Genomic DNA, 144,179 nt, shown 5'->3' on the forward strand with positions numbered 1-144,179 from the left:
TTAGATTTGGGTCTGGGGGAGAACCTGAGGAAGGATGGGGCAACGATGCTCCTTAATATAACTGAGTTTGACCCCAGAGTGGCTGAGCAATTACTGTAGTGAACTAGAATTCCCCAGAGTGAGGAAATTAAGTTTTCTGCCGTTGCAGGCTCTGCACCTGAAAGTCAAAATGAGCTACAAAATAAATAGGACTTTTTGGTACGTTTTTCTGTACATCTGTATAATTCATACCTGCTAGTTACACTGTAACTAACATGTATCCTAACTGGACACAAGTACATGTGAGGTGTGGTTATAAAAAAGCTTTTTAATTTTTTTTTTTAACTAAACGACAAACATTTAAAAACATACTCAAAAGGAGATCATAGAGTTATGAACTTACGTGTCAGTTAGGGTTTGTGCTCGAAGAATGTCACCTGCCATATCAGTAAACAAAGGGTTTTGCTGCCATCAGTCACTGCAGCCACCCTGGACCATGCACCTGAGGGGATTCAGGACGGAGAAAACCAGAACACTGGCCCTAAATACTAAGGTGCATATCAAATGAAAAATTTCAAGAAGCCCAGATTCTTGCATCTTTCCATACACGGAAAAGCACTGAATTCATTAACTTGCGATGTCTGGTTTTCTTTAGTTCTTTAATTAACAGTAATCTTTTGATGTTCCAGCTCCCTTGGGGTTTTTTTGTTTGCTTTTTGTTTTTACAAAAACTATTTATCCGGCTCCTCCCTTGCCTCTTTGGAGCCGAGCCTCAGAGTGATCTGAGAGGCTGTGAAGTCCTCAGTTAAGTCTGCTGAATAGTACATAATTCTCAGCTTTTAGGCTGTGCAATTTTTTTTCAGTTGCAGTCTCAAAAGCCAGATGTACCCATGTTAGGATAATATGAGGGAAGTTTAAAGTTATGGCTGGGGTGTGAGGAACCTCAGAGGGAACGGAGCAGTCCTAGGGGAAAGTGCCAGGAGGCTGTTACCTCCCTGAGGTCCAGAGACCAGGGAAGAGAGTGGTTCCTGGGACCCTAGCAGACAGCGTGGGAAGGGGGACACCTGGAGAGGGGCAGTGACCTTCGGTGGTCAAGGGGTAGAGATAACCTTCAGCAAGTTGGCAGGGAGAGGGAAATAAACATTTAGATTCACTCTCCTCTTTCCTTCCCTCTCCGCTAGGAAACCAGGGGGCAAGGGAGACATAGATATCATCCTTAGATGGACTGGCCTCTTGGGGTCCAGCTAACCAGTAATCTTAATTCCATCTGCAAAGCACCTAGATTAGAATCTTGGAATCTTTAGAATTCAGCCAACCACAACAATGATCAGCATTTTGCCAATCTTAGGTAACTCGCCTTTCTTTAAATTACAGTGTATTTTTAGAAAGCAGGTTTATTGAGATTATAATTCATATGCCATACAATTCACCCATGTAAAGTGTACATTCAATGTTTTTGGTATATTACATTAGTAATTTAAAAAATCGTGGTAGAATATATATTACATAAAATTTGCCATTTTTAAGTGTACATGTGGCATTAAGTACATTCACAATGTTGTGTAACCATCACCACTATTTATATCCAAAACTTTTTCATTACCCTAAGCAAAAACTCTAAAACCATAAAGCAATAACCCCCATTCCTCCTGCCCCTAGTAAACGCTAATCTACTTTGAGTCTCTATGAATTTGTCTATTCTAGGTACCTCACATAAGTAGAATCATATTTGTTCCTTTGTGACTTGCTTATTTCATTTAGCACAGTGACTCCAAGGTTCATCCACGTTGTAGCATGTGTCAGAACTCCATTACTTTTTATGGCTGGATATTATTCCCTTGTATGTGTACACTAGATTTTGTTTATCCTTTCATCTAGTGATGGAATCTTGGGTTATTTTCATGTTTTGGCTATTGTGAATAATGCTGCTATGAACATTGGTGTACAAGTATCTGTTCGAGCTCCTGCTTTCAGTTTCTTTGGATGTATACCTAGGAGTGGAATTGCTGGATCATATGATAATTCTGTGTTCAACTTTTTTTTTTTTTTTTTTGCGGTACGCGGGCCTCTCACTGTTGTGGCCTCTCCCGTTGCAGAACACAGGCTCCGGACGCGCAGGCTCAGCGGCCATGGCTCACGGGCCCAGCCGCTCCGCGGCATGTGGGATCTTCGCGGATCGGGGCACGAACCCGTGTCCCCTGCATCGGCAGGCGGACTCTCAACCACTGCGCCACCGGGGAAGCCCCTGTGTTCAACTTTTTGAGGAACCGCAAAATGGACTTCCTTGGTGGCTGCACCATTTTACGTTCCCACTGGAAATGCACAAGGGTTCCAATTCTCCACATCCTCCTCAACACTGTTATTTTCTGGTTTTGTTTTTGATAGCCATCTGCCACCCTAATGTGTGCGAAGTGATATCGAATTGTGGTTTTGATTGGCTTTCCCCTAAAGGTTAATGATGTTGACCATCTTTTCATGTGCTTATTGGCCATTTGTATATCTTCTTTGAAAAAATGTTTATTCAAATCCTTTGCCCATTTTTGATTGGGTTGTTTTTGCTATTGTTATTGTTGAGTTATAGTTCTTTACATATTGTGGATATTAACCCTTATCAGATATCGGATTCACAAATACTTTCTACCCTTTCATGGGTTGGTTGTCATTTCACTTCTTTTTTGAAAAAATATTTATTTGTTTATATATTTATTTGGCTGTGTCAGTTCTTAGTTGCAGCACGCGGGATCTTCGTTGCCGCGTGCAGGATCTTTTTAGTTGCAGCATGCGAACTCTTAGTTGTGGCATGTGGGATCTAGTTCCCTGACCAGTGATGGAACCTGAGCCCCCTGCATTGGGAGCACAGAGTCCTAGCCAGTGGACCACCAGGGAAGTCCCTCATTTCACTCCTTTGATGCACAAAAGTTTTGAATTTTGATGACCAATTCATCTTTTTCTTTTGTTGCTTGTGCATTTGGTGTCATATACAAGAAATCATTGCCAAATCCAACATCAGGAAGACCTTTCCCTCTGTGCTGGCCTCCAAACAATTAAAAGCAGCGATCAGAACCCACAAATCTGATTTTTGGAGAGCAGTGTTGTTCTTATCGCTCACCCTGGCCCTAACTAGGAACACTAGGAACGTGGGCTGCTGTCCCCACAGCTGAGTGTCTTGGGGCCGAGGGGTGGGTGATGGTTGCCACTATTAAGAGGAAATTGACCAAAATGTATCAGCCTTTCATCAGGCTCTCTCCTGGGTGCTGCAAGCATTCTATTAGACACAGAGTTCCGAAGTACTTTATTCAGACAGCTCCTGCCAGTTCAACTGCTGTTTTGACAGATGGATGGATTCCTAAACCTTCCTACTCCACCATCTTCCCTGACATCACCTTTACGATTTTATGACCAGAATAAAACACTGGAAGTTTTAGCCCTAATGTAAGTTGTCCCTGTCAATAAATCCACATTGGCAGGCTGTAACTGATCCCACTACGGTGCCATTTTACAAGCAGGCCCTGACGTACCAGGTCCCTTCTCTACAACAACTTCAGCTCTGAGCACCTTGTTCCTACTATTTCTGAGCCCCCTTCACTCTGTCCAAGTCAACGGTCCATTCTCATCCCCCCAGGGGTCGGCACGGGTGGCACTTCCCATTGGTGGCAGCTTAGAACGGAACGGGGGTCTCACTCTGTGGCCAAGGTCAGGAAGGTATCTTTGCTCCTTCTGGACATGAGGAGGGGAGAAAAACACAGCTCATCTTCAGAACTGAATCAGGAAACCCTATTGCCTGTAGCTAAAATTTTTCTAAAAAATGAAAACAATGTTTGGGCTTCCCTCGTGGCGCAGTGGTTGGGAGCCCACCTGCCGATGCAGGGGACACGGGCTTGTGCCCCGGTCCGGGAGGATCCCACATGCCGCGGAGCGGCTGGGCCCGTGAGCCATGGCTGCTGAGCCTGCGCGTCCGGGGCCTGTGCTCCGCAACGGGAGAGGCCACAACAGTGAGAGGCCCGCGAACCGCAAAAAAAAAAAAAATGAAAACAATGTTTAAAAGGGTGACTTGATGTCCACAATAGAATTAATTTTTAAGTCAAATATCAGCCCCTAAGTTCAGGGACTCACTTGGGAAACAAACCATCCCTTAAAACACTGGGGACTAAATAGGTTTTGCAGATTATTAAATGGCTATCTTTCCATTGTGAATCCGCCTCCCGAGATTAAATATCTTCATTCATACACCATAGAGGGAGATTTTTTAACAAAAAAAAAAAAATTTATTTTCTGCACTAATATTTATACAGTTGTAAACTCAAATAATCATCCAATACTTGTACAAATCTGGGGAACAGTTAATAAGCACCTTCAATGGTTTCCACAGTTTAAGAATTTATCATTTACAAAATTTTAGAATGAGTTTAGTAAAATGAATAAGATAGTTATAAACATTATACAAAGTCATGACAAAACATTTGATATAGAGGGCTCAATATGGAATGATAAATATAAAATTAAACTAATTTATGGGGTTGGGCTATATAAAAGACCCATGTGTTCCCCAAACCTTGTGATTCTTGGGGATATGTGCCTCTCAAAACAAACTCCAATTATTCAAGGAAAGGCTCTCTTGATTCAGGTCTCATGTACTGCAGAAAAGGGGGTGGGAGGGGCTGAGTGTCCTGAGGTTTGCAGATAAGAAGAGGGGTCTCTTCCTTAAGGAGAAAAACAGGCATATTCTTCCATGTCAAGTGTATAAGTGTTCTCTGGCAAGGACATACCATTTTTTTCTTTGGCGTTATTTAAGAATTTTTCTCATTGCTATTGTTAAATCCCCTCCTCCACCCTTTCTCTTGGGCTTTCCATTCCTGCTCTTGGTCAGTCTCTTTGAGATACTTCTGAGTCTTCTCTACTCCCTTACCCCGATCTTTACTGACTCAAATTCCTTAATCTCAGCTTTCAGTCCAAAATTTCTATCATTTTAGGACTCTGGGAAGCAGTTGACAAAAAAAAAAACGAGCAAACAAACAAAAAAAACCACTAGCTATATATAGTCAGGAGAGGTTTTCTAAACAAACTGTAGAAACATACACATGAAATGTGGCAATGGTCCTTTTAATTACACCAATGAGCAATAAATGGTCTGGATCACTAGCATAAATATTCAGTTTGGCCCTCCTGGATTGTGATTTTGCATGAGAATACAGCCAGCAAGGGCCATGGATAGAGGGAGAAACAAAGGAGAAGAAAGCTTATGGTTGATTGTAGATTGGATCTCATGGGTGGAGGCCAGAGGTGAGGGACTATAGGGGGTGTCATCACTGGTACCAGCCCCAGCCTGTGTCTCAGATGGGTCTCCATTAGGAGGCTGGACACAGGTGCCAGCAGTGGGGCTGTGCCACCCCAGAGACCAGATGCTAGGATCCAAGTGCTCTGGTCATCTTTGGTATAATTTAAGGCACATCTATAGAATCCCCATCCTCAAACATCTGACTCTACACATTGAAATTCCTACTACAGGACACTCCTTTGATTTGAGCATTTGACTACCAAAGACTACTGCTGAAATGCCAATAATTTAGCTGGGAGAGGCTTCTCAGTAACATCCACCAAATACCCATGTATCCTTTGGACAGGGTGGGTTTTGACCAAAAAGCAGGGCTTGCTCTCTATAATGTGGGCCTTGGGCAGGATACAGGTGGTACAGAACTCAGGGGTTCAAAGCCAGGAGTATAAAGAGGGAAATCAGAGCACCAAGACGAAAGTGTGGGAGGGCTAACTCCCTCCTTTGCTCACAGCCTTGCCTAGACAATCCTGGCTGGTGTGTTCAGCAGCTGACGGGATGATGGGTATCTCAGAGTGAGGCTGAGCTCATAAGGCCACAGGGAAGGGGCAGTTCAGGCCTGGGGAGGTTCTGCTCACCACTGGGGTGTTAAGGTTGGGGAAAGTTTCCAGCACCAGGATGGGGCATATAATCTTCACTCAGGGCTGTATAAGCTTGTCTGCGGGTTGGGGTCAGGGAGGTTTCCTGTCTTTGCGTAGGAGTAGAGGCTTTCCCATTCCAGAAGTGCAGGGCATATGTTTTGGGGAACAGTGAGGGCAATGCTGTTGGGGCTCAGGCTGGGTTGGCCCTGGACCTGGTGGCCACTTAGCCACCAGGTCAGACAGTTTTCAGTCTGGACCCTTTCAAGTAGGGTGTTGCTGTGAAATACTTTAGAGAGGGAATGAGGCACTCTTGTCTTCATTTCCGCTCGATACAGTCAACGCCCAGGGTATTGTCAGGGCAACGGCAGGTCCTGCTTCCTGGGGTGGCCAAGCAGAGGTGGGTGCAGCCACCATTGTTCACTGAGCAGTAGTTGTGACCTGGAAAAGGCAGAAGTCAGCTCAACAGCTAAGAGAGTGGCCTCCATACTAGACCCCTTTTTGGTCTCTGGGAGGCCAAGCTTGTGGGGGCTCCTGGGGAACAGGGAAGGCTGCACAGGGCACTCAGCTCAGCTTATCTATCGGCTGTCTCCTCATCACTAAGGATTTGCCAGATGTGCAAAAACCTTGATTCCTGATCTGGGAGCTATGCAGATTTACCATTGAAGCTATTAAACAGATCTCAGGGAGGGTTTTCCAGCTCTGAACAGAACATGGGGTTGGAATTTTAAAGCACAATGTGTTCTTTATCTAGCTTGGCCACTTGAGTGGGGGACAGGAGGGAAACCAGGAAGGAGGTTGGGTTAGGGGAGAGAATTTGGAGAGGCAGCCTAGCATAGACTCAAGCCAGGCTGCATAGCTCATCCCTGGCTCTGCCATCGTGAGCACCATGAGTGACCGTGTGACTCTGGGCAAGTGGCTTCAGTTTCCTTATTTATAAGGTGAGCATAATAATAGTACCTACCTCATAGGGTTGCTACAAGGATTAAGTGAACGAGTGGATACAAAGCACTTAGTATGCTAAGTGACTTAATATATGTGACGTACCTAGCTCACAGTAAGTATCACATCCATGTTTGCCTGGTAATTATTATTATTATGAATTACTGTTGTTGCTGTCAGGCCAAATGGATGGATTTTAAAGCAGCAGAGATCCTAACACTGATGTTCCTCCTCCTTGGAACCTGAAGACCGCATATTTTTAGACTTTTCCTCACCCTTATCCTCTATCCACTTCATTCTTTAACATTTTCTATTGATTCATCTTGGCTCACCTACTCAATAATGAAGACCCATGACGGAAGGGACTGTGTCTCACCTGCCACGTGATAAGGGCTATGAGAGGCCACACAGGTAGCAGCCGGAGTGTGGGCTCTGAGCCCCAGAGTGCTTCCAGCCCCCTGACCAGTTACAGCACAGGTGAGTTACCTTCAGGACACTGAGACAGGGCGGTGGTGATGCCATACAGCCGGGTCTCTTTGTGGGGATGGAAGGAATCCGTCTCTCTGGAAATAGCAAGGTCCACAGCGACCACGGAATTCCTACAGAGCACCAAAAGATGGGAGGTTACAATACATCTAAGGTCTTGAACTCTTCTCTAGGGGGCAGCCTCTTTTGTTGTTTGGAGGCCATCAACAGATTCACTGGCCTTGCTTCCTAGCCATCCCTCCCTCTTCCTGGGATGAGACAGGCGTGCAGTTCTCTGGCTTCTTAAAAAAAAAAAAAATTGGAAAAGGTCAGCTAGCTCTTCCCTCCGGCTCTAAATTCCAAGCTGGGAACTCGACTTTCTATACAGATGCCCTTGCCACATCTGCTTGCTCGGTTTAACCCCACCTTCCTGCGGGAAGAGCTGGTCAAGAAGCGGCTTTGGGAATACTGCAGTTTAAGAATTAAAATAAAATGGGGGCATGGAGCCCACCAGCCAAGTGACCGAGATCGGCTCCTGGGGAGAGAATAGACATGCCCAGGAAGTCCAAGTCTGCACTTGAAGCTGCCCATCCAGGAGCATCCAGATGGTACGTGGCACCCCCTGCTTCCCTAGAAGCCCCGCCTCCCATTCCTTGCCCTCCTCTCTGACAACCAAAGGGCGAGGCAGAGGGGGCACCTCTGGAGGCGGGAAGGTCAAGCCAAGAGGCCACTTGGGAAGGGCGTGGCCTCCAGAGAGGGCGGCAGGGCAGGCCCCCCGGCCCCCACGCTCCAGCTGCTGACGTACGTCTTCCAGTCTGTGTAATAGAGATTCTTCCCGAAGCTTGTAACGGCGAAAGGATACTGGAGCCCTTCAAGAACCTTGCGTCTGTTGGGCTGATCGGGCTTCAGGCATTCGGCCCGATGGGTGCCTGTGTGGGGCAAACACAAATCGTCCATTGTTCATACAAGAAATGGGCCCTTTGTGTCCAAAAACGAGAGTAATGAGGGCAAGGGTGAGAGGGAGCGCTACAGGCTCATATCCTAGAGAACACAAGAGTTGCTCTTCTAAACTGGAAAGTTGTCTGTTCATCCTCCCTGGCCCCTCACTGATCAACACCCCCTCCATCCAGTACCCATACCTGGTTCTGACGGGGAGACAGAAGCTGGAGCAGAGGAAGAGCACCCCGTTTCACCAGTTCCCGGGGACTTAGGAACGATGCCATCTTCCAGCTCCTGCTCAAGCCCCTCCTCCTTGAAGCCTCTCTACACCTCCCCTCCCTGCATTCAGAGCCCTTAGAATTGCCGAGCTGCACAGCCTTGCACCAATACCCGCATCATGACCAACTTAAGGCCTGGGCTTTCACTTAACTGCGCACGCTTTACTCCCTGCATCCCCCGTGGCACCCGACAGTGTCTAGAACAAAGCAGGAAAACAAGAGAGACTTACGGATGGCTGACATTCCTCCCCGGCTGAGCATCTTGCCCACAGCCCTCGCCTGAGGGACACCCCAAATCTGCCCAGGCCGGAGCACACATCAGGGCTGCATTACTTTATCTTCCTTGGCCTCAAGTCCTGCCTAAGCCCCCGGGGACAAGCGGGAGCTGTGCTTAATAGGTATCAGGATGAGGACAGGCTCTGGGGGGGTCAGCAAACTTTTTCTTAAAGGACCAGTTAATAACTAGTTTAGGTTTTGTGAGCCAAGAGGCAAAAACCCAGGACATTATATAAGCATTTATATAACCTTTTATTTATTTATTTTACAGTATCAATCTATTTTATTAATGTAAACAAATAGTTTACTGAAAATGCCAAGGTTTAGTTTGTCCCCAGTCTGAAAGGTGGAGTATTTCTATCAAATTATTTGGTCTTTGGGAGAAGACTTGACCGTACTGAAAAGGAATATGACTAGGCTGAATGTGTGATTTGTACTACATTTCTGAGATGTTCAGATTCTTGCATGTGAAATATAAAATGAGCCTCAGCGGGAGTGTGAGACTAATAAATTTGAGCCAACTAGTTTGTCTGCAAAAACGTCTATGGATTGAAAAAACTTTTAGATAGCTCTAATGCCAACTGAATTAAGTTGTCATTGTCTTAAATCTGAAACTCTGAAGCATCCTATAATAAGAAATGTTGCATTACCACTTGAGCTTGCCTAAATAGTCCTATAAGAATGCAAATTAAAATACACAGTGTTTTGGAGGCCTCGGTGACATCGTATGATGGCGTAGTATTCAGTTAGAAATGACCATGTAGATTATACACTCAGTAAAAATGGGTAGAGTCCAGAGCACACGATGGCACTGGTAACTGCAGGCAGGCCCATCAAACTCTGCTTCCATCTTTTAAAGCTTTGTACACAAGTACTATTGGATGTGGAGGAATGAGACACCTTCTTTATATCTTTGGAAGTTCTTTTCCCTTTATGTGGCCCTTCTCTTCCTATGTGAGGTGGGAACTTGCCATGGAGGCCTCCCTGTTTTCCAAGAGGCAATGAGAATGCATGATCCTGGGCTGCTTCTTTAAGGCTCTTCACCGGGGCTTCTTAAAATGCTTGAGGGAAATGAGTAGGAGAGAGGGAGGGATCGATAGCGCACGGTTGATGCAAGATGCTGATAATTTTGTTGGTGGCAAATAGGAAGCTGAAACTCCAGCTACAGTTTTCTCTCTCCAAACTCCAGAACTCCACACTCCAGAGGCCCTCCTTTCCACGTGCTGTATATAACCTTTTAAAATGTAACATTTAAAAATGTGAAAACCGGGGCTTCCCCGGTGGTGCTGTGGTTAGGAATCTGGCTGCCAATGCAGGGGACACGGGTTCGAGCCCTGGTCTGGCAAGATCCCACATGCTGTGGAGCAACTAAGCCTGTGTACCAAAACTACTGATCCTGCGCTCTAGAGCCCATGAGCCACAATTACTGAAGCCACAACTACCGAAGCCCGCGCGCCTAGAGCCCATGCTCTGCAACAAGAGAAGCCACTGCAATGAGAAGCCCACGCACCGCAGCGAAGAGTTGCCACAACTAGAGAAAACCTGTGCGCAGCAAATGAAGACCCAACATGGCCAAAAATAAAAACAAATAAATTAATTAATTTTTTTTAAAATGTGAAAACCGTTTATAGCTCCTGGGTTATACCAAGGAGGTTGGATTTGTCCCAAGGCTGTAGTTTGCTGACCCCTGACCTGGAAGATTAAGAGCGCTCCCTAGACTGTGTCAAGCCTAGAGAAACAATAAATTTCAGAGCAAAGATATGCAGCTATTGTTTGTGCAGGAAAAAAGCAGTTATCTTAAGCTCTCTTCCCCATAACAGATAATCTTGATAGTACAGGGGGTAACAATAATTGTTTGGTAAAAAAACGAGGCACTGTTCCAACCCCAGGAGCCAGGCCTGGGGCTTTCCATCACCTGCATCCACCCAGCAGAGTTGAGATGAGTAGGCGTCAAAAGTCAGCCCGTTGGGCAAACCCAGGTCATCCTGCACAAGGATCCTCCGGTTTGTGCCATCCATGTAGGAAGTTTCGATTTTGGGGCTATCTCTGTTCCAGTCTGTCCAATAAAGATTCCTGGAGGAGGAAAAGGAGGAGAAAGAGGAAGAAAAACATGAAGATGCATGAGAAGAAGTTCACTTAGAAAACACTTAAGACTCACAGACTTGGAGAATGAACTTATGGTTACCAGAGGGGAAGGGTTGGGGGGAGGGATAGTTAGGGAGTTTGGGATTGACATGTACACGCTACTGGTGGCGCAGTGGTTAAGAATCCGCCTGCCATGGGAGGGAGGGAGACGCAAGAGGGAAGAGATATGGGAACATATGTATATGTATAACTGATTCACTTTGTTATAAAGCAGAAACTAACACACCATTGTAAAGCAATTATACCCCAATAAAGATGTTAAAAAAAAAAAAAAAAAGAATCCGCCTGCTAATGCAGGGGACATGGGTTCGAGCCCTGGTCCTGGAGGATCTCACACGCCACAGAGCACCTAAGCCTGTGTGCCACAACTACTGAGCCTGCACTCTAGAGCCCACGAGCCACACTACTGAGCCTGCGCTCTAGTGCCCGCAAGCCACAACTATGAGCCTGTGCTCTAGAGCCCATGCGCCACAACTACTGAGACTGCATGCCACAACTACTGAAGCCCAGATGCCTAGAGCCCATGCTCTGCAACAAGAGAAGCCACCTCAATGAGAAGCGCGCGCACCGCAACGAAGAATAGCCCCCGCTTGATGCAACTAGAGAAAGCCTGTGCGCAGCAGTGAAAACGCAATGCGGCCAAAAAAATAATTAATTAATTTTAAAACAATGGATAACCAGCAAGACCTACTATATGGCAAAGGGAACTCTGTTCAATATTACGTAACAACCTAAATGGGAAAAGAATTTGAAAAAGAATAGATACATGTATATGTATAACTGAATCACTTTGCTGTACACCTGAAACTGACACAACACTGTAAATCAACTTGACTCTAATACAAAATAAAAAGTTAAAAAAATAACAACAACAAAAAACTTTAAAAGAGGGGAATTCCTTGGTGGTCCAGGGGTTAGGACTCCGCGCTTTCACTGCTGAGGGCCTGGGTTCCATCCCTGGTTGGGGAACTAAGATCCTGCAATCTGCAAGGGGCAGCCAAAAAAAATTAAAATAAAATTTAAAAAATAAAGTTCATTATGGAAAAAAAGACACTTATAAAGAACCCATGGTGAAGACATTAGCAGACACTGAGACACAGAACGGCTAAAAAGGATCTGCAGGCGTCAAGACATTTTCCTTTGCAAAGACCCTTGGATTTGGCTCTTCACTTGAATCTTTCTGTTACTCTCGATTTCACTCCCCTTAAACGTAAGTTACATATTATATCTCAGTAAAACTGTTTAAAAAACCCCAGAACGGGCTTCCCTGGTGGCACAGTGGTTGAGAGTCCGCCTGCCGATGCAGGGGACACGGGTTCGTGCCCCGGTCCGGGAAGATCCCACATGCCGCGGAGCGGCTGGGCCCGTGAGCCATGGCCGCTGAGCCTGCGCATCCGGAGCCTGTGCACCGCAACGGGAGAGGCCACAACGGTGAGAGGCCCGCGTACCGCAAATACAAACAACAACAACAAAAAAAAAACCCAGAACACCATAACTGACATAAACACATGGGAATAATTCCCATATGCTGTCACCACACAGGAAGGCACAGCAGACCCAGGGGATGAAGCCCAGAAGCAAGGCTGGCAGAAGCAGTGGTCAAGGCACCTGCTGTCAGGCAGGTGGCTGAGTGGCCACAGAACAAGAGGTGTGGTCTCAAAGGGAAAGAGTCAAAGCGTCAAGGAGACACGGGCCCAGTGTGTAAGATGTAGAGCTTGCAGTAAGGGAAAGGGAGAAAAAGCACTGATACGCTGACAAAACCCATAGGGAGGTGTTCATGCTGGGTTGGCCCCCAGGAAGGAGCCCCAGGGGGACATTTATGCTACCTTGATACTCTTCTGGGATCGATACAAGTCAGGTGTTGATTCCCATTCAACCCAAGTGGAAATATCCAATTTCTGAGCTCTCAACTTACAAAGGCTCTTGGTAAAAGATTGGAAAGTGGAACACGGTATCAAGTCCATGATCACACGTGAACATACTGCCATTTCGCCATGGATATCTGTAAGCCACCGACTGTAGACTCACTCATCCTAAACTCATTCATTTCAGGAGAGCAATGCTGGAGTTATAGCCTAACATTTGAGAAAATCCAAAAGGGCAGATGCAAATAGAAGAGACGCACACACAGATTTACACAAAGATACCCTCTCACGGAATCCGTCACGATGCCTCTGGGATTCACCAAATCAGTCTCAAACAGCACCCGGCGCTGGGTCCCATCCAGCTTTGCAACTTCTATCCGATCCAGGTGAGAATCCGTCCAGAAGATGTTGCGGCCAAGATGGTCAAGAGCAATGCCTTCTGGGCTTCCAAGATCTAGAAGCAAACACCAAACACTCCTGATTTTTTTTAAAGCAAGTCAGATGAGGTTTTTTGATTACTCAGTGCTATTTCACCTGGCATCCAATCCTCGCACCTTGAAAAAAACAAATGGGAGTGTTCAATGCTTGCTGTTTAAGATAAGTAACACTTAGTGACAAATTGAAAAATGCTACTCATTCCCTCGATGGACATCCACCCTGTGCACTACATTGGGAGCCAGGCCCATAAAGATGCTGAAGCTGTGGCCCTACCTTCAAGAAGCCCACAAAAAAAAAAAAAAAAAAAGAAGAAGCCCACAGCCAATCACAGTTCAGACTGAGTTCCAGGTTCTGTGGGAACATGAAGGAGGGACACTGGACTCAGCGTGGGGACACCAGGGCAGGATTCCTGGGGGAGATAACACCTCCTAAAGCTGGTTCCTGCAGAAACAACAGGACTTTGTCAGGCAAAGATCCTGGATAAAGGTTTTCCAGGTAGTGGGACCAGCACACAGGTCTAAAGGAAGAATAGACACGGCCTGAAGTAAACCATATGTCATTTTGTGTGCCTGGAGACCCCGAGGGTGGAGGGTGGCCAGAGATGAAATTAGGATGCCCGTGTTAATGCGCTTAGAGCTTATCCCTTATGCAAAGGGGAGGCACCAGAAGATCTGAAGATGGGGACGGGACAGATTTACCTTATTCATCAATGGGGAAAAAAGGTTATTCCAGAGAAATAATATATGCAAGAAATCACAGCTGTTACTACTTTGATACAAGTATTAGGATTACAAAGAAGGGGTGTCAGGAATTGTGAATAGCACCCAGAAGTCCTACTAGGCTATAAGCAACTGATTTCCAAGCCAGGGGTTGCCACAGCCTCAGCTGACTGCAATGGGAACCTTCAGCCCCCACCTAACCCCACCAGGAGTTCAAGATTGCAATGGTTTCCTGACTAGAAATACAATCAAGTTAAAAGCTAAAACCCCACCAGGGTTTTACTGGTGTCATCTGGGATTCTATCCCCTCTGCTGATTATAGAATCGAAGGTCATCTAGTACAGCTGGAAGTGGAAACAGGAAGGGGGAGAGCCGAGGATGGAGCTAACCTGCCCCAGGGGCCTGGAACGAGGAAACCAACCCAGCACTGTTTTTTTTCTTCTTTCTTTCTTTATTTGGTTGCATCGGGTCCTATTTGTGGCAGGCGGGCTCCTTAGCTGTGGCTCGCTGGCTCCTTAGTTGTGGCAGGTGCAGCACTGTGTTCTTTCATCAATAGAGGAGCAATCCCGACCTTCAGCCCCCTCCACGTCGGCTTTCACTAGACCCCTAATACAATCATGACTGTGAATGCCGGCAATGTCTAAGCCCCCTCAAAGGACCCCCAACAGAGGAAGTTTATTAAGAATTAAAAACAGCAGTTTCTAATTTTAAACAAGTTCTTTATTGTTCTATCCAAAAGTAAAGATTTATAAAGTATTAAAATATTTTCCATGTCCCTAGAGGCAAAGAGATGGTGAGACTGAACTCCAAAGGCCCCTTTCAACTTTCAGACAATATCAGAAGAAATCATTCTGGGGTATATTTGGAATGAGTACATCCTGTCTGAGAGGCATGAGCTATTCAGACACGCATAGAACAGTGGGACCAGGGAAGGCTGTTCAATGAGCGTCTCTTTACAAGTTCCAGGAAGGAACTCCGTGTCACGTTGTCTCTTTATGAACAGCCCTGCTCTTGACGTCAAACCCAAGAGCAACCCTACCTCCTTCCCCAACCAGGAAAATACTTTATGGGATAAGGAGCCAAAGGAAAGGCCTGGAAAACCTCATCCTTTGCTGTGAGTCAGGGCAAGATGGGAAGACGTCAGGGCAATATATTCCACACTGATTATGTTGAAAGGAAACAGATGACGATACTTTTCAAAGATATTTGGCTAGGACTTTAACTCAAGGAAAGACAGAGAAACCCAGGATTCAGACGTTATGAAATTAAGAAGAAAAGAAAAAGAAAAGATACACACTGCCATTTTCACTCACTAGGAATGTACCAACACATACCATGATGAAGATGTAAGTGGAAGTTTCTTTCTCTCTTTTTGAAATTAAAAAAAAAATGTATCCCTAGGGATCTTTCTTCTACAAAGATCGCATTCTGATTTAATTCTGTGTTTTCACAGTGGGCTTTTGTCTGGAATGTTTCTTACTGAGCTTAAAGCTTTCTTGGATTATCAGTTCCAAAAGCAACAGGAAATAGCAAACGATGACCTACTCCCCTCTTCCACTGGGTTTTGAAGTTAAATCACAGATAATAGCAACAACATTTTTAACAGTGATAAGATGCAAAAAGGCATTTTCAAACTTCTGTTCATTAAAGCAAGCCATGAAAACTAGCAGACATTATTTAAATAGCATACTGGATTCCAGAAAAGGATTTGAGGTCTATGTCCAAAGTCAGACATATTTAACTCAACCTCAGTTTAATTCCTGCTACATCATCTCTTCTGAAGGAGCCAAGGAAGGAAAAACATGCCCCAGGGACCCTTCCAGAGTACCAATTTCTAGGGAAATGTTAAATTGGAAATTAGAAAATCTACACTTGGCCCCAAGTAAAAAGAAATACCATAGAGGCTCATATATTTTAAGGATGTATCTTTGATTTGAGTGTTTTGCAGAGGAAGCAAGATGATTTTACACAGCAAGTATCATTGGCATGACAATGTCTTTTGATTGAAAATATCTGCACGTCAGCTGATGAGTCACAGACTTAGTAATGTGTAATATTTGACCTTTTCAGTACAGGAGAATTTTTACAGGCCCTTGGGTTTTTGTCATAATGGACTTGAATCTTGATAAAACATATCTACGTAAAATAGCCTTGGCTTGTTGAAAGTAGGCATTAACATAATAGAGTCCTCAGCTTAAATCAGCATCCATAAGTTAAGGAATTGAGGTTAAATGTTGAGGGGTAAGCTGTGCCAATGTGCCATGTGCTTTATCATCAGTGAGGCAACAAAAACAGAAAAGTCTGTAAGAGTTCAGCCTGATTTTCTGTACTCTTCTGGCAATCTGAGCAAGGTCCAGTGGGGGTGAGGTAGAAGAGAGGAGACCCACCCCACCATGAGATTACAGGTTGAAGTGACAACCCTTCAACTGGAAAACTGTCTTGCGAATAGACTCACTTCTCAGGGACAATATTTGCCAATATGCTCGTGATCCTTCCATCTTTACGATCTATCTGCTTATTGCCTGATGGACCACCCACCCTGGGGCAGACAGTCTGAGAATCGGTTCTAGGCTCAGCAGCCAGAGGGTGAAATGTATATCCAACCTGGATGGTTGAGTTTGGCCTTTATTATTCCTTAAAACTGGCTACAGAAGCTTTCAGAGACAGGCATGGACATCTACCCCGTTTTAATTTTACTCTCCTTAGGCTAGCAACAAATCCCAGCTAAGATGTTCACGATTTAGTGATGAGTCCTCAGAGGACTCTTCAGAGAAGGCTGGAAAGGGCGATGTTTGAGGTTGAGAACACAGCCCCTCTCAGATTACCATATCCTGCAAACAACCATACACCGCACCCCTCCACTCTCTCCCAAGAGCCACGTGGGCTGCTAGAAGCAAAACCCCAAAAGGAAGACTGACATTTGCTTGCCCACCTTGTCGAATGATGGTGCTTGGCTCTCCACCATGCAGACTGGCTCTCCCAATGGAAGGCTGACTGATGTCGGTCCAGTAAACCATCTTGTCCACACAGTCGAAGGCCAGTCCAATGATGACTTTATCCTGGAAGTGCAGACCAGTGGTGAGAGTGGTCCACCTACTAGTGAATGATGATGGGGGGACTCTTTCCTGTGCTTAGAGGCATTTAGATACCTTTTGAAATGAATTGTCTTCAAGTCTTTGTCTTTTATTTTTTTTTTTTGGGCTGTGCCACGCAGCATACAAGATCTTAGTTCTCCAACTAGGGATCAAACCCATGCCCCCTGCAGAGGAAATGCGGAGTCCTAACCACTGGATGGCCAGGGAAGTCCCTCTTTTGTCCATTTTAAAAATTAAATTATTGAGTTGAAGGAGTTCTTTATATATTTCAGATAAAAATCTGTTGTCATACACATATATATACGTATGTATGTATATTTTTTCTCAGTAAATAGCACTTTTTCATTTTCTTAATGATGTTTTTGGAGAGCAAAAGTTTTAAATTTGTATTAAGTGCAATTTTATTTTTCTTTATGGCTAATGCTTTTTGTATATCATCTAAGAAATCTTTGCCCAACTGAAAATCATTAAAATTAAATAAAAGACATAAATATTGGAAAGGAAGAGGTAAAATCACTCTATTTTAAGACTATGATTATTTATGTAGAAATTCCTGGGAAACCTATAGTAATATTTTAACTAAAAATTGAATCTAGCAAGGTTGCAGGATCCAAGGTCAATGTAAAATTGTATTTCTATATACCAGCAAAAAGTAGAATTTTAAAATAATAATGTTTATAATAGCAGCAAAATATTTAAGAAAAAGTATTTTAAAATGTGCAAGATTCTATACTGAATACTATAAAACATTGTAGAGTGAAATTAAAGAAGACCCAAATAAATGAAGAGATGTTAGTTTAATGGATCATAAGATTTAATATTGCTAAGATATCCAAAATAGAGTTTAGGATATCCCTAAATAGAGTTAAAGATCCAGTGCTACCCGTATCAAAATCCCAGCAGGCTTTTCTTTTCTTTTCTTTTTTTTCCTTTCCTTTCCTTTTCTTTCCTTTTTGGTAGAAACTTATAAGCTTACTCTAAAATGTATATGGAAATGCAAAGCGAGGCCCTGGGGACCACAGAAGTGTAAGACCAGGATGCTCTTTTACTGGGAGAATCAGGGTTATTATCAGCAGACACTTGCCCTCCAAAACTCATGTCATAAAGGAACAGAGATCCTTACCATACACCATATACAAAAATTAGCTCCAAATGAAGCGAAAGTCTAAATGTAAGAGCTAAAAATACAAAACTCTTAGAAGAAAACATAGTTGAAAGCCTCATAACATTGGATTTGGCAATGATTTCTTGGATATGACATCAAAAGCAAAAATAGATAAATTGGATCTTATCAAAATTAAAAGCTTTTGTTCAGTAAAAGACACAATCAACAAAGTGAAAAGGCAACCAACCCATGGAAGGTGATAAAATATTTGCAAATCATGTAACTGGTAAGGGGTTGATAGAATATATAAAGAACTCCTACAACTCAGTAACAATAAGAACAAAACAACCCAATTACAAAATGGGCAAAGGATATGAATAGACATTTTTCCAAAGATATATAAATTGTCCATAAGTATATGACAAGATGCTAACATCACTAATCATTAGAGAAATGCAAATCAAAACCACAATGAGATACCACTTTACATATATTAGGATGGCTACAATTAAAAAACAGAAACTAATAAGTGTTGACAAGGTAGAAGGGAAATTGGAACCTTTGTGCTCTGGTGGTGGGAATGCAAAATGGTGCAGTGCTAAGGAAAACCGTATAGTGGTTCCTCAAAAAATTAAAAATGGAATTACCATGTAATTCCAGGTCTTGTCTATATACAAAAGAAGTGAAAGCAAGGACTTGAACAGAATGTTTGTAAATCCATGTACATAGCAACACTATTCACAATAGCCAAAAGGTGGAAGCAGCCCAAGTTCTCCACGGATGGATGAATGGATAAACAAAATGTGATACATCCATACAATGGAATATAATTCAGCCTTAAAAAGGAAGGAAATTCTGACACGTGCTACAACATGGATGAAATTTGAAGATATTATACTAAATAAAGTAAACCAGTTACGAAAGGGCAAATACTGTATGATTCCACTTATAGGAGGTCCCTAGAACAGGCAAATTCATAGAGATAGAAAGTAGAAGGGGATGCAAAGGGCTGGCAGGGGAGGAGGGAGTTTTTATTGAATGGATCCAGAGTTTCAGTTTGGGATGATGAAAAAGGTTCCGGAGATAGATGGTGATGATGGTTGTACTTAATGCCACAGTGGCATTAGCTACAGTTAAAATAGCTAGATGGTAAAGACAGTTAGATAGATAGATACATACATACATACATAGAAGGACAGACAGATAGATGATACATAGATAGGAAGGACACAGTGAATATTTATAAGGTTGTTTCAGCACTCTCCCTCCACTGATCCCATCTCAATTTCCTGCTTTTCATAGCCTCATTTGGCATTTAAGCCTCTCCCCTTGGTCTTGGGGGAAAACTTTCACACGGAATTTAACCCACTCCCACTACCTGGGAGTGTGTGCTAGTGGATAGGAGGAAGAATGATGATTACCCCTTGAGGGATTTGTGCTTCAGTGAGGCAACAGGAAATCACAAAGATCACTTACACATTTGTTCAGCAAATATTTTTCAAGTGCCAAGCACAGTGTGGGATCTGCAAATACCCCTGTGAAACAAACACCTCCATGAAATAGACGGACAATTTCTGATCTTGCTGTGCTTATATTCTTGGTGGGAAGAGATACATCAGACATAGAACATGTACCCTGATATACAATGTTTTAAGTAGTGCTGGGAGCCTGATGAAAGACAAAGCAGGGTAGGTGGAGGCTGCAGTCTGGACAGGGCAGCCAGGACAGGTTTCTCTAAGAGCTGATGTGCCAGTAGAAATTCAAGTGACATGCAGCAGTGAACCGTGCTAGTGTCTGGAATGAGAGAACTCCAGGCAGGGGGACAGCAAGTGCAAAGGCCCTGAGGTGGGAGTGTGAATGGTGAGTTGAGGACTCAACTCAATGGTGAGTGAGGGGGCAGTGGTAGGGAATGGGGTGGGAGAGGTAGCCGGAGGCCATGGAAAGAACTGGATTTTTTTCTGGGTGAAGGGAACCCATCAGAGGGTTTTGTGTTGGCGAAGAACATGAATCCAATCACGGCTGCTTTGCAGGAGGCTTTTTGAAAAGCATTTTTACCATGGATGGACCTCGAGATTATCATCTCTAGTAACTTAGTAAGTCAGGAAGAGAAAGACAAATACCATATGACATCATTTATATGTGGAATCTAAAATATGACACAAATGAGCTTATCTATGAAACAGAAACAGACTCACAGACAGAGAACAGACTTGTGATTGCCAAGGGGGAGGTGATGGGGGTGAAGGAATGAGAGTTTGGGATGAGCAGACATAAACAATTACATGGATAAACAAAAAGGATAAACAACAATGGATAAACAAGGTCCTACTGTAGAGCACAGGGAACTATATTCAATATCCTATGATAAAACATAATGGAAAAGAACATGAAAAAGAATGTGTATATATATATATATATATATATGTATAACTGAATCACTTTGCTGTAGAGCAGAAACTAACACAACATTGTAAATCAACTATACTTCAATAACATAAATTTTTTTAAAAAGAAGCATTTTTATTTTGCAGACTTTTTTTGATCATGTTTCCTCCCTGGTCAGAAAGAAGAGGGGGTATGGCGGTGTGTAGAGATCCAGGCAGAAAGAGAAAATAGGGCAGGTGGGAAAGACAGGGGAGTAGGGAAAGGAAGATGAGAAGAAAGTAACATTTCTACCCGGAACCTTTACGCAGGCTCTGCAACCAGCACGGAGGGGTAATGAGGATTCCTGCTGGACTTTCATCTCTAAGAGCTGGTAGCCCACTCGCTGCTACTTCTTCACTCCTTAGAGGACCCTGACGGCCCCCACTGCCCTGGCAACCCTGAGTCCACAGCCAGAAACCTCCACCAGGTCTCAGGTTTGTTTTCCAGGCAGGAGGTCAGGATCCCAGACAGAAAAGCTCCTCAGAAGTGTCTGACCTCTAAGTAACGGACAAAAATTCCCCGACTCACAAAATGCATCTTTGAAGCTTTGAAAAGCTCTGGTTACTTACTACTGCCTCTGGGCAGACAGGCGCATCTTGAGCTGAGCGGCTGCGGAAAGATGAGTCCCGTTGCTAATTTAGCAGGGACGGCAACATCAAACCTGGCAGATGCTCGCAGACAAGAGAGCAAACTCACATGATGCGCCCACCTGAGGGGTCAGATACCAAAGGGGCCTCTCTGGAAGGCCTCCTGTTTCTGCTCCCACCCTCGAGCCTCACGGGGGTGCTTAGGAATACAGTGGCCCCATTTAGCGGTGGACACCCAGGGTCACACAGAATGAAGAGGTCCTGGGTCCAGGGGTCCAGCCCTGGTCCCTGGGCTGACTGCACCCCGCCCGTTGCTCCAGGCCATTGAAGCAGAAATTGTCACCAAGTGCCATCGGCCAGCACTCACCGGGGCATGAAGCAGCGCCTTGGCTTCCGTCTTGGTCATGGTGTTTCCCTCCAGGGGGAGGTGCTCTATCTTCCCGGTCTGGGCGAAGAGTAGGTGGGTCCCCGGTGGCAGGGGGATCACGGCGGTAGGAACTGAGGGTCCGTGGTGAACCGGGGGAGCCACTGTACTCAGACCTGGGTGGTGGGAGATGGCAATGAGTAAGGCCCCCGTGCAGTAGGAATGCACAAACGCACACGTGCGGGCGCGTGCACGGACTCACACACACGCACCCACACCGGCTCACGTCGCCTTCATGGCACCACAAACTGCACCGTCACACGTGCACATTTAATATCCGAAAGCACAAGGAGCAGAAAGACCTCAGTCAATCAAAGGGCATTTGTGATGAAGATGATGCAGGGCCAGAGTTTAACATTAAAGGTCGATTGGAAAAAAACAATGGCTCAGTCTCCCCCTTAATGGAACTAACCTGGCTATCGGTGCCCTGCTCTGCACACGGGCTGCAGCAGTGAACAAAAACGATGCAACAGCGGCCACCCTGAAACCCTGGCCACAGGGAGCTCGCACCCCAGCAGGAAGCTGCTGAGGAGACCATCTGAGCGGACTAGCCCCACTCAACCCATCCCACGGGGGTGGGAGGGTCTCAGACGCCACAAACGGGAACATAGGCCTTCTGGGCTTTCCAGAACGAAGTGATGGGCAGGGCTAATCCTCCCTCAGACTCGGCCTTGCCTCCTACCTGCTGACCTGGTGACCCAGCACAGCTCCTGGCTCACCTGACAAGAGAATGTCCCAGGAGGGGACAGGCAGCCTGTACTGCAGGTAAGGAACATGCAGTGGCTGTCGGGAAACCTGGGCCCCAGACCTGGCCCTGACACTCGCTGTGCGGACACGTCGTGGACCTTCCTGGGCTCGTTTCCTGCTCTCTGAAGTGAGAGAACGGGACCAGGTCATCACCGAGCTCATTTTCCATGCTTTTCTCTTGTCCATCTTGCCTGTTATACCCAATCAATGATATAAACCAATCTGGTGGACCTTTTTAATATCTCTGGAATCTATCCCTCCAAACTCACTGCCAGCATCTCAGGTCAGACCCTCGCCATTTCTCACCTGGATTAATTAGAAATACTGCAATTAATTAATTGCACCCACCTCCCCACCACCAGGGCCTCACTCCTCCCTTTCAGCTCTTCTAAAACTGAAACCTGGTCACATCAGCGCCTGCTCGAAACCCTTCCTGGGCTCCCTCAGGACCAATCCAGACCCCTCAGCGGGGCACCTGATGTCCTTACCTCCATTCTGCTCCCCTCCCACAGGACACAGATCCCTGGGGGTTTCTTTCCTGCCTCTCCGCCTGTTCCTGCTGCCTGGACCACGGGTCTCCTCAACCCCTTCTCCCCAGCGCAGCTGACTCCTGACCCTGCTCAAAACCTTGGTTCTCACAGTACTGCTCTGCAAAGCCTTCCTGGGCTAGCCCGCAACCCCCCAAGCCACTGTGCTTCCTGGCCCACCTATGCTCTCTTAAGGTTCCTTTCCCTACCCTGCACCTGTTTACCTGTCCTCTGAGGTTCTGGGGCTGGCACTGGGGCTTCCCTCTGGGCTGCCAGCACGGACCACACCAATCTGACACTCAGTTAATGCTGGCTGGCTGGCGTAATGAAGATTGTGAGTGATCACTTGTCACTTCCTTTTTTTTGGCCGCCCTCGCAGCACGTGGGATCTTAGTTCCCCGACCAGGGATTGAACCCACGCCCCCCCGCATTGGAAGCGCGGAGTCTTAACCACTGGACTGCCAGGGAAGTCCCTGTAAGTTATCACTGCTTACTCAGCAGCCTCTTAGCAGCTTTGGGAAACTATCTGGTAGGGGATCAGTTTATGATTATTAGCTAAATGGAAAATGGAGAGGCAAGGATTGATTGTGTTAGATTTTGGTAATTTGTGACAATTACCAGTTTCTATGCCTGGGACAGAATTTCAGAGCTGAGAAGCATCCTAGAGATTATTTTGCTTGAATCCGATGTTGAGGCCGAGGACGCTAAGACTCAGGCAAGTATCTGTCCAGGGTCACACAGCCTGGCCCCCAGCTCGGCGCCTTCCCACAGTCATGGACCGTTGCAGAACTATCTTGCAGAACCCTTTGCGGCTGTTTGCTCCTGGCGTTCTAAATGGACCGAGTACCTAAAGGTCCAGGAGCAACTGTGAAAGAGGCAAGTGTCCCAGGAAGAGAGCCGCCTGAGTAAGCCCCTCCGTGCCTGGGGAGGGGCTCCGGTTGGTCTCTCCCATCCCTGCGCTGTGTGCCGGCGCAGAGCCGCTGGAATGCTGGGCCACCCACTGCAAGGTTTACCACGGGGACCCCGGAGCACACACCCTCTCTGCTACCAATTGCAGCCTCAATGTAGCGGGTCCTGCCCATCATTTGCACAGAACAGGTTTGCACAAAACAAGAGGAGGAAAGGCTAAGAGGGAGGAGAGGGAAAGTGGGGAGAGAGATGATGGGGGTGGGCAATGATGGGGAGATGGAAAAGGGGGCTGCAGAGGGGAGAAAGGGAGGCGGGGACGGGCTTCGAGCCAGTGGTGCAGGTCAGGATTTAGGGCAGGCAGAAAGTGCCAAGTGCACCTTTGGCAAGGGTCCCCGGCAAGCGTCCCCGGCGATGCTCGCAGGTGCTGAGACTTCCGGTCTCCAGCACTGTCCTCTGACTTACACGGTGGCCTCATCCCGGGCGTGGTCCTGGTGCCCTCCACCTCGCGGCCGTCGCGGTCCACACACCAGCAGTAGCCAGTGCTGCCGTGGCACTGGGTGGGCGCGTAGTATCCGTGCTCATCACACTCGGGAACAAACAGTCCCGGAGGCCGGGGGCGCTGGGGGTCCACCGCCCCGAGGATGTGTTCTCGTTCATGCTGGCATCGGGTTTTCTCCACTTCTGTTAGAGAGGCGAGCAAAAGGGGGGTCATCAGCTCAAGTCCCCATATCCAACTCAGAACCTCAGGAGCTGCCTGTTCACTACTGAGTTTTGTTTCATTAATTTAAAAAAATGTTTAATTTATTTTTATTGAAGTATAGTTGATTTACAATGTTATATTAGTTTCAGGTGTACAACATAGTGATTCAAAATTTTTATAGATTATACTCCATTTAAAGTTATTATAAAATATTGGCTATGCTCCCTATGCTGTACCATATATCCTTATAGCTTATTTTTTAAAAATTTTTAATTTAATTTTTATTTTATATTGGAGAATAGTTGATTTACAATGTTGTTAGTTTCAGGTGTACAGCTAAGTGTTTAAATTATACATATACATATGTCCATTCTTCTTCAGATTCTCTTCCCATACAGGTTATTACAGAGTATTGAGTAGAGTTCCCTGTGCTATACAGTAGGTCCTTGTTGATGGTCTATTTTATATATAGTAGTGTGTATATGTTAATCCCAAATGTTTTATTAATTAAAAAAAATTTAAACATCATTATTATTTAGTGAATTTAACGGTCAAGAAGAGTATATCTACATTTTCTTTTCCTTCCTAGGCCATTTTTTTTTTCAGTTTTGAAAAACTGAGGCAAACTGACATAACATAAAATCAACCTTTTTTTTTGTTTCTTTCTGGCAGCACCCCGCGGCTTGTGGGATCTTAGTTCCCCGACCAGGGATCGACCCCGGGCCCTCGGCAGTGAAAGCACCGAGTCCTAACCGCTGGACCGCCAGGGAATTCCCCAAATCAACCACTTTACAGTGAACAATGCAGTAGCATCAGTACAGTCACAACGCTGAGTGGCCGCCTCCTTCCTCTGGCACCAACGCATTTCCTCAACTCAAAAGGAAACCCCAGACCTATTAAATGGTGGTCTCCACTTCCTCCTTCATCCCAGCCCCTGGCAACCACCAGTCTGCATCTGTCTCTATGGACTTACCTATATTCTGATTATTTCACATAAATGGAATCGTACAATATGCGACCTTTCGGGTCCGGCTGCGTTCACTCAGCAGAACGTTTTCAAGGTTCATCCATGTTGTAGCCATGTAATAGTACTTCATTATTTTATTTTTTTAAGATTTTGTTTGTGTGTGTGTGCGGTACGCAGGCCTCTCACTGTTGTGGCCTCTCCCGTTGCGGAGCACAGGCTCCGGACGCGCAGGCTCAGCGGCCATGGCTCACGGGCCCAGCCGCTCCGCGGCATGTGGGAGCCTCCCGGACCAGGGCACGAACCCGTGTCCCCTGCATCGGCAGGCGGACTCTCAACCACTGCGCCACCAGGGAAGCCCTAAGATTTTTTATTTATTTATTTTTTTTGGCTGCACCACGCGGCATGTGGGATCTTAGTTCCCCGACCAGAGATCGAAGCCGCGTCCCCTGCAGTGGCAGCTCAGAGTCTTAACCACTGGGACCGCCAGGGAAGTCCCAGTACTTTGTTCTTTTTTGTGGCTGAATAATATACTATTGCATGGCTACACCACATTTTGTTTATCCATTCATCACTCGATGGACAGCGCTGATATTTGTTTTAAGAAATTTCAAGTGTTTCTTAAATTTGTCCTCTTTATCATCACCAGCTTCTTGATTATCCACACTGAGTCTGGGTCAAAGATTTGGGGGACCAAAGATCACAGGGCACATTTACCAACATTTGTATGTTTCCTTTTAATTACGTGCTAGTGTTTGGCATGAAACATGGCCTTTTGACTGTGTAACTCAAATCCCAAGGCTGGGAAATACTGCTCTATCTTTGGGAAATTGCTGATGAGAAGCTATGAACTGGAGTAAACTCCCATGTTTATAGAGTTGTAAGTGGCAGAGTTGCAGCTGCTTCCACGCTGGCTAGACTCCAGCCACCACAGCATCCAGCCAGGCCAGCGCTGCCATCATCTCTGCGGCAACCGCCACCCAAAGCGATGCCCAGACACTGCCGAGAGCCACACGTCAGCCAAACTGAACCACATCTGCTGCCCCTCTCCTGCGGGCCTTTCCATGTGCCGTTCATTGTGGGACTCCCCACCCACCCCCGCCTCCTGCCCGGTGAATCCTTCAAGAATCAGCTCAGGCATGTGCTTCTCGGGCCCTCCAAGAGCTCCCAGGATGATCTGGGCTCGCCCGCCCTGTGACTCTCATCACACTGATGCTGAGACTCTAAGGCTGTTCCTGGTCTGTCTCCCTGAGCAGATTCCAGCCTCTGAGAAGGTAATGAGGGACTGCATCCCCTTAACCTTGACTTAGGAAGCCCCTCCTGGGCTGGAGTGGGGATGGACATGGGAATAAACCCCAGGCCCTGCCCTCAAGGAGCTCCCAGTCTGGAGGGAAGGGAACAAGCAAACACACAGTAACAATCCAATGAGTCAGTGTCTTGACAGAAGAGCCCAGGACACAGCACATACACACAAGAGGTCCTCTCAGTAGGGCTTGGAAAGCAAAGGCGTGCTGGAGTGCGTTTTTTTGATCTATACTGGAAGACTGTGGTTATATAATCGAGGGCAGGGCTCCACTGACTTTTCCTGCTAAGGAGCAGAGAATAATTATTTTTGGTTATATGGGCCATATGGTCTCTGTCACAACTCAACTCTGTGGATGTGGCATGAAAGCATCCAAGTTTAATACATATTGTAAATGAATGAGTGTGCCAATAAAACTTTATTTACAAACAGTGGGCCAGATTTGGCCTGTGGGTCTGTAGCTGTCAGCCCCTGCTCTAGGGCATTGCTAGTTATGTTAGGGAGAAATCTTATATAAATACTCTAGTTAATATATTAATGTGTATTAATATATTACTGTGTTCATAATATATATATTGTAATAATAGAGTATATAATAATATATTACATATTTCACAGAATTTCGTGTCTGAAAAATGTTTTTGATCCTCAGTTCCACCACTTCTGGCCCTGTCAGCAATGCTGGTTGACCAGCGATGGCAGGAGTAACTAATCCCACGGTATTATTTGAGGCGTGAGCAGAATGTGATGAGACAATGTGAACGGCTGGAATTTTAAGTCTTGCACTCCAGCATTCATCTGTGACTGTATCTACGCCAGATGACAGAAGGAAAACAAGTCTGTGGGCCACAGATAATTTCGGGGAGTGAGTTAAGCTAACGTGTGTGTGTCACCGTTGCCATAACACGTTCAGTGAGCAGGGGGCGTCCTAGGCACTGGGCATGTGGGTGCAGAGGGCCCGGGGCTGGGCTAGGAGTCCAGAGACCCGGGTTCTAGCGTTCATCTGTGACTGTATCACACAAGAGATCCTCTCTGTAGGGCTTGGAGAGCAAAAGCGTGCTGGAGTGCTTTTCTGATCTTTACTGGAAGTTTGTGGTTATACAGTCGAGGGCACGGCTCCACTGACTTTTCCTGCTAAGGGGCAGAGAATATTTTTGCTTATGTGGGCCATATGGTCTCTGTCACAACTCAACTCTGTGGATGTGGCATGAAAGCATCCAAGTTTAATACATATAGTAAATGAATGAGAGGGTGTTCACCCGGGACTGTATCTACACCAGGCCTTCACAGTGCATTCGGTGATGTGTTGTCGATGAATGTTTAAAGTGCCTTTGTGCTGCCAGTTCTCATGTCAGCCTGCTGGACATGGCTGGCCCCTCGATTAGAAACAGCGAGCCTGCCAGAAAAGTGTGTGTTGAACCTGGGAGGGGAAACTGGGTCTGCTTTCTCTTTTGTCCCAGAGGCTAAAATAAAAAACAAAAACAAAAGGCCCTACTGTATAGCACAGGGAACTATATACAATATCCCGTGATAAACCATAATGGAAAAGAATATAAAAAAGAATGTATATATGTGTGTAACTGAGCCACTTTGCTGCACAGCAGAAATTAACACAACATTGTAAATCAACTACACTTCAATTAAAAAAATAAAATTAAAAACAACAACAACAACAAAACGTATTTGATGTAGGAAGAGCCAAACAAAGACACAAATAAGCCGTCTGGTTGATGATAAAAATGTTGGTTTTCTTCACTCTTGGATGTAGGGCTTGTTTACTTCCTCAGTATCTTACATTTGTACAGGGCTTTAGTTTCTGTACAAGCTGTCTCTGCTCACACATCGTTCACTTAATTCTCACCATAATCCTATGCAACAGGCAACTACGGTTTTTACGTCAAATGAGAGAACGGAAGCTCAGATTGGCTTCCCCAGGCCACAGCACTAGCGAGTGGCTCAGCTCAAGCTAGAACCCGGGTCTCTGGATTCCTAGCCCAGCCCCGGGCCCTCTGCACCCACATGCCCAGTGCCTAGGACACCCCCCACACACTGAATGTGTTATGGCAACGGTGACACACACAAGTTAGCTTAACACACACCCCAAAATTGTCTGTGGCCCACAGACTTGTTTCCCTTCCATCAACGTATGTATATGATGCCGCCTTTCCAGCTAGAAAACAGGCTTGGTATTCTGTGTACTGTCAACCAAATGAAACTTTTAAGGGAGGAAGGGGTGCCTCCCTTGCACGTGGCTGACAGTTTTGGGTTAGCCAATACACAAAATCTCAAGTGATCTAGGACTTCCAGTGGAGCTGTATCTCAACTGTATCTTAAGTGCTGTATCTTGAACTTATATTAAGGTGGGGGAGACCTCAGTTGTGACTCAGGAAACAGAATTTCAAGTGTGTGTTTTTTTTGTTTTTTGGCCGCGCTGCGTGGCTTGTGGGATCTCAGTTCCCCGACCAGGGATTGAACCTGCGCCCTCGGCAGTGAAAGCACCGAGTCCTAACCACTGGCCCGCCAGGGAAATTCCCCAAGTGTGTCTATGGAAAGCTGTGATATCACTGTGTTCCCTGAGATGGCTTCTCAGCCTGGCCCACAGCAGCCCCTGTGGGTGCCTCCTGCTCAAGGCTCCAGGCTCCCACAGGGAATGTCCCACTGTGGGTGGGGTGGGGAAGGGCTAATAAAGACACGTCGGCCTTGCTTCTGGTTGATAAAATAACTGAGGCAAGACTCTCTTTGTTCACCTAGTTTAATCTGCTCGGGGGGAGGAAGCATTCGAGACCTGATACTTATCCAGGGAACAGCAGGGAGTCTGGGGTGACTCTTCTCAAATTGGGGACAAAGAGAATGAGAGGAAAAGGAAATAGATGGAGAAGAAAAAAAGCACATGTTTTTGTCTCTTGATTTACATCCCATTCCCTTGCCTGATTAAACTTCTTCCTAGGTGTTAATTCAAATAAATAACTCTTGTAGCCTCTGATATACTCAGTGGGATGGAGGAACTCGCTGGGGGGGGGAGGGGGGTCCGTTTATTCAACCTCTTCCTGCACAGTCCAGCCCCCTCCGTAAGGGGCCATCTGCTCCCAGTGGCACTGCCACACACACGCATCTTGGGATGAGCTAACATGGGCGTGGTGAAACCATGCCTGGTCTCTGCTGGGTTTGAGATTTTGGGCTCCTAGCCTCATCTCGTTAGCTGCCAAATGGACCCTTGTTAGTCCAAGATTGCGAAGTTTCCAAGAACGGGAATCTACAAGTAAAAGAACAATACCCATCTGATGTGAGGTTTACTAAGGACACCGCCACAATCTCCACCACCGATGATGATGATGGTGGTGGTAAAAATCTCTCTACTTATGAACTCTCTGCAGGTCCCTTCCCAACATTTGCCCCCAATCCTTACAGCACTGGTGAGGAAGCAGAATGCCCAGAAAGGGGGAAATAAACTCGCAATTGGCAAAGGGCAAAGGGGGAGGGGAAGGCAGAAAGGTCATAAAGCATCAGGAAGAGAAAATGCACCTCTAGCCTGTGTGCCGTCTCATCGTGTGAAACTGCGTCTTTGGGTTTTACTCCCGTCTCCTCGGCCCACCCCCTGCATCCTTCCTCTCCTGACACCCCATAAGTGTGGGCCTTTTTTTGGGGGAGGCCCATTGTGTGGCTTGCAGGATCTTAGTTCCCCGACCGGGGATCGAACCCGTATCCCCTGCAGTGGAAGCGCAGAGTCCTAACAACTGGACTGCCAGGGAATTCCCTAGTGTGGGCTTTTTAAATTTGTGTATCTCTCAGATCAGGAACCCCATAGACCCTTGAATCATTTATGTATTTGCTATAAGCATTTACTGAAACCTCTGCGAGCCAGGTGCCCTGCAGGCTGCGGGCATTGTTGCTAGATACGAGGGCCCTGGGAGTTCACAGGACCCCACCAGGGTAACGCATTGTGAGAAGTGGCTGGTAGCGGTCGAACAGGCTGCTTGGGAGCTGAGAGGAGGACCACCTCGGTCAAGGGGTCACCTGACACCGAGGGCAATCAATCTGCAGTGTTCCTAATACACCCCTAATGCTCTGCGTGGTTGAACCCAGTGGCCTGGGTGTAGGACTCACCTCAAGCTGGGGGTTTTCAGGCCGTGCATGGAGGAGGATAAAGAAGCCAGGAAATTCAGGATATTGGTGAGGGCGGTGACATGATGCTTCTTGGGGTTACGGTGAGAGGACTTCGAGAAAAAGAAGGGATGGAGAAGCCGACTTGGAAATGAGGCTGTGTGAGGCTGCAAGGCAGGGAGGTAGTGGCCAGAGGGGGCCACAGGCCTCAAGACCATAGGAGTTCTCCAGCCTCTGGGGGCCTGGTTTTCGGGATCCTCTACATCCTGACCTCACCTGAGCTGCTTAACAGTATCTCGTCCCCACTATTCCTCCCCATCTCCTGTTCAAATCCTACCCATCTTCCAAGGCCAAATCCTACTTCTCACGCTTTCCCTCACTTCCCTAGCCCACCTGGATCTCCCCTCCCAGCCACGAGTTACCACTTCCAGACTCGCTATAGTTTCAAGTGCTCTCTTTTCCTGCACAGGGACAGTGTGAGCTCCTCCCGGGCGCAGACGTTACTGTTTATGTGCCGAGTACAGTGACAGGCACATCACAGACGCTTAAGAAATATTTAGCAGTTGATCTTGGCTAGTTAGCCAGGTGCCTTGGGCAAGTTAGTAGCCTGTCTAAACCCTCATCCATTCAATGAGGTTCATCGTACCCCCAGTGACACATACCAGACAATGACGGAGAAAACTAAGAGGTGTGGTACCCTGGACACCAAAAGAAGAAAGTGTTTTAGGCGGGAAGGTGAGGTCAACTGTACCAAGCGCTGCTAAGAAATGGGGGCAGGGCTAAGATCTAACAAAGTGAAGGTCATTGCTGGCTTTTACAGGAGCAGTTCCAGGGTGGGGAGGGGGGTTGGGGGACGGTAGGGCAAAGCTGGCTGCAGTGGTGAAACCGAGCAGGACCCTGTGTGGCTCCTGGGCACAAAAGCCTTCCTGTGTCCCCCCCCCACCCCATGTCTTAATTACAGGAAATAGGCTTCATTCAGCCTCCAAGACCTTCCCTGAGTTCCAAAGGGCAGGTTCAGACCGTTGCTAATCAGGGAAGGGAGGGGATGCAGAGACAAGAGAGGAACAGTCAAGAAACAATAGGCAGCCTTGGGGCAGGGTCCTGGTTCCCCCTCAAGGGATACACAGAACAGTATCTTTTAACTGTTTTGCAGACACTGAAACCCTCACCAGGTGGAGGAAGTTAACTGTTTGCTGCCCATAAGCACTAGACCCCAGACTGGTTGGAACCAGAAGGTTGATGATGCAGACTCCCGCTTACCTCACCACCAACCAATCAGAAGAAGGTCCACGAGCTGATCACACCCTCTTTGAACCATTGCTATAAAACTCCTCACTACTCCCTCCAGGTCAGGACACACAGTATTGAGGGCATTAGCCCACTGTGTCCCCCTTTGCCTGGCAAAGCAATAAAGCTCCTCTTTTCTACTTCACCCAAAACTCTGTCTCCGAGATATAATTGGGTATCGGGGTACAGAGGCTGGATTTGGCTTCAGTAGTTCAAGAGGGAATGGGAGGCTCTGGGAAGAGGGTAACAGCCTAGTTTTAGAATCTAATTAAAGACAGAATAGCTACAAAGCCATGGGCAACATTTACAATGAAACGAGGTGACCAGGTTGTCCTATAAACCCCCAGACACAAGCAGGGGTCACAAAGCCCCTCTGGTGTCAGCGTCTGTGTAGAGAAAGGAGAGGGAAGCGGCAGGGCATCTAACAGTTCTGGGAACAGGAGAACCCAAAGAGCTAACAGGTGCTCAGCTGGAAAGTGAGCCAATTTGAAAATGGCAGCTGAAACTTTGGAGGGATTTTTCTACTCCAAGGTGGAATGTAAAGCCAACAGCAGCTGGAAGATCTAGCCCCTACTGGGGAGAAAGTGCTGGGAATGGAATCAAAACTAAGGAGGATGAAGATGACACGTACAAGGAAAGAGAAGGTCCGGCGGGGGAGGGGAGCAGAGCCAGGAAATTGTAATGTAAGCTGAAATATTTTTAAACACTTCACCAAAAGAGCAGAAAAGGAAGCTCTGTGTCGCTAGAAAAAGCTATCTGCACCAAGCTTCTTTCAGAAAGTTCAGGAAAACTAAAACTCTCATAAAAATGAACAACAGAAAAGTATGGAAGGCAAATCCAACACAAAGTTACTATAAGGAAAAAGGATATAAAAGGATAGTCAGGAGTACAACAACCCTACAGAGAGTGAAAGCTTGCCAAAAAGATGTGCTAACGGATCAAAACTGTAATCGTCTATTGGGTTGGCCAAAAAGTTCGTTAGGGTTTTTCTGTAAGATATTATGAAAAAACCCAAACGAACCTTTGGTCTGCCCAATATTTCAAGTTAAGCGAAAAGACAGTAGACAATGATTAAAAAAACAGGAAAGAACAAAATGAATCAGCATTTGAAAAACTCAAAAATGAGGCAACAGAATTCAGGGAAGAAGTAGAAACTTAACAAAGAAGCATTTCAGAAATGAAGACTCAACTAGACGGAACACAAAGTGAATAAACAGAACAGAGTATGCCTTAGGAGAAACAGAAGGTGGAAGCGAGGAAAACGTTTAAAGAAAAAAAGAAAGGATATCAAACAAATTTAGGAGATTCGGGCGAATACTGGAGACAGGCAAAGAAGGTTCAATACGCAAAATGGAAGTCCCTAAAAAATAACCCAAAGCAAAAGGAAAGAGAACAGAAACTAAAATTCCAGAAAACTTTCCTGAAATTAAAAGATGTGAAATGACAAATTGAAAAAGCACACCGTGTAACTAAGACCCAGAAAAACCAACACCAAGTCATATTCTAGTAAACTTGTTGAACTTTTGAAGGGAACTATGGAAGAGAAAGAAAAAGAATCCTTTGGGCATCCAGGTAAGAAGGGGGAAATTATCTTCCGATGATCATTTGCCCTTTGGACAGCCATGCTTTACGTCAGAGGAATATTTGAGATAGTCAGAGAAAGAAAATGAACCAAGGAATACTGTTTTCATGAGCCCTTCCCGAGAAATTTACTAGAGAACAAGCTTCTGACAACCAAATAACTAGAGAGGCATTGACGTAAGGACTGGTAACAAGCAATAAAGAGTGACTTGCTGAACTAAGACCCAATGAGGGTTCGAAGTGAGCGAACATAGGGACTTCCCTGTCGGTCCAGTGGTTGAGACTCCATGCTTCCACTGCAGGGGGCGTGGGTTTGATCCCTGGTTGGTTAACCAAGATCCCACGTGCTGCAGAGCGCAGCCAAAAAACAAAAACAAAGTGAGAGAATATAGTAGGTGTTGGTTACACGTACATGCCCAGGCAATGTAGATATAACTACAAAAATAGGAGGGCACGTGCAAAAAATTTTAATTGTTCTAAGAAATTGTATTGGTGGTATGTAGTATTTGAATTCTCAGCCTGTTATGTGTGGAATGTGGAATAAAGTAAATACGGACTTATGGTCTATTCTAATTCTTACATCCACTGTGCCCTTGAGAACCAGAATTCTCAGTGTGGAAGAAAGGAGATATGGATATAATCTAGACGGGGTAAAGGAAAAACACTGTGGTCATGTATCTGAATTGGAACTATCAACACGGACTCATGAATTCCTAGCTCTGTTTGAACATTTCTACTACTTAGATTGTGGTCCTGCAATGCTATTTCCCACTAAAAGAAGAGCTTCATGGAAAAAAGGCTGGTTCTAGTTCAGAGAGCAAGGAAGATATTAAAGACCACAGTGGATCCTCTGTATCTGCAAGGTTCCACATCCTTGGATTCAACCAACTACAGATCGAATATGTTAGAAAAAAAAAATCCCAGAAAGTTCCAAAAAGCAAAATTTGAATTTGCCACACAATTTACATAGCATTTTCATTGTATTTACAACTATTTACATAGCATTTACATTATTTTTACAATTTTTTACATACCATTTACATTGTATTTATAATTATTTACATACCATTTACATTGTATTAGGTATTGTAAGTAATCTAGAGATGATTTAAAGTATCGGGAAGGATGTGGATAGGTTATATGAAAATACTACACCATTTTATACAAGAGATTTGAGCGTCTGTGGATTTTACTATCCTCAGGGGTTCTGGAACCAGACCCCCATGGATACGGAGGGTTGACTATACTAGGATCATGTCAAAAGGACCAGAGGCCAAACTGAAGAGGTTCCCATGGGCCAAAGATGGGACTCTGAATCACAGTGAGAATAATGATTACAACCAATCGATACCCATGAGTCTATAATGCTATTAAAAAACTAACAATTAATTAGCAAACTTCATTGGCTAATAAGGAATCAATCTGTTATCTTGTCAACCAGTAAGAAAAAAAAAAGGGAAAGATCCAAGCATTTATCCTGCCTTTTCTTTATGAGATGTACCCCTGGGCATCCAAAGGGTAGATGAGGGGAAGCATTTCTTTATAAGTAGTCCAACTAATAAATGAAAAAAAATACCCCACCATGATGATAGAATTAGACTACTGCCATTTTGTTACCCACTAAACATTAATGGACCTAAGCAATGAGCATCAATTCCAACTAATAAAGGAGAAAGAAATGATAGAATTAACATCTCACCATTTGCCACTCCTTGGAAATTAATGGATCTAGGACATAATCATTAATGGCTCCTAACATCACCTGGAGTGAGACAAGCAGACTTTACGCTCTTCTGATGTAAGGTAAGACCACCAATTGTCTTGCCAAAAGGACTGAACCCAAGTCTGATCAAGCCTCTGGACTCACCTGCCAGTTTGCAGACTATATGGAGAACAGAGAAGCGTGTTGAACTGCCCCAGACTGTAGGAAATTACAGCTCAAAAGTCTTGGGTTCTTCAACAGATAAACTTCAAGGACAAGAAAGGGATGGCAGAGGGAACTAGAGATAGAAAAACGAGCAACTCTAAATCTATAGTGTCTAGGAATGTACATGTATGATGAAACAAGAAATGCAAGGAAGTGATTTCTGTGAAGGTGATGTTGGTGGTTACTTTTGGAGAGAAGGAGAAGGCAATGACTGGAATAGAGCACCTGCACCAGCTTCTGGGGCTGCTGGTGAAGTTCTACTTCTTGACCTGAGTGGTAGTCACATGGGGGTTCACCTTAGCTATCCATCCTTGAGCTATCCATCTGTTCTATACGACTTTCTGCATCTATGTTTTATCTTACAATAACACGGTAAAAAAAAGGAGAGAAAATGGGAGAAGAGGAAGCGGAAGTAGAACTCCAGACAACCCTCATGAGGAATTAAACACTATAAAAGGGAGGAGGAATGGGACGGCAGTTGGGGAGGAGTGGAGGCTCAAGGGAAGTCCTCATTTGTGTCTTTTTTTTTTTTTTTATTGCGGTACGCGGGCCTCTCACTGTTGTGGCCCCTCCCGCTGTGGAGCACCGGCTCCGGACGCGCAGGCTCAGCGGCCACGGCGTACGGGCCCAGCCGCTCCGCGGCACGTGGGATCCTCCCGGACCGGGGCACGAACCCGCGTCCCCTGCATCGGCAGGAGGACTCTCAACCACTGCGCCACCAGGGAAGCCCCTCATTTGTGTCTTTTGGATGAGAAATGGCTTCTCTGCAGGCTGATTGGAATTATCCAGTAGAAATGGAAAGAATAACCATCCAGGATGGGGGACGCTACCGCAGGAATGGCAATTTCATCTCAGACAAACAATAGTCTGGCACATTAAATTAATGTTGATTGGAAATTTATGATTTGACATTTGGTTAGTATTTAATATGTAAATGAGTTTTGCTTTTATAGTTATAAAAGAAGTTGATACCTAGATTTCTCCATAATAATCTAAGCGCACCCTGGAGATCTTAAAAATGTTTTTCTTTCAAAAAGGGTCTTACGCAATTTTGAGAAAAGTTGCCTTAGGAAATTCTTTTCTATAAAGAGTTCAAGAAACCTTTTGTAAACTAAGAAATTATTCGGACCTCATGTTCCTTATTTACAAAATAAAGGAGATGAATTACAGAATTTCTGGAGCCCTTTCCAGCTCTCAGTGGGAAATTCAAGTTTTCTAACAGTGGGTTTGCTTGAAACAAAGTGCAAACTGTAACACAAACAACAGACACACAGCAAACAAAAAGTACATGTTAAATTCTTCCTCAGTTTTCCTCCCTTTACAATTGTATTATCCTAAATGTTTTCCTCTTTCCTGCAGCCCTACTTTCTGAACTCTTTTTTTTTTTTTTTTTTTTTTTGCGGTACGCGGGCCTCTCACTGTTGTGGCCTCTCCCATTGCGGAGCACAGGCTCTGGATGCGCAGGCTCAGCGGCCATGGCTCACAGGCCCAGCCGCTCCGCGCCATGTGGGATCTTCCCGGACCGGGGCACGAACCCGTGTCCCCTGCATCGGCAGGCGGACTCTCAACCACTGCGCCACCAGGGAAGCCCTGAACTCTTTACTTACCTTTCTGTCTATAAATGGCTATGGGTCTGGAAGCAGTAAGCTGGTAAGCGGGCCTGGAGCCAAGCGTAAAGAAGAGTGACCAAGCATCCCCAGGTTTGGTACTTGTCCTTAAAAATTCGGCCTTTACATCTCTAGCCCAGGATTCTTCATACTCCTCTTTCATCCTCTAATAAGCTCTCCTATATTCCAAACCTCTACCCAGTTCCATTCCCCCAGACCTGTCACCTCCTCATATTCCCACACTTAGGTAGTTCCCTTTCACACTGTAGGAGGGTTGGCCTGTGACTACCAGTATCAGCAGAAGTGACAGCATTGTCATTTCCAAGGTTAGGTTACAAAAGACTGTGGCTTCCATAAAAAAAGAATGAAATCATGCCATTTGTGGCAACATGGAGGGACCTAGAGATTATCATACTCAGTGAAATAAGTCAGAGAAAGACAAACATACATCACTTATATGTGGAATCTAAAAAAAAATGATACAAATGAACTTATTTACAAAACAGACTCACAGACATAGAAAACAAATTTATGGTTACCAAAGGGGAAAGGGGTGGGGGAGGGATAAATTGGGAGTTTGGGATGAACAGATACAGACCACTATATATAAAATAGGGAAACAATAAGGACCTACTGTGTAGCACAGGGAAATATATTCAGTAACCTGTAATAACCTATAATAGGAAAGAATCTGAAAAAGAATATATATATACATATATATCACTGAATCACTTTGCTCTACACTTGAAACTAATACAACATTGTAAATTAACTATACTTCAATGAAAAAATGCAAAAAAAAGAAAAAAATCTTAAAAAAATTTTTTTTGAAAAAGACTGTGGCTTCCATCTTGGGCACACTCCCCTTCCTTACTTGCTCTGGAGGGAGCCAGCTGCCAGGTCTTAAGCACACTTAGGCAGCTCCATGGGGAGACCCGTGCCATGAGGAACTGAGGTCCTCCGTCCAGCAGCCCATAAGGCCTGCCAACCACCATAGGGATCCTTCAGCCCCAGATGAATCTCAGAGAAGATGGCAGCCCGGCTAAGGTCTTGACAACAACCTCTTGAGATACCTTGAACCCAGATCACCCAGCTAAGCTCCTGAAATCCCTGCCCCACAGAAACTGTGAGATAATATACATTTACTGCTTTAAGCTGCTAACTTTGGGGGACAATTTGTTACACAGAAATAGATAACTAACATGGCAGCTTTCAAACTTCCTGACCACAACCCATAGAAATGCTTTCCGCTCTGCAGTTCAGGACACACACGCATGCTTACACATACACACACATGCACACACTCAGCCATGCACTAGACAAGCATCCACAACTATTATTTCATGAAACAATACTTATTCCTACTGCATATATTCGGCATACTCTATTTTCTCGATTATTGTTTTCTTTTTCTTTCCATTCCATTTTAAAGAAAATGGTAATAGTGCCCCGCTGAGCTGATTTCACAATCCACACATGCATTTTGGGCAAAGAGTGCAGAAGGACAGTGGGGAACAAATCATCATTTCTTTTGTTTTGTTTATCATTGGCTGATACTGCAGTAGCCATGACCTTAACTGACACACCCCTAAAGCCAGTTTAGTTTTTTATTTTTTTAAACTAGCCCCTCTGTATAGAGTAGGTACCCAAAACTGCTCAATGTCTAATCCCTACACTTCATTATGTTTGGTAATAGGAGTCCAGATAACACTATACTTAATTTTTCATTAATATTTCATTAACTATTTAGTCACACAAAATTTAGAAAAATATGATGAAAACCTCAGTGTTCATATTCCAGCTGGGGAAAAAAAAAAAACATTAGAAATACAAATGCAGACCTTGTGCAGCCCTTCCCAACCCCAATTCCCTCTCCTACCATAGAAGTAACCTTTATCCTGAAGTTTTTGTTTCTCATTTCCATGCATGCGTTTTATAGTTTTATTGTATATGTTTGTACATATGCAGGTTTCTTTTCATACAGGCTTATATTTCATATAAATGGGATCATACTGCATATATCCTTTTATGACTTTTTTTTTTAATATGTAAGAAGTAAATTTATTGAGAGAGACACACTCCGTAGACAGAGTGTGAGCCATCTCAGAAAGTGAGAGTCTTTTATGACTTTTTTATGCCCAACATGCTGTGGAGATTTATCCATTAACTCTAGTTCACTCAGATTTATTTATTTACTTATTTATTATTTAATGTGTTCATTCATTCATTTATTTATTTGCTGCACCTCGCGGCTCGCATAATCTTAGTTCCCCGACCAGGGATTCAACCAGGGCCCTTGGCAGTGAAAGCGCGGAGTCCTAACCATGGACCGCTAGGCGATTCCCTCTAGTTCACTCATTTTAACTCCTGTATATTATTTCATGGTATGAAATGTACCCAGACTCATTTGTCCATTCCTCCTGCTGGTAGTCACTTAGATTTTTTTTTCTGTTTTGAACAATACTCGATGGACACATACATTTCTAGTGTACATTCTCTCTCGAGCATATAAATAGATGTTGAATTTCTTAAGAAAACAGGATGAAATACCTAAATAATCCTAGCAAAGGACTCTGATCGGTTTTATCCTTGTCCCATTTTTGTATCCCAGACTATAGGTCTGGATTTGTTTCTGTTTAGTCAATAGAGCCTCGAAAATGGGGCGAGGTGTCGGGTTAAAAGAACAAAAATAAAAAATGAAACATCTGCTTCCTTTTGAACTGGAGATGTGAAGGAAGCCTAAGGAGATAATGCCTTAGTCATCTTTAATAGCTGCTGGAATGTCTTAACTCAAATTATCATGAACTTCTCTCTATGTAACCTGCCTATCAGAATCTGTGGGGAGAGCCGTGTCTTTTACCCATAATTTCAGGAACAAAAGGTTGATCCTGCCTGGATTCATCTAGGCTGGGGATCAGCAAACTTTTTCGTCAAGGGCCAGGTAGTAAATATTTCAGGCTTTACAGTCTCTACCACAACTACTGACCTCTGTCTTTGCAGAATGAAAGCAGCCATAGGCTATTCATAAACTAGAATATGAGTGTTCCAATAAAACTTTATTTACAAAAACAGGCAGTGGACCAGATTTGACCTGCAAGTCATAGTTCGTTGATTCCTGTCCTAAGCAGAAGAAAACAATTTAGACCAGCAATATGTAGTATTGTATATCGAAATTTAAACTTTAATTTGATATTCTTCTCCTTTTAGATGGTCAATTATCCTAAAAACTGGTCACACCCAGTCCTGTTGAGAGTGCGAATAAATAATTATCAATACTATTATACACTGCCGGTAGGAGAGGTGCATTCATTTATTTCCTCAACAACTATAAAGAGCTATGAGCCCCAACAGAGGCTACATACTCCACAGGATACTGGGGACATGAAAATAAAGTGCACAGGCACCCTATGTTCAAGGCACTCAAGGCTAGTGAAGGGAGGCAGACATTGAAATAGCTTGTAATTGCTCAAAAAAGTGATGAAATGGAAATTTCCATGTATCTCTTATTGAAACATTGACAGTGGCATAAATATATTTTGCCAACAACAGCAGCAGCAATTAAAATAAGTAACAACTCAACTGGCTAACTGCAGTCGGAGGCATCAGATACATCCTTAATCTCATGACAGGGTACCATGTGATTTCAGGAACTGAATCCAGGCTGGAGTCCATCGGGCAGACCTGGGTTTGAGACTTAGTTCTAGGACTTACTACCCCTGGGACCTTGATTGTGCTTTTATCTCTGCGTTTTAGCATCCTCTATGTAAATGGAAATAGTAATAGTACTTACTTTAAAGAGATGATTATGAACATTACATGAAATAGTGTAGGTAAAGCACCCAGCACACAGTAGGCTTCATGCAAATGGCAGCTAATTATACGTATTCATCCAACAGCATTTGTTGAGTGCCTCCTAAGTTCCAGGATCATTCCAGGTACTGAACTAGGGCTATCATTATCCTCATGATCTAATGAGATACCACAAAAGTCTCAACTTTAGGGCTTCCCTGGTGGCACAGTGGTTGAGAATCTGCCTGCTAATGCAGGGGACATGGGTTCGAGACCTGGTCTGGGAGGATCCCACATGCCGCGGAGCAACTGGGCCTGTGAGACACAACTACTGAGCCTGCAGGTCTGGAGCTTGTGCTCCGCAACAAGAGAGGCCACGATAGTGAGAGGCCCGCGCACCGCGATGAAGAATGGCCCCCGCTTGCCACAACTAGAGAAAGCCCTCGCGCAGAAACGCAGACCCAACACAGCAAAAATAAATTAATTAATTAATAAACTCCTACACCCAACATCTAAAAAAAAAAAAATCTCAACTTTAGAAGCTGCACAGTCCAGGTGTAATAGGTGGTACACCCAATTCTGCGGAGTCCTCAGCCTGCCTCTTCCCACGACTGGTGGCCCTTCACCTCCTCCACCCCACCCCAGCACCATTCCCCGTGACTCTTAGGAATCTGTGATGGTTAATTTTAGGTGTCAACTTGACTGGGCCACAGGGTGCCCAGATATTTGGTCAAATATTATTCTGGATGTTTCTCTGAGGGTGTTTCTAGCTGAGATTAACCTTTCACTCTGTAGACTGAGTAAAGCAGATGGCCTTCCCTTAGGTGGGTGGGCCTCAGCCAATCAGTGGAGGGCCAGAATTGAACACAAAGGTGGACCCTTCCCCGAGTAAGAAGGAATTCTCCCCTCCTGGTGACCTATGGATGGAACATGAGCTTCTTCCTGCCTTTGGATTCAGACACTGGCTGGGTCTCCAGCTTGCCAACTACAACCCCTGGGACTTGCCAACGTCTATAGTTGTGTGGGACAATTCCTTCTGATAAATCTCTTTATATATAAATAAATATATTTCTTTCTCTCTCTCGCTATATATATATATATATACACATACACACACACACACACACACACACACACACACACACACCCATTAGTTCTGTTTCTCTGCAGAACCCTAATACAGACCAGTTCTTACCCTGTATTGCTCAAGTCACAGGGATGACCAGCCTCCAGGCTGCCAGCACAGTTCTGGTCCAGGTGTGGGACCCCCAGAGTTGTGCAGTGTGCAACCCGCATGCTCAACACCGCAGCTGTGCTCTGATCACCCACCTCAACTCTCCACGGAGCCTCCCACGTCCCCACCTCACCTTCTCTCCCAGGGCCATGTACTCAGTACTCATGAACAAGGCAATGACCCGCCAACTCCAAACGTCCCCGACACCTTACCTCCAGGCACGCAGTGGAAGCCGTCTCCCTGATAACCAGGTTTGCACTGGCACGTGAAGGACCCTGGAGTGTTGTAGCAGACGGCATCAGGGTGACAGCGGCTTAGCTGGCATTCATCCACATCTGCAAGACAGCCACCAAGCCCGGGGATAGTGAGATTCCTCCTAGAATTCCTAGTTTCCAGAATAATATAAGCCACTTGCTCAACTTTTGGGGACTCAGTTTCTGATCTGGGAACAGTGATTTAGGAACTCATCAAACATTAATTATCAAAACACTAACTCCTCAATTTCTATCCAGTGTATTTACAAATGTGTTTCACTTTGATGTTTTCATGAAAAATCAAGCATGCAAAAGGAAAAACGAGAGGATTTTTTTTCATTATTTCCTTCTCATCATAAAGGAGAGCTTCAGAAATGTCTGAGTTTGGAGACAGATGATAACTGCTTGACAGAAAAATCTCAAAGACCAGAGAAAATTCACATGTTCAGTAACAAAGAGAAAGTATTTCAGAAATTATAATCTCTTAGAGAAGCTTGGACTTTCCAGAAATACTCCATGGTGTAACGTTAAGTAATTTTGCAAACCAGGGGACCGGGGAACGGTGTTCAGAGTTATTTCACTTAAAATTATCTCTAAGAGCACCCTGGCTGCCAACAATGGACTGATCTGAGGTCTGAATTTTGTGGAACCATTTATTCTCTGCATCTGAAGTCATTTATTCAAAAAGGGGACTTTACATTTTTGGAACACAAGGTTAGAGCAGGCCAGGTGAATGACTGTATGTATCTTATTAAATAAAAGGCTGGACTTTAAGCTCCATGTGTGTAAGGATTGTTTGTCTTTTCATGAAAGACAAACAATCTCCTCAGTCCCTAGCAGACAGCAGGTGTTTAATTATTGCCTGAACGAGCAAGTGACATGGAACAAAATGGTACAGGGAGGACAAGTGTCTTCCCCAATGAGAACAGCCCCCCAAAGAAAACACATAATTCAAATTACTAAAGATACAAAATACAGCCCAGTTACTCAACAGAGTTGAGAGAAGAATTCTCTTTTTTTTTTTTTAATTTTATTTTATTATTTATTTTTGGCTGTGTTGGGTCTTCGTTGCTATGCACGGGCTTTCTCTAGTTGGGGCGAGCGGGGGCTACTCTTCATTGCGGTGCACGGGCTTCTCATCACGGTGGCTTCTCTTGTTGCGGAGCATAGGCTCTAGGCGCAGGGGCTCACTAGTTGTGGCACATGGGCTCAGTAGTTGTGGCTCACGGGCTCTAGAGCACAGGCTCAGTAGTTGTGGCGCACGGGCTTAGTTGCTCTGCAGCATGTGGGATCTTCCCGGACCAGGGATCGAACCCATATCCCCTGCATTGGCAGGCAGATTCTTAACCACGGCGCCACCAGGGAAGCCCGAGAAGAATTCTCTTGAATTTGGAGTTGAGTCAGTAATTAGCATATGGTAAGTATCACCCAGGGAATTTTTTCAGGTTACACAGGGAGGAAAGTCAGAGTGACCACGTACCTTGGCAGGCTCTGCCATCCCCAGAGAAGCCTGGCAGACAGGAGCAGGTGTAGGAGGAGCCTCCCAAATAGATGCACTGGGCCCGCTGAGAGATGTCACAGTCATGAAGGCCAGTCTCACAGTAGTTGATGGGGCGCTGGTCCATGACAGCTTCAAACAAAAGGTTGACATGCAATGCTTGGAAGAGTCCCCTGAGCAGTCCCAGGGCCCTTCCAAGCAGTGTAGTCCACTAAGGTGGACCATGTCTGGACCCCAGACCTCCAGACATCTCTTCAGGTTCATCCCTGCTCCCCGCTGGATGGTACCCCTGGCTCTCCTCCTGTTTCCTCCCACCTGGATCCCACCTCTGATAAGTCTTCGCAGCCTGCCACTGCAGGGGGTCAACCGGCCTGGCTCTCGACCTCAGCTTCGCCCCAGGGCTCTGTCTCAGGCTACTCTCCACACCTGGTCCCCGAAACCCAACTTTCCCTTCATCTGGATGTGGAGGTGGAATCTGCAGGTAGACACGCTTCCCGTGGCACCTCTGTTGGTGAAGCGTTTGGAGCTGAGGATCTGAGACTTCCACGGTATCTTTGCCCTCGGCTCACTGGGCGGGTGGAATATTCACTACGAATGCCAAAGTCACCCACGTCCCACCAAGGAAGGTGAAATAAACTTTCCCAGGGAAGTGAGACGGGGATGGTAGGATGACTGTGGGCCTCTGGGGTGGGCAGCCCTGGGTTTCTACGAGGTGCATGAGGCCACCCTATGGCTTTGGGTAAATCATATAACTTTTCGGAGCCACCATTTCTTCCCCTGTAGAATAGGAATGACTTCCAGCTTGCCAAGCATGGGGAGGCCCAGTAGATGGGACTATTATTTTCTAAAGGGTCCTGATGACAAGACTCAGAGAATGAGGTTGTAGGAAGTAGGCATGTGACATAGAGGCTAGAAAATCATACCCCATCTTGTGCTGCTGCCTCAAGATGAAAGTCAAGGACTAAGGTCTAGGGGGTGATTTCCAACAGCTGGTTCAGATACTCTGGGGTTTGTAAGGCACTTTGACTTCTGGTCTTAAAGCTCTAAGGCCCAGGTCAGAGTCCTGGCCCTCACGATGCCAGAACAGAACACTTTCTTCCTGCAAGGAGGCCCTCAGGGTTTAGATTATCCTGGATACAGGAGGACTCCTCAACTGTAGCCTCAATGAGTCCTCCCAAGATTAACTCCAGTTCATCCTGCCTCAAGTGCTTCGGCAGAGAGCTCCAAGCACCGTCAGGGGACAGGTAAAGAAGAGGATCCTCTTCAAAGGTCTGCGCCCATGAGAGGTTAGCAAAGTACCGTATTGGTGGATGGAGGCCCAGCCTGTGGACTCAGCAGTTTAGACTCCTGAAGTTGGACTGTTAACCAACTCCCATGGGACAGGGACCATGGAACCAAGTCTGTGGGCCAAAGGGTTACTGGATTTTAAATTGCTACAAGTGGTCCAAACTTCTTTCCAGACAACAGTAGCCCAGATTACACTGAACCAAACCAAGGACACACTGTTTCCTTGGGCCACTCCTGTCTTCTCTCACTTTTCATTGTTTCTAACATTCTTCATCTCTCCAGGGCCCTCTTTCCCCGAACTCCTTCAGCTCGGAAAGTGTGAAAGGGACACTCTCGGAGAATTGGGACCAAAAAAAATGTAGGGGAAATATACCCAGACAGAACAACCAGGAAAGGAGTCTCACTTCTCTTCCATCAAATATTCATGTCATTAGAGTGCATAAGTGACCATTTTACACATTGTGTTCGCTCCAGCCTCATTGTGCCCCACCCTTGGTAACAGCGGAGGACCTTGCTGCAACATGGGTAGGTCCTATTGTCCCCTGCCCTGCCATCACCTTCACTTCTTTTTTTTTTTTTTTGGCCAAGCCGCTTGGCTTACAGGATCTCAGTTCCCCAACCAGGAACTGAGCCCCGGGCCCACGGCAGTGAAAGTGCAGAGTCCTAACCACTGGACCGCCAGGGAATTCCCACACCTATGCTTCTATAATCCTCAAACCCTTTCTAGTTTATAATTTAATTTTTTTTTAATTTATTAATTTATTTATTTTTGGCTGTGTTGGGTCTTCGTTGCTTTCCCTAGGCTTTCTCTAGTTGCGGTAAGCAGGGGTTACTCCTAGTTGCGGTGTGCGGGCTTCTCATTGTGGTGTCTTCTCTTGTTGTGGAGCACGGGCTCTAGGTGTGTGGGCTGCAATAGCTGTGGCTCGCGGGCTCTAAAGCGCAGGCTTAGTAGTTGGGGTGCACGGGCTTAGTTGCTCCGTGGCATGTGGGATCTTCCCGGACCAGGGCTCTAACCCATGTCCCCTGCATTGGCAGGCGGATTCTTAACCACTGCGCCAGCAGGGAAGCCCCTATAATTTAATTTTTTAAATCACGTTTTCCTTTATGTAAGACCATTTTTCACGCCAGAGCAATTTTCTTCTGAGGGAAGCTTTAGAACTTTACAACTCCAAGCAATTTAGTTCTACCTTTTTCATTTTCAAAGTATACAAAGCATTTTTTGTCTTTTTCTTTATTTTTTTTAACATCTTTATTGGAGTAGAATTGCTTTAAAATGGTGTGTTAGTTTCTGCTTTATAACAAAGTGAATCAGCTATACATATACATATATCCCCATATCCTCTCCCTCTTGCGTCTCCCTCCCTCCCTCCCTATCCCACCCCTCTAGGTGGACACAAAGCACCGAGCTGATCTCCCTGTGCTATGCGGCTGCTTCCCACTAGCTATCAATTTTACGTTTGGCAGTGTAAATTTTTAAGCAAAATATACAACACAAAGGAGACCTTTTCACTGATTTACACAAGAGGGGCCACCAGCACATCCAGCTCTGCTTCCCTCAAAGGCTCCTAACCCCGCAGGCTGGCAATTTCCTACAATTCTCACCCTGCCTGTCAACTAGCAGGGGGTACAGGGTGGGAGGGAGGGGAAAGTTTTGGAGAGGACAGAAAATCAGGCTCAAAATGGGATTTAAAACCAGTATGGAGGTTCCTTAAAAAACTAAAAATAGAATTCCCACATGACCCAGCAATCCCACTACTGGGCATATACCCAGAGAAAACCATAATTCAAAAGGAGACATGCACCCCAATGTTCATTGCAGCACTACTTACAATAGCCAGGTCATGGAAGCAACCTAAATGCCTATTGACAGACGAATGGATAAAGAAGATGTGGCACATATATACAAAGGAATATTACTCAGCCATAAAAAGGAACAAAATTGGGTCATTTGTAGAGACGTGGATGGATCTAGAGACTGTCATACAGAGTGAAGGAAGTCAGAAAGAGAAAAACAAATAACGTATATTAACGCATATATGTGGAACCTAGAAAAATGGTACAGATGAACCGGTTTGCAGGGCAGAAAGTGAGACACAGATGTAGAGCACAAACATATGGACACCAAGGGGGGAAAGTGGTGGGGGTGGTGGAGGTGGTGGTGGGATGAATTGGGAGATTGGGATTGACATATACACACTACTATGTATAAAATAGATAACTAGTGAAAACCTACTGTATAGCACAGGGAATTCTACTCAGTGCTCTGTGGTGACCTAAATGGGAAGGAAATCCAAAAAAGAGGGGATATATGTATACGTATAGCTGATTCACTTTGCTGTACAGCAAAAACTAACACGTTGTAAAGCAACTATACTCCAATAAAAATTAACTTTAAAAAATTAATTACAATTACATGTTCAGTTGGGGTTTTACTTTTCTAGCTCCTGCATTTCTGAAGAGAACCCTGGACTGTGACCTGGCATGGGCAGAGCCGAGGAACTGCCCTGAGATGCTGCCACCCCATGTGACATTGGTCCCCGAGAGACACCTGCAAGGCTGGCTGGGGCCAGGAAATGAGACAACGCAGAGAAGGGAGGTGATGCCAAGAAGGAAGGACAAAACGAGGGAAAGAAGCCACGTGTTACAAGGAGAGAAAAGGGCGGGGAATAAAGAACCTTTAGGGGAGTGGTTTCACAGCCTCTAGTTACTTTAAGTTCTGAGAAAAAGATCACAGAGATGAATGATTCACAGTAATTTTTCCTAACAACATGACAGGAGAGGGAGGGAGAACAGGAACGCTGGGTGAGCCAGGCTGAGCCTTTAGCTGAAGCCCAGCCCTGTTCCCCCGACCGACGGGCAGGTGCATGGTGCCGTGCACTGTACAACTCGGGGTCCCAACCTGCCCATGCTCCGTACGGGTCACGTATCACAGGCGGCAACTGTATCTACACATAGAGGTGATTTGCAGGTCAGCTGAGGCTCTTTTCCTTTGTGTCAGCATACTTTGCACATTCCAATTAACTAAAAGTTTGCACCCAGTGGAAAAGAGAAAGTCACAGGCTTGCAGAAAATGACAAAGATGGAAATCCACAAAGCAGCCCCTCCCCTAATGGATACCCATCCTCATGGAAAGACAGTCACCTCTGGCCATCCATACGCCCAGCCCCTCACAGTTGTCAGGACACAGACAAGCATCCAGATTCTTTCCTCACGCTTCCCTGCTCTGACCTGACAGACATCGGTCCCAGCCTGTGCTTCAACCCAGGACGTAGCTTTAACAAGGAATTCCAGGAGAGTGAAACTGACCAGTAAATTATCCAGTGAGGAGCCGGACTCTGTGTGTGAATGCATTCAGGCAGACTTGGTTTCACCCAGTGAGCCATCTCTCTATGAGGTGAGTCTCAAAGGAGCCAATTAAAAGAGGCCAAAAGCCAAGTGGGATGGAATTGCACAGGGGGCCACGGGCAGGGGGAGAATCAGGAAACCTCGATGCCAGGTCTTGGTGGAACTTAATGATCTTCAGGTGGTTTTCACACTTGCTTCTGGGAGGGGGGAATCCATTATTCAAACAAAATCTTACTCAGAAATTGATATACAGGAAAATGAAATAGTCCTTGTATCCCCACTGGCAGATCCTGGGGCATCTCCCAGGGCTCCACGGGACACAGGAAGCCCATGATGCAGTCTAATCACCTCATTTTACAGGTGAGGAACTGAGGCCCAGAGAGGTGGTCTTCCTCAAAATCAAATGCCTAGGAGTAGACGTTTGCCCACCACCTGTCTTGCACCCCGCCCTAGCCCTTCCGTGAGGGTGGATCCCAGGAATGGCTGGAGACAGAAACTGAGGACACAACATGCCTCACACACGTCTGCCCCAGGACTGTCCACATCACCACCCAAGGGGTAAGGGATCCACCACCAAAGCTTGAGCCGAAATATAATGCAAACGGTGCTGCCACAGAAAACAGATCTTTGAATCTGCTTCGTCTCAAAAAGCAGAGAAGGAAGTCAGGCCAAATTCACAGAAATTGTTCTTTATGGAAAAAAAAAAGAAGAAGTAACTTTAGCAGAGCTGAAATCTCAGCTCTGTGCAAAGGGGACTGGCTGTCTCTCAGTTCACAGATGTTTGGGTCATACTCAAAATATGAGAACGGCCTGTTCCCTCCGCCCTCAAGACACCATCTCACCCTGGGACCTTGGCGGCCTCATCTGAATTTCAAGACAGAGCAAACAGAAAGCATGCTAGGGTTTAGTAAACAGCAAGGAAAGGACAAGGAGATGGTTCACTGAGGCAGTAAAAGAGGAATCTGTTTTAAATTGGGAAGAAATGTTCAGTTCAGATGGCCCCTTTAGCATGCTGCCCTCCAGACCTGGAAATCTCCAAGAATCTTTGAACTTGAAATTCTTGGAAACAACAGGTCAAAGTGCAGCAGTCGGAAAAAGTGGGGAAATTTAAACAATCTGGCTCTTTGGAGTTGGCCCATCACCATCATCACCAAAATCATGAGCAACCTAAAGCATAATTAGGCTTAACTTCTAACTTTGATAGGCTATGAAGTTATGCTAGTACTTGGGACTTGTAAAATGGAAATCCGTAAATAGAAAGGCTCCGAATGGAGTTTTAGATGTAAATCAGGAAGAATTCAATCGAAGGCAGGTAATGACACAAATGCCTATAAGGTGTTCCCTCCACGTGAATCCCAAGGCCACTAATTATAAGGAGAAACATGTCTAATTGTTTGAATAGCTATTAAAAGAATAATGGAAAGAATTAAAAGGAATTTTATAAGAAGGGAAGGGTATTACCAGTGTAGACAGGCAACACTGCTTATTCCTTGTACCTGTGACTCTCCAGGCAGTCGGAGGGAAGGAATGAAGTCTGATTCACCTTTGTAAACTGTCCTCCCCAACAGTACAGGGAACCTTCCATCTCAGCCAGGACAACTACCTGGGGCAATACCATTCACACAGGTGCTAACATACGTCATGTGAATTACTCGTGTTGAAAAGTCACCCACAGAACTTACCCACACACGTTCCCTCCTCTGAAAACCGGTAACCCTCCACACACTCGCATCGGAAAGTTCCTGGGTAGTTATTGCAGATTGCGTGGCTCCCACACACCGAGGGCTGCTCTGAACATTCGTCAATATCTACGGCAAAAAAAATGTTTTTAAGACTTATTTATTGATTTATTTATTTTTGGCCTCGCCGTTCAGCTTGGGGGATCTTAGTTCCCCGACCAGGGATCGAACCCAGGCCCCCTGCAGTGTAAGCGCCAAGTCTTAACCACTGGACTGTCAGGGAATTCCTCCCAAATTTTTGTTTGAATGCAGACTCTTAAAAAAAAAAAACACCTCTTCAAACACCACTAAACATAATAAAATAGAAAGCATTTTGGCATGCAAACGGATCCACTTTAAAACACACCTTTTTATGTTCCAAAAATGATGTTAAAGAAATCTTTTTTTCTGTGCATAATTTGAGAGTGATCCGAAGGCCCTCCTGCTAAATAAATGTGTACTCCCCGCTCCCCGCCCAACCCGCCCTGCCTTTTGGAGTTAGTTGCTGAGCCTGGCGCCCACTAACATCAGATGGGCAAATACGTGTTAGAAAGACGTGCAGACAAGTCTCCAGACTCTGAATAAGGTTCCTAAACTACAAAACGTAATTAAATATGCTCTTGTTCAAAAATATTTCCTTTCTCCAACGATACCGACAAAGCAAAGTGGGGCCGCTTAAAGCCTAATTGTGAATCTTGGAACGTTATCCTGCGCTTAATGCACTAACAGGAAAACCATTAACTCATAAGATTGTGAGTGATGCTCTCCCACAGGACAATACTGTGGCCATCGCGTGGGGTGACTGGAACAAAGGAACGTATGCTCCGGAGCTGGACACAGCTAGGTTCAAATCCTGCCTCCTTTCCTTACCAGCTTGTGTGGTCCCGGGCAAGTTGCCTCACTACTCTGCCTCAGTTTCCCCATTGGTGAGTACTCACACTACTATTCATCTTGAGGGGTGAAGAAGATTACTGAAGATTACAGAAAATGGATGTAAGCCTAGCCTGCTCGAGAAATGTACCTATTGGGACTTCCCGGGCCAGCCGGCGGTTAAGACTCCACACTCCCAATTCAGGGGGCACGGGTTTGATCCCTGGTTGGGAAACTAAGCTCCTGCATGCCGCGGGGTGTGGCCAAAAAATAAGAAGAAATTAAAAACAAAAAAGAAATGTACCTATTATTATTATCCTACACTACCAGCCACAGGGGTGTTCCGATTCTAGGAACATAGCCCTCAGGTGGCCCCTGGCACTGGGGGCCAGTCTGTGGCTACCACTACAGGAAGGCTGGTTGGCCCAGATAAGAAATCAAGCTACTCTGTCATCACCTGGGTCACCTGTCCACTGATGGATTGAAATAAATACAGTCACACAAGATCCTTCTGTGCCAACCTCACTCTCAGAGTGCACAGGTACTTCTGGCATTTTTAGAACTCTTGCAGATGCGTGTGAGGAAGATTTTATAGTGGCTGAGACCACACAACCCCCTCCCCCTCTCAGCTGCCCCTCCTCAATTCCATCATGTGAATCTTCCTCATGCTCCACCTCCGATGGCCAGTCCAGCCGGTCTCTTCACTGGTGAGGCAAAAGCCCTGCTGGCTTTTTGGACTATATTGCACAAGACAGGCATTTTTGCCACTTCAGCCCCGTAGTTGGACCTATACTCAGAAAAAAACCCAAACCAAATGGCATTCAGCTTTTGAAACTACACTGCAACGTAAGTTTCTGTGACGTGTTTAAGATACAAGATCTTGGGGCTTCCTTGGTGGCGCACTGGTTAAGAATCCGCCTGCCAATGCAGGGTACACAGGTTCGAGCCCTGGTCCGGGAAGATCCCACATGCCGTGGAGCAACAAAGCCCGTGAGCCACAACTACTGAGCCCACACACCACAACTACTGAAGCTTGTGCACCTAGAGTCCGTGCTCTGCAACAAGAGAAACCACCGCAGTGAGAAGCCCACGCACCGCAACGAAGAGTAGCCCCTGCTCGCTGCAACAAGAGAAAAGCCCACACGCAGCAAGGAAGAACCAACACAGCCAATAAATAAATAAATAATAATAAAAAAGATACAAGATCTCATATCACTTATATGTGGAATCTAAAATTTGGCACAAATGAACCTATCTACAAAACAGAAACAAGACTCACAGACATAGAGAACAGACTTGTGGTTGCCAAGGGGGGGGGAGGGGGGGAGGGGGGAGGGAGAGGGATGGACCGGGAGTCTGGGGTTAGTAGATGCAAACTATTACGTTTAGAATGGATAAACAACAAGGTCCTACTGTATAGCACAGGGAACTATATTCAGTATCCTGCAATAAACCATAATGAAAAAGAATATTAAAAAAGAACATATATATGTGTATAACTGAGTCACTTTGCTGTACAGCAGAACTTAACACAACACTGTAAGTCAACTATACTGCAGTTAAAAAAAAAAAAAAGATCTCAGACCAGACTATGGCTCCAGGCACAGCTGGAAGGTTACAGAACAAAGCCCCTCCCAAGGCAGCCTCTTAACCAGCTGGAGCTGGGATGGGGGTGGAGGGATATTCAGCAAGTGTGGACTTTCCAGCTCCATCCACCAGCTGCTGCTTCAACAACACGGGAGAAAAAGATCATTCTGCTTCACTGTGTTCTGCACTACAGCTCTCAGAGGACACTACAGGCCAGATGTCTGGACACGCTGTGCAAACTGCAGGGATCCACGGCTGAGGCTCAACTGCCAAAGCACGAGAGCACACAGCAGCAGTTTTCAATCAAAGGGACAGAACACAATCACCAGGGGAAATTTTCCAAGCTTCATTCCACCCCCTAGAAGGTTTATGGAAAGGGAAACTGCGTGTTTCAAGAAAGCTTCTTAGGTGATTGGAAGGATGCTCATCCGGCACACCCTACCTGGAGAACCACGGCAAACGGGACCTGGGGGCCCGTGGGATGAGGGAGGGGACGGTCCCCTAGCACTACCCCCACCTCCATTTTGGAATGTCTACACATAAAATCTTGGAAGGTCTACACATAAAACCTTGGAAGGTCTACACATAAAACCTTGGAAGGTCTACACATAAAATCCAAGCTGGGCGACTCCTTCTCTTTCAGAGCAAAACCCTAGCCATCTCCCTGCTATTATTTCACGGTCCTTACAGTTTGGAAATACTTCCTAATGCCTAATTTAAACCCTCCCTTCTGTAATTGGAGGCTAGGACTCTAATCCATTCTTTAGTAGAAACCGTGAACTAGTGATAACTGTTCCTTATAAAAGATCACAATATCTGCTTGAAGATTATTGTTCTTATTAGTCATGATCTGGTCAACGTCTTCACTGGGAAGAGGTTTCCTTTCACATAAATCATTCCCTAACCCAACAGGAAAATCCTGGATTATTCTTGTAATCACTGCTTCCTTTTCGACTTTTTTTCAGAGTGGCTACTTTTCAACAACTCTAAGTTTCTCTAAAGTGTGTCCTTTTCATAAACATCAGGCTCTTATTGGAGAAGAGTCTCAGGATTTATTTGTTAAATGCCTTGTGCACACTCAATGAGAGACTGTGCAAAACCCTCTCTTACAGCCTCCCAACTGAGAAATATAGGGAAGCCATTCTGTCAGGCACCAGAGCTCTTGTGATTCAACTGGCAATCTCCAAATTAGCTCGCAGGGTCACTCTGCAGTGTCTAATCAAGCCCAGCCTTACTTTGAATGTCATCTATCATTATATCAACACTACACACACTGAATGACAAAGGCTCACCCTCATCCTCTCCAGAGGCACTTTCCAGGTTAAAATAATATGTGAAGTGATCTGCTTAATGCAATTTCCTATCAACAGCCCGGTGTCTCAATGCATTAACACTACGAGGCTTATTCTCGTGACCCAGAACAGAAAGTAGCCTGACTAGGAATATACCCACATTCCATGGTGCAAATCTGCCAGGGCAAAAGCAAGCGCACACAAACGCCTGTCTTCCTGGGCCAACACATCGGAGGGGTTTCCACGATAGCAACAGATTCCATCCATAAAGCATGGCTGGTTGTGCCCTGGGAAAGTGAATCAAGCAGTCCCACCACAAGCTCAGGCACCAAAACCAGAATTAGCCAGAGGTTATGGGGCAGCAGGTTGGGGTAGCTCCACGTTCTACTAATACAGTAATTCCCCTACATACGAATGAGTTCCATTCCGAGAGTGCATTTGTAAGTCCAATTTGTTCGTAAGTCCAGCAAACTTAGGCTAGGTACCCAACTACCACAAGCATCTATATACCGCTGATTTTACGCATGCTTCCGGACATCTGGGCTTGAAACAAAGATACTGTACTCCCGTACTCTATACAGTACTGTACAGTAAAGTACACAAAAGCACAACCACTTATAGAGGATGCACGCACGTGACAATGTACACCAGACACGTGAACTAACTTACATGACGGGACACGCAAATGCACATTTGCAGCTTTGAAGGTTCGCAACTTGAAGGCTTGTATGTAGGGGACTTACTGTATTCAGTTGGCTTATGAAGCTGAAGCACAGCTACATAAAGACTAAGGAGGTACAGGCTTCCGCTGGAGAAATGGGAGCACCTCATCCCTTCGTGGTGTCCATCACCATCACCATCACCATCACCATGGCCTGGGAGGTCTCTGCTCACACACACACAGTATCACAGTTTCAAAGTGGCCTGAGCCAATTTAGCCATTCAAGACTGTTGGGCTCTTTGGGGAAACACCGGGGGAACTCTGATGATCAGAGGTGAGTAGGAACTATGTCCCCTGCCCAGTGGTACGTTACAAGGGAAGCGAGTCTCAGATTGAATTCTACCACACGGACCAAGTCCTCAGCGAGCCGGCTAAACAGTGGTACAAGCTGTTCCCGTAAGTCCAGTCCCTGCTCTCCATCCTTTCAGACGTTCCAATGAGCACCTCACATAAATTTCACTCTGAAGTAACTGCAGCCATACCCCAGCAGCAGGATCTGCTAACCTTCACATGAAATCAGCACACTAAAGCTGCCATTCATTGGAGGCATCCAATGGATTCAATTCAACGGATTCCAGACCCAAGGCATCGTTCCCAAATTCCAAGGCTGCTGGGCTCCCCAGATTCTTATGCCCCAGTCATGCAAGGGGGCTGCTCATCATTCTGGCCAAAAAGACATGTGCACGCCCCCCATTTCACTAGGGAAGCTTACTTCTAGCACTCCTTGCATTTGCTGGTGAGCCCCTGTGGCAGGTTTAGGAAGCTCTGACATTCTTACCCTAGTTGCCTCTGCTATATGGACTCTTCACGGAGTCAGGAGTCAACTAACCGCCTTTTGGCAGTGGATTAAAATTTAGTAACAAACATAAATATCAATCTGTCTACGTGAAAGTATTTAAAGTGAAATCATAAGCAATAAAATAAGTACAGTGAAGACAGTATAATATACGCACTTGAGTCAGAGACTCAAGGTCCAACGTTCTAAGGTCCCCGGCTCATCTGTAAAAACAGGAATAGACCTCCCACCCATTAGGATGGCCGCTATCCAAAAAACAAAACAAGTGTTGGCAAGAATGCGGAGAAATTGCAGCCCTTGCGCACTGGCGATGGGATATAAAATGGTGCAGCTGCTGGGGAAGACACTATGACGGTTCTTCGAAAAAAATCACACACAGAATTGATGTGACCCAGCAATTCCACTTCTGGGTATATCCCCAAAAGAGTTGAAAGCAGGGTCTCAAACAGATATTTGTACCCCATGTTCATAGCAGCGTAATTCACGACAGAAAAAGAATTGAAGCAACCCAAGTGCTTATAGACAAATGAATGGATTAAAAAGAAAAGAGAGTACGTGTACGCAATGGAATAGTTCGCAGCCTTCAGAAGAAGGGAAATTCTGACCCAGGCTACAACATGGATGAACCTTGGGGCCACTATGCTAAGTGAAAGAAGCCAGATACAGCAAAGGACAAATACTGTATGATTCCACTTACATGAGTTACCTAGAATCATCAGATTTGTAGAAAGTGTTATGGAATGGTGGTTGCCAGGGGCTGGCGGGGGAGGGGAGGGATGGGAAGTTGTTATTTAATGGGAACAGAGTTTCCGTTTTGCAAATGAAAAGAGTTGTGGAGATGGATGGTGGGGATGGTCACACAACAATGTAAATGTACTTAATGCTGCTGAACCGTACACTTCAAAAGAGTTAGAATGATCAATTTTATATTATGTCCATTTTACCACAATTAAAAATAATTTTTGAAAGACAGAAATGAAAGAATCTATCTCATGAGCGTTGCTGAATTAAATCAGTTAGTGTTTGTGAAGCACCTAACACAACAATGCCTGGGTACGTCGCAGTTGTAGTCATATTATGTGTGTTATAAACAGCGCTGACTTTCCCCTCCTTTAAGCCCATGTATTCTCGACGTGAAGGGGAGTGTGGCCTTATAAATTCTACTCTGCTGCTTAGAGTCAGGGCATCTGACCAGATGAAGGAAGGGCCAGGACCCCTAACCTCACGGAGGGAACACTGAGCGTGACCATCAGTGTTTATCTCACCGGTGCTGCCTCTTCCTCGCCCCTCTGCTGTACAGGATCTGTTTCTGCAGCCCCCCACCCCACTGCCCACCACCACCAAGTCAGAGTGGACAACTGTACCGTAGCAGGTCTGTCCGTCTCCCCGGAAGCCGATGGAACACTCGCAGGTGAACTGGGTCCCGGGGCCGGGGCGACAGGCTGCATTGCTGTCACACCCATGAGTGCCGATGTAGCAAGGATTCTGAAGGGCATCAGGGGAGCCGTCTGTGAAGGCAGAGACATTGAAACCCAGTGAGGATTCAGAAACTCTTATTCCTCCAGAAACCCCAGAAAGTAAGGCAGGACTGATGACCAGAAAACCCGCCGACTCCTGAGTCACCTGGGGGTCACCTGAGGCGGGATCAGCAAACTACATCCCTTTGGACATTTGTCTGTTTTTGTAAATAAAGTTTTACTGGAAACCAGCCACACCCATTCACTTGCATACGGTCCTTTTGTGCTACAGTCACAGAACTGAGAGAGACTGCACGGCTGGCAAAGCCTGAAATATTTATTGATACTGTCTGGCCTTTTAAGAAAAACATACGCCAACCCCTGATGCCTGGAGCTACAGCTGTCAAAGGAAGGAGACAGACACCTGCCCTCCTTCTGCTTTATGGAGCTGAGGACAAACTCGACTAGCTGGAGAAGTGACCTGGGTACAGAGGGAGAATCAAAAATAACTGAAAAAGTGAAAGACCTTCACACCTAGACCCCAAATATACAGAACCCCTAGGGCTTAAAGATTTGGATGATGTGAGACCTGACACTGGGCTGTCCCACTAGCTGCAGCTCCTTCCACGCAGCCAGAAGCACCCCGAGACTAGCCCCCGCCTCTCGCAATGTGCCGTCCCCGGGCAGAAAGCTCGTTGTAGGCTCCGTGCCTGACTTTCAGCAGATTTGATTAGGATTTCCCCAGGCCCTGAGCACACAGTGAGTATCAGAGTGTTTTAAATGCCTGGCCATCCATAGGCACATGACAAGATGCTCAACATCGCTAATTATTAGAGAAATGCAAATCAAAACTACAATGAGGTATCACCTCACACCGGTCAGAATGGCCAGCATCAAAATATCTACGAACAATACATGCTGGAGAGGGTGTGGAGAAAAGGGAACCCTCTTACACTGTTGGTGGGAAGGTAAATTGATACAGCCACTGTGGAGAACAGTATGGAGGTCCCTCAAAAAACTAAAAATAGAACTACCGTATGGTCCAGCAATCCCACTCCTGAGCATATATCCAGACAATTCAAAAAGATACACGCACCCCTAGCAGCACTATTCACAATGGCCAAGACATGGAAACAATCTAGGACATGGAAACTACAACAAGTGAACTTATCTAGGATGCAGAAATAGACTCACAGACACAGAGAACAGACTTGTGGTTGCCAAGGGTGTGGGGGAAGGACAGGGATGGATTGGGAGTTTGGGGTTAGAAGATGCAAACTGTTATATAGAGAATGGATAAAGAACAAGGTCCTGTTGTATAGCACAGGGAACTACAGTCAATATCCTGCAATAAATCATAATGGAAAAGAATAAAAAATAAAATAAAAATAAATGCCCGGCCATAGGCAGCTGCAGCCCTTGGATGGTCTACTCTTTAAGGTAACTCAAGGATTATCATTCTGCTCTACCCCAAATGGAATAATGAGGAGGCCTTAGGTTAGCAGAACAGAGACAGGTAGGTTTTCTAAGAATCATAAATGACAAGACGTTTATTTCTGCCGGGAGCTATTTCAGCATAACTTTCTTCTTCTTACTGAGAGTAAGAGACGAAAAACAACATGTCAAAAGCACCGCGAGAGCCGTGCAGGCAGACACACACGACGCCCAGGCTGAGCTGCCACCTCTTACCCCTCACAGGACCAATAGAGTTGCTCAGAGCATAGCGCAAGATCCTCTCCTCCTGGTTGTACAGGACAAACACGCTGTCCACTGAGAGCTGCTGGGTGCTGGGCAGGGCCGGCCGGGAGTCGTCGTGGACGCACTCCTGGAAGGTGATGGTCTGGCGCCACTGGTAAGTGTGGACGTGAGAAGGGGCAGTGCCATCCCGCTCGGGTTCCATCACTGTGTACTCCCGGGTGGAGGATGATGTGATCACTGGATGCGGGAGGGAAGCAGGGAGACAAGGCAGGGACACAAAGGAGAGATCTTGAGGATACAAGAGGCTTAGTCAAGGGCTCTAAAACCATCAGCAGTATTCTCTGCCTATACTGCTACCAGATGAGAGATCGGACGGAACAGGATACATAAAACTATTTATTTCAGCACTGGGACTCATTCTGCCACCTAGATTTCCCATACTATTATTGATGTTGTTTGCATTAGAAACAGTTACTGCTTTTTCTCATCAAGTGCTTCTCTATAAGTTCCTAAGTCACCCAGAACCAACCCAGAGTTTAAGGTCTGATGGAAAGAGCACGGGCTTGGAGGGAGAGACACCTGAACTCACACCTTGCCCCTTCGCTCACAAGGCGTGTGATCATAGGCCAGTTACTAACTTCTTTACCCTCTGTTTCCTTTCCGACATGGGCTGCGGTGAGGATGAGATAATGTATGTAAAATTTCTGGGATCAAGCAGGCTAATACTCTCATTAAGACACACCACCGTTTACGGAGCATTTACCACGCGACTAGCAGAGTGCTAACTGCTTTTTACGGGTTATCTCACTTAGGATTCAATAAATAGAGGCTGCTATAAATAACCCTAGATTAAACGGTTCTCTGATATATAAAAATGAGACACTCATAGGTTTCAGTAGCCAATTTCTATAAATTACTGAAGAGCCGTGAGCAGATCTCAATAGAGAAAGGAAAGTCTTCCCCACTTAGAAGACAGCTCGCTTTTCCCCCATACAATGAAAATCTCAACTTCCTATTTTAAAAAAAGTATAGAAGACTCTTTATATCTGTGTGCTCTGTGGTAGTTCACAATCAAAGCCAGAGGATACATAAAAGATTAGTGTAAGTTGCCTCCTGTCCAGCTCCCACGTGCTGGGCTGCCAGAAACACCATCTGGTCGTAGCCTGACTTGCAGACCGGGGTGCTGCGGCTCCTTGCACCTCCTACTCACCCACTCGTTTTCCCCAGGAGAGCCGGAGCGAGCCACAGGGCCATGGTAATTGGTACAACCATTCTGGATGGCCATTTAATAAGGGCCTTTAAAGAGTCTCCCTGGTTTGACTCGGCACTTCTATTTCTAGGAATTCGGTCAGAAAAGAATCAGAAATGTGGTCCAGATTTATGATGAAGGTGATTATTTCAACTCATTATGAGAAGGAAAAATTGGAAATAACCTAAGCTTTAGAAAAGAGAATGGTTTACATTGAGAGCCATACAATAGAATGGTAGAGATTCATTAAAAAGTGTTTGCAAAGCCTAGAATGAAACTATCAAGTATTCACAATTTGATGCTAACTGGAAAAGTGAAGATACAATAATGTGGCATGACTGAAATTATGTAAATAGAAACTATATACTTGACTGTAGAGTATACAGTAGTAGTGCATCAATGTTAAATTTCCTGATTTTGATGAATGTACTGGGACCGTGTGAGAGGATGTTCTCGTCCTTAGGAAGAACACGTAAATTATTTAGGGAATGAAGGATCATGGTGCCTACAACTTACTCTCCAAAAAAACCATATATATATATATATATATTTATATATATATATTATGTATGCGAGAGAGAATGATAAATCAATGTAGCAAAATGTTAACAACTGGTGAGGCTGGGTAAATGATATGTGGAAACTGCTATTTTCAACTTTTCTGTAAATTTGAAACTTAAAAAGTACATACAGATGTATATTATAATAAAATTATACTGTTTTGAAATTATATAATATGGTGAGATTTTATGTTGGGATATTATTTGTGTTGGTATATATACATATGTTGGGGTATTTTTTATATGGAAGGAAAAGGCTGAAAGGAAATACACTTAATCTAATAATAATTGTGTCCTGGTTTTACATCTGTAAGTTATGTTTATTTTCTTTTCTGCCCTCAATTCTCTCCAATGAGTGTGCATGGTATCTATTAGAGAAAAGGTGATTTGTATAAGGTACCCCCTGCACTTCCCTCTCCGAAGGCCAGGAGATAGCATGAGTTCAGGGCTGGAGCCTGTGGGTGACGCTGGCCCAGGACGCGGCACTGGCCCGGGACGCGGCGCTGCGGCTCACCCTGGTGGGAGTAGTGGTAGAGCTCCGTGTAGGGCTCGATGTGCACCGAGGAGCCGAAGGTGATCTGCGGCACTCGGCCCTCCAGCTCCGTGTCGATGGTCAGGTGTCCGTGCTCGTCAATACCGCTGAACTGCTGCTTAATGAACAACTTGTCCGGGTGCCCCACAAAGGTCACCTCAGCCTGGCGGGTGAATTCGCCCCCTGCAAAGCAAGGTCAGTCTGTCACGTTGCTGTCAGGGAAACCACCCTCATGCCCACCCTGGGCTCACTGTGGGGACAGGCTCACACCTCCTCTGCAGATGCTTTAGTTTGGTTAGTAGAAATGGGGCTGTTGACACCAAGGACAGAGCTGGGACATCCATATGGCCCAACTGAGTCACGCGCAAGAAACAGAAGCTGCTTGCCAGCTGCAAACCAGCATCTGAGATGGGTGGGCTCATGGCTTGTGCTGGAAAAAGCAGGGGATGGGAGTTGGACTCCCAGCTGTGCTGGGTACTGGTTGGGTGAGCCTGAACAAGTTATTTAACCTCACGGGAGCCTGCATTTCCTGATGATGAAAAAGGGACACAGTCTGTCTTGGGGAAATTAGGTAAGTACGTTAAAACGTCCTCTGCCCAACATGAAGCGCTCCAGGATGTCGGCTGTGGGAATGACTACTGTAAGAGCTAAGCCCTGGTCAGGATGGGCCACTTGTTCAGAACAAACTATCACCAGACCCAGAAACCATCCTAGGAGCACACACTAAGGTGCTGGCTCAGGATCTCCCCTTGGTCTGGGCAGGGAGGCAGCCCCCGACAAGCAGGAAAAAATACCCCCCCTTCTTCCAGCTTCCTCCCTTTGCCACCTTTGCAGACGCCTGATAGCAGAGCTGACAGCCATTTCATGATATGTGAAAAGTACATGAAATTTACATTTCAGTGCCCATGAAGAATTTCATTCCAACACAGACATGATCATTCATTTGCATATTATCTTTGGTGCTTTCGCTCGAGGACGACAAAGTTGAAGACAGTTAGCCCCCTACGTACGGATGAGTTCTGTTCTGAGAGCGCATGCGTAAGTCCAATATGTTCGTAAGTCCAACAATGTTAGCCTAGGTACCCAACAAACACAATCCGCTATCTAGGACTGTACTGTAATAGGTTTACAATACTTTTCACACAAATAATACATAAAAGAATAAATGAAGAAAAAAATAAAGAAAACATTTTTAATCTTACAGTACAGTACCGTACCTTTCAAAGTACAGTAGTACCAGCTACATCACCGCTGCTTTTACGCTTGCTTGCAGACATCCTGGGCTTGAAATGAAGATACTGTACTACCGTACTCTATACAGTACTGTACAGTGAAGTACACAAAAGCACAACCACTTGTAGAGGATGCACTCACGTGACAACGTACGCCAGACACGTGAACTAACTTACGTGATTGGACATGCAAACGTAGGTTCGCATCTTTGAAAGTTCGCGACTTGAACATTCGTATGTAGGGGACTTACTGTAGCTGTTAACAGAGCCCGAATAGCCTAAAACATTTAGGCAAAGCTTAAAATATTTACTAAATGACCCTTTGCAGAAAAAGTTGGACAACTCCTGCTTTATAGCCCCCAGGTCCCAGGCAGATTTCCAGCTGATAACACAGGGGCAGTTAAGAAGGACCATTGTAGTAACAAAGATTTGCTGTTGTAGGGAATTTGTAAAGACTCCCTCAGCCTCCCTGAAGCTGATGTAAGTTACAAAGGACCATCCATTTAAGTCAACCCATATTCAAGGCAACACCAATATGAAATGCTGTGTAGCCAAGGACTAGGATCTGTGGATCTGGCCACAAAGCTCGACTACGTCTGCAAAGGGAAGAGCATGTGTTTGCAAGAGAGCCTGAACATCGTTATGATACTCGGGGTACACATGCCTGTGGGAGAGGGAGAAAAAACATTGGACCATACATAAGGTATCTTATACCCTTTTCAAATATATATCCTCTCCTTTCTTAAAACGTCCACATTTCAGGAAGTTAGGTATTTATGCTCTGTAACTTTGGGAGGGGTGTCTGTGCAAAGCCTACAGATCCTGCTCTCGGCAGTGTTTTCACGATAAAGCCGTGGCTGAAGCTACAGTGAGGCTAGGGGTGTTGGAGAAGGCAGGTCTAGGTAGTCAGAGGCGGCGGCTATGTACCTGTGCCCCAGAACAGCGGGCTCCAGGTCCTAGGAGCGGCCAGAGATGAAGGATGCAGACTCCTCCAGCCAAGCAGTTCCAGGAAAGGACCTCCAGCACAGGGGGACCAGCCTCAGCACAGCAATGGGAGAGGCCACCACTGCTCCAGGGAAGCATCTCCTCCGCTCCCACCCACCGACAATCTGCCCACATGTCCCCTAAAGACTGAACTTTCCCCGACGGGACACGGTCTCTAGGCAGCTCCAAGGACACTCAGCTTTCCTAAGACTCGTGAGGATTATGCTTATCAGGCTGACTTTACCAGCTAGAAATGACAGGTTCCTTTTCTCCAAGCAGATACTGAGGAAATATCAAATGTCAGTTTCAGATTAGTTGGGAATTTGGAGGCAGGCTGGATCAGTAGAAGAAGCCCCATACGTTGGGTTGTGAGGATATAGGAGCAAACATCCTTTGCTCCGCCTAAATCTATATCTCCGCCCTGAAATCGCTCCCTGATCAAAATGCAATTCTAGACAGTCTTAGTTAACGTATATTAATTGAAAAACTTCTTGATAATTTTACCTCAACACCTTATTTCCAGAGCCACAAAATGCTTATCGGTAAGTTACTTGCAGACATGGAGTTCCCTTTCCATTCACCCCAGCCCGTTAATTTTAAGGTCTGATGTCAGTTACCTGTGATGCTAAACCCATTCTTGAATCCATCTTGCTCCACGGCAAACATCCATCCAATGATGCCTCCAATAGGGGCCAGAGGAAGCAGAGAGTATCCGATGGTCTCAGGAATGGTGCTGATGGCTGTGTAGGAGCGCCCATGGTTCATTACCACGTAGGAATGGAGGTCGGTGTTCTCAAAGACAATGGGAACTTGGCTGTTCCCCACAAAGACCTTCCCTTTCACCTTGCCGTTAACTCTCTGGGGGGTACCTGAGTGAGAAATAAAGAAAGCAGCCAGCCCTTCAGAATAGAATAGTACATCTGGTAGGATCTGTACCTATAAAAGCAAAGAGCCAAACAGTGCTGGGGTAAAGGGCTTTGGGGTAAGTGAAAGCAGCTGTTCAAAAAAGGCAGCTCCTATGGCTGTGTCTATGAGCCTTACAAATTCCAATTTCTTCCTCTCTTCCACGCTGATGGATCATGTACACCAGAAAAGTGAGACCCATTGTTTGATGGAGGAAGGTCTGAGGCAAATAAAACGATCTCATAGAACAGTATCATGGGTGGTCTAGAACTAGGTGGCATAAATGTCTCACTTTTGAGAGTATCGGGGACAGAATTAGTCATTTCACTGGGACAGCAGGGCTAAACTGGATGGGACATTTGGTTGCCTGATCTGTAACACATCTTAAAGAGCATCTCCGGCTCAAACATAGGACTGCCAGTCTGAGTCCTGGACCTTCACTCAAGCCAAGCCAGACAGAAGTGGCCACAGCGGATATCGAAGGCCACACAAATATGCCCTCTGACCCAGAACCAGCTTGTGGGCTGGGGTGTGTTTGTTGTTCCATTTAGCCAACTGGGAAAGATGGGAAACTTACTATGGCATATTTAAAAGCTTTCTTCATAAATTGCTAAATAGTATATGTATAGGACACCGTCTCTGAAAATCACATTAATGATAAAAGTTAGCATACACTTAGGGGCAAATATCTGAAGAGGTGTACACAAAACTGCTACCAGTGGCTAACTCAGGGCCATATGGTGAACTTTCATTTTCTATACTATACATCTCTATAATGTTCAAATATTTATAACTTGCATATATTTATTATTGTTTAATCAGGAAAAGATAAGCTCTCAAGAAATTAAGTTGTTCTTGTATTTGAATAAGAAAATTGAAGGTTACCACATGACCCAGCAATTCCAACTCCTAGGTATATACCAAGAGAACAGAAAACATACATCCACCCAAAAACTTGTACACGGACGTTCTTAGCAGCATTATTCACGATAGCCAAAAACGGAAAGCACCCAATGTCCATCAATTGATGAATGGATAAACAGAATGTGGTATATCCATGAAATGGATATTATTTCGCTAGAAAAAAGGAATGAGGTACCCGATACACGCTAAAACATGGGTGCACCTTGAAAACATCATGCTAAGTGAAAGAAGCCAAACACAAAGGTCCCATGTTGCAAGATTCCATGTATATGAAATATCCAGAACAGGAAAACCCGTGTTGACAGACAGTAGATTAGTTGTTGACAGAGAGTGGGGATGAGGATAAACTGAGGGTGACGGCTAAGAGATCCAGGGTTTCCTTCTGGAGCGATGAAAATGCTCTAAAATTAGAGGTAGTAGTTGCAACACTTAGTTAATATACTAAAAAGAACCAAATGGTATACTTTAAGTGACTGTGTTACTTACATCTTAAAAAAAAAAAAAAAACTGAAGGAAGAGGTAAATAAGTCACCCTGGACTGTTCAGGTCTGATGTAGAAATTCTATCACTTACTGATTGTACATATTGTGTTTCTCTTCCTAGATTATAAATGTCTTTCCCACCCAACTCCCTGGCTCCGTCTTAGCAGAGGTTTCTGTGCACAGTAAGTTCTCAGTAAAGTTTGTAGAATAACCTGAGACAAACGAGCCCTCATCTGAGCATGGTCACCCGTGTTCTGAAGACTTTCTGCTGTGTTCAGTATGCCTTAGCTGCTAAACAGGGTCACTGAGGGACTTCCCTAGCGGTCCAGAAGTTAAGACTCCACACTCACACTGCAGCGGGCATGGGTTCCATCCCTGGCCGGGGAACTAAGACCCTGCATGCCGTGTGGTGCGGCCCCCAAAAATAAAATAAAATAAAATATAAAATAAACAGGTTCACTGACAAGCCAAGGCAGACTCGACACAGAGTATTTCTGCAAATAAACTATGTCATTACACTGGGGGATGCTGTGAAGTTAGAGGACTAATATCAAAAAATGCCTCCCCCAAACAATTACAGAAACAAGCAGGAAAGCCAGGGGGAAGGAAACCAAATTTTTTCCACCAAACTTGGAGTTAGAAAACTATTTCAAAAGTAGCAAGACTCCAAAAAAATATTTAAACCACAAAACTACGACGGGGCGTGCACAGAAGGTCAAAAAATGTAGCCGAGCAATCTGTCACATCTGAGCTTCCTGCCAAATGCAACCTATCGGCATTTTCAGTCTGATATCTGGCACAGAAAGAGCTAATGAGATTTTTGCTCTTTGAGAAGAAAGGTTCACTGTAGATTGTGGAAGCTGCTCCCAGGTGAGAGAAATATAAAAGCCAAGCCTAAAACAAAAGCAGCTAAGGTACACCATCCCTGGGGCGGTGGGCTTTGGAAGCAAACAGACAACACATTCATAAACGTTAAAAACATCCCCCCAAATTAATACGCAACGTATCCAAAATTTTCTTTCGTTGCTGCAGATAGTATTTAACCATCTAACTGTGACCTAGGAGGGAACTTTTTTATTTTAGCAAATTAAAATAACTGATTTCACTTTAGCTATGGCAGGGGATCTGAAAAAACAGAAAAGCATTCCTCCAACTGAGTTTTATTTAGTTGTATCATGTGAAGCAGTTGAGGTTCCTCACTAAACACACGAGGAAAATGACAGGTGACAAGTGAGGTGACTTGGCACCTGAAGGAACAAATGTTCAGTATGGTCGGTTTGGGTTTTGTTTTAATTCTGGTTTATGGCCTCAGGTTCCCATAGGTCTCCCTCTCGAAGTAAACTCTTATCCGGACCCTCTAGACTTTTGCAGAGAAGATTCTTCTGACCATCTGAGAATGTCAAGACTGGTTGGTCCTTTTCCGGGGGCAGAGCTCAGAACTGATGCCAGCCCACTGACGCCAGCTGAGTCCCTTTTGGAGTGGGCCCACAATGGGTCTGGGCTCCAGAGTTAGCTGTGATGCACCCGTTATGCTCCTCTATCACCACGTTGGGATTCCAGGGGCATGAGGACAGGTCTTTACCCGCTACATACTTTGGTTTCCACCAGCCCACTGTGGCCTTGCTGGAGTTGAACCACCATTAGGATGGTCTGAGTGATGCCAAAAGAAAAGGTTTGAAAGAAACGGAGGAAAATGGGGGGCACTGACAATTTGTGGTCCAGGCTGCATAATTTCAACACTTCAGCCTTTGTCTCACGCTATAGGGACAGCTGTGAAGATGGGCTCCCAATGGTCGTCATTTCAGAGATGGAGAAACAGCACAGGAAAGAAAGAGACCTCCCCTTATTAGAAAAAAAGGACACTCCCCAGGACCACACCCCCAGTAGGAAAATACAGGCAAGAATGGGGAATGAGAGATCAACTATCATTGCCCGACTGAAAATACCACCCCCGTTTAGAGATCTAGGTAAAGGAAAGATTTCAAAACAAGCACCAAGGGGCTTCCCTGGTGGCGCAGTGGTTGAGAGTCCGCCTGCCGATGCAGGGGACATGGGTTCGTGCCCCGGTCCGGGAAGATCCCACATGCCGCGGAGCGGCTGGGCCCGTGAGCCATGGCCGCTGAGCCTGCGCTCCGCAAAGGGAGAGGCCACAACAGTGAGAGGCCCGAGTACCGCAAAAAAAAAAAAAAAACAAGCACCAAAACAAAAACTCCACTCCTCCCCCTTTCTCCCCCTTCAAAGGGAACAGACAGAAGCAAAGTACCTTCTGCAACACACTGCCGGCCATTCCCCGTGTAGCCGGAAACACAGCTGCAACAGAAGCCGGTGGCAAAGTCCCTGCACTCTGCGTGCACAGAGCACTGGTGTCTGTTGTTGGCACACGTCTGGCGGGAATCTGTGTTGTAGCTGAAAACTGCTTGGAGAGAACACAGCACACCTGTAAGCGCTTCACAGGGCTCTGGACCAGGAGGCTTTCTGACCCTACGCCCTCAGCTGTGCAAGACCTGACATCTGCTCAGGCAATTCAGACCCAGGGCTCTCTACCTGTAGCCACTTAAATAGTATAGTGGTTCTATTATTCAAACCACCAAAGCAAATGGGTCTAAAGGGAGTTTGAGAAATCACAAGGGTGAATTCTTTAAAAATGCTATAATCCAACGTCCTCAGTATCACGGAATCAATATTAGGTGACTGCCACCCAATGTCAATCTTAATATGGCATCCATCTAATGTCGTCAGATCCGCTTCACATTTTGGGCAGGAGGGACCTTAAAATTTTTAAAAATTATCTTTTATTGTGGTAAAATATGTATAACATAAAGTGCCATTTTAACAAGCTTAAAGTAGTTTTTAAAAATTTTGACCCTTGGGCTTCCCTGGTGGCGCAGTGGTTGAGAGTCCGCCTGCCGATGCAGGGGACACGGGTTCGTGCCCCGGTCCGGGAGGATCCCACATGCCGCGGAGCGGCTGGGCCCGTGAGCCATGGCCGCTGAGCCTGCGCATCCGGAGCCTGTGCTCCGCAACGGGAGAGGCCACAGCAGTGAGAGGCCCGCGTACCGCAAAAAAAAAAAAAAAAAAATTGACCCTTTCTTCTCACCAGGGGATAAATCCTAAGCTCTTGAGTCAAAAGCTAGTTAGAAATAATTCCTCAGTCATACCTGGTCTAAAAGCCTCTGACCCAAGAAACAAGAAGAATTTCTCCCTATTTTAAATGTCTCTTAAAAAAAAAAAAAAAAGTCTCCCTCCCAGGTTCATTTTATTGGATGATGAACTAGCTCATTAAACTCAAAAATCCAGAGCAAATTAATTTGGGATGAAGTTCAAAAACACAAAAGGGGATGAACTTTTATAGGGGATAATGACCCACTTTATAAATGACTGTTATGAGTGAAGAGAAAAGTAAAGTTTAACTCCAGGTAGATTCCATGAGTCCTACACACCCAGAAGGGAATTTCCTGTATTTATAAAGATGGCGTTTGGAGCTGAAAATACTTGGGCCCTGAGCTGAACACATGTGAGGCTACTGATTGCTTAAGCCCAGCTCCCAGTGGGTCTGTTATGGTCGACGTATCTGTGGGTGACCATTCAAATCACACCAGGAATGCACTGCTGGCTACAGAAGACTGACCTTTCTAATAAAAACAGTGAAATAACTGGGATCGAGGGCAGAAAAACATCTCTTTTAAACACAGTTGGGGTTCAAATCCGGGCTTTTCTTTTTACTAGTACCAAGGAATCTACTACCATAAGCTGCTGGGACTAGCTATGCTCTCATTTAAGTGAAGGCTTCACAAATGAGAATTTCAGAGACACGTGTGTGGGGTGAAAGCAGGAGGAGACTCAAAGCTCACCCTGAAGGTAAACATATGTGCCGGTAAACGTATGCAATCCGTCTTGGGGCGACCACTCGGAGACCCAGCGATAAGAGCTGAGTGCGACGTGCTAGGTGTCAGCATCACCCCAGGAAATCCAGGGTGCCATGTGTATAAAGGGAGCCCTGAGACATGAACCACGTACTCATCATGTCACTAGGGGCAGCTTCTCCGTTTCTGTGCCTCAGAGGTAAGTAAGCACACTACCCCGGCCACCAGATACTGTCCATGCTTTGGGATACTCGATAAGAACAAACATCCGACTACGGCTACGAGACAAATCACAAGTAAGGAGAAATAAAAGTGGGTGAATAATGTGGAACTGAGTAGATGTTTTGAGGGTCTTAGGATAACTTCATAGTTGAAGCAGTTGTGCGTCACAGTAAACATCATTTAAAGGCTTGGACCGTCCCCTGGATAGGAATCTTAGTGGATTATAGGTCAACCTGAAGGGCAAAAAAATAATGAACACAGTCTAGTTCAAATGTCTTTTATAAGACAAATCAAAGCATGCTGGGGTTCCAGTGGTTTTCCCTGAAAATGTAGCCAAAATCTGATATAATACGGTTGATCACAAGATATTGTACTTTAAAACCATCCTCAAAAAGGGGATCCACTTATTTTGTAGTTTTAAACGTTCACAAACTAACTCTGAAACTGAGAGGGTCCGGGAGGAAAAATCGTCAACCATCCTCCTTCCAAAACCAAGAGGAAATAAATTTCAAAGATAAACCGTGTCAATAGCCAAAAGAGCTTCTAAAATGTTTTTTCAGGTGGGTGAATACACTACTGATCTCAGAAGTCACAAATAAGGAAGGAAATCTGACTATCAAAATAATTCTAAAGCACTTTTCTCTTTAAAACAGAAAAAAAAAAAAAGAAAGAATAATAGAAGACTTGAAAGAGGACATGTTCTACAGTCTCCATAACCCCAGCCCTAATGGCCAGATCCCTTGGAGTCTCTGAAGCCTTCGGGCCCATCGACCGATGCTCTGCAGCTGTGAGTTCCACCCCTCCTTCCCCAGGCACTCATCCTTACAAACCACCAAATAATGCGCACAGCTGACACCCCACCAGCAATGCTCCCCTGTCTGGAAACCCAAGTATCCAAGAAGATACCGCCTGCAACATAAATGGCCTTACCAACTCCTGTTTCCTCAACTTCATCCACATCTATGACCTGTGGTTGCTGCTGGGGAAACCTCTCCGCTGGCAGCTGGAAAGATCTGGTCCTCTCCGTGGGAGGTCCAGGGGGTCTCTCAGTAGCCAGGCGGCGGGGAGGCAGGTCACTGGGCACGTTGTATGTGCCAGTGTCTCCCTTTCTCCGGGCCTCATAGGGAAAGGATGTGGTGCCCGTGTCCTCCAGGCTCAGAGGTGTCACCGAGTCATAATCCTCATCATCATACTCTGCTCCATCGTCCAATCCCAGGTTCATGTCCGAGGGCACCACGCCACTGGCCGTGGCCGGACTCCCAATCTCAAACACCCAGATGCCCTGCTGCCCAGAGTTGCTGCTCCTAGGGGGAAGGACAGGCTTCTTGGAAACAGGCCAGCAACCCACAGACAGCCCCCAGCAACCAAGCAGAAGGAGCCCTGGGGATCCGTGTCAATTTGAAACCCAACGCCTGCTTCTGCCCACAGCCTCGGTAGAGGATGAGAGAGCAGATGCAGTCCTGTCTGGTCATCACTGAGCTGAGACCATCCAGGGGGATACGGTGAGGCTGTATCCAATGGGCACAACCCTAGCAAAGGCTTAGTCTTGGCCACTCGAGAGGCACGCTTCAGGGACATTTTCAGGCCTTAAAATGCAATTTATAGGAATCACTCGTCATGTGCTTTACCATATAAGCAACCTGTTGACCGGAGTCATCCATTTTCTCAGTTATTCTCTTTCCAGGGCATGGTGTGATATGATAAGAAATATGTATTTGGTCCTTGTCTCTGGTTCCGGCATACAATCCCTAAAATCCCTGTTATCTCTGGAGTGATAAGAGTGTCTTTTTGTATGCTAATGAGATGGCTGGTGGCTGGGGACCCTGGGTAGCTTCAGGATGGGGGCTGGTCACTAGGAAGAATAAGGCTTGGGGCTTCCCTGGTGGCGCAGTGGTTGAGAGTCCGCCTGCCGATGCAGGGGACGCGGGTTCGTGCCCCGGTCCGGGAAGATCCCACATGCCGCAGAGCGGCTGCGCCCATGAGCCATGGCCGCTGAGCCTGCGCGTCTGGAGCCTGTGCTCCGCAAGGGGAGAGGCCACAACAGTGAGAGGCCCGCATACCGCAAAAAAAAAAAAAAAAAAAAGAATAAGGCTTGATTACAGGGCTGGAATTTTCTTCCCCACACCCTGACTTCCACGGAGGGGGGTGAGGAGTGGGGTTGGAGAATAGGTTAATCACCAATGGCCAATGGTTTAATCAATCATGCCTATGTAATAAAAATTCCTAAGTGATGAGATTGACAGAACTTTGGGGCTGGTGAACACGTCAAGGGGCTAGGAGGGTGGTGAGCCCAGAGGGGACACGGAAGCCCCTCACCCACTCTGCCTCCCATACCTTGCCCTATGCATCTCTACTATTTGTCTGTTCCTGAGTGTATCCTTTATAACACACTGGTCATAGTAAGGAAAGTGCTTTCCTGAGTTCTGTGAGCCATTCTAGCAAATTATCGAACTTGAGCAGGGGTTCATGGAGATCCCCGATTTATAGCTGGTTGATCAGAAGTGCAGGTGGCAACCCGGGACTTGCAAGGGATGTCTGAAGTGGGGGCAGTTTTGTGGGACTGAGCCCTTAACCTGTGAGGTATGTGCTGACTCCAAGTAGTGTCAGAACTGAATCGAATTACAGGACACCTAGCTGGTGTCTGAAGAGTTGGAGAATTGGTTGGGGGAAAAACCCCACAAATTTGGTGTCAGAAGAGTTATGAGTGAAAATGGTACAGAGTTGGTTTATTAGAAATCCCAACACTGTTAGCTGTGGAACCTTGGACAGGTCTCAGTTTACCTTTTTATGTTCAAAGTGTGTAGTGAAATACAAATGATATTGAGAATCTAAAGGCATTTTATAGTTATAAAATACAATAGAATAACCCTAATCTCTACTTCTTGCACCACCATTTTTACTGTTCTTCTGTGTGTGATTGGAAGTGTTCCTATAAGAAATTATGTAAAATGACCAGCTCGTACAATGGAAAAAAGGGACATACACTACTTGGTAGAGAATACTGAGCAAAAAGATTGGGGTTAGACAGGGAATGAGGAATCAAGAAAGTCCTGCAGAAATTGGATGTCTAATCGATCTGTCTGCTTGGGACTCAAATAAAGGCAGTGCTATGCAGGAGCTTGCTTGAACCAGCCGGTAAAAAATTAAAGTATATAAACTTACAATTAAATAATCTATATTAAAATGAGAGGCAATCAAAAGGATACATATACCCCAGTGTTCACAGCAGCACTATTTACAATAGCCAGGACATGGAAGCAACCTAAGTGTCCATCGACAGAGGAATGGACAAAGAAGACGTGGCACATATATACAATGGAATATTACTCAGTCATAAAAAAGAACGAAATAATGCCATTTGCAGTGACATGGACGGACCTAGAGATTGTCATACTGAGTGAAGTAAGTAAGTCAGAGAAAGACAAATATCATATGATATCGCTTATATGTGGAATCTAAAAAAAAAAAGTAATAAATAAACCTATTTGCAAAACAGAAATAGAGTCACAGAGGTAGAAAACAAACTTATGGTTACCAAGGGGGAAGGGCAGGGATAAACTGGGAGATTGGGATTGACATATACACACTACTATATATAAAAGAGATAACTAATAAGAACCTACTATATAGCACAGGGAACTCTACTCAATACTCTGTAATGACCTATATGGGAATAGAATCTAAAAAAGAGTGGATATATATATATATGTATAATTGATTCACTCTGCTGTACAGCAGAAACTAACACAACATTGTAAATCAACTACAATAAAAATTAAAAGAAATAAAAGCAGAGGGAATAAATACTTGAAACTCATACTAGCTATGTTCTTCAAGTTATTTGAATCTACTGCACCTCTATGGTGAGAATACTATATAATGGTTCACCTTTTCTCAACCCCAGGTTGAGCGACATGATGTGAGCAGCTGTAAACGGGCCATGGGTAGGAGTATTTACACCACGGAAATAGGCAAATGCTATAAATGAGGGCTTCCCCAACCCACCTAAAGCCAGTTGCTAAGCATTTACCAGCACACCATTAAAGTGTAGAGGAGTTTTAGATTCAACTGGCAATATGAAATTGGGAGGGGTTTTCTCAGCCTTGGGGCCATAGCAGGACATAGTTTTGAATAACTTGTATTTCTAACTTTATGCGTATAGAAGAGATGGTAAAGCTGTCTCAAATGAGAATGATATCTAAAAACTTGGATACCTGTTCATTCTAAGAGTATATTCCCTTGAGTTCATCAGAAAAACAAAGTACTCCATAATGTAAAAATTATATACAAAATTTAAATCCATGGGAACATTTTCAGGTAATGTTCTATATTGCCCATTACATTATTCTTAATAAAACAGTCTTACAGACTGTTTTAAATAGTTATAGACTGTTTTAAATAGTCTTACAGACTTACAGACTAATGATAGTCTTATTAAGGGGAGAATCTACTGAAGAACAAAAAAAAAGCATACTTGGCCAAGTTTCCAAGTGATTCTCTGTCATTAGCAAATACATTATAAGCTCCGTCACTCTTCCATATGAATCCTACTAAACCTTGGCTGAAAGCAACCACTGCGGGAACTTGGTTCTCATCCTTCTTTGAGAATGTCGTATAGAACTGCAGACCATCTTCAGGATAAAGGAAAATGGCGTAGGTGCTGGAATCAGAGGAGGCCAGAACAGCCTGGAATGTGTTTCTCTGTGAAGATGAGTTAAAATTCAGTTACTCAGGAAAATATCTACAGATCTTAAAATGTGCTCTTCACCAGATCGTATCTAAAAAATACAGAGATGGCAGTATTTACACCTTATTCCAAAGAAATACTTTTGTAGGACCAAGTATTCCAGGATAATTCCACTTAAATATCTCTAAAGCTATGTCAACATGAAATTTTCTAATTAATCAATGAATACTTTCTTCATAACCGTGACCCTAAGGTTAATGCGAAACTATAGATGACACCTCCAGGTAGTGGCCTAAATCTCATGCAACTTAGCAAATTCTTACCCACAGAATTTGTTTCCACAGCCATTAAACATATTCAACCACATTCATTATTCAGCTGATTGAGCCCAAGCACCGTGCAGTAAGAAAGAAAATGAGCTTTGAGAGAAAACAAATCTGGATCCAAATCCTGCTCTACTCCTCACTGACTGTGTGACCTTGGGCACGTTACCTAACCTCTCTGAACCTTGATCTGTGAATCTGTAAGATGGAGATAAAGCCACCTACGGCACAGAAATGTTAGGAGGGCTACGTGAGCTAGCATAGAAAGGGCCAGGCACAGAGAACATATTCCTAATGTTAGTACCTCTCCTACACACCAGGCCTTGTCCTGAGCACTGTGAAGACGAATAAAAGTACGCGATCGCCGCACTTGAGAATTTATAGTCTAGGTGGGAAAACCGACATGTGAACAAAACATTGCCAAACTGGAGGATAGATTCTGTAATGGAGTTGTGTGCAGGCGAAGTGCCCGATGCTGGGAGGAGTGGGGGCAGAGGAGGCGGAAAGAACAAGCAGGAGCTAGACACGTGCAGTGAGGGTCAGGGAGAGGCCATCGCAAGCAGAGAGCACAGCTAGTGCAAGAGACTGTGGGTAAAGCAAACAAGCAAAAAGCCTCAGCAGGGAATTGCAAATCATCTGATACAGCTGCTGCAAGAGGGTGCAGAGAAGGAAGAGTGAGGGGAGATTTGGCCCGTGAAGCAGGCAAGAGCTCTGTACAAGGGGCTGGGCAGGTATCGCTCAAGTGAAAAGGATGCACACTCGAGAAATTGAAGGTTTTAAACAGTTTTCAAGTACAGCACTCAGGCAGATACAGGTGGCAAAGCAAAACGGGTCAGACAGACTTCTCCAAAGTGTGCTCTATGGGATGCAATGTGTCTTATTTGGGAGGGAAAAGGGTATGGCCAAAAGGTTTGGGGATGGCTAAATTAAACAATTAAGCAGGTTTCTGTACTATAGGACTTTCCAGAGTGAGTCACCATGAGGGAGATATAGTTTTAGCGCTTCCCAAACTTATTTGGTCTGAGGAGTCCTCTTCCTCAAGGAATGTCTGTGGGACCAGTGTTCTGTGGTACACACTTTGGGAACCACCAGCTGGGAATATCCCCCATTTAAAGGGAGTGCTTTTGGACCTTTCAAGTTGCTCTCTACCCTGTAATGCTATAAAAATTAAACAATGGCGGAGCAAATTTATTTTTCCAAGGAGAAATCAAAGCATGTCCTAAAGAGTCACCTCAGATCTAGAGATGGCTTCTTCAAATATTCCCCCCTTCCTCCAAGGGCAAGTCCAAGCTCTACACACCCTAACACCTTTCCCAACCACTGCATCCACAGAGACTCCCATCCCTGGTTATGATGAAACTTGTTTCCTGAACCACCCACATGGTACAAATGGGTTTTGTCCCCCCAACTAGAGTCTGGATCTGGTCTTTATTTCTTCACATCTCTTGAGACTGCTTTATTAGTTTAACCTATCACTTCATATTAATAAATTCTCTATTTATCTAGAAGCCACCTCCCACTATCCACCACCCAACGTAAGAGCAGCTAGGGCTGTAATTTATCAGCCCTGTTCTTGCCATGTGGCAATCTTCTCAGGAATTGGCTTTCTTTACATCTAATCGTCATTACAGCATAGATTTAAGTAGCCCTGCAGATAAGGTTTTGGAAGCTTCAGACCTGCAACAAACAGCTTACTAGATTTTGCTTTGGATGTCTGTCCAATCTTTATCAATCGCATGGGCGTGGTGTACATCAGAGTAGCACAAACCAGAAGACCAAAGTGTACAAAGCCAACATATTAGACTATTTGCCCTTGAGCCTGGGTGGGTGCTTACCTTGCCTTCCTGGGCAAGGTCCTTGCTGGGCCCTTGGTAGGGAGCCACGGATTCCCAAGTGACAACCACCACGCTCCTGGGCTTGAAAGAGACTTCTGGGAACCCTCTCTGGACACACTCCGCTGCCAACTGAGTGACAGAGGGAGATAAGTCTTCCCGATAGTAAACCTTCCCAAGGCCATCTGTCGTGTCCAAGTCCGCCAGGAAAGGGGCGACTGCTCCGAAGGTCGGTGGGAATAGCCCAGGATGGGCTTCTTCGGCTGGGGGCTCACTCATGGCAATAATGCCATTTGTGGTGATCTGTACAAAACCAAACATCATTAAAAGGAGTGCAGAAACTGACAATCAAAAATTGGGAGCAACCCAAATACCCATCAACAAGAAAACAGGTAAATAAATTCTGGCCGTTTCATACAATGGAATGCTATAAAGTAGTTTTTTTAAATACACAAAACAACACGAGTGAATCTCACCAATATTAAGCCAAGCAAAAGAATCCAGACACAGTATATGACTTCACTTACGTGAGATTCAAGAGGAAAACAGTGTAGTTCCGTTAACTGCCATTAATCTCAAATGTACACAATAGTTGCACTTGTAGAGTACGTAAAGATAAAATTATCTCAGCTCTTTTTTCCTTGAAAAAAGAAAGAAAGGAAAGGAAAAAAAAAAGATGTGCAGAAACGACATCTTCTTCAGGGAGACTGAGCTCCCGTTCACAGAATGCTGTCATAGTGTATCAAACATGACAGTGTGTCAAATACAAAAAAAATTGGAGAAAGACATGATCCAGGACTGTAAAACCCAGCATTCTTTTCCTAGGGAGGACGGCCTGGTAGAAGGAACAGGGGCAAGAATCACAGGACCTGACTCTGGCATCGTCACCAGACCTTGGGCAAGGGTCTTAAACTTCGCATCTCAGGCTTCCCAAGTGTGTGGTTTGTGGCACACGAAGGACCATTCAAACATAAGTCATCATCAAAGACTGCGTTCATTTACTCAACAGAGTAATCAGTACAAACCAGGGCTGTGCTAAGCACTGTGGGTCCACAAATAAGTAGAACCCAGGCTCTGCCTTCAAGGTACCCACAATCCAGAAAGACACGGAGATGGACTTACACAAACAGATGATAAGACAATAAGCAAACAAGTGTCGAGAAGTAAACGTGATGGGTCACGATGGTGGCGTTATTTTGAACAGATGAATGAATTAGATCAATAGCTAACATTTATTGAATGTTTACCATGTCCCAGACCTCTTATTAACATACAATCCTCAGAAGAACCCCGTAAAACTAGCTATTACTATTATCCACATTTTTCTGAGGTGGAAAATGAGGTGAGTTAATCAATCTGTCCAAAGTTACCAATAAGAGGCCTCACCGGGATTTGAACCCAAGGAGCCCGACTTCGAAGTCGGCCCTCTTGATCACTACATGTACAGCCTTCTTGAAACCAGTTATCAGTTATCACTTCTTGAAACCAGTTTATAGTCTATGAAAAGATTTCACTGTTCTTATCCAGCTAAAACCCACATTCCCTGGGAAAATGGGGAAGGGACTACAGCCCCCTGGCAGTGGGCGTGCTTGGGCCTCCTGCAAAGCCATGCTTAGAATGAGGCTTTGAGCCCTTCCCACATCCTTGTTAGTGCACAGTTCACTGGTGACAGAGAACACCACGCCAGTGATCTTTTTACTTCTGGAGTCTATGAATTAAAAACAAAAAAATGCCTAATCCAATGGGAGCGACTTTGCCTATGGCCCTAGTTTGAGCTTCAAGAGGTTACAGATTGGAAGAACACAGCAGCAAAGGGAGTTACAATTGTTCAGGAGTCCATGAGAAGGCCTGTGGGTTTTCCAGGTCACTTACTTATCCTTCCCACGGCCTTATCCTTCAGTCACTTCAGACCTCATCCCTAGAGAAGGGGGCAGCGGCCGACAAGAAGGAAAGGAACTTAAGACCAAACTCTGCAACATGCCAAGAACCAGGTAAAAAGCTTCGATGTGATGGAGCCAATGTGGGCCCCGAGAAGGGAAAAGAACAGGTTTGAGAGTTAAGTGTGGACCTAGCAAGATCCTTCCTTTTCACCAAGCGTCACGGTCTGTTAACTGTTCAGGTGACGTATTTTCCATCATCACCTGGCACCAGCACTGATTTTCTAGAATGCACGGACAGGCCGCAGAGAAGGGAGTCAGGGAAGGAGCCTCGTCCAGCTGCTCTCCTGCCCTCTTCGCCTCCACCCCATCCAAACATCTCCCAGCACAAACATCCTGATTGGGTTGCCGTGTGGGAGCGTGGGAAACGGCTCACTTTCTCAAGCCACCAGAAGTTGGCAGTTATCAGTTGCCAGTGGGAAGTGATCACATGGAAGCCACATACAGACAACTTGGTTTTAAAAAGCTGTTTTCCAGTGAAATTTAAATCAGGCCAACAATTCTGAAAATGTTCCCGGTGCCTTACATTATTGAGAAACTGGGCACAGGAATTTCTATTTTCACAAGGAATGCTTTAGGAATTGAGTTTTTAGACAAGAAGCATGACGCCCTGCCTGCAAATGCTTTGGACAAAGACCAGATAACCCTCATTAGTATTAGTAGGAAAATTATTTTTCAGGCAGTTTTATGGCACATTCAACTCACTTGTCTGTGATAATGAAGAAAGATGTCATATACAGAACACCCGGAAGTTTCATTTGATTCCTAAACTTCTTCGTAAACGTTTTCAGTCTTGTTTTTGTTTTTCTCCAAATGTAACAATTAATGGCCAACTTGAGGAACGATATTCCTTTACATTTGGGTGCCAGGCTTATTTCACAAATCTGTCCAGCTCATGATACTCCTACTGGCCTGGATCCTTTTCTCCGTCTTGTTCAAGTCGAGCAATTCAATAAAAGGGCAGGCGCACAAAGGGAAGGAGGCCAGGAGGACAGACCTGGGTACCACTGAGAAAGGCTGGGACCTGGGACCCTCTACCGGGGCGCTTGCACTTGGACCTGGACAGACGTCTCCTCCAGCAACAGAATACAAAGGAACTGTAGGGGACTAAAAATAACTGTGCGCATGCGCAGTTGGGACAAATTATTAACAATACGATACAAAAAGGCCACAAACCAATCGCCACTTCTGAGGTCCCTGGAGCAAAAGCAGGGTATTGCACATGCCCCCTGCACACAGCACCACCAAGGGGGTGGGTAGGCCACCTAAGCCACCCCTCAGGCCCGACCCACCAATCCGCTCCCACCTTCACCCCATTTAAGGGACCAGCTCACCGCGCCCCCCTTAGGAGAACAAGCAAGGGCGCCTGTTTCTTGTTTTTACCCCTCAAGCTGCAGCACAAGTCCCAGTAAAGCCTTGCCTGAGTTTTTTTGTCTGGTTTCTTATCAATTTCTACTGATTAAAGAATCCAAGGACTGGGCTTCCCTGGTGGCGCAGTGGTTGAGCGTCCGCCTGCCGATGCAGGGGACACGGGTTCGTGCCCCGGTCCGGGAAGATCCCACATGCCGCGAAGCGGCTGGGCCCGTGAGCCATGGCCACTGAGCCTGTGCGTCCGGAGCCTGTGCTCCGCAATGGGAGAGGCTACAGCAGTGAGAGGCCCGCGTACCGCAAAAAAAAAAAAGAATCAAAGGACCCAAGTCGGTAACACCATCTCCAAAGGGACTAGACTGGGCACCACAGAGAGAGTCACGCAGCCTCCTGTCCAGCTGCCCAGGGCTGTCGCCATAACAGCTGTTCACCCAGTTGCTTAAGCCAGGAAACCTGGCAGGCGACCTTGATTCCTTGCTCCTTCTCATCCCATGTCCTGTGTGTCCGGCCTCCAAAGTATACGGCACTTTCTCCATCCCTGCGACCACCAGCATCCCTCTTCCCCACCTCCTGCACCCATATAACGGGCTCTTTCTCGCCTCTTCCAGGGCTCAGCTGAAGTAACACCTAAGGGAGCCTCCTCCATCCATCCAGGGTAGGCTCCCCTGGCTGGCCCCTCCTCCTCCCTTCCCTCACGCCTGGCCCCCATTTATGTCTCCGCCTCCTATCTGTGTCCTTCCGGGCACAGACCACAGATTGTAGGGATCTCACTGACTCGTCTGCCAGCTCTGGCCGCTCTCCCCACCGCCACAGTACATCCCTTGCGGTCCAGGACCAGGTCCGTCTTGGTCTGTGCCATAGCTACAGAGCTTATCCCCTGCCTGGCACACTGAGCTCCCTCCCTTCCCAACTCCCTCCAGAAAGTGCACAGGGGAGGTCCATAGGGATACAGCCTCCCACCAAGGCTGTGTTTTTGTTTTTTTGTTTCTTTGCGGTACGCGGGCCTCTCACTGTTGTGGCCTCTCCCGCTGCGGAGCACAGGCTCCGGACGCACAGGCTCAGTGGCCATGGCTCACGGGCCCAGCCGCTCCGCGGCATGTGGGATCTTCCCGGACCGGGGCACGAACCCGCGTGCCCTGCATCGGCAGGCGGACTCTCAACCACTGCGCCACCAGGGAAGCCCCCAAGGCTGTTTGAGAAATACTGCCCAGTGAGCTTCGAGAAGGGCCACAGCATTATGTGTCCGTGGTTCTTCCGCTGGAGTGCGACACGATTTACTAAAACACTTTGCGTAAATGTGAACCGATAACTCAAGTCTGAGCAAGTCTCTAGATGTAACTACCACTTTACAGGAAATACGGGGGACAGAAGCACACTCAGAGGATAGCATAGGGATGTGACCAGCAACATCCAGAATATGGGACATCCTGAAGGACAAATACCCAGTTTCTTTAATAAATGCATGGAAGAAAGGTGAGGGGAACCTGTAGATTTCAGAAGTCGTGAGGTACCTATCGACTAGACGTGATGTGTGGGCTTCGCCTGGATCCCGATTTAAACCAGTCAACTGAAAAGTCAAAATATTTTATGAACCTATGTGATATTGGATGACATTAAGGAAATATTGTTAACTTTTTAGGTGTGATCATGATTTTGCAAGGCTTCTTTTTGTTTCTGTTTTTATTTTTGGCTGCGTTGGGTCTTTGTTGCTGCGCGCGGGCTTTCTCCAGCTGCCGCGAGCGGGGGCTCCTCTTCGCTGCGGTGCGCGGGCTTCTCATTGCGGTGGCTTCTCTTGTTGCGGAGCACCGGGCTCTAGGCACGCGGGCTTCAGTAGTTGTGGCACGTGGGCTCAGTAGTTGTGGCACAGGGGCTTCGTTGCTCCGTGGCATGTGGGATCTTCCCGGACCAGGGCTCGAACCCATATCCCCTGCATTGGTAGGCATATTCTTTACCACTGCACCACCAGGGAAGTCCCCGTTTTGTTTTTAAAAAGTCACTTTTTTAGAGATACATTCTGAAATATTTACAATGAAATAAAATGTTTGGGATTTGTTTAAAAACAATTCAGTTTAGGTAAGAGGGGAGAATATTAAGAATAGGTGGGGATATAGGTGAAACTAGACGCACCATAAACGGATACATGTTGAAGCTGAGTGATTCATGAGACTGCATCATAATATTCTATTTGTGCATATGTTTAAAATTTTCAAAATGAACTTTAAAAAATAGATAATGAAGTGATTAATCTAAAGTTTAAAGTTTCTAAAGAAAGGCAGTTAACTTTTATAGCTAAGCCCACATGAATGCTCTCTGCGAGGAGGAGGGCCCACGTTCATTGTCTGAATTCCTCCTTCCCCAGACTGCCCCAGGTCCACCTCTTCCCTCACAACCCCTGCCTCTCCTCTACCAGAGATTTTCAGGAATGTTAGTTGCACTGGGCGCGCTAGATTGTGTTAATGAGTAGAAGGAGCTGGTGAAAGCAGGTTTAGTAATTAACAGGAACCAAAAGTTGCAGATGCTTGAGGCACCAGGTGCAGGGCCCGGAGTCCAGAAAGAAACAATTATTAAACATAAGTATTATACAGCAGTCACCAGTATTATTTTCTGTTCATCACTTTGCGCCAGCTGAAAAATTACGTGGATTATAGGACCAGGTTTTAGTTTTGATATGAATGTTGGTAAGGAAAAGTCTAGAATAGAAATAGATGCGCTGGAATTTTTCTTTTTAATTGCTTGCACTTCTCCAAACTCACCATGGTGTTTCACCTACTTAACACTGCGTGCTTTTGCATTTATGGTCCCCTCGGCCTCAAAGACCCTCACTCAGCTCCTGTCCATGGCAAAGTCCCATTTCTCCCTGTGAAGCCCTCCTGCCCTCCCCAAGCAGGGTTTAGCACCAGCTCCTTTACATCTGCACCTCTTTCTATCTTTGGGCCATTTACAGGCCCAAAATGGAGTCGCTTATGCTAAGCCCCACATCACCAAACTGAGACTTGATTATAGTTTCCACTCTATATGGAATCTTAAACCAGTCAATCAGAAACCACCTGATCAGCACTAGTGAGGTCATCTGCTGGGTAGACCCCTGCCCTCCCCTAAAGAAAAGTAACTTTGCAATACTAGGACCTGCTTTTTTTGGCCAGATACCTTCCCTGTTCCCACTCCCTCCTGCCTATAAAAGCCTTTCATTTTGCATAGCTCCTCGGAGCTCCTTTCTATCTGCTAGATTGGATGCTGCCCGATTCAAATCGATTTTTGCTCAAATAAACGCTTAAGAATTTTAATATGCCCCAGTTTATCTTTTAACAGTTTGCAACTAGCACCTTGGAGTCCTGACTTAGGAGCCCTGAGTCCCAGTGGCACCAGCACATTCCTTGCTGTGAATTATGTAATAGGGAAGAACAAATCTAATTCTGTATTGGATCTGTTTCTTTCATTTTAACTTTGAAGCAATTATACTCCAATAAAGATCTATTATTAAAAAAAAAACAAAACAAAAGAATGTTGCCTGTAGCCTGAAATATACAGGACAGCCCATTCTCAAGGCTTTGAACTTTAAAGGCATAACACTTCTCCATTCATATAGAGATTAAAAAGTTGCAGAACAGAGAATAACATTTGTCCTGTTGGACGTTTATAGGAACCTTGTCACCAGACCTACATGGACAGCTGCAAGAACAAAGGATTCTGGCACCAAGAAGTGGGCACCAACCAACCACACCCCCTTGCCTTTTGGTATAAAAGAAGCCCGAACCCTAACTCAGGGAAGATGGTTCTTTGGGACACTAGTCCCGCATCTTCTCAGTCGGCTGGCTTTCCAAATAAAGTCACTGTTCCTTGTCCCAACACCTCTCTCGATTTACTGGCCTGTCATTCAGCAAGCAGTATGAGCTTGGACTTGGTAACTATAACATGGCAAAACTCTTGTGAATTTTTTTTTTTTTTTTTCTGGCCACACTGCACGGCTTGCAGGGTCTTAGTTTCCCAACCAGAGAGCGAACCCACGCCCCCTGCAATGGAAGCCCGGAGTCCTAACCACCGCACTGCCAGGGAAGTCCCAAAACTCCTATGAATTGAATGCATTCCTGAGAAAGTCTGTCTGTATTATTGAGGGCTAAAGTAATAATGATGATGATGATGATGATGTTATATTATTGTCTTAAGGTAACTCTAACCACAAATTGCCTCGCTGAGGTTTTTGGTAGCGTAATAATACATTGCTTCTTTATTGAAAGACAGCTACCTCCAGCACACTGACCAACGTAAATACCGCCCTGAATCTTGCTGACAGTTCACACTGGGAAAAAGAAGTTCCTTCAGCAAAGTTAATGTTCAGCTCAGCGTGTTACTAGCGCAACTTAACAGCCCTGTACAGAACACACCTATTCACTCACCCCAAGGAACACACCAAACAGGCTCTTCAGCCAGCTGCACCATCAATTACATCACAAAACACCCCTGGGTGAAAATGCAAGCCTCACAGGGCTAACAGTTGGAGCCACTTACTTACAATTGTTTCCACTCAGCTGACAGTAAGAGGCAACAGAGCACTAACTCACGATGAGGAAGTGGCCCCCATTTAAAAAAAAAAGCACTTCCAATCTCCTGTGCATCTTTAAAGTGAACTCACAGGCAAATGAAGCCCTGGAGAAAGTCTAAATGCAGATACTCCATACATTAAAATTATGTGTTAGATTCCTTACGTTCAAGCAAACGCTGAGGAAGTGAAACAACAGCCATCTTTTTTGACTTCAATGAGCCTGGTAGCAGGCCCCAGGGCAGGATGCTTTTCCCCTGCAACCCTGAGGGGAAAGCCTTCTTTAAAACAGATGTGGTTAAGAATACTTGAGGTAGGCACAAATAAGAAACAAATGGGCTCCTTTTAGAAATGCAAAGAGCAGTACTGGGAAGACAATGAAATTGCTTGCAGTTGCAAAAGCAAACTCCATGGGTGGGAAGAAGCAGGAACCTAAGGTAAAATAATTTAGGCCAAAGAAGGAAAGGGAGACAAACACTTACTGCTAGGTTTGAGGCCCTTTACTAAAGCTGTTTGCATTTTTTTTTAATTTAATACAACCACCCCTCTTTTCACGCATATGAAACAGACAAGGAAATGACAAGAGACTTAATTTAGCTTCATGTCACACAGCCAGCAAGTGATGGGACCAAGATTTGAACCCACATCTGGTCGAGTCCATTACCGGTGCTCTTTCTGTTATACTCAGCCACCTAGTTTAGAGAAATGGGGAGCAAAAGTCCTGTTAGTTGCAAAGCTTCATGGGATGGCTCCACAGATAGAGACTGGGCAGCTAGAAAAACCTAGAAAACGAAAAGGGCCTAAGAAAAGAAACACTTGAGAAAGAAGTCCCTGAAATAGCCTGAACTAATGACACGATCAAGGTGGAGGTTAACTGATTCCAGCCTAGAGCCCAGAGGGGACCTGGGGTCTGCCCCCCTTGAGTGGTACTTGACAGTTTACAAAGCATTTTTACTCCAGTTATTGTAGTGAACCTAGTAAAGCATGCATTAATATCATCTTCATTCTTCATTTGAGAAAAAAATGAATTTCCGTTTATAGGACTTGCCTAAGATCATACACCAGAAGTGCGAGAACGAAACTCTTGAGTCTAAATTGCAAATATTTTCTATTAACTCCACAGAACCAGAGAAATGACTCTGGCTTGAATTGGAAATAGAAGCAAAAGGATTAGCAGATAAAAACAAGGGGCAACCTGGTAGTAATAGTTAAAAGATGAGTCAGTGTTTTAAACTTAATCCAGTTAATGTCTAATGAGAGACTCAGGATAAGTTACCCATCTCTTCTGCAGGAAATTTCTACCTGAGATTATCCGCCAACATTTAAAAATGGTTGGGAGTGGGCTTCCCTGGTGGCGCAGTGGTTGAGAGTTCGCCTGCCAATGCAGGGGACACGGGTTCGTGCCCTGGTCCGGGAAGATCCCACATGCCGCGGAGCGGCTGGGCCCGTGAGCCATGGCCGCTGGGCCTGCGCGTCCGGAGCCTGTGCTCCGCAACGGGAGAGGCCAAAGCAGTGAGAGGCCCGCGTACCGCAAAAAAAAAAAAAAAAAGAGGTAGAAGTGTCCTTCAGCATTCCAGAACAGGAGGTGATCAGGAAAGGCAAGAGAAGGGCCTTGTCCAAACCCTCAGTCTCTGAGGAGAAGTGTGCCCCTCCTTAACACCTTGGATAGAGATATCAGAAGTTCACCTGTGCTGACTAGGGCACCAGGACTCCCTGAATTTGGATTATACCAATCCCTTAATTTCAACACCAGTCCCTTAATTGGAACATCAGAAATTATAGGGAAAGAATTAAGCACTTATCTGCCTTTCCAGAACAAACCATGTCAGTGTAACCCAAAAGCCCCAGTTGATGAGGGAAAGCTCTTCTTTACAGGAGTATGCCAGCTAATAAATGTAGAAAGAATGCTAGAAACCAACAAGTAAACAAGACAAAATAAGACACAATTTGGCAACCGTTAATTTAATAATTGATTCAGGCAAAGATCGTCAATGGTTGCTACAGACATTAAGTGAAAGGTTGGTAGGCAAGGCCAAAGTATCACCCCATAGCTTGCTCTCTGCTTACAAGGGGAAAAATGTAACACGACAGACATGATCTAGCTGTCATCACCTTAACACCAGCAGCTAGCAGAGCAACAACCAGACATCACTTACCTCCTGATATTACACACTATGCCATATATGGCTTCATTCATGAAGTATTCTTGTTAAATAATGTTTAACCTACTCAACAATAAAAATACAGATAACCCAATTTAAAATTAAGCAAAGGATGTGAACATACATTTCTCCAAAGAAGATACGCAAACAGCCAATAAGCATGAAAAGATGCTCAACATCACTATCATCAGGGAAATGCAAATCAAAACCACAATGAGATACCCCTTCACACCCACCAGGATGGCTAAAATCAAAAAGTCAGATAATAACAAGTGTTGATGATGACGTGGAGAAACTGAAACCCTCATACATGGCTGGTGGGAATGTAAAATGGTGCAGCCCCTTTGAAAAACGATTTGATAGTTCCTCAAACATTAAACATAGAGTTACCATATGACCTAGCAATTCCACTCCTAGGTATATACCCAAGAGACCTGAAAGCTGATGTCCACACGAAAACTGGGACACGGACATTCATAGCAGCATTATTCATAATAGCCAGAAAGGAGAAACAACCTGAATATCCATGAACTTATGGAAGGAAAAATAAAACCATGGAATATTATTCAGTCATAGAAGAACTAGGCACTGCTAAGTACTGCAAAGTGGAGGAAGCTTGAAAATGTTATGCTCAGTGGAAGAAGCCAGTCACCAAAGGTCACATGTTGTATGATTCTATTTACGCGAAACGTCCAGAGCAGACAAGTCCATAGAGACAGACAGTAGATTAGTGGTTCCCAGGGACCGGGGCAGTGCGGAGGTGGGGGAGATGGGGAATGAATGACTGCTGAAGGATACTGGGTTTGTTTGGGGGGTGAGCAAAATATTCTGGAGTTAGACAGTGGTGATGGTTGCACAAGTCCCTGGGTATACAAAAAACACTGAACTGTACACTTTAAAGCGGTGAATTTTAGGGTAGGTAAATTATATCTCATAACACTGTTATTTAGAAAATCAAGGAGGTGTAGAAAACAAGGGGGAATGTGTACATACATATGTTTGTACATTTGAGACTCTCTCTGCAAAGAGATAAAAAATTCATGAATAGTGACTGTCTCTGGGGAGAGAACGATGGGCCTGGAGGCCAGGGTAGGAAGGAAACTTCCCTTAACACTGTTTTTACAAGTTTTGTTAACCATTTGCATTGTCTTACTATTCCCCAAATTAATTTAAAAATAAAATTCTACGTGTTTTCTAAAGAAAACAATGTTTAACCTGAATATTTTCAAAATTACCAGTTTTCAGAAAATACAGAGATGGAATAACAGGCTAGACTACATTACAAAGAAACAGTCAAATGCAGAAGGTGGGACCTTCTACAGGACATTAAGCTGTGACTCTTAAATAGAGTGAGAAATAAAAAGGGGGAGCGTATTGGTCAAAATTAAAAGAGACTAGTGACTTCCCTGGTGGTGCAGTGGATAAGACTCTGTGCTCCCAATGCAGGGGGCCTGGGTTCGATCCCTGGTCGGGAAAGTAGATCCCACATGCATGGCGCAACTAAGAGTTGGCGTGCTGCAACTAAGGAGCCCACGTGCTACAACTAAGGAGCCGACGAGCCGCAACTAAGGAGGCCCAGTGCAACCAAATAAATAAATAAAATAAAAAATTAAACGAGACTAAAGAGCCAAATGTAATGCTTGTCATCCTTTGGGCCCCAGTCTGAATGACTCTAGCTATAAAGGACAGCTTTGGGGATATTGGAGAGATTTGATATGTACTGGGCATAATCTGATAACAGGAAATTATTACTGATTTTGTTTAGTTTGATAATAGTATGCTGGTTAGGTAGGGAAATGCTGTTACTGTCTTAGGAATGCACAGTAAAATATTTGGTGATGAAATGTCATGATGACTGTAATTTATTGTTACTTTGGATACATGAGTAAAGAGAAATTAAACAAATAGGGAAAATGCTAACAACAGTTACCTTTATGTAATGTGTCTATGGGTGTTCATGATACTAATTTCTCCCCTTTTGTGTGTGTGTGTGAAAACATTTCTAATTAAAAATTAAAGGGACTTCCCTGGTTGTCCAGTGGTTAAGACTCCGCACTTCCACTGCAGGGGGCACGGGTGCGATCCCTGGTTGAGGAATTAAGATCCCACATGCAGCACGGCCAAAAAACAAAAATATTTAAGAAAAAAATTTACCTGAGGACAAAGCACTTAAGAAACCTGCTCCTTAAGGGATAAGAACCAACTTTTTTCACAAGCAATGCAATGGGGAGTGTAGCCTCACACACCTGGCCCCAAAGTCTGTACATTACAGTGCTGATGAGAGACTGTCAAATGAATAAATGAATGAAGGAGGGGAAGAAGTCGGTATCCAAGGTGGCACAGTATAAAGACCGCAGAACTAGGGGTGGGAAGATCTGAGTTCACGGTCTACCTCGACCCGAGCTGAGTGTATTTTGACAAGGCCCTTAGCTGCATGTGTCAGTGTTCTTCTCTATAATAGGGGGCTCATCCTATCACCTGCCTGAGCGACCTCACAGGGCTGCTGCGTGTCTCAGGTGAGATAACATATGAGCAAGCCTCATTACACTCACCTGCAAATAGCTCTAGAACCCACAACCCGTGTCCACACAACACCGCCACCCTCCCCTGGACCCTGGCAACAGGTCTTTAGCTGTAGAATTCACTCTTCCTCCTCCACACCTCCCCTAAAAGTCCTTTACCCACAGGCAGCATCATTTTTTAAAAACTTTTATAATTAGACTACTTTTTTTTTTTTTGCGGTACTCAGGCCGCTCACTGTTGTGGCCTCTCCCGTTGCGGAGCACAGGCTCCGGACGCGCAGGCTCAGCGGCCATGGCTCACGGGCCCAGCCGCTCCGCGGCATGTGGGATCTTCCCGGACCGGGGCACGAACCCGTGTCCCCTGCATCGGCAGGCGGACTCTCAACCACTGCACCACCAGGGAAGCCCTAATTAGACTACTTTTAAGGGAGAATTTTCAAACACACACAGAACAATCACCAAAATTATCCACACACTCTAGTTCTTGCTTTATCTATTCCTTCCACACATGTGCATATTTATTTTTTCTTTTTTGAAGTATTTTAAATGAAATCCCAGGCATCAAATTATTTCACCTGTCCATATTTCCATATGTATCTCTCCTAGAAAAGCAGTTTGTCTCCAAGATGTGTTTTACGGCCAGTTTGTTTCCATGTTTCCATCAGGATCCAACAAAGTCCTTACCTTACATTTGGTTAGCTTGTCTCTTAAGCCTCTTTTAATCTATGCAGTTCTCCCTCCTTTTTCTCCCATGCCATTTATTTGTTGAGGAAATGGAAATCTTTTACAAATAAATCATGTGGGGGGGGCGGATAAATCAGGAGTTTGGGATTGACATATACACACTACTGTATTTAGAACAGATAACCGACAAGGACCTATCCTATAGCTCAGGGAACTCTACTCAATATTCTGTAATAACCTAAAATGGGAAAAGAATTTGAAAAAGAATAGATACATGTATATATATAACTGAATCACTTTGCCGTACACCTGAAACTAACGCAACATTGTAAATCAACTATACTACAGTATAAAATAAAAATTAAAAAAAATCATGTCACTCATCTAGCTTGAATCTCTAATGGCATCCCACTGCTTCATAGAATGAAGTAAGGAATACCTAGCGTTCATTCATACCTTCATTCATTCAACAGATCATAACAGAGCACCCACTATGTGCCCCGGACCCTACTCCTGGTGTGTACCTGGGAGACAGCGGTGAATAAGGCAGGTCAGACGCTGCCCTCAAAGGGTTCAGACTCTAACGGGAAAGATGAGCAACACACAAGTAAACAAACTAGTTTTAGGTGGCTATACATGTTGGGATGAAATCAAGACAGAATGCAACAAAACAACACGCACGGGCGTCTGCATGTGAGCAGACCTGCGTGATGGGACGGTGCAGAGGGGAGAGGAGTGTCTACACCTGGGTGGGACAAGCTGGCTGTGGCCGAGGAATAGAAAGTGGCTGGTGAGGCTGGAGCCCAGCACGTGAGGACAGCCAGGATAATAAGGGATGACGGTGGAGAGCCAGCGTGACTGTACCATCACCACACGTGGTGAGAAGCTGGATGTCATTAAGTGCAAAGGGAAACACCTGGAGGGCTCTGAGCTGCAGTGTCCGGGTCTGACTTAGCTCCCGCAGTTCTTGCACCACTGCCCTCACTCACACTGGCTTTCATTCTGTCCTGAAGACATGCCAAGCTCCTCCTCTCTACAAGCTCCTGGTCTCACACTCAGAAACGAGGCACCATTCTGCCCCTTCCCCTTTTCACATGGCTAACCCCCTACCCATGCTTTAGTTCCAGGTGGAGAAGGTCTAGCTCAGTTTCACCACAATATATGATCTTCTTCCTCATAGCACTTATCACAGTGTCATTACTAGTTTAATGTCTGTCTTCCTCACTAGACTGTAAAGAGCAGAAACAACACTGCTCTGGTTTCAATCTCTATCTCCAAAGCCTAGCACTGGTCCTGGCATGTTAGGCAACAAATTAAATATTTGTTGAATGACTAGATGATGTACCTCAACATTGCACTGCATTATATGAGAAATAATAACCAGTGTCCTGTACATAGTAAAGGTATATATTCAACACCTGGTCACTTGATCAGAGAATACCAAAGATCCACGATAAAACGAACCTTAGAGATAATCTTATCAAACCTCTTTGTTTTATAATAAGAGAGGTCTGGAATAATAAGAGGGTGAGATATGAAGTGACTGGACCTCAGTTATAAATTGGTTAATCAACCTGATTCATCAATTTCACTTTAGCCCCCATTAGAAATTAATACTCTATCAAGTATTCTGCGACTCAGCCAGGGCCACTGTTAGACCACAGGGCGCCTTTGGGCAAATTAGAAGCAAGTACCCCTTCCTGTGAATGGCCCCAGGCCCATGCTGAGGTTCAGGGCTTGGTGAGTGGCCTGAGGGCTGGACTTTAGCCGGTTTGGCCCCTCAGTCAGAGCCTTGTGCTGCAAACCACCTGCATAACCATGGGTGGTGGCCCCGGACTTAACGATAAACTTCCTATGTGCCAGTAAGTGTGGCAGGTCCACGAGTGATGTCAAGAGGAATACCACACAATCTCAGGGAGCCAGGCCGGCCTGCAGCTCAAGACTAGGACGGGGCTGCATGTACCCTCCCATGAAACCTGCGCCTCCCCAAACAAGTCACGGCACCATGTTGAATATGGAGAAACACCTATTTAACTTGTAGTTTGCTGTCAGAGAACTTAATAACAATGCCAAGAAATATGAGAGAGAAGAAAAGGCTGGAAAGGCCAAGATTAAAAAGGCCATTTAGAAAAGCAGTCCAGAAGTGGCAAGAATACACATTGAAAATGCAATCCACCAGAGGAAACAAGCAATTAATTTCTGGAGTGTGAGCGCTGGGGCTCCTGCTGTGGCAGCAGGAGTTCAGACTACGGGCAAGGTGACAAAGTTCACGGCCGTTGGTTGGCTCTGCAGATGCTACATGGAGGGGTATGAACCTCCATGAAAAGATGTTTGTCCCGATGGACACGTGTAAACACCAACTGGAAATGCTGAAGGTTCAAACGCAACAAAGGGAAGACATGATGAGTCACTCCACAACCCTAACAATATACCACAAAACCAAGTGGATATGTTGCTTCAGGAAATGGCAGATGAAACTAGCCTTGATGTCAAATGCAACTACCACAGGGTCAGTAGGTTCTATAGGCACAAGTGTTGCTTCAATGGAACAGGATGAACTCTAAGAGACTTGCTTGTCTGCATGATCAAGAGTAAGTTACAGGGCTTCCCTGGCGGCGCAGTGGTTGAGAGTCCACCTGCCGATGCAGGGGACACGGGTTCGTGCCCCGGTCCGGGAAGATCCCACATACCGCGGAGCGGCTGGGCCCGTGAGCCATGGCCGCTGAGCCTGGGCATCCGGAGCCTGTGCTCCGCAATGGGAGAGGCCACAGCAGCGAGAGGCCCGCGTACCGCAAAAAAAAAAAAAAAAAAATCTAGCACGAGGGACTTCCCTGGCGGTCTAGTGGTTAAGACTTCGCCTTCCAATGCAGGGGGTGCAGGTTCGATCCCTGGTCAGGGAAATAAGATCCCACATGCCGCGCAGTGCGGCCTTAATAAATAAATAATTTTTTAAAAAAGAATTCCTTGGTAAGGTTGGTGGAATAAAGCAAAATTTTCTTTCTTTTTTTTTTTTTTTTTTGCCGCGCCTTCCCCATCAGGGATTGAACCCATACCCCCTGCAATGGAAATGTGGAGCCTTAACCACTGGACCACCAGGGAAGTCCCTGAAGCAAGTTTTGAAGAAAGTCAGTGGCCTGTATTGGCAGAGAAGGTAGGGTAAAAATAGGAAGAACGTTAGAAGATCTTAAGAGTTAAATTTACCTTACTTAAGGAAAGATTCCTATATGTAAGTGGTATAATGAAAATCAGTTTGTGGAAGATGTATGTGGTGTGTGTGTGTGTGAGACAGAGAGACAGACAGACAGTCATGAGGAAGGGAGATGAGGAGATGCATCAGGAGAGCAGTATACAATCTTTTTGCTTCCAAGGATATCCTTTTATTACTTTTTCATAGCCATAAAGAATTTTATTTCCCAAACTGAACTTATTGAACAATAACTAATTCACTTCTCCATGCTTATGAGTCAAGACATGAATAACATCATATGTAATCAAATCATGTACTAAATTTAAACACTGGCCCACTCCCCTCTCGTTACTCAGGATGGGGTCCAAAGAATGACTGGTTTCATCACTGGGATTGTGCTGATTTAAAAATAAAGAGATTACTCCACGTGGAGAATCAGATCTTATCACGCAATGGCCCACAGGATCAAGTTAGGAAACCAAGATGGCCCCTCGCTCCACCATGGAATATTCCCCAGCAATACCCTCTGCCTTGGAACAGCTCTCAAATTAAGGCAGAGGCATACGATGTCTAGATACCATCAAATCAGCAGCTCTTGAACATTTTGGTCTCAGGACCCCTTTATATTCTTAAAAATTATTAAAGAACTCCCGGAATCTCATGTTTATATAGGTTATATTGATCAATACTTATCATACCAGAAATTAAAATTGAGAAAAATTTAAATATTTATAATACTTAAGTAATAATGAACTCATTCCATGTTAACATAATTTTAAAGAAAATAAAACCCAAAAGTACCTAGGGAGAGAAGTGTTGTTGTTGTACATTTGGGCAAATCAATTTGATGTCTGGCTTAATGGAAGATAGCTGGATTCTCCTACCTTCTACATTCAATCTGTTGTGATAAATATCACAACACATGTAGATATCACATATCCTGTAGCCTCTAGTGAGCTCCACTATATACACATGAGAGCACGGGAGTAGAAAAAGCAAACAACGTTTTCTTATTACCAGGAAAAGAGTTTTGACCTTGTGAATTTCTTGAAAAAGTCTCCAGGGCGCCCAGGAGTCCCCAGACCGCACTGTTAGAACTGATGAGTTGGGTCATCACTAATCGTACCCTTTCCAAGGGCTCCAAACCCAGCTCTCAGCTTGTTCCCTGCTTTCCTACTTCCCCTCGTAAACCAGTGTCAAGGCTTCCATTCACCTTCCAACCTAACTGCTCTTTTGAAGGTCTACAAGCTCCAGGGCATCTCCACGTTCTGGTCCCCTTCTTGGTCTCTAACACCACCAAGTCAAACCTGGACTAATGCCTTTTCACTCAAGTCAGCTCTGCCAACCATCTCGTCATTCACTCACGCCTCAAGACCAAGAACCTCTCCCTCCCTGCCTTCTCCTCCGCGTTCCACGTGTGACTGGTCAGAAATCTTGCCGATGCATCTTAGATCAACTCAGGTTCACCGGCTCCTCTCCTTGCCCCATTCCTGTACGCTCTAATTCCTGCATATCTGATAAATCAGTAACTTATGGGACTGGTTTTCCTGCTCCCAAACTCTTCTTGTCCATTTGTTCATGCTGTCTTGCAAACCACTGCCAGACTTATCTTACTAAAGACGGGCATGCCTTGTGACCAGCTACAGACAGTATAACCCAGCAACCACTAACCTTCCAGGAGCCGTCTTTCATGACCCTCCAGGTAATGTATTGCATCGTTTGGCTCCACATCTTCAGCTCTCCCTGTATCCATGCCTGTTACCACCACGGCGGGGGGCGGGGAGGGTGATGACCTTCCTCACCCATTGACTCTGGGCTCAGCCATGAGACTTGCTTTAGTCCCTGAGATGTTAGGAGGCATGACCCAAGGGAAGGCTTGGAAAAGCACTATGCATTTCCACTTACTCTTTTATGCTTCTGACATCTCCATGAAAGAGGACATGCTTAAGCTGGCCCCCTGAAGCAGCACCATCCAATAGAATTTTTAGTGGTGATGGATACATTCAACAGCAGCATTGTCCGATCTAGTGGCCACTAGCCACTAGTGAGAGTGTTGAACATTTGAAATGTGGCTAGTGTGACTCAAAAGCTGAAATTTTAATATTATTTCATTTTAATTAATTTAAAATAGCTATACATGGCTAATGACCATATTAGGCAAAACAGCTGTGGAGGTTGAGACACCTCCCTCCCCCACCACCTCCCAGAGCAGAACCAGATCATCCCAGTTGCTCCTGCTGAAGCCACCTTAAATCAGCCCACCACCTGCAGATTCCAGATACATGAGCAACTAGTGCTTATAGTTATATGCCACTGACGTTTTTGTGGCTGTTTGTTACACAGCAAGAGCTAACTGATACATTTATCCCCTGACCCTACTGCCTATCCCAGACTGAACCCTCCTATGCCCACAAAAACACTCTGCTCCAGTGGGGTCATATTCCTCACTTTCCCAGCATATGCCAAGCTTGTTCCCATCCTCATGCATTTACCCCTGCAGTACCTCCCACCATGAATGGCCTCTCCATTTCCCCCTCCGCCTACTGAAAATGGACCTGTCTTTCAAGTCTTAAATGTAACCTCCTCTGTAAAATCTTTCCTCACTACTCTAACTCACAGCACTCCCTTGGGTCCATCACGTGTTTTAGGTCTGATGCTTGAAAGCATTATGAGTCAGACACAGATTTGGGCTGAAATCCTAGTTTGGGTTTTTTTTGGGTTTTGGGGTTTTTTTTTTTGTGGTACGTGGGCCTCTCACTGTTGTGGCCTCTCCCTTTGCAGAGCACAGGCTCCGGACACGCAGGCTCAGCGGCCATGGCTCACGGGCCCAGCCGCTCCGTGGCATGTGGGATCCTCCCGGACCGGGGCACGAACCCGTGTCCCCTGCATCGGCAGGAGGACTCTCAACCACTGCGCCACCAGGGAAGCCCTAGTTTGGGTATTTTTAACTGATGCGATGGCCTTGGGTAATTACTAATTATTGTTATTATTTCTTCATCTGAAAAAAAGGGGGCATGCTGTTTTGAGGATTAAATAATGTAAAACTAGCAAGTTCCTGACACATGTAGATATACTCATCCAATAATCACTTTCCTTCTCAGTGGGTTTCCTTTCATTTTCTTAATCTAATGCCCAGAACAGTACAGACCATCTAGTTCATGCTCACACTTCCTGTCAATTCACCCTTTCACTCAGGGCCATGTGAGGGTTTCCATCAGCTCAAAACAGCATCTACAAAACTACAAATAGTGGTGGGTGCTGTGATGTGGCACCAGATCCTCATTCAGCTCCTGGGAATGCAGTCCTCAGCCCTCCTCTTCGATAACTGCCTCCGTGGAAAAAACTGCCTGGGTCCAGGGCAGCCCTTATGGAATCACTGATCACTGTAAGGACATGGAGATCCATCCCTCTCAGGAGACTTGAGAGAGCTCTGAAAGGCCATCCTACCCCCAGAGCTCCCAGGGGACTGGCTGGATGCCCTTGCTGGCCTGCACTGCAGCTCCACTACTCCGCTCAATCTTTCTTCACTGCCCTCCCTTCTACAATTGGGGATCTGCGAAGCTCACCCTAATGAAATAACCTACCTGCTAATCTCCATCTCAGAGTCCTTCCTGGGAACCCAACCTGAAGCACAGAAATAAGATGCAAAGAGAGCTCTGGGAGTCTTTCTCACTGAAATGCAGATTAAAAACCCAAACTGGCTCAGAAGGTGTGGACTGACAGGAATCACTTTTTAGCAATCGATTTTCTAGGTCTTTAGACCGTAATGTGGTTAGTCTGATGCCACAAGTAAAGAAGGGCGGAGGGCCCTAATTTAACATAGGGGTTCATGAATAGAATTCAGTGGGTCTGTTAACCTAGAGAGAAAAAGAAATTTCATTTTAATTTTCAGTAACCCGTAACTGGTATTTAGCATTTCCTTCCATTATAAATGTAGGCAACAAAACACAGTAGTATTAGCACTTAATGACCTTGCCACTAACAGAAGTCACAGATATTCTCCTATTATAGTCACAGTAGGCGTCTCTGAATATTGTTTACAGTCCCCATGACCTTGAAAGTTCCAGCATTAGCTGATCGTACACTGGATCCACTGCTACACCTTGCTATTTAATACGGTTAAGAAGAAAAAAAACGCATATATTACTTAATACAATTTTTAAAAAATATTTTAACTCATTTTTCAACAGAATTGGTCTCCTTGGCAATCCTGTGGATTTCATCTTATGCATTTAAAAACCTAAGACAGGGTTTTACAGGCTACAGCAGACTGTGCAAGGAGGTCAGGGCAGTCAACCAACAAGGGGACACCCTCTGTCGGTGGAGACTTCGAGGACTCATTCTTTTTGGGCAAAGCCGACAAGCTCCACGTGGGTGCTGTCCCGGGCGAGATCTGCCCCGGCCAGAAGACGAGCACAGCCATTTCACCGGCAGGACAAGCTCCAGCCGCTGATGGCGTTGTTCCCTCCACTTCTGGAATGCACACAGCTTTATATGAAATCCACATGGTGCGCGGCGGCGGCAGGCGGCGGCACGAAAGGACTTTACCAAGTTGACAGCGTCCCCGAGCCCGGCCAGTTCAGAGAAGGATCCAGAGAGCGAAAGGTCCCTGTCCCGCTCCCCATCTGGCCGCCCTCCCCCCGCCCCCCATGGTGACAGTGCTCGGCTACAGGAAATTGGATCACCGGGGCGCCCTTTCCCAGCCCTTAACTCTGGACTGAGAGCAGAATCATTGCCAAGGCATATCCGGAGTCCACACACACAAATGCAGGGGCTGTCGGCTACATTCCCGGGGCGGAGAGCCCGGTTTGGCGGTCTTTTCCTGCCCCGGCACCTACGGCAGTCGCAGGGCCCGCGCGCCGGCTGCAACCCAGCTCTGGCCTTTGCCCCGCGCCCGCGCCTGGTCCCAACCGCACCGGGTCCTGTCCCCAAAAGGCAGGGGACAATGGCGAGACGCGGACCGACTTCTCGGAGGTGATGCGGTCCACAGCCGCCGGGGTGGAAACGCCACCAGGGTCCCGGGGTCCGGGGTCGCGGGGTCGCGGTGTCCCAGAGTCGGGCAGGACGCGCGCAGGGCGGCGCAGACGGGACGAGCTCCCCAGACCCGAGTGCACCTCGGAGGACAGTGACCAGGCGGCGGGGAGGTGTCAGCGGGCCGGGAGGAGGCGGGAGCCCCCTTGGGCTTGGAGACCGAGCGCCGCACCCCGCGCCCCGGCGGCCTGCGGGTCTGGGTCCCCGCCCACGACGCTCACGTCCGTCCGGCTCCGCGGGCGCCCCCGGCCCGCCCGGGCCTTCCTTCCGACGCCGCGTCAGCCCCCCGCGCCCTCCCAGACAACTGCCCCCATCTCCCGCCCGGGGTCGCACTCACGTAGACCGAGTTGAGGTCGGATTTGTCGAAGAAGCGGAGCGCAGTGCTCAGCTCCAGGGCTGGGGAGACGCGGTCGTCCCCGGCCTCCAGCTCCAGGTCCCCCTGGCCGGGGCCGAAGGGAAAGAGCTCCTGGCGGCTCAGGCAGCCCCCGGGCCCCGCCAGCAGCAGCTGCAGCAGCAGCGCCCGCGTCCACGCAGCTCCGCTCCGGCGCACCGCGGCCAACATGTTCCCGGACTGCCGTCCCGCAAACCGAGGGGCTCTGCGGCCGGAGGCTGAGGAAGGCGGAGATGTAACCGGACGCCCCTCGGCAGCCCCTCCGCGTATCCCGCCTCCCGAGGTTCCCACCCCGGGAAACAGGGGAGGGAACCGAGGGAAGATGGGGAGGGCCCCGCCCCGTCCACAGGGCGCGCCGCGGAGGCTGCCCAATGGCCGCGAGGGGGAGGGCGAGGGGCGACACCTAATCCCCTAGCCGTTCTGCCCGGGTAGCCCTCCTTCCCCGCGGGGTGATGGGCGCTGGTGGCCGCTATTCCCGAAACCAGCCCAGTTCCCACCGAACGGCCCCTGCGGGAGTAAGAGCAGAGGGCCGGGCTCTGCACCATTATCCTCGGCCCAGGGCTAAGTCGTGGAGATCGGGCGACGCGGAAATGCCCTGGATTCGGGGACACAGTCCACCCCAACGCTGCTTGGTGGCGTCCGGAGGTCGGACATGGTCAGGCTGGTAGGAAGAGGGAGGAGTAGGTGCTGAGGATCAGCAAGAAGGGATCGGGCCAGGAGCATGGCCATTTACTCATCCCTCCATTCTTTCAGCTTTATTGAGTGTGGGAGCCTATGCTTGGTGATGGGAACTTCGGCCAGAAGTCGGGTCCAACCCCCAAAGTCATGAGTGTACAACAGTGTTAGGCGGGGTGGAGCCCCCAAGTGATAAAGGACATCGGGAATGGAATAGCTGGTCAAGGATAGCATCTTTGGGGATATGGAAATCAAACCAGGTCTTCCGGAAGGCATAGAATTTCACCAGGGGGCTGCAGGAGGAACTTTCTAGAAGCTGGAGGGCTGAGCTGTGGGTGGATTCAAGGTGCCATTCCCCGGTGGAGAATTCGGGAAAGGAATTCCCGAATTCCAGTTCGAAGTAAGTTTAATACTAAACCTAGGAATTTGAACTCGCTCTAACCCTCACAGGAGAACTATTGAGAGTTCTTGACAAAGGAAGATAAGCAACATAAGTGGTATCCGAAATAATCCGTTGGTCATTAATTTGGCACTGGGTTGAAAGAAGAGACACAGAGGTCATCAGAGGATCGCTGAAAGGAAAAAAAAAAAATAGGGATGAGGAAAGAAAAGTGGAAACCGAGAAGAAATGAATCTAAAAGGCATTACAGTGAAAGAAGGAATAAGACCTGATTATAAATTTGATATGGGGGATGGGGTGAGAGGAGAAGAGTTTAAATTGGGTGGAAGGTTTTGAGCCTGGAGGATTGCAAAACATGTGTTGCCTTTTGAAATCAGGGAATGGGAGCTGGGAAGTTGGGAGTTGGGTATGTGTTTGATGTCAGACCTGTTAACCTGGAGGGGTCAACAGGGTATCCCCCATTGCCTGTTGCCCACTAAAATTAAGGACCTGGGACCCAGTTTGGGAGAATTCTCCCAATAAACAGCAAGTTCTGTATAATGTTTAAGGAGCATGAGTCCAGTAGAAAATATGAAGAAAAAGCCAACGAAATACACCATCGTTTTGCAATCACAATACCCCTAGGAGACAGAAACCATCCCCACTTTACAGAAGAGAGACAGGGACCCAGAGAGGTTTAAATCACTTTGCTAAGGTCGCACAGCTGCAAGCCTGCCCGGGACCCAGGGTGGTCTGGTTCCCCCTTCACCACTACACCAAGTGGAGTCATTATTGCTACATTTGTTTCTCTTGATGTTAAAGAGCAACTAACGCTGCCTGCCTGCAATCTGCTGCCAGATCCAGTGGCTTTTCTTTCAGTTCCCTCCCAGAATTGCAGTGCCCGGAGCCTGAAGCCTCTGTCCTGCCCCAGAAGGACTTCCTACTCTACCCCATGCCATCCGTAGCCTCAGCTGCTGCACCGCCCGACTCTGGGCTTCTGGGCCCCAGCTCTGCCCCTTCCAACGGAGAGAACTCCATACAGAGGCTCTTCTTTCTTCCTCTGTGCTCACCTGCACAGGCCCCAGTTTTCCCAGTGTGTGCTCAGCCAGCCCCATCCGGCCCGTCCCTCAGACTCACCCCCTTCCAAACCCCCATCCCACCTTCTGTCTCACATCAGAGCTGACTCTGAAGCTGCTGCCTGTCCCTGGAATGCTCTCACCCCCTCTCCCGAATTCTCTGCCTTTTTAGTACTCAGACAGCTTCTGAAACTCCTATTGGTCGGTGGAATTTTCCTCGGCTAATACAGAGCAAGAGCTGTTCTCCACGCAGCGGGTAGCTTGGAGTCCAGTCTGGCTGAGGCCTGGGCTCTGCCATTTACTAGCCCTATGAACTTGGGCAGGTTTCTATATCCTCCTCATTTGCATGGGATGTTCATTCCCACAAACAAAGAATCGTTATGGGAATGAAATAAGATGATCCCTGAAATGCTCCTAGCACAGAATCGGAGCATAAAGGAAGTACTCAGTTAATATTAAGCCATCATTATTATCTAAATGTCTGTTTTTCATGACTCTTATTATTTCCACAATTAATAAGAATCCGCTTTGTGTCAGATACTGTAGTAGGAATTGGAAATACGAAGACCATTAACTCATAATCCCTTTTGTAAGCAGCTCATAGCCTACTGGGAAAGACAGACACAACATTAACACAGTGGGATGTTTAACAGAGACACAGAGAACAACAGCGGATGCTCCTTGTTGAATGCCTGCTTCTGCTAGATGCTTTATGGAGCATCGAATTTAATACTAATAACAATTGCACAAGCTAGTAGCTTTATAGTAGCTGTAGGGAAAATGAGATCTGCAAAAGTTAATGCGCCCAGTTTCACACAGTGGAAGAGCCAGGATTTGAACCCCAGTGTATCTGAAACCAAAGTTGATACTCTTTCTACCACACCCTCCTGCCTTTCTGTAGAAGGAGAGCTTTCTCCCTCAATTTCCAGCCACAAAACATATTTGCTCCCTTGTTTATACACAATGTTCATGCTCTGTTTATGTATGCTTCTGTTCCCTAATTTCATTAGTATAGTCTTGCTTAAGTTAGTTTGTATATACTGTAAACTATCTGTCATTTCCTATTTATAGCCCTGCACTCACCACACGTTGCCTGGTGCTCAGGGGACATGACATCTATGCTGAGCCTCCCGTTAGGACAATGTGGGCCAGGTGCCAGCCACTCCTTTAGAATTTATAGTTTCAACATTTAGTGTGTAATCATAATCTTCATCATAGAATATTTAATTTCATATTTTGCTCTGGTCATTTTTTAAGTGTATTTAATACCTAGATGTTTTTCTCTAGTTGTTTTATGCGGGGTTTTTTTTCCCCCAGATATAAGCTCTTTGGGGCGAGGATCAGTTATTCTGTTTCTTTTCCAAAGTTCACAGAGCCTAGCACGATGCTGCATGCACGTTAATAAAAGTCAACAGTTTGAGAATTCAATAGTACTTTTAAGAATCATTTGAGGGACTTCCCTGGAGGTCCAGTGGTTAAGACTTCACCTTCCAATGCAGGGGGGTGTGGGTTAGATCCCTGGTTGGGAAACTAAGATGCCACAGGGCAACTGAGACTGCGTGCTACAACTACTGAGCCCGCGCACCTCAACTAGAGAGCCCGCGTGCAGCAAACTACAGAGCCCACGCGCCACAACCAGGAAAGAGAAAACCCGCACGCCACAACTAGAGAGAAGCCAGCACACAGCAACGAAGATCCCAAGTGCCACAACTAAGATCCGACGCAGCAAAAAAAAAAAAATAATAATTTGATATCTGCAGTAGCAATATGCACCCACAATTAAATGACTATGCCAGTTGTTTCTTTTTCTTTAAGTTAAACCCTACTTTTGAGACATGTACTCTTTCATTGACTGCTGTGATGGGATAAGGCAAGAAGACAAAATTTAGGAAGCAGGCTATACCTATAAGAAGCCAAGGTAACTTTTCTATTTGGCTTATTTCAGACAAATGTCCAGGCAACTGAGTGGAAAAATAGCTCAGTTGTCTATTTCACTGAAGGAGACGTCTGTTACAATCTCACTCTCCTGTGAGGTTTGGCCACTGACCACATATGGCTATATTTATTCCTTTATTTACCAGACGTCATGCAGAGTTCAGCGTATCAGTGTTTCAATTCCAGGGGAATTCACTTAACTCATGAATAAGGTGATTGCTATTTTAAACAACTTAAGCTCAACTGTTATAAGGATATCCTAAGTTAAGTGACCATCCCTACCAAAGGATGAGAATCAAGCAGGATTTGGTGCTCAATTTATTGTATTCTCAAAGGAGATTTGGATAAAAAGTACTCGGGGGAAACACATTATGTCCATCGATGTGTTTGGTTTGGAAGATACCACAGTTTTCTGGATAAAGTTTAATCCTCCTATTTCTACATCCTGTTTTCATCTGGATCGTTTGCTGGTTCATTAACATCAGACCTCCAGCATAACCTGCCTTTTTTGTTGTTTTAATATTTTATTTTGATTTATGTAATTTGCAGACTTACATAAATGTTGCAAGAGAAATACAAAAAGTTCTCATATACCCTTCACCCAGATTTCTTCTTAAAGTTTTACCGTAATTGCTTTAATTCTGTCTCCTTTCTCTCTCTCTCTCTATAGATAAATAGATAGATATACACACACACATTTTTTATCTAGACTATTTGAGGATACGTTTTAAACATGATGTCTCTTTACCTCTGAATACTTTAGTGTATATTTCCTAAAAACTGGAACATTCTCTTACATAGCCACAATACAGTTGTCAAAATAAGGACATTAACACTGGAGTTAACTTTGATCAGTTGATTACAGTGTTGTCTGCCAGATTTCTCCACTTGTTTTTTTCCTAAAGTAAAATTAATTAGTAATGTTTCCTTAAGCACCAGAATGATTACTTTTTATTAATAAAGACTTATTATCTTTCCCATTTTCAGGGTTTGTAAAGCATCTGCGTATATTTAATTCCATTTCCAATCACTGTTTTTCTAATTTTTCACTTCATACCGTTTTTCTTCTATATTTTTTTCTCTCCAAAATAATTTGTGAGAGCACTTTTATAACTATGTCATGTTCCAAGAAAATGTTCATGCCAAGATAGTACTACAGAAAACTTAGGTGATTAATCCAAAAAGCTTATATTTATGGCTTCTCAGCTGCAGTTCACAATTTTCATATTCCAATAATGGATTTTCATACGTTAATCACCTTTATGATTTTTTCTAGCTTTATTGAGATATAATTGACAAAACTGTATACACTTAAGCAGTACAATGTGATGATTTGATATACATACACATTGTGAAATAATTACCATAATCATGTAATAAACACATCTATCACAATTATCATAATTAACACACCTGCCATTTCACATCGTTAGCATTTTGTGTGTGTGTGGTGAGAACACTTAAAATCAACTGTTTTAGCAAATTTCAGGTCTACAACACAGTATCGACTATAGATAGTCACCATGCTGTACGTTACATCCCCAGAACTTACTCATCTTTTAACTGAAAATGTGTACCCTTTGACCAACGTCTCCCCATTTCCTCCACTTTCCGGCCCCTGGCAACCACCATTCTACTCTCTGTTTCTATGAGAGAATAGCAAATATTTTTAATATTGTATGTTTCATTGAAAACGGTAGTGACTTGTGATAGATGACACTCATGGCCTAAGATTGTTAAATATCAATCTGAGTCAAGTGCAAGTAAAGGTATTAGTTCTTCTTAATTTTCTTTTGTTAATAAATCTTCATAAGGTCCCATTTCCATGTGGTAAACTTTATTGTAACGAAAATAAATATGAAATTTGCATAATGAACTAAATTCAGCATAAATTGTGACCATTGACGGATTATAATGTAGTTCACTGTAGCTGACTGTACTCAGTCACAGCAAGAAGGTCGTTAGACCACGATGACCCATTACTTTGTGTTAGCTAACTAGATGAAAAATAATTACAAAAGTATGTTTGTGAAAAATGTCCTTGTTGGCATTGGATTAAGCAATCATCGCCATTCAGCCTCTGGTTCTACGTTTGATGCTGAGACAAGCTAACCACTGAACAAAGTGAGTGGGGAACAGATTTTTCTAAAAAAAAAAAAAAAAATTGTAACATGTTTCCATATGACATCAAGTATGCTTACGGAAATAAAGTAAAAACAATACGTTGAACTAGAAGTTCTTTGAACAATCTAGTTCTCTGGTATGGGCTACATGTCATTTCCTTAGTGCTTAGATGCTGTGCTTAGAATCGGTACCTCCTGGGCATTGTAATTTCTTCTCTGGATAGTTTATCTTTCTACAAAATGGACAACTGCCTTCATGGAATTATTTTAGAGGGTACAAAAAACTCCTCCAATTCCCATTTACCCACTGGTTTTAATATTGTTTGTTGAACTTGAGGTTTTCCTTCCAATTAAAATCAGAGGCCACTCAGGCTGGTGCAACGTCACGCCGGCCTCTGCCGCCGCAGGCTCACCCGGCACTCCGTACCCCTCCCTCCCCCTGGCCTGAGTGAGCCAGAGCCCCCGAAGCAGCTGCTCCTTTAACCCCGTCCTGTCTGAGCGAAGAACACATGCCCTCAGGCGACCTACATGCACAGGCGGGGCCAAATCCAAAGCTGAACCCCGGGAGCTGTGCGAACAAAGAAGAGAAAGGGAAGCAGCCTCAGGAGCAGCGGATTAAATCTCCACAATCAACTTGATGTGCCCTGCATCTGTGGAATACCTGAGTAGACAACGAATCATCCCAAACTGAGGAGGTGGACTTTGGGAGCAACGATATATATATATTTTTTCCCCTTTTTCTCTTTTTGTGAGTGTGTATGTGTATGCTTCTGTGTGTGATTTTGTCTGTATAGCTTTGCTTCTACCATTTGTCCGAGGGTTCTGTCTGTCTGTTTTTTTTTTTGTTTGTTTTAGTATACTTTTCAGCACTTGTTATCATTGGTGGATTTGTTTTTTGGTTTGGTGGTTCTCTTCTTTCTTTCTTTTTTTTAAATTACTTAAAAAAAATTTTAAATAATTATTTCTTGTATTTTATTTTAATAACTTTTTATTTTATTTTATCTTTTTCTTTCTTTCTTTCTTTCTTTCTTCCTTCCTTCCTTCCTTCCTTCCTTCCTTCCTTCCTTCTTTCTTTCTTTCCTTCTTTCTTTCTTTCTTTCTTTCTTTCTTTCTTTCTTTCTTTCTTTCTTTCTTTCTTTCCTTCTTTCTTTCTTTCTTTCTCCCTTTTATTCTGAGCTGTGTGGATGACAGGCTCTTGGTGTTCCAGACAGGCATCAGGGCTGTGCCTCTGAGGTGGGAGAGCCAAGTTCAGGACATTGGTCCACCAGAGACCTCCCAGCTCCACGTAATATCAAACGGTGAAAACCTCCCAGAGATCTCCATCTCAATGCCAAGATCCAGCTCCACTCAATGACCATCAAGCTACAGTGCTGGATACCCTATGCCAAACAACTAGCAAACACGAACACAACCCCACCCATTAGCACAGAGGCTGCCTAAAATCATAATAAGGTCACAGACACCCAAAAACACACCACCAGACGTGGACCTGCCCACCAGAAAGACAACATCCAGCCTCATCCACCAGAACACAAGCACTAGTCCCCTCCACCAGGAAGTCTACACAACCCACTGAACCAACCCTAGCCACTGGGGGCGGACACCAAAACCAACGGGAACTACGAACCTGCAGCCTGTGAAAAGGAGACCCCAAACACAGTAAGTTAAGCGAAATGAGAAGACAAAGAAACACACAGCAGATGAAGGAGCAAGATAAAAACCCACCAGACCTAACAAATGAGGAAATAGGCAGCCTACCTGAAAAAGAATTCAGAATAATTATACTAAAGATGATCCAAAATCTTGGAAATAGAATGGAGAAAATACAAGAAACATTTAACAAGGACTTAGAAGAACTAAAGAGCAAACAAACAATCATGAACAACACAATAAATGAAATTAAAAATTCTCTAGAAGGGATCAATAGCAGAATAACTGAGGCAGAAGAACGGATAAGTGACCTGGGAGATAAAATAGTGGAAATAACTACTGCAGAGCAGAATAAAGAAAAAAGAATGGAAAGAATTGAGGACAGTCTCAGAGACCTCTGGGACAATATTAAACACACCAACATTAGAATTATAGGATTCCCAGAAGAATAATAAAAAGAAAGGGACTGAGAGAATATTTGAAGAGATTATAGTTGAAAACTTCCTTAATATGGGTAAGGAAATAATTAATCGGAGAAACATGCCAAGACACATATTAATCAAACTATCAAAAATTAAAGACAAAGAAAACATATTAAAAGCAGCAAGGGAAAAACAACAAATAACACACAAGGGAATTCCCATAAGGTTAACAGCTGATCTTTCAGCAGAAACTCTGCAAGCCAGAAGAGAAGGGCAGAACATATTTAAAGTGATGAAAGTGAAAAGGCTACAACCAAGATTACTCTATCCAGCAAGGATCTCATTCAGATTTGATGGAGAAATTAAAACTTTTACAGACAAGCAAAAGCTAAGAGAACTCAGCACCACCAAACCAGCTTTACAACAAATGCTAAAGGAACTTCTCTAGGCAGAAAACACAAGAGAAGGAAAAGACCTACAATAACAAACCCAAAACAATTAAGAAAATGGTAATAGGAACATACATATCGATAATTACCCTAAATGTAAATGGATTAAATGCTCCAACCAAAAGACATAGACTGGCTGAATGGATACAAAAACAAGACCTGTATATATGCTGTCTACAAGATACGAACTTCAGACCTAGGGACACATACAGACTGAAAGTGAGGGGATGGAAAAAGATATTCCATGCAAATGGAAATCAAAAGAAAGCTGGAGTAGCAATTCTCATATCAGACAAAATAGACTTTAAAACAAAGACTATTACAAGAGACGAAAAAGGACACTACATAATGATGAAGGGATCAATCCAAGAAGAAGATATAACAATTGTAAATATTTATGCACCCAACATAGGAGCACCTCAATACATAAGGCAAATGCTAACAGCCATAAAAGGGGAAATTGACAGTAACACAATCATAGTAGGGGGACTTTAACACCTCACTTTCACCAATGGACAGATCATCCAAAATGAAAATAAGTAAGGAAACACAAGCTTTAAATGATACATTAAACAAGGTGGACTTAATTAATATTTAGAGGACATTCCATCCAAAAACAATAAAATGCACTTTCTTCTCCAGTGCTCATGGAACACTCTCCAGGATAGATCATATCTTGGGTCACAAGTCAAGCCTTGGTAAATTTAAGAAATTGAAATTGTATCAAGTATCTTCTCTGACCACAGTGCTATGAGACTAGATATCAATTACAGGAAAAAATCCGTAAAAAATACAAGCACATGGAGGCTAAACAATACAATACTTAATAACCAAGAGATCACTGAAGAAATCAAAGAGGAAATCAAAAAATACGTAGAAACAAATGACAATGAAAACAGGATGACCAAAAACCTATGGGATGCAGCAAAAGCAGTTCTAAGAGGGAAGATTATAGCAATACAATCCTACTTTAAGAAACAAGAAACATCTCAAATAAACAACCTAACCTTACACCTAAAGCAATTAGAGAAGGAAGAACAAAAAAACCCCAAAGTTAGCAGAAGGATAGAAATCATAAAGATCAGATCAGAAATAAATGAAAAAGAAATGAAGAAAACGATAGCAAAGATCAATAACACTAAAAGCTGGTTCTTTGAGAAGATAAACAAAATTGATAAACCATTAGCCAGACTCATCAAGAAAAAAAAGGGAGAAGACTCAAATCAATAGAATTAGAAATGAAAAAGGAGAAGTAACAACTGACACTGCAGAAATACAAAGGATCATGAGAGATTACTACAAGCAACTCTATGCCAATAGAACGGACAACCTGGAAGAAATGGACAAATTCTTAGAAATGCACAACCTTCTGAGACTGAACCAGGGAGAAATAGAAAATATGAACAGACCAATCACAAGCACTGAAATTGAAACTGTGACTAAAAATCTTCCAACAAACAAATACCCAGGACTAGATGGCTTCACAGGCAAATTCTATCAAACATTTAGAGAAGAGCTAACACTTTTCCTTCTCAAACTCTTGCAAAATGTAGCAGAGGGAGGAACACTCCCAAACTCATTCTACAAGGCCACCATCACCCTGATATCAAAACCAGACAAAGATGTCACAAGAAAAGAAAACTACAGACCAATGTCACTGATGAAAATAGATGCAAAAATCTTCAACAAGATACTAGCAAACAGAATCCAACAGCACTTTAAAAGGATCATACACCATGATCAAGTGGGGTTTATTCCAGGAATGCAAGGATTCTTCAATATACGCAAATCAATCAATGTGATACACCATATTAACAAATTGAAGGAGAAAAACCATATGGTCATCTCAATAGATGCAGAGAAAGCTTTCGACAAAATTCAACACCCATTTATGATAAAACCCTCCAGAAAGTAGGCATAGAGGGAACTTACCTCAACATAATAAAGGCCATATACGACAAACCCACAGCCAACATCGTCCTCAATGGTGAAAAACTGAAACCATTTCCACTAAGATCAGGAACAAGACAAGGTTGCCCACTCTCACCACTATTAATCAACATAGTTTTGGAAGTTTTAGCCACAGCAATCAGAGAAAAAAAAGAAATAAATGGAATCCAAATCGGAAAAGAAGAAGTAAAGCTATCACTGTTTGAAGGTGACATGATACTATACATACAGAATCCCACAGATGCTACCAGAAAACTCCTAGAGCTAGTCAGTGAATTTGGTAAAGTAACAGGATACAAAATTAATGCACAGAAATTTCTTGCATTCCTATACACTAATGATGAAAAATCTGAAAGTGAAATTAAGAAAACACTCCCATTTACCATTGCAACAAAAGAATAAAATATCTAGGAATAAACCTACCTCAGGAGACAAAAGACCTGTATGCAGAAAATTATCAGACACTGATGAAAGAAATTAAAGATGATACAAATAGATGGAGAGATATACCATGTTCTTGCATCGGAAGAATCAACACTGTGAAAATGACTATACTGCCCAAAGCAACCTACAGATTCAATGCAATCCCTATCAAGCTACCACTGGCATTTTTCACAGAACTAGAACAAAAAATTTCACAATTTGTATGGAAACACAAAAGACCCCGAATAGCCAAAGCAATCTTGAGAAAGAAAAATGGAGCTGGAGGAATCAGACTCCTGGACTTCAGACTATACTACAAAGCTACAGTAATCAAGACAATATGGTACTGGCACAAAAACAGAAATATAGATCAATGGAACAGGATAGAAAGCCCAGAGATAAACTTACGCACATATGGTCACCTCATCTTTGATAAAGGAGGTAAGAATATACAAATGGAGAAAAGACAGCCTCTTCAAAAAGTGGTGCTGGGAAAACTGGACAGCTACATGTAAAAGAATGAAATTAGAACACTCCCTAAAACCATACACAAAAATAAACTCAAAATGGATTAAAGACCTAAATGTAAGGCCAGACACTATAAAACTATTAGAGGAAAACATAGGCAGAACGCTCTATGACATAAATCACAGCAAGATCCTTTTTGATCCTTTCTGACACCTCCCAGAGGAATAGATATAAAAAAAAAATAAACAAATGGGACCTACTGAAACTTAAAAGCTTTTGCACAGCAAAGGAAACCATAAACAAGACCAAAAGACACCCTCAGAATGGGAGAAAATATTTGCAAATGAAGCAACTGACAAAGAACTAATCTCCAAAATAAACAAGCAGCTCATGCAACTCAATAACAAAAAAACAAACAACCCAATCCAAAAATGGGCAGAAGGTCTAAACAGACATTTCTCCAAAGAAGATATACAGACTGCCAACAAACACATGAAAGAATGCTCAACATCATGAATCATTAGAGAAAGGCAAATCAAAACTACAATGCGATATCATCTCACACCAGTCAGAATGGCCATCATCAACAAATCTACAAACAATAAATGCTGGAGCGGGTGTGCAGAAAAGGGAACCCTCTTGCACTGTTGGTGGGAATGTAAATTGATACAGCCTCTGTGGAGAACAGTATGGAAGTTCCTTAAAAAACTAAAAATAGAACTACCACATGGTCCAGCAATCCCACTACTGGGCATACACCCTGAGAAAACCATAATTCAAAAAGAGTCATGTACCACAGTATTTATTGCAGCACTATTTACAATAGCCAGGACATGGAAGCAACCTAAGTGTCCATTGATAGATGAATGGATAAAGAAGATGTGGCACATATATACAATGGAATATTACTCAGCCATAAAAAGAAACAAAATTGAGATATTTGTAGTGAGGTGGATGGACCTAGAGTCTGTCATACAGAGTGAAGTATGTCAGAAAAGAGAAACAAATACTGTATGCTAACACATATATATGGAATCTAAAAAAAAAAAAAAAGGTCATGAAGAACCTAGGGGCAAGACGGGAATAAAGACGCAGACCTACTGGAGAATGGACTTGAGGACACGGGGAGGGAGAAGGGTAAGCTGGGACAAAGTGAGAGAGTGGTAGTGTATATATGGACATATATACACTACCAAATGTAAATTTGATAGCTAGTGGGAAGCAGTCACATAGCACAGGGAGATCAGCTCGGTGCTTTGTGACCAGCTAGAAGGGTGGGATAGGGAAGGTGGGAGGGAGGGAGACGCAAGAGGGAAGAGATATGGAGATATATGTATAACTGATTCACTTTGTTATAAAGCAGAAACTAACACACCATTGTAAAGCAATTATACTCCAATAAAAACGTTAAAAAAAAATCAGAGGCCACCTACATTTGTGAGTTTTGAAAAGCACGTTTTGACATAACAGAGAATTTCAAGGGGCTAAAAGAGGTATGAGAGGGCACCATTGAGGACTGAAAAATAATAGTCTGGAAGAACCAGAGTGCTTAAGGCACAGTTGGCCTGTTTCACAGGCCCACTGGGGTCAGCCAGGTGTATCCATTCAAGTACTGAGGACAGGGCATACTTTTTTTTTTTTTTTTGTGGTACGCGGGCCTCTCACTATTGTGGCCTCTCCCGTTGCGGAGCACAGGCTCCGGACGCGCAGGCTCAGCAGCCGTGGCTCACAGGCCTAGCCACTCCGCAGCGTGTGGGATCTTCCCATACCGGGGCACGAACCCGTGTCCCCTGCATCGGCAGGCGGACTCTCAACCACTGCACCACCAGGGAAGCCCAGGGCATACTCTTTGATGGGTTCATTGATGCCAAATAATTTTATCTAGCATTTATAGCTACACCTTTAATAAACTATACTGATCACTTATTCATCAACTAATATTTACTGAGCACCTACTATGTACCTGACACTGTTGTAACAGTGCTGTGAATAAAAATAAATTAGGAAAAAAATTAGGGTAAGTATTTACATGGGTGGGTGTCAGAGGTAGTTTTATTTCGGGTGATCAGGGAAGTCCTCTTCAAGGAAATACCTTTGAAGCCGAGGCCTGAGGAAGTGAGGGAATGAGCCACATGTGTGCAGGGTGAAGGAGCATTCCAGGCGAATGTCTGGACAGGGTTGTGCTGCGGTGCAGGGGACCGCAAATTGAAAGTTCCTCAGCAAGAATGGGCCCCCTCTCATCAAAGAATAGCGAGCGGCTAAAGGGAGGTAGAGCTGGCCCTCCGCACCCACCGACACATCACGCTGTGGCCCCGCTTTACTGAGTCCGACGGGGCACTGCACAGCCCGACTCCTGCGGGATGCAGTCACCTCCTTTAGGTGACTTGGCCAAGAGTCACATTGCAGCCTGAGTGTCTTCCCACCCATCCTCCTGTTTCCTCCCTCTCCTTTCACAGGTGTGAGACCTGCACTGAGTCTACGGTAGTTCCCCAGGCCGAAGAAAATGGATGAGGTTTGGGGACTGGCTCACTCACCACCTGGTGGGCAAAAAGGATGGTTACATCTGTGCCATTTACAAAGTATGTATCATATATGTGATGTCATCTAATCATTACAGCAGCCTTGTGTCTGTTCCACTTTACTCATGAGGAAACTGGGACTCAGAGTATTTAAATGGTTTCCCAAGGTCTCAACGGCTAATAAATATTATAGCTGAGGCTAATGTGCCTCCTTCTAACTCCAAACACAATACTCTTTCCACCCATGTAATGATATTCAAGTGTTTGTGTAAACATTTTTAAGGCAACATAAGACTTACTCAAATACAAGTATTTTTTCTGGATTCGAATCTGTTCAAATATGCCAGTATTCTATACAGGGCTACCACTAGAGTATACATACATCACTTTATCCCACAGTATATGGGGTCTTAGTTCCCCGACCACAAATGAGGCCACACCCCCTGCAGTGGAAGCGTGGAGCCTTAACCACTGGACTGCCAGGGAAGTCCCATACACTTAGATTCACTTTTTTCCAGTTAACATGGTAATGTCATGATTTTCCATGTTTCCATGTGTAGCTTTCATAATTATTACTTTACAAACATTGCATTTATTTGAGCTTAATTCATCTGACCATCTCCCATCTGTTAGCATTTAGGCTGTTTCCTTTTTTTTTTTTTTTTTTGGCTGCTGTTAAAAAACATCTGCAGTGAATATTGCTGAATATTGCTCTTTCTCTCTGGGGATTATTTCTTCCAATCTTCTACCCCAAATAGGATTACTGGGTCAAAGGATGAGAACATTTTTATGGCCCTTGATAATGTATTGCCGCCGTTGGGAGTGAGGGGTAAGGCGAGTTGAAAGGTAGAATGTGGACAAAATCACCACCAACACTGGAGAAACAAGACGTGTGTCTTTTAACCTTTCTACAGAATCAGCTCAAATCTACCTCCTGCAAAAATCCTTCCCAGACCCCTCCCCAAGAGAATCCATCTCTCCCTTTCCTGCACCCTATTAGATCAATGATTGTAGCAACATCTCTTGGCTGAGAACTCGTTAATTTACAAAGTATATCTACAATCTCATGTAATCTGCAGGGGTATTTTAACTCTCCTTTTACAGATGAGGAAACTGAGAGTCAGAGTGAATACCTCGCTCAAAGACACTCAATTAGCAAAAGGCAATGCTAGGTTTTCAAAGGCAGGGCTCTTCCCTTTACAGAGCTGTAAAAGAACAACTCAGATCAATAGTGAACTTTTTGTCTTTGTCCGAAGAGGTGGCCAGGTTGCCGTGGGACAGCAAGGTGTGGGGGGAAGGGGCTGGAGAGATGGAGAATCATTGATCAAAGCTGAGGATCTGCTGACTGTCGCGATTGCGCCGTCTCTCCAGGCTCCATTCGGGAAAATTCCCATCACTCCATTTAATTCTCATTACAAACAATCCACTCCTTATGCACAAAGTTATAAGAAAAAAGAAAATTTAAACCCAGACGATGGAAACAGATCAAGAAGGGACATTTCGACCCTCTCTTCCTTCTTTTTTTAAAAATTTATTTTATTGAAATATAGTTGATTTACTATATATATATATATACACATTCTTTTTCATATTCTTTTCCATTGTGGTTTATCACAGGATATTGAATATAGTTCCCTGTGCTCTACAGTAGGACCTGTTGTTTAACCCTCTCTTCATTCTAATGCTAGGAAGAAACATACAGCAGTTTGACCCATGTCCTACTAATGGCTGAGTGGCCCAGTGGGAAAAGACCTGGCCTAGAAACTGTGCATGCCAATGAACTTGAAAACCAACATGTTCTGTGATATGAATGGTTTTGTTAAAAGTATCTTCCATATTTACCTTGTGAGAGGCTTCTGGGGAGTTCTTCTTCCTTCCTTCATCTGCTGCCTGGGATGCAGATGTGTGGACTGGAGCTCAGCAGTCAACTTGAATCACGAGGCCACCCAGGGAGGGGGCTGCAGTGAGCTGCAAGGGTCCCCGAGGATGCATGGAGCTGCCCCACTGCCTGAACTGCTGGCCTCTGGACTTCTATCATGTGAGAAAGGAATCACAGGGAAGGGCCAAGTGCAACACCGTTAGGGGACCAATCACAGAAAGAGAGGCCCTGTCTACAGGGTAGAAGAATCCCAACCTCTCACAGCAGATGGTGCAAGCTTCCCCTGCAGGGTCCATTCTGATTCTCCACTTTTCCAGTGCTTGCACGTTGAATCCGGACTTGGCTGTGACAGGAACTCTTTACAGGATCTGGTCCAGAGTGAGGGCTGGGACCCCTGGGGAGAGAGGAATCCATACCTATACTGTGACTGATGATCTAGTGCAGGAGCCTGCCCGGAGGAGTGCTTTTGGGTCTGCAATTAAAATGAAAATTCTAAAAAGACATAAATCTTACATTTGTAATGATTAGATTGGATGGACATAAAATTACTCTGTCAGGGCTTCCCTGGTGGCGCAGTGGTTGAGAGTCTGCCTGCCGATGCAGGGGACACGGGTTCATGCCCCGGTCCAGGAAGATTCCACGTACCGCGGAGCGGCTGGGCCAGTGAGCCATGGCCGCTGAGCCTGCGCGTCCGGAGCCTGTGCTCCGCGACGGGAGAGGCCACAACAGTGAGGGGCCCGCGTACGGCAAAAAAAAAAAAAAAAAAAAAAAAAAATTACTGTGTCAAATTGCTATAAAATTTCCAATCACAGTTGCTCTCAGGTTCTGTACTTGTCTCATTGGGGACTGGTAACAATCCACAGCCCAGCGCTGGGTAGGATGGACCTTTTAACCTATACCCAAAAGGGATGTTGTGTGCATAATATGTATATTAATAGGAATGTTTAGTCTAGATAGAGTGAATGATTCTACATTAGGTAATTTTTATGCTGAACTGTCCTACAATATAGGTAAGTAATTTGGAAATGTTACCACTGGTTAGTTTTCACTAATTTTTGGGAGACAATGAAGTGAGTGGAAGACACTTCACTGGAGGTCTTAGACCCCCATAGCTAACCACATTGTTGGGCCACTGAATCAACCAGCCCTGCCCCTGGATTTCTGGTCTTGTGAGATAATGTAAATTACCTTTGGGCTCAAGCCATATTGAGGGGTTTCAGTGACTTGCAGGCAAAAAGTCCTAAAAATTCCAGATGCAGGGGCTTCCCTGGTGGTCCAGTGGTTAAGACTCTGAGCTTCCACTGCAGGGGGTTCGACCCTTGGTCAGGGAACTAAGATCCCGCATGCTGCACAGCATGGCCAAAAAAAAAAAGGAATAAAAATTCCAGATGCTGACCCTCAATCCATAGGGTGATCCTTAAAGAATGTGGCTCAGCCCTTGATCTGTAGCACTCAATGCCTGCTTATGGTCTCTCCTGAAGACTAGTTTGCTGTTTAACCTTCAGCAAAGCCTGGTTGAAAGTCAAAGTTTTAAGGCTGGTTGTTTGAATCATGTAGTCTACTCATCCTTCTGATGACCCTGGAACATTCTGGAACATCAGAAAGATGCACACCTTGATCAGGTTATTTGGCCCCATATAGAGTTGCTCACACTGTCTTGCGCCTGGGCTCATGTAAAGTTGCTCCTGGCTCACAAAGGGGGATCCTAGAAGAGACAGCTGCAGGAAATACTCTCATTTATCACTTGTAGATTGTTGAGGACCTTGCTTGTAATGTTATCCAGAGTCTTAGATTGTCTTCAAATCCAAGTGCCAGGAGAAACTTCACCCTCCCTAAGGGACTGCTATGAGTTTTCCCCTGAGGAGTTAACTGACTGATTTTCTCTTTTGGTTTGTCTGCTCATGGAACTCTCAGAGTAAAATGTAAGGTTCACCTTTGATAGCTGTGCAGACCCTATGGTCTGTATTAACTCCTTTATCATTTCCACAACTTTCTTTTTTTTTGGCCACACTGTGTGGCATGTGAGATCTTATTTCCCTGACCAGGGATTGAACCCGTGGCCCCTGCAGTGGAAGCACAGATTTTTAACCACTGGACCACCAGGGAAGTCCCTCATTTCTCCCATCTTGATCTTCTGCTTCCATCTATATTAATCTGTTCTCAATTTTTAAAATTTGTTGTCATTTTAATTGTACATCCCCTCAAATCCTTTATGGAAAGATACAAGAGGGTGTGAGATCAACACATACCAGCTGATCCACGTTTCAACGTCTGACTACAGATTAAATCAGATGAATATGAAACTCAAGGGTAGGCGTGAAAGAAAAAGTAATTCATAAGCACAGGTCAGCCTGAAGGGTGTGTGCAAGGGCCAAGGAATGATTTTTGGTCATGGGAGTGGAATGGAAAATAGATGTCAGGTGACAACTTGAGCAGGTCCTCTATCAAAGGATCGGATGTGCAAATAGATTTGTTGCCTTTAATCAAAGTTGCAGGTTTTCTCCACACCACTCCGGTGTTTTGAATCATTCCTCCCTGGTGAAGAGATACAAGCCCAGTGGTTCTCAAAATGTGGAGCCAGCAGTAGCATTTGGAAACTTGTTGAAGTGCACATTCTCAGGGTCCCACCAAGACCTACTGAGTCAGAAACCCGGGGGGTGGGCCCCATATCTGTGTTTTAACAAGCCCTCCAGGGGATTCTGGTGCTGATAGTTTGAGACCCACTGCACAAGACCATCAGATCCTGGTCAGCTGGCATTTACATGATTGTTTCTGAATTCTCATTAGAGAGCTTGGCGTAAGGCCTTGCATCCATTAGTTGGTCCATGAATGTCTTTGGACCAAATGGAATAGACACTTTTCTTCGCTCTGGTTTTGCCTCCAGACTCTGTGGGGAGAAGCGAGGTACGTACCACCCTTCTGTGAGGCCCTGGTCTCACACTCTCCTCATTTTCTTCCCTTCTTCTCCCTCTCCTTCCACTTCTTTCCCTTTCTACTATTCCCTTTTTGTTCTTCCCTTTACTTTGTCCTGTATATACCTTCTGTTTCCTCTGACATCCTCTAACAAACAAGAGAGACACCCACGTTCTCCCCTTCGATCCACGTAATTCCGAAAATCAAATTCCTCCTAAATACAGGCACGTAGTTCCTATTTGAGTTCTTTATTTTTTTACTTTTTTAAAAAATTTTATTTATTTTTGGCTGCGTTGGGTCCTTGTTGCTGTGCGCAGGCTTTCTCTAGTTGCAGCGAGCAGGGGTCTACTCTTCGTTACGGTGCACGGGCTTCTCATTGCGGTGGCTTCTCTTGTTTCAGAGCATGGGCTCTAGGCGCGCAGGTTTAGTTGCTCCGTGGCATGTGGGATCTTCCCAGACCAGGGCTTGAACCCGTGTCCCCTGCATTGGCAGGCAGATTCTTAACCACTACGCCACCAGGGAAGCCCTACTTTCTAACTTTTTAATTGAAGTATAGTTGATTTACATTGTTGTGTTAATTTCTGCTACACAGCAAAGTGATTCCGTTATACATATACATATTCTTTTTTATATTCTTTTCCGTTATAGTTTATGACAGGATATTGAATATAGTTCCCCGTGCTATACAGTAGGACCTTGTTGTTTATCCATTCTATATGGAATAGTTTGCATCTGCTAACCCCAAACTCCCACTCCATCCCTCCCCCTCCCCAACTTGTGGCAACCACAAGTCTGTTCTCTATTCAGTTCTTTAATTAAAAGTAAAACGGTGGTCATTTATTCATTCATTCATTCGTTCCTTCTTTCAGCATCTACTCTGTGCTGGGCATTGTTTTAGGCTGGGGTAGGTGGACATTTTCTGTAAAGGGCCATATAGTAAATATTGATACTTTAGGCTTTGTGGGTCAAGAGATAATGTCCTCAAATCTTGAAGCAACTGTCTCTCTGAAAAGCTAATAGTGGGTTTTTGTTGTGTTGTTTTGGGGTTTTTTTTTTAAACATTTTAAAATGTAAAACATTTCTGAACTTGCTGGTTATACTAAAACGAGGGTAGGTGGGATCTGACCTAGTGGCTATTGTTTGTTGACCCCTAGATTTAGGCATTGGCGATACAGCACTGAATGAAAGCGACGAACGTTCCTTCTGTTATGGAACTTACATCCTAGTTGAGGGAGAAAAAATAAATATGATTAGTAAATTATCTCATATGTAAAAAGGGCCAAGTGCTATGGAGAAAATAAAGATGAGTTGGGGTTTGGGGAATGTGGTGGTGGAAGGGAAGTGTGAATTTTAAATAAGGTGGTCAGGGAAAGCCTCACTGAAAAGGTGGCAATTGAGTAAAGACTACAAGGAAGCCAAGGAAGGAGCTATGAGTGTTCCAGGCAGAGGGAACAGTCAGTGCAAAGGTCCTGCAGCAGGAACCAGCCTGGGATGTGAGGCAGTCGACCTGGCTGGAGCCAGGGTGAGAGAGGGGAGTGGTAGGTGAGGTCAGTGTGTAGACTCATGTGCTGTGTGTGTGCATGCACTTGGGGGGCGCTTGTGTGATGTTTGCGTAATGAGGAGAGGAGAAGCTGCCGAAAGGGCCACTACCTGGTCTCTGAACTCTGTCCCATTTCCTGAGCCTGATTCCAGTCTATCTTCCCAATTAAACCAGAAAGCATCTGCTATGAGCCCCTCCCCAGGGTCATTTGCCTGACCCTCTGCAGTCTGTGCCATGGCTTGACCCAGGCCTGCCACTTCTCCTGGCCAGTGGGGAAGAGCCAGAGGTAGGGATATACGCTGATCAGCAGGGCATCCAGTTTAAGGGGGAGTTGAAAACTCACTAGAACATTCAGGTAACCTCTCAGATTGGAAACGAAGGGAAAAAATAAAGGATTTCCTATTAGAGATGAAAGGACCGAATGGGAGGGGGTGGGATGTTCTGGGTGGTTGTTTTTCAGGATCTGTAATGGAGGAGGGAAAATGAACCACTTCCTGGGAAAGGAAAGACTCCCACACACCCCACCCCCAGCCTAAGTACCAAGAGGAAGGGAACGCAGGTGGCTGTCTCTGTTTTAGGGCATCCCCTGGCGAATCCAGGTCAGCTGGGACTTGGATTGACTGAATTCAGGCTGAAGAGGGTGCTTTCTACGATGAAATACAAACAGAAATGGACTTTGGGAGCTGAGACCTCATTACCTTTTTTTTTTTTTTGATTTTATTTTATGTTGGAGCATAGTTGATCAACAATGTTGTGTTAATTTCAGATGTACAGAAAAGTGATTCAGTTATACATATACATGTATCCATTCTTATTCTTTTTATTTTTATTTTTTTTTTGGAAGCTCAGCTCGGTACTCTGTGATGACCTAGATGGGTGGGATAGGGTGGGGAGGGAGGTCCAAGGTCCAAGAGGGAGGGGAATATATGTATACATACAGCTGATTCACTTCATTGTACAGCAGAAACTAACACAACATTGTAACGCAATTATACTCCAATAAAAAAAAAAAGATAGGTTAGTGTTTTGGGAAAGGGATAAAATAATTGGATTGAATACAACCTTGTGAGGGAAGGTACCATAACATTTGTGAGACGTTATTCTTTTTCAAATTCTTTTCCCATTTAGGTTATTACAGAAATTTGAGCAGAGTCCCCTGTGCTATATAGTAGGTCCTTGTTGGTTATCTACTTAATTTAATTAATTAATTCATTTATTTTTGGCTGCACTGTGTCTTGTTGCTGCTTGCGGGCTTTCTCTAGTTGCAGTGAGTGGGGCTACTCTTCGTTGCGGTGCGCGGGCTTCTCATCGCAGTGGCTTCCCTTGTTGAGGAGCACCAGCTCTGGGCACACGGGCTTCAGTAGTTGTGGCATGCAGGCTCAGTAGTTGTGGAGCACGGGCTTCATTGCTCCGCGGCATGTGGGATCTTTCTGGGCCAGGGATCGAACCTGTGTCCCCTGCATTGGCAGGCGGATTCTTAACCACTGTACCACCAGAGAAGTCCCCAAAGAGAGTCTTTTTAATTGAATATGGTTGACTATGAAACATCCACTTTATATAAAGAATATAGGAATGTATATGTCATTACATATGTGTGATTATATAGTTTGTAATTATAATACATGTAATTTTTAACAGTTTTACCATGGACTAATGAAAGCTTTGTCACAGAACAAAGCTGACCCCAGGCCCCTGCTTGGGAGCCACGGCCGATGCAGGAGGTGCAGGATCAGTGATGGGGCCCCTGAGGCCCTCCCTGGCCCCCTCACGCCCCACCTCATTCTTCATGCTCTGGCCACTCCACACCCCTTGCAGTTTCCTGAGCTTCACCCCTTCTCCCCTCTTGTAGAAGATAGACTCTATCACTCATGCCTTAGAATAGTATCACTTTCAGGCTTCTGTCACTGTTAGTCTTTTTTCCTTACCAGACCCTGAATTCCTTGTTCACCTCTGGGTCCTCTCACAGGAGGAAACACACAGTAGGTGCTCATGAAATACTCACCAAACTGAACTGATTATGAGCAGAAACTGTGTTGTTCAAAGCAAAGTTTCCTTAATGAGAACAATTCAGACAGGAGCCAGCTGGATAACAAAACCACCTCCATGGGGGTGTAAACATCAAACACTGCATGGGAGACTGAGTCATTGGTCCCTGTGTCCAGGAAGGTCCTGGGGAAAATGATAGGTGTAGATGGGTTTAAAACAAATATAATTTAAAATGTCCATCCTCTGATTCACTTCTGCTGAAAACTGAAACTAACACAATATTGTAAATCAACTATGCTCCAATAAAAATTTTAAAAAACAAAAATAAAAAATAAAATGATAGCTCTCAGCATGGAGTCTTCGTTGGTCCAGATAACCTTATTCCACAGATACTATTGAGGAGAAAATACAGCTGATTATTATATTGTTTTTTTAAAAAAAGCGCAAATGGGGCCTCCCTGGTGGCGCAGTGGTTGAGAGTCCGCCTGCCAATGACGGGGACATGGGTTCGTGCTCCGGTCGGGGAGGATCCCACGTGCCGCGGAGCGGCTGGGCCTGTGGGCCATGGCCGCTGAGCCTGCGCGTCCGGAGCCTGTGCTCCGCAACGCGAGAGGCCACAACAGTGAGAGGCCCGCGTACCGCAAAAAAAAAAAAAAAAGCGCAAATGAATAAAACAGCCATTTTGAAGCTGTAACTAATACATCATCTTTGGTACACATTGTACTGTGGGTGGATTTTTTTTTCAACCTAAAACTTGTTCAAATGTTATTTTCTATAAGTAGTCTAACTGAGGTGCAAAATACCCTTTTAACTAAAACCTGTCAGCTTGGGTCTCCCACAGGGTTCTGTGTAATGCACAAGAATTTCCTCTCTGCCACGAAGCCCTGCAGATAAATAAATGGACAGAAGCCCTTGAGTCCATTTATTCTGCGTGAGTGTACAGACCTACTAGCCATATAGTTTACACGGTTTATTTATGTCTGGTAACTGTGTGGACCTAATAGCTTTCGTTCAAGTTAGAAGATCTGAAACTAAAACCATCAGCAATCTACTCATTTCAGCCCAAATATGGTGTGACAGTTTGGTTCAGAACACACAGCCCACGGGATTGTCCTGCAGCCCAGGGAGGTTTAGGAAAGTCAAGTACTTTTCTTCTTCCAGGAACTCGAGTGCCAAATATTTACAAACGTAAAGAGAGACAGTGCTCCTGAGACCCTCTCAGGGCAGGAGTGTTTGACTGAGAGGGTTTTTTTCCTTCCTAAGTTTACACTGAAGATAGATTATGGCAAAACAAATGATGAAAAATGGGAAGCGTGTTGCATTGGTTGTTTGGACAATGTCGCACCAGCTGACTTGTTTGGCTCATCTACGGGACAATTCAGTCCCATTCTGCTCGTCTTAGCATCCAATCCACCCTTTACTACTGTCCTGTTACAACATCAGGGCTTTCCACCTGCATCCCTGCTCTCTCTGGGGCTGAGGGGACCATTAGCCCCAGAAATGAATTGTCTTCTTTTTCGAGTTTTATTTTAAGCAAATGTTACCTCTCTCCATTGTGTTTACTTTCCCCTTAAATGTCTAGACCTAAACAAATTTCCTTTTCTAAATTATGAAAGCAGTGCATGACTGTTAGAAAAACTTCAAACATTCAGCCATGTACAGTGTCGAAAGGAAAGTTTCTCCTTTCCCCTCCCTGCATCCCATACTCCAGAGGTCATTGGGGATTTCTATTAGGACATGGTCTCTGGAGTCAGACTACCTGGGTGCAACTCTGTCACTCTCCTTGGAAGACCTCGGGAAGTTCCTCGACCTCCTCGTGCTTCAGTTTTCTCATCTGTAGAATGGGGAGAATTATGGTACTCACCTCATAGGGCTACTGTGAGGATTAAACAAGTTATCACATGCAAAGTGGCTGGAGCAGAGCTTAACACTGAATAAGCACTAGGTGTGTGTTAATTATCATTATTAGTAGTGGTGATACTATAAACACATACCGTATTACTTAGAATATAGGAATAGCTGCTGTAACAGAGGCCCCAAACTACAGTAGCTCAAACAAGACAGATGTTTCTTTCTCTTTCTAGAAGTGTTTGGAGGAGTGGGACAGGGCGGGTAGTTGCCTCTGTTCCATGAAGTTTCATCCTCTAGCAGGGGTCCTTGACTGCATCAAAGCCTTATCTCTGGGGTCCAGCTGCAGGAAGGGGACAGAGGAAGTGAACCACTAACTTCCTCTAGAAGGATGTGACCATTTGGTTGCACACATCACTTCTGCTCACATCCCACTGGCCAGAATTTAGGCTTTCTGCTAAACCTGGCTAAAAGGGAGGCTTCGGCCGCCCACTTAAGTGTAGGATTGGCTACACTGCCCCCTGGCATCTTCATACCCACCCAAGATAATGCAGTCTTTAGCTGCCCACTTAAAATAGACAGGAGTGGGGGGAGACCAGAATTCTATTACTAAATGAAATAAAGAAGGGATACTGACAAACAGCTAGCAATCTCTGTCCCACACATTTTTTTCTCTAATGGTATCATTCCAGACATACTGCTTTACACACAGATTTTCCACTAGGCAATATATTGGGTAGGTCCCCCTATGTCAGTATAAACATATCTAGTTTATGCTGTCTGTCAGCTCACATGTATTCCAGGGAATGGAAGTCCTGTAATTCACTGAGCCAAGCCTTAGCGATGGGCACTGAGGTCATTTTCAATCTTTGCTCTTACAAACAAAGGTCTAGTGTGCATCCTTCCACATAGATATTTTTTGCAATTTAAAAAAAAATAAATTTATTTATTTATTTTTTGCTACATGGGGTTTTCATTACTGCACGCGGGCTTTCTCTAGTTGTGGCGAGCGGGGGCTGCTCTTCCTTGAGGTGTGCAGGTTTCTCATTGTGGTGGCTTTTCTTGTTGTAGAGCACGGGCTCTAGGCGCACAGGCCTCAGTAGTTGTGGCACACGGGCTCAGTAGTTGTGGCTCACGACTCCAGAGCGCAGGCTCCATAGTTGTGGCGCACAAGCTTAGTTGCTCCGTGGCATTTAGGATCTTCCCGGACCAGGGCTCGAACCCGTGTGCCCTGCATTGGCAGACGGATTCTTAACCACTGCGCCACCAGAGAAGTCCTGCAATTTTTTTTGCTAGCACTTCTGTATCATAGGTTTATAGAAGTGGGTTGCTAAGGAAAAGAGCATGTGCATTTAAAATTTTTTCCATACTATGAAATTCCACTCTAGAAATACTGTATCTCTTTGTGTTCCCCCAACAATATAGGAGAGTCTTTGTGTCATTCTATCTACAGAGGGGAAATCTCCCCTTTGGAGAGACAACTGTCTCCATCTAAAGACCTTGGAGATAGGGTATGTAGCCACAATGGCCCTCCCCACCCATCAAATGATTATCTTGATTCACAGTTGGTCCCGTCTGGTGGTATGGAAAAAGGAAAAAAGGAAGGACAGGAGGCAGAAACTTGACATTCATTGAAGACTGGGTATTATTATCCTTACTTTCTAAGTATGAAAATAGAGGCAGAGAGCAGTTATATACTTTGCCCAGTTCCCTTACCTGGCAAGACCTTGTTCCCTTCTCTTTTCTGTCTTTTTGGAAGCTTTCCTCATTCATTCTTCCCTTAGGTACTACTTACATATAATACAATTCACCAACTTTAAGTACACAGTTGGCAAGTTTGTTGTTGGTTTTTCTTTTTGGCTGCGAGGCATGCAGTTTCTTAGCTCCCCACCAGCGATTTAACCTGTGTCCCCACCGGCATTGGAAGCACAGCGGAGTCTTAAACCCTGGGCCGCCAGGGAACTCCCCGCAATTGGCAAGTTTTAACAAATGGATCCTATTGTAACCACCATCACAATCATGATATGAAACATCCTCATCCCTCCCCAGAGCCCCGTTGTGTTCCATTACAGTCAATCCCTTTCCTCCACCCAACCCTGGAAACCACCAATCTGCTTTCTGTTGCTATAATTTTGTTTCTAGAATTTATAAAAATGGAACTATATAGTATGTGATCTTTTGTGTCTGGCATCTTTCACTTAGCCTACTGCTTTTTATTTTTTAAATTTATTTATTTTTGGCTGCGTTGGGTCTTTGTTGCTGCACTCGGGTTTTCTCTAGTTGCGGCGAGCGGCGGTGGCGGGGGGGCACTCTTCGTTGCGGTGCGCAGCCTTCTCATTGCGGTGGCTTCTCTTGTTGTGGAGCACAGGCTCTCGGCGCGCGCGCTCTAGAGTGCAGGCTCAGTAGTTGTGGCACGCGGGCTCAGTAGCTGTGGCTCGCGGGCTCTAGTTGCTCCGCGGTATGTGGGATCATCCCGGACCAGGGCTCGAACCCGTGTCCCCTGCACTGGCAGGTGGATTCTCAACCACTGTGTCACCAGGGATGCCCCCTACTACTTTTTAGATTCATCTATGCTGTTACAAATATCCATAGTTTCTTGTTTTTTAACTGCTGAGTATCATTCTATTGTATGGATATACAAAAATTTGTTCATTCACCAGTTGATGGATAACTGGGTTGTTTCCAGTTTTTAGCTATTACAAATAAAGCTACTATGCATGTTTCTTCCCAGTTTTACGTGAACATATGCTTTACTTTCCCTTGAGACAATACCCAGGAGTAGGATTCCTGGGCTGCTTGTAGGTGTATATTGAACTTAAGAAGAAACTTCCAAACTGTTTTTCAAAGCGGGTGTATCATGGTGCATTCCCACCAGCAATGGATGAGAGTTCCGGTTGCTCCACATCCTCGCCAGTCCTTGATATTATTGGTCTTTTTCATTTTAGTCATTCCCAGTCGATTTCAATGGCTTCCTAACCTGTCCTTGATGCCCCCCCCCACGACTCCCTGCAGACCCAGGAAGTATGGCCTCTCTGCCTTTCCTCTGGAGGATGGTATTGAACACAACCCCCTCACACTGACAGAGCTGGAAGGCACAGTCCAGGTGAAGTGAGTGAGAAGTTACTTGCCAGAAGGGGGAACTTTAGAAAGAAGGAACCCGGAAGGTAGGGAACCAAAGGCCAAGAGGCTGACCAGAAGGGAAAATACGTGTGAATTAGCAAGGGGAGGGGCTAGAGAGAGCTAATTATCAGAAAGAAGTGAAAATGGGAATAGGGACAGGATAAAAGAGAGTTCTGGAGACTTCCCTTGCAGTCCAGTGGTTAAGACTCAGTGCTTCCAATGCAGGGGGTGCAGGTTCGATCCCTGGTCGGGGAACTAGGATCCCACGTGCCATGGGGTGTGGCCAAAAATTTTTTTAAAAAGAGAGCTCCATTTTGAAAAGAAGTGTTGTGACGCTGAGTTATGTGAGATGATGCAGAGATATAGCAATGATAGTGTCTGAGAGCACGGACTCTGAGGCAGGCTGCCTAGGTTCAAATCCTGGCTCCACAACTTGCTTGCTGTGCCACCTTGGGCAAGTTACTTAACTTCTCTGTTTCCTCATTTGTTAAATTGGCTAAAAATAGCACCTGCCTCATGGTTGTTGAAAGTGAAACCACACAACTCAGGATGGGACTTGAACCCAGCCAAAACCCAGATTGGGACTTGAACCCACTGTCTTTTTTTTTTTTTTTGAACCCACTGTCTTTTTTTTTTTTTTTTTTGAACCCACTGTCTTTTAATTGAGATCACAACACACCTGGTCTCGGGACTTAATGAAGCTCAGGTTCTTTATGTCTCGTGGCAGAAAGAATACAGTGAGAGACGAAGTGATAGGTAAGAAGTGGATTGCTCTGCCCTTCCCTCCTGTTGCACAAGGATGGAGCTATTATCAATACATGTAAAGTACTTAAAATAATGTCTGGGTCCATTTTAAGAATGAGGGATGGGTTTGCTATTCTTTCCCCATCATCCTCATCCCTTGTCACTATGGACCTAGAAGTCAACTAAACTGGATTTGATTCGCACCCCAAGATTTCCTTGCACGGTACCCAAAATAACTGTTCAGTTGATACTCAGAGTCTGTGCACCCTCAGCAGAGTGGGGGACACGAGCCACCCTAGGGCAAGCACCCCAGCCTTTGATTCTGGGACACAGTTCTCTAACCCATGGAGGGAGCTCTGAGGAACATCTTCTGCAGATTTGCACTGGGATGCCGTTTCATCACGGTGAGGGGAGAATTTGATAGTCAATGGGTCAGGAGAGGTAGAGCTTCACACTAACCTGCTGACAGTGGGAGCAACTATTAAGAGTTCCCACTCAGTCAAACTCCAAACATGTGGTTATACTGATTAAGTATACATAAATAGAGCTTCTTGCCTGCCCTAGACATGTATGGCGTTGTCACAAAACGAGACAAGCTTTAACGTTAATTTGAAATGCGTGTGTCTCTCGCAATGCCAAAGATGGTAAAGCAGCTGCATTACATCCTCACGGACCTCCAATACTTCCTTCCTTCCTGACTAGAGTATCTAACTCGCTTCTCAAAGTACTGACTGGCTGGAAGGCAGCACGGGACATCTGGTCTGCCTGCCCCGCCCATGTAATGCGTTCAGCAGACCCGTCCTCTCCATGGGGCCTTGCTCAACCTCCATCCTATAAGCAAAGACAGAGATGGGCAGAGAAATGGCAAGTGAAGATTTTTTATTCATAAGGAAGGGAGAAGAAAGAAAAGAACCAACTGAAACAGAATTGCAGCCCCTTGAAGTGAGGTTTGGGGGGCTCCTGCAGCCTTTTTGTAAGTTTCTTCTTGTAAGTGTCTGCCTTACCTGTCTTTGTGAGCTGCCCAGCAGAAAGCAAAAGCCCAGTGGGTGGGTTCTGGGTGATCTCTTCTCCCCTGGCAGCGCTGCTTCTGGGAGGCCTCTCTCTTCCATCTGCAGCTATCCCGGCATCCTTGTTGGGGGCCTTTCTTCCGCCCCCTCTGCACGCTGGTGTCCTCTGAGGTCTCTCCTCTTCCTATTTGAAGGCCTTTGCCTAAACGATTTCTTGTCCTGTACTGGCTTAAACTTCCTCTTCTATGCTGTGCATCCCCCAGATTTCCAACTCCAGCTCAAATCTCTCTACTGAACGCCCGATGGACATTTCCATTGCTGTCCCATGGACATCTGCAATTCAACATTTCCAAAACTGGAACTCAAAATTCTCTCCCCCGAGTGTGCTCTTCTACCTGGATTCCTCACCTGGGTCCAGGACACCACTTTTGCCCTACTTGCTCTGTCTAGAAGCCTGTCTCCTTCCACTTCTCAATTTTCATCTCCCTCCACCCCATGTCAAATCAGGAGTAATCATTATAGCTAATATTTAATGGACACATTCTGTGTGCCAGACATTATACTAACATTTTCATCTGATACCCCAATTATACGAGGTAGGTACTCTTATTAGCAGTGCTTTATAGATGAGGAGATTGAAGGACAGATTGATTGCTCAAGGTCACAGGGCTAATAGACAGCTGGGCTGACACTGGAATCTGTTTCATTCCAAAGCTTGAGCTCTTCATCACCACCCTGCACCTTGATCACTCGTCCTAAACACTTCTCACCTCTGCATCCTTCTCTCCGTCTCCTGGGCTGCCCTTTTTTGTGCTTGCATCATTTCTCACATGGACCAAAGTCGCCCCCTATTAAGGCTCCACCTTTGAGCCTGCACCTCCGTGTTGTTCGCACAGTGACATCTAAAACCTTTCAAGGGTTTGCCACCCCCTATAAGAGAAAGCCTGACCTCTAAAGCATGGTCAAAAGAAAACACATTCCTTTGCCGAGATTCTCAGCATCGTCCCTCTGCTTGCCCACACGTATCCTGTACTTCCATCTGCTCCATGATGGGTCATGATCTTTCACTTTCTAGGGACTTTGCCTAAGTTATTTTCTCTCCGGGACCTCTTTCTACTTTCCGTGAATTCTACTTGTCCCTTAAAACTCAGCCCAGCTGGCAACTTCGCTGTGACGACATCTGTGATTCTGTGATGTATAATAAAAAATATCTGTTTGGTCTTCGTCCGGATCCAGTTCCTGGCACAAAGCCCCTAAAACCTTGGAATTTCTTAAGTGATAAGAGAATTCAAAGAAGTGTCTTTTGTATTCATCAAAAGCCCCTTTCAACCACAGCTGCGTTTATGTTAATGAGGTCACTTTTGGAAAGTCCCTCAGGATAAGGGCTGGTTGCCAGGGTACCACTCAGTGATCAGAGAGTTGGAACTTTCAGCCCCCAAACCTCCAGGGAGAGGAGAGGGGCTGGAGGTTGACTCAATCACTGACTGAACAATGATTTATCAATCATGCCTACGTAATGAAGTCTCCATAAAAAATCCTAAAGGATGGTGTTCAGAGAGTTTCTGGGTAGGTGCACTCACAGAGGTGCTGGGAAGGGTCCCAGAGGGCACAGAAGCTCTGCGTCCCTTCCCCCATACCTAGCCCTGTGCATCTCTTCCTTCTGGCTGTTCCTGAGTTGTATTTTTAAATTATAAACCAGTAATCTAAAAACAAAACAAAACAGAAAACACAGAAAACAAAAAAGCAAAAAACAAAACAAAACAACCCCCAGTAATCCAGTAGGCAAACTGCTTTCCTGGGTTCTGTGAGCCATTCTAGCCAATTACTGAACCCAAAGAGGGGGTCGTGGGAACCCTCAATTTATAGTCGGTCAGAAGCACAGGTAACAACCTGGACTTGAGGTTGGTGTCTGGAGTGAAGGCAGGGGCATGGTCTTATGGGACTGAGCCCTTAAACTGTGGGATCTGATGCCATCTCCCAGAGATAGTGTCAGAATTGAGCTGAATTGTAGGATACCCTGCAGGTGTTGGAGAATTGTTTGGTGTAAGAAAATCCCCCTCATATTTGGTAGCCAGAAGTATTGTGAGGAGAGTGGTAAGTAGAAGAGAAACACAGTGAATTTTCCCCTTTCAATATCCCAGTTCTCCTAGGCAGGACTAAATGTTCTTTCCCCTGTGCCCATGTTATTTTATTTTATTTCTTAAAAAGCAGTAGTAATCATTCCTTTATCTGTGTGTTACTTACCCTAGAGTTGCCACTTCTCTTCTCAAGCGGATTCATTGCCACTGTTGCAAGTAGATTCTTAATCACTGGCCAATGAGTCATTCAATAAACCCTACCTGAGCTCCTTCACTTAAATCTCAGACACTGTGCTAAGCGCAAGTGATGGAAAATGAGTGAGAGAGAGACCTGGGCATTGAGGAGCTCTGGGTTCGTGTTAAATACACTTTTAGGATATAGCTTATCCCACAGGGCTGGGACCAGGTTCTAATCACACATGCATTTCCAATGCCTAAGATAAGGCATGCTCAGGGCAAGTATTAAATAAATGTCAAATGAATGAACGAACCTGAGTTCTATTTCTGATCCAATTTATGGTTTGAAAACAGAAGTGAGGAGAGAATAAAATCTCTGTTGAGAGACCGACCTCCTGTTCTCCAACTAACATCCACAGAGGATTCCAAGAGAACCCCAAAGCATACAGCACTGCACTGGCAGCAATGGGTCCCCACATGCTCTGTTTAAGGGCCCCTGTCTCGAGGCCCAGATAAAATCATTGTTATCGTGCTGCCAATGGGTAGAACTTTTACAGGCCGAAGAGGGTAGGATTTTGCTTTCCTCCTAATGATAGAACCTATTATTGACCTCAGTGAAGCCTTTAACATCAAAATGGAACCTGCAGTTCACTTTTGAACACCTGAAATCATTTCCTTGCTTCTCATGTTCTAAACACTCAAAAGGAATTACTCACAGTTGTTTGTGGGAAACTCCCGCCAAGGTTGTTAACAGTCATCTCAGAGGGAGGAGGGGGGATAAGGGGCGTGAGGGCGACAGCAGAGGTCACTGGCAGGGTGTCCCCTAGTTGGAGAGTTCCTGCAGCCCAGATGTACTAACTCCACCATGGACCAAATTCAGTGACCACCATCCCATCTCCAGGAAGGACTGGAGACCCCAGGAAACATAGAAATAGCTGCCAGGCCTGTAATTCACCACCAGGCCCCTTGGTTCCAGACTCAAGGCAAAGCTGCCCCATTGGCCCAAGCCAATGACACTGTACAGCCCCCCGGCTTCGCACAGCCTGGTCCCAGCAAAGCCAAAACCAAGCCCATAGTGTGGAAAAGTGGAGAGAGCCGGTCCTTTGCCATCGTCAGTTTTGGAGAAAATCTTCATGAGTTTCAGCCTCATCAGTACCTGTGTGACTTGTTCCTGGAGATTTCAAGTGGATCCCCTGGGAAACCTGAGGGGCGGACAGGGATTGGACGGCCGCCTTTGTTAACGTGGGCATGACTGCTTCTGATCTCACACCACCCCTCACATCTACACTCCCATTTCCAGGCCCCGTTTGGCCACCTGAGCGCTCCCCGGCGCCCTCCCACCCCGTCCACCGCCCCCCCGCCACGCTGGCCCCGCAAAAGGGAACCTCTTCTCTGAGGTCTCCTGGCACGTGCTGTCTTACGATAATGACCACTGCCTGCTTTCTGTCGGGGTCATTTGTACCCCTGGACAAACGGACAGCACGGGACCCAGCCCTGCTTCGGGTTCCGGCAGCAGCAGCAGCTGGTAGGTGCTCACGTGACTGTGAATCGATTCCCAAGCAGCTCAGGTGTTCTCAGTGGGTCCTCGGATGGTTTCCTCCCTCCTTCCCTCCCTCCCTCCCTCCCCCAGTTCAGCTCCACGGAGGGCCGGCTCAGGCTGCCTGCGGTTGAGGGGGCAGTACGAGCAGGTCACACAGGCTTTGTGCAGGCGGCCCCGTCTCCACTCCACACCGTGTGAGCCCCCGGGTCCCCCCCAAGGCGTTGGCCGGTCGGGCTCCGCAGAGATAACTTGCCCAGAGCAGCCGCGAAGGAAGGACCCGGCAGATCCAACTCCGGCCCGGGACAGCAGCGCGCGAAGCTCTCCAGCCAAGTCGCTGCCGGGGGCGGCTCGTTGCTGCGTGCAGCTGGCGCCTCTTTCCTTGATTCCGTTCTGCTGCGGTTACCTGGTTTTAGAAGTTGCTGGAAGTACGTTTCTTTCCCCTGAGAGAGCGAGCTGTGCCGGCTTTGCACCTAGAATCAGGTCTCAGTTTCTCCAGGTCAGTGGCTTTGCACAGCCTTTGCTTTTCCCATTCTCCCTTCTCTAATCGTTGCTATTCTACTGGGTATTAGTATTTTAGGGCAGGGTGGGAGGGAAGAGTCAGTAGAGTTAAAATTCGATCTGATTGCAGATTTGATCAATGTTTTAGTAGGGGAGAAGTTAGTATTTAACTAACGTTTTATTAGATTTATGTTTTCCATGTTTCTTCTTACAAGAGATTTTCAAAATCGACCGCGTATCAGAGAACAAAGTACACAACTTCTATTCTGTCAATTTTATTCAATTCACGCATGGCATGTAAGAACAGCATCTCCCAGAAGATGGCGCCAAAGTCTGCCTTTTCTCCACTTTCCTCCTGCGCTTCACTGCTTCACTGCTTCACAGTCGGCAGGTTTCACCCTCAAAAAAGTGAAGTTTCCTTATCAGCACAGACCATTTCTGGCGAAGGTCCACAGCAGAAAATCCTCCGTAAGATGTTTAGGGGGGAAAATAGTCCCAAAGGTTGTAGCCTTGGCTGGTGTATCTAGCAACTTCCAGTATTCCAAACTGTAGAACACTTCACAGGTGGGAAGCAATGGAAAATGTCTTGGGTTTGGAGTCAAGGTCAAGCTCTTTTACTTATTGACTACCTGGGCCCGACTACTTGAGCCGCGTTCTCCATCTTTCTTTAATGGGACTAAAATCCTACTTAGTTACAGAGCAGTTATAAAGCTCAGATGAGTTGGGTTTGTGCAGAATGCTATATAAATCATAATGGAGTTTACCAACTTAACAGAGGCAACCTGTAAAATCTGTAAAATGATGATGATGGTGCCTATCTCATCCCAGTTTTATGAGGAATACATAAAATAATGCATATTTATTTTTTCAGTTATTTGATCATATTTATTGATGGTTCCTATATAATAGACACTGTACTAGCTGGGCAGTCATAGAGAAGATATAAAAACCCTTTGTACGGCTTCCCTGGTGGCGCAGTGGTTGGGGGTCCGCCTGCCGATGGAGGGGACACGGGTTCGTGCCCCAGTCTGGAAGGATCCCGCACCCCGCAACCCACATGCCGCGGAGCGGCTGGGTCCGTGAGCTATGGTCGCTGAGCCTGTGCATCCGGAGCCTGTGCTCCGCAACGGGAGAGGCCACAGCAGTGATAGGCCCGCGTACCGCAAAAAAAAAAAAAAAATCCAAAAAATCCTTTGTAGGTTATAAAGCTTTTATGTAAAAAGTCCTTTGTAAATTAGAAGGCAACATACATTTTTTCCCCTCGACTTTCTTCATCTTTTCCAATCTGGACACACCCACATTTGCACTAAAACACACCTGCAACTAACATTATACTCTGATGCCTTTGTTTAAACTATAATACATGGCAGCCATCAAAGACAATGGCATAGAAATAAAACTATGACAAGAAAATGTGCTCAAAATATTTTGATGACTGAAAAAAGAGTAATAACAAAATTCATACAAAATTATCTATACATATATGAATCTGGGAAAGTATACATTAAAATAGTCACAGTAGCTTTCTCTGGGTGGTAAGATTGATGATTTTGACTTTCCTTTCTTGCTCAAACATAAGTTTTACTTTTTCTACAAAAAATTACCTATGTAATTTTTAGGTTAAAAATAAAACATTTTAATTTAGCTATTTATCTTTTTTTTGTGTGTGTGTGGTACGCGGGCCTCTCACTGTTGTGCCCTCTCCCGTTGAGGAGCACAGGCTCCGGACGCGCAGGCTCAGTGGCCATGGCTCACGGGCCCAGCCGCTTCGCAGCATGTGGGATCCTCCCGGACTGGGGCATGAACCCATGTCCCCTGCATCGGCAGGCGGACTCTCAACCACTGCGCCACCAGGGAAGCCCTCTTTATCTTTTTAAATTTTATTTATTTTGGCTGCATTGGGTCTTCATTGCTGCGCGGGCTTTCTCTAGTTGTGGTGAGCGGGAGCTACCCTTCGTTCCAGTGCGCCGGCTTCTCATTGCGGTGGCTTCTTTTGTTGTGGAGCATGGGCTCTAGGTGCACAGGCTTCAGTAGTTGTGGCTTGCAGACTCAGTAGTTGTGGCACACAGGCTTAGTTGCTCCGTGACATGTGGGATCTTCCCGGACCAGGAATCGAACTCGTGTCCCCTGCACTGGCAGGTGGATTCTTAACCACTGGGCCACCAGGGAAGTCCCTAGCTATTCATCTTATAGAATCCTAAATGTGGGTTTGAAAGGGGCCTTGGAGAGCATTATAGATGAGGAAATTGAGGTTCAGGGAGATGGACTGGTGGGACTTCCTTCTCTAAATTGGACACTTTTTTCCTTCCTCTCTTTCCAAATGTGTTTGCAAAGCTTTTGAATTTTAGTCTAAACCCATATGCTCTGTAATTAGATTCTCATCTTTAATTATCTTTCTGACTTTTTGATGTATCTACTTACTCTAGCATGGTAGTTTTTCTTTGACTTGTTCTTTTTTTTTAATGTTCCACTGACTGCTTGGTTTCTTTGACTTTTCTCTTTGAAAGATGCCTGAGGTAAGTAAGCGCTTTAGCCCCATCCGTGGTCTCTTTAATTATATTCTTCTCACATTTGCCTTTTGGTCTCTACCAACTAATTTCCTCAGAAATTTCCAAGGGTGAATCGTAATTCCTCAAAGACGTCATTCCTGGAGTCAGAACATTTTTTTTTAAATTTGATGTAGATTGAAGTAAGAGTCTTTCAGACAGAGTGTACAGTATTCTTTAACACAAAGGCTTTTGCCTTCGGGCCTCAGTGTTTCCATCTGCCAAATGGATGTTTTCCCACCTCACTCGATGACTATTACTTATGGGAAACATCTTGGAAAATCTGAAGCCCCTCCAGCCTCAGCAGACAGACACTTGACTCCTTAGATTGCATGTGAGTGGATGGCTCTGGGGCCAGAGATTGTGATAGAAGCCAGAGCAAAAGAGCCGTCCCCCCAAGACGTGGCGCTTTGGACTGTACAAGGGGAAAGCCCAGCAGGGCAGAGCCTAACGTTAGATCAAGTGAATTTGACTCTTTTTTTTTTTTTAATTGAAGTATAGTTGATGTACAATATTGTATAAGTTACAGGTGTACCATATAGTGATTCAGAATTTGAAAAGGTTATACTCCATTTATAGTTATTATAAAATATTGGCTCTATTCCCCATGTTGTATAATATATCCTCGCAGCCTATTTTGTACCTAACAGTTTGTACCTCCTACTCCCCTGCCTCTATATTACCCCTCCCCGCTCCCCACTGATCACCACTAGTTTGCTCTCTGTATCTGTGAGTCTGCTGCTTTTTTGTTACATTCACTAGTATGTTGTATTTTTTAGATTCCACATGTAAGTGATGTCATACAGTATTTGTCTTTCTCTGATTTATTTCAGTTACCATAATACCCTTCAAGTTCATCCATGTCGATGCAAATGGCAAAATTTCATTATCTTTTTATGGCTGAGTAGTATTAATTTAACTCTTTTTCTAAATGAAGTCCTTTCTGTGACTGATGTCCTACACTCAATTATCCTGCTTAGGACCCCTATGGGTACAGTTTGATTGGCCCCTTATCTGTGGCCCCTTAGAGCAGTGCCAATCATGAGGCTTATAACACACACACACACACACACACACACACACACACACACACACACACACACACACACACACACACACACACACACAGTGAATTCACATAAGTTTCCACGTTCTCTGAGAGCCCAGAGTAGGCAGTCCAGTAGAAATATAATTCAAGCCTCAAAGTTTCACCCCATATGTAATTTAAAGTTTTTTTGAGCAGCTTCATTTTTAAAAAGAAAGAAATGTGGCAATAATTTTAATAATATAGTTTATTTAACCCAATATATCCTAAATATTATCATGTCCATATGTAATCCATAGTCCAACTTACTACTGAGATATTTTACATAAACAAAATTTGCACAGAATGCTATAGTTTTCTGTAAACTGTTTTTTTAACCTTTTAAAAATTGTAGTAAAATATACATAACATAAGCTTTACCATTTTAACCATTTTTGGTTTCGTGGCGTTCAGTACATTCACATTGTTACGCCATCATCCATCACCAGAAAGTTTTCACCATCTCCTCTGAGAGCTGGTGAATCCACAGTCTCATAACACATGTTATTACTGGTCAGGTAAGGAAACCAAGGCCTGCTTCCTCTCCCCTCATCTCCCTTCCCTTTTCCTCCGTCACACTTGCAGCCTAGCTTCTGCCCACAACTGTCCTGGAACTGGTCCCGTTAGGCTGTCAGCCCTTCCTGGTGGCCGAATCTCACGGGCTGCCTCCTGATCCTGTCTGGCTTCGGGTCTGCATCGCTGGGCAATCCTGTTTTCCAGTCCGTCCTGCACATTTCCTCCTCCGGATATTTCTATAACACCCTCTCCCTGGGGTTTCCTCTCACCTTTTGGGTCTTCTGACATCTCCTCCTCCTGGCTCAGGAACTCATCCCTACTCCCTAGGCCATTGCAAGAACAGCCTGGCTGGTTTTGCTGCCTCTGGGCTTGCTGGAGTGGCTCCTCTCCTGCCACCTGCTGAGTGTCCCAGAGGAGAGGCGGGCGGGGAGGGGGCAGGGGCATGTCGCTCTGTCCTCCCCAGGCCGAGGGGCTCTGTCCACCTCCTGATGGATCTCAGCCCACAAGAGCTTGCTAATTCACAATGAGCTTGCACAAGAAAGGCAGAGCAGTGGAGCTGAAAGAGATCTTGTCTACATCAGGATACTTAGTTCTGTGTTTTTTCTAGATCCGCCACTAACTGGCCATGTGACTCTGTAAGGCCCAGGAGCCTTATTCATGTGTAAAACGAAGGGTATTTAGATCTCTTTCAACTCAAAAACTCAGAAAGAGGAAACATTGCGTTTAAAGGCTGTTCCAGGCTTTTAAGGATCAGTGGATCCACATTTTCCAAGGTATCAAAGCGATGGCTGAATCCTCTCACTGGGCTAGTAATCACAGCCTCCCCTGCACTCACCCGTGACCGTGACCTGCTGCCAGATGACTGCTGCTTATATAAATGCCCCAGTCATTTGAGGAGCTTCCCTGGAAGAAAGAAATGTAGTTGCACTCTTGGTTTTCACTATTTTCATGCGTTATGAGTTGAAGTAAATGACGTATTTGATTAATCTGTGTGAGAGAGACCTTGCTCGGAGTTCTCTGAAAGATGGCTGTACTGGAGGAGATGTAGCCCTGAGCTACTACCCAGGAGGAAAGGAGGATGGGGGAGGAGGGGGGAGGAAGAAGACGAAGAGTAGAAGGAAGAGGAAGGAGGGGGAGGGGGAAGAAGGGGAGGAGAAGGGAGGGGGATGGAGGGGGAGAAAGAGAGAGAGACTGATTTCCCTTTGCAAACCCAGATCACGGTTTCCACAAACCCCACCTATCATTTACTCGAGGCCGTTAATAAGGGGACACAGATCTGGACCGATGCCTATAGCTCCCAAGCTGATTCTTCACCAGGAGGCTGAGCTGGTGGCTGCAGCAGACAATGGAAATTCACCAAGTGCTGCCCGTGGAGAGGGTCCACCTCCAGGTCCTAGATGACTGAGTCAAGGGCATTTCACTCTCCAAAGTCCTGCATATATCTTACTTCATTTACAGTACAACCACATAAGGGGTAAAAACCATAAGATTTAGTTTCCAGGTTAGGAAACTGAGGGTCAGAGAGAAAAACTAACTTTCCGATGTCACCCAGCTGGCGCATGGAGGATCCAGGATTCAAAGTCGCTCCTGACCCCAGGACCTCGCCCTGACTCTCTGCATAACCAGATCCGCGCACCTCAATTCCCCACCCCTCAGGCCTTCCCCACATCTCCATCCACTGAACAAATCACACCCAGTGTGATTGGCTAATTCCCTCATTCTTCCTTCCCCAGTCCCCCCCACTCTCTAAACCTCTGATTGTTTCACAGATTACTTTCACCTCTGCAGCCAGATGGTACGGTTCTTGAGGTCTAGGAATATGTTTCCTACTTCGTTTTTCCTCCCAAATTACCCAGTGCCAAGCTGAGCACAGTACTACACGTGGGGTAGGTGATGGGCCAGCAGAGCCCCACCAAAAACATTCTGTTCCCTGGCCACCCAGACTCAAGTGTCAGCCCTGGTTATTCTCTCTCTCTCTCTCTCTCCATTTCTCTATAAATTTATTGTTTTTTGTTGAAGGTGTTATATAAACCAGAGTTCTAAGCCACCTCTTTTTGAGTTATTCTTTCCCATATACATATATGAGACAAACATGTTAATAAACATGATTTTTTAACTCTATGCACATTTACTATTTTTAATTAATTTTTATTGGAGTATAGTTGATTTACAATGTTGTGTTAGTTTCTGCTACACAGAAAAGTGAATCAGTTATACAGATATCCACTCTTTTTTAGATTCTTTTCCCACATAAGTCATTACAGAGTATTGAGTAGAGTTCCCTGTGCTATACAGCAGGTCCTTGTTATTCATGTATTTTATATACAGTAGTGTGTATATGTCAATCCCAATCTCGCAATTTATCCCTCCCCTGCAACCCCTTTCCCCCTGGTAACCATAGGTCTAATACACTTGTTTTGCTTTGTCTTGTTAAACTGCCTTTGTATTACACAGCATCATCTGCGGACCTATGAAGGGTAGAAGAAAGGTTTTTTCCTGCCCTATGTTATGTCCTGATTGTTTTTTCCCTTTGGCTGTTTACCTGACAAGCTCCTGGTTGTCCCAAGTGGCTCACGGGGTCCCCCTATCGACCTCAGAGGGGCTGGGATCTGTGTCCAGGGGTCAATGGGGGGGGGACATCCCGGTCAGTGACAATCTGGTTTTAAGGAAGGGGCTTTTAGTGTGTCAATAGACAGTGACACTTAATACGCCCAAACAGGTTTACTGGGAGAATTTTTTTTCCAGGTAGAAAAAGTCAGTTTTATTTTATACTTATTAGTAATTTATGAATACTTAACACAATGGCATTGGACATAGGTATACTCTGTTGTTTTCTTATGGCATTTCTTTACTTTCTTTTATAAAACTTACTATAATGTGTAATTATATGCTCATTTGAGAATCTACTTGTTTTCCACTAGAATGTAAGCCCCCAAAAGTCAGGGACCATGTGCATTTAATTCACCAGAGACTCAAAACGTATTTGTTGAATGATTGATAATAGTAATGTCCACTGTCCTCATTTTCTAAGGACCAACCATGTGTGTAGTGAAGAGGGTCCCAAATTAGGAATCAGAGAACTAGGCCCTGGTTTAGGCTTAGTGACCCTCTGGCTGAGTGGTCATGTCCACACCCTCTCCTGGCCTCATTGTTTTACTTGCAAAACAAGGCTAACAAGGTCTACTCCTACCTATTCTCAGAGGCTGTTCAGTGAAGACAGTGGGATAATTTTAGACTTACTGTGTTGTTAAAGTTAAAGCCTGTGTTGTCAAAGTTAAAGCCTGATTTTTTTTTTTTTTGGTCACACTGTGCCTGGCTTGTGGGAATCTTAGTTCCCTGACCAGGAATTGAACCCAGGCCCCCAGCAGTGAAAGCACTGGACGACCAGGGAATTCCCCGGGCTCTTGTTTCACTCTGTCTTTTTTTTTTAACTTCATTTTTGTGAATAGGCCATACAGATACATGGTTCAAAAAATATCAAAATATACAAAAAGGTATAAAGTGACAATCCACTTTCACTCCTCTGTCCCCACCCGCCTAGTTCCCCCACTGCTAACGCTACCATGCGTCTCTTTTGTCGCGTTCCAGGGCTTCTTTATCCACATATGAGCAAACACGGAAAGATTTTCCCCACAGTAACAAGTCTTACACCTACAAATTTCCCAACTACCTTGCTCTGGGCCCAATACGGAGTGAATTCTGCAATCAATATCTGTTGATGAATTTGACTAATGGGTATCGTAACAAAAAATTGGACAAGAAGGAACGTGACTTCACGATATGCATTAAAGATGGATGGACAGGGCTTCCCTGGTGCCGCAGTGGTTGAGAATCTGCCTGCCAATGCAGGGGACACGGGTTCGAGCCCTGGTCTGGGAAGATCCCACATGCCGCGGAGTAACTAGGCCCGTGAGCCACAACTACTGAGCCTGCGTGTCTGGAGCCTGTGCTCCGCAACAAGAGAGGCCGCGACAGTGAGAGGCCTGCACACCGCGATGAAGAGTGGCCCCCGCTCGCCGCAACTAGAGAAAGCCCTTGCGCGGAAACGAAGACCCAACACAGCCAAAGATAATAAATAAACAAATTAAAAAAAAAAAAAAGATGGATGGACACACATGCTGACCCGGACTGTTCCAGGTCACTGCCTGCATCTTTCCTGCTCCTATTCAATACCAACCCTGACATCTGGGCCTTGGTTTTGTTCAGCTTTTTTTTTTTTTTAATGGAGGTAAGCAGTTTATTGGGACATCTCAACTCGTGGGTTGTTACAAGGACAAAATGTGTGACGTCACGGAAAAGGTCTTAGAGTCTGGCACAAAGACAAAACCCAGGGACCACTAGAAATTATTGTCACTCTCACCTCCTATCCACAACTCACCTCAGATGACCGGTTAGTTCTGCGTCATCGGCTGAATTCGTCCCCCTGAAATTCAGATGTTGAGGCCCTAAGCACCCCCCGTACCTCAGAAAGTGACTAATTTGGAGATATGGTCTTTAGACAGGTAATTATGATAAAGGAAGGTCATTAAATTATCCAGTCTGGCTGGTGTCCCTATAAGAAGAGGAGGTTAGGACACTGACACCCAGAGGGAGGACCATGTGAAGACACAGGGAGAAGACGGCCGTCAAAGAGCCAGGGAGAGAGGCCTCAGAAGAAACCAACCCCACCAATACCTTGATCTGGGACTTTCAGCCTCCAGAACTGTGGGACAATGGATTTCTATTGTTTAAGCCGCCAACTCTGTGGGACTTTGTGAGGTAGCCCGTACAAATGAAGACACCTTGTTTAGCCCTTCATTTCCCAAAGATATGAAAGTAGAGAAGACTTGTGTTTGGTTTTTAGAGCCAGACCTCTGCCATCACAAGGACACAAAGGTGCACCAGACACCTGTGAAGGCGTTTCCACCCGCAAGTGGGGCAGAAGTGCGCACACGGGGACACCGCTCGGCACCTGCTCCAGGAGCTCTGAGACATGCCTGGGGGTGGAAGCGCCCTCCTGGCCAGCTCCTTGAAGGGCTGTGTACAGAGCTGCATGACAACCATGACCTTGCCTGAGAAGCAGAGACCCTGCAGGAGGAGAGACAGAACAGATGCCTGTCTGGAGTCCTGCCTTCAACCCAGCCCCTCTGAGACCAGCCCCACCGCTGCCTGCCCTGAGCTTTGACTCCCTGAGCTCACCTCCTTGTGCTTAAGTTAACGGAGATGTGTGCAAAGTTTACAGCTCAGAGGGTGCTGGCAAACACAATCTCTAAAGAATAAGATCCCCGGGACTTTCCCTGGCAGTCCAGGGGTTGACTCCACACTTCCACTACAGAGGCATGGGTTCGATCCCTAGTCGGGGAACTAAGATCCCACATGCTGCCTGGCCAGTGGCTGCTGGCCGGGCTCCAGCCTCCCTCTCCCTGCAGCCCTGGTGGTGCAGAGATGCTCCAGGGACCCCAGACAGGCTTCCCACCAGAACAGCCGCCCTCACTGCGCAGTGCCTGCTGACAGCCAACAAGCCTCCCTCTCCAGTGACACAGCTCAGATTCTCCACCAGAAGCTAAGCCTCCCTCTGCTGGGCTCCCAGTGTCACATGGGTGTGTAAGTGTGTCTGTCTTGGGTTCCTCGAGACCTGTGCCTGTGCCATGTGGCATCAGCATCCGTGGGGATGTCTGCGTGCTCTCTTCTGTCCCTGGTGGTTTGTCTCTCAGTCCCTGGAGTCCGGTCAAGCTTACAGACAGCAATGCCGGGCCAGCATCGGGTCTCTGTGCAATGGCAGAATCAGGTGGAATCCAGACCTGGACAAAGCCCGTAAAGAAGCTCGTGGTTACGATGCCTTTGCAGAGCAGTCACTGGGCAGCTCGTACTGAAGCGGAACCGAGCTGGCTGCCCGCTGACCTGGGCTCGCTGCCCTTGCTGGGCTGACCAGAGTCCAGCTCCTGGCTGTACATTAAAGAACAGGGGATGTTACAGTTCATAAAGTCACCAGCTCCAGAGGTCACTGCCGTGGCCACACAGCCCGTGGAATCGGCCATGGTCTCACACTGGGTTGGCGGGGGTGGGTCATCCGTGTGCTCTCTGGGCAGCCTTATGCGGTGACTCAGAGCTAGACCTGGGGCTTCCCAGGCTGGCTTTGCCCTCTGTGTGCTGTGTGCCTTTAAGGAAGCCCCCTAACCTCTCTGAGCCTTTCATCACTCATTAGCCAGAGAGAATCATGTTACAAATTAATAGGGGCATGCTTAGGAATGCATGAAATGCTAGGCGTGAAAGTGTTTCATTCGAACACCTTAAAAGTGTTTGTGCGCACGGACACCAAGGGGGGAGGGGCGGTGGTGGTGGTGTGATGAATTGGGAGACTGGGATTGGCATATATACACTAATATGTATAAAATAGAGAACGAATAAGAACCTGCTGGATAAAATAAATAAATAAATAAAATTTAGGGAGTTAAAAAAAAAAAGTGTTTGTGGTTGTTTGGTTGGTTTGGTTTTCCTCGAGTCTATGAAATTCCATCTTTAGCCCTCCCCACCCCACCTCCTCATGTTCTGACCTCCTCAGGATAATCCCAGAGCTGCCTGCTGTCCCCTGTCACAGCCATCACGACCTGTGATATCTGACCCCTCTACTCTGCTGTCTACCAAACCTGTCTTTTTCTGTTCACACTCCTAGTTCCCGCTTGTTTCCTGAGCTAACTCTAGACACTTCCTTCTTCTTCCATCCTGACCTCGTGACTCTCAGTCCTGGAGCAGGGGGATGACACATCTCCTAAGTGACTGCTCATCTCAGGGCCACCCGCTGCTGAGCCACTTTTGTTACAACGGGAAACCAGACAAGAGAAGGCGGACAGGCCAGCGAACCCCCCTCACTGCCAAGGTGAAGACGGCTCCTGGTCTACCACCACCATCACTAAACGGTCACCAGCAGCATCTCTCACTACTCCCAATGGGTGGGCTCTTCCAGATCCAGGTCTAAGTGCTCCTATGCGTTATTTTATTTCGTGTTCACAACAGCCTTAGTCTGGATGGAAAGAGCCATGGTTATCAGCAAGGCTGTGTTTAAATAATGAGGCACAGCACATGGCCATCCCAGGCAGAGCCCAGAGTGACCCATTTCTTGCCACAGCAGCTTGGCACCAGGTGTGCCAGTGGCCTGCCTCCTGCTCAAGGGCCCCGCGTCTCCAGCTTGGGCACCTACTCAGCTCACTCTGCGCCCTGGGCTGATGGGGCCCTCCTGATGGGATTAGTGCCCTTATCAGAAGAGACAGTGGAGAGCTCACTGTCTCTCCACCAGTGTGAGGACACAGAGAAGACGACCACGTAGAAACCAGAAGGAGAGCCTCTCCAGAACCTCACCACGCTGGCACACCCTGACCTTGGACTTTCCAGCCTCCAGAACTGAGCAATAAATTTCTGTCATTTAAGCCTCCTGTCTGTGGTACCTTGTTATGACAGCCCTCACAAACTAATATCGTTAGTTTCCTTATTCTCAGTCCGAGATAAGATATCAAACGTGACTACTGTTGCAGTTATGATCCCAGGTGCTGTTTTCACGTTTCGAGAGCACAATTAGCAAACACTTTGTAATGCATCTGCTTCTGGATGCTCCGGGACCAAGTTGAAATTCTCTGTCTACTCTAGAAAGGTTGGCTGAAACGGAGCAGGACGTTATGGTCCTTCCCCCCCCCCCCGCCCCCCGATGTCCCCCACCTACCTTTTGTGTGTGGAAAAACTTCTGCCAAAGAATAAGGTTAATCAGAGAAGTGAGAAAATGCAAAAGCAAAGAAAAGCAATCAGACGGGACAAAATAATAATAGTTTAGTCAGTAAGCGAAGTCAAGGACTTTTAGTCCCTCCTCAAGGGCTATAGATAATATTCTGAGCCGTATCCTGTGAGCTGTCTTATAGATACTGAAACCGCCACCAGGTGGAAGAAGTGAACTACATGATGACCAGACTGTAGCCATGACATAAGTTGCCACAATTCCAAGAATTGGCCTCAAGGAAATGGGAGCAAACCGACCCTGGAACTGAAGATTAACTGTACCTAAAACAGCCAAGATGATGCTGAGCAGACCTCCGCAGGACCAGTTTCAAGATGAGCGTCAGAGCTGACTGTGCCGTTCTGCATGGAGCCCCCTCCCTCTGTCTATACAAGCTCTTGCCCCCCAATTGGCCGGGGTGGGAAGTCGGCCTTCCGGGCAAGCGTCCCCTCCCCCGCCCCTCCCCCCGCCAGTTGCCGGCCTCCAAAATAAAG

At 45.3% G+C, this 144,179-nt stretch overlaps 1 protein-coding gene and 1 pseudogene across 2 annotated transcripts; one reads left to right on the forward strand and one right to left on the reverse strand.

The window, feature by feature from the left end:
- Positions 1-5,064: 5,064 nt before the first annotated feature.
- On the reverse strand, positions 5,065-98,691 carry NID1 (nidogen 1). Of its 2 annotated transcripts, none has more exons than XM_027094022.1 (20): positions 98,346-98,691; positions 76,584-76,883; positions 74,213-74,439; positions 70,669-71,042; positions 67,917-68,066; positions 63,962-64,213; positions 61,111-61,311; positions 58,779-59,024; positions 56,997-57,140; positions 50,331-50,456; positions 43,999-44,148; positions 42,477-42,599; positions 24,234-24,452; positions 21,532-21,704; positions 16,886-17,012; positions 13,079-13,250; positions 10,702-10,859; positions 8,099-8,222; positions 7,315-7,427; positions 5,065-6,327 (listed from the first exon to the last, which is right to left on the reverse strand). In XM_027094022.1, exons 1-20 carry the CDS (start codon positions 98,568-98,570, stop codon positions 6,206-6,208), a joined length of 3,726 nt encoding a protein of 1,241 aa, XP_026949823.1. In that variant the 5' UTR covers positions 98,571-98,691; the 3' UTR covers positions 5,065-6,205. The 2 variants fall into 2 exon arrangements, with proteins under 2 accessions (XP_026949823.1, XP_026949822.1); XM_027094021.1 differs by having other exon boundaries at positions 67,917-68,069.
- Positions 91,082-92,354, forward strand: LOC113613358 (charged multivesicular body protein 1b-2-like; annotated as a pseudogene).
- Positions 98,692-144,179: the final 45,488 nt, after the last annotated feature.

This window comes from Aethalodelphis obliquidens, unplaced genomic scaffold (genome assembly GCF_003676395.1).
Source record: "Aethalodelphis obliquidens isolate GAN/ISIS:26980383/991018 unplaced genomic scaffold, ASM367639v1 scaffold87, whole genome shotgun sequence".
Classification (NCBI taxonomy): domain Eukaryota; kingdom Metazoa; phylum Chordata; class Mammalia; order Artiodactyla; family Delphinidae; genus Aethalodelphis; species Aethalodelphis obliquidens.

Coding starts and splice junctions, on each gene's coding strand:
- NID1 (XM_027094021.1), bottom strand. CDS start 98,570: ATGTTGGCCGCGGTGCGCCGGAGCGGAGCTGCGTGGACGCGGGCGCTG. Junction 44,149..50,330: donor AGAGGAGGGAACGTGTGTGG/GTAAGTTCTGTG, acceptor TTTTGTTTGAAG/CTGTCATGGACCAGCGCCCC. Junction 8,223..10,701: donor ACTCTGCTGGGTGGATGCAG/GTGATGGAAAGC, acceptor TGCCCCACACAG/GCACCCATCGGGCCGAATGC.